At 40.5% G+C, this 144179-nt stretch overlaps 1 protein-coding gene across 4 annotated transcripts; it reads left to right on the top strand.

Moving 5' to 3' along the window:
- Positions 1-51301: 51301 nt before the first annotated feature.
- Positions 51302-138341, top strand: VSTM2A (V-set and transmembrane domain containing 2A). Of its 4 annotated transcripts, none has more exons than XM_076006241.1 (5): positions 51302-51523; positions 53350-53516; positions 54456-54506; positions 57671-58007; positions 136867-138341. In XM_076006241.1, exons 1-5 carry the CDS (start codon positions 51448-51450, stop codon positions 136953-136955), a joined length of 720 nt encoding a protein of 239 aa, XP_075862356.1. In that variant the 5' UTR covers positions 51302-51447; the 3' UTR covers positions 136956-138341. The 4 variants fall into 4 exon arrangements, with proteins under 4 accessions (XP_075862356.1, XP_012631052.1, XP_012631053.1 ...); XM_012775598.3 differs by lacking the exon at positions 136867-138341 and adding an exon at positions 76372-79347; XM_012775599.3 differs by lacking the exon at positions 136867-138341 and adding an exon at positions 76250-79347.
- Positions 138342-144179: the final 5838 nt, after the last annotated feature.

Raw genomic sequence — 144179 nt, 5'->3', positions numbered from 1 at the left:
CACCTTTCTGGACAGGTGAGCTAGCGGGGACGCCACGCAGACACGGGCGCCCGCTGCAAGGCCCTGGCTAACCCGGCCTGACGCGGGCGGTGAAGAGGGGGCGGCCGGGCCACCGGCCCTCGGGCGGCGAAAGGCACGGGACCCAGAACTTTGGCTGACCCCTAGCACCACCTTCATAGCAGTCGCAGCCGTTTCGCGGGCGCAGGAAGAGGGACAGTCCGGGAGCAGGGACAATCCTCTCTGGCCGCCCAGCCAGCTGCCTCCGGCGGCGCCTTGCAAAAGGCGTTGATAATCTCTGTTTAACTTGTTATTCTAATTAGATCCTACCTTGAAATATGAAATAGCTGAAGTAACTAATTTGCAATGCTTCAGCGAAAAGTTTCCCAGTTCTAATTAACTCCTCCAGTCTCACAGATTTCTGCAGTTGGCCCAGAAATATGTCTGTGCGAATTGTAAAGAGAATTTAAGCTGGATTAGTGTCACACGTGGTAACAAAGAGGCAAGTAGAAAAATGAAACCTTTACCAAGATGTTTCAACCACGTTGTGTACCCAAATATCACTGCCATTTGCCATTTATCTCATATTGCATGTGCATGTTTTTGTTCTTGCATATCACATTTTAATTTGTGAGTTTTCCAAAATGTTTGAAACTACATATAATTTTTAAAAGAGGCCTTTGAAAATATTTTCCCAATGAAATATTTAAATGAAATGGCATAAGGATTTGTTGTGTTTTCCTCCTAAAAGGTGATATGAAAACTAAAAACAGAAAGAAGAAAAAGATATGTCAAAACTCAACATCTCTAAGCATCAGAGAAATGCAAATCAAAACCACAATGAGATATCACTTATCTCCAGTGAGAATGGCCTTTATCAAAAAGTCCCCAAACAATAAATGTTGGCTTGGATGCAGAGAGAAACACTCCTACACTGCAAACTAGTTCAACCTCTGTGGAAAGCAATATGGAGATACCTCAAAGCGATACAAGTAGATCTACCATTTGATCCAGCAATTCCACTACTGGGCATCTACCCAAAAGATCAAAAGGCACTTTATGAAAAAGTCACCTGCACTCGAATGTTTATAGCAGCACAATTCACAATTGCAAAGCTATGGAAACAACCCAAGTGCCCATCAATTCATGAGTGGATTAATAAAATGTGGTATATGTATTCCATGGAGTACTACTCAGCTTTAAGAAACAATGGTGATATAGCACCTCTTGTATATTCCTGGATAGAGCTGGAACCCATTCTACTAAGTGAAGTATCTCAAGAATGGAAAAACAAGCACCACATGTACTCAGCAGCAAATTGGTATTAACGGATCAACACGTAAGTGGAGATATAGGAAAAACATTTATCAATGTCAGGTGGGTGGGAGGGGGAGGAGGGGATGGGTGTATACAAACATAATGAGTGAGATGTGCAACATTAGGGGGATGGTCACGCTTGAAGCTCTAACTTGAGGGGGAGGGGAGGCATGGGCAATATATGTAACCTCAACACTTGTACCCCTATAATATGCTGAAATAAAAATAATAATAACATCCTCTTGTCTCAAATTATTTAATAGTCTTCTCCACCATTCAATTGGATGTGCATCTCAAAATCGTAAATGTTCCATATTCATTTCCTCTACCAATTAAATAAAATTAATCCTATTTGACCGAGAGATGCAGAAATACATGATTCTTTAGAAATAACTATTTCATGCTATGTTCTTGGAGTCACTGGACTTTCACTTTAAACCTCCTGTTTTCTTACAGCATTTCATACACATGAAATTTCCATTCCTAGCAGCAAATATTGATGGTATTTGCAATGCCATTTTAATAAATGTATCTTTACAAAATAATTGAAATGATAGAATACCCTTAGCAAAATTCAAACTGTCAGTGTCAAATCTGGAAAAGGAAGAAATTGTTTTTCATCTGATACAGACCCAGGTCCCATGGCTTCTGCTCCAACCACCTGCCACATGCTGGGGCTCCATCCTGTCTGGAATGTTCGGTCATCCTGACACTGAGAAGCCCCAGTTTGTACAGGAATTTGATACTCTTATCCAGGTTGTATAAAAAATTTCTTCTTTTTAAAGATTGCTATACTATCTCATACTTTCTGTGTTCAGGCTTGTCCTACTTTACATTTTGTTGTGGATATTGTGTGTTTGTTTTATTTTAGGGTCTGAAATTATTAGAAAGACACAGATCTCATTTTAGATCATACAAGTTATTCCTAAGTATATTTCACATGCATTTAATAGCAAAGTTAAAAAGTAGTACTTCTTGGCTCCCTTTTATAAAATATGAGAACTTTAATCCATTTCCTCCCAAACATATGCCTCAACCTTGTTTTGGTCTACAATAACTTAATATTCCTTACACACCCACTCTTTTATAAATGCATTTCAGAGAAGGGCTATATTTTTCAGAGACCACAAATCTTTGTTCCTGTTGTTATGCCATGGACTTTCTCTCCATCAGTTCTGTGTTGAATTATTCTAAACAAGATGGTAATACACCAAGAGGCAATTTTCACCCTTTTAATAGAGGAAACAGTATTACAACTGGAAACCAAGTGCTTATCATCATCTTTTGTTGATACTATTGGTGTATGTGGCCGCCGTATGTCCTCCCTCCTAACTTGCCAGAGAGTGAGATAAGGTATTCTCAGAGAGTGAAGCCCACGCACACTCAGCAGCATTAGTCATCCGTAGGAGTGTGTCAAGATTCTGTCAGTGTTTGAAAACACCCAAACCCCAGTAACTATGACCCAAGTCTAATCTCAGAAAACTTGCCTGGAATGTGAGTGCAATGTAATATGTAAAAACCTAACGAGTTATAGCAAATTATGTTGATATAAAAACATTGTGGTAGTCACATGGAATGAGGAGGGCAAATGGCCAGCATCCGAGCCCATGGGATCCTCTGCACGTGCTCCCAGGAGAGGGGGGATGTCCTCGCACAGACCCAAGCCCATAGGTCCTGGTGTAAGCCACATTCCTCTGGTGACTCTTGAATATGTAGCTCTTCTCCGCATTGTGTATTCACAGCGAACATGCCACCACGGCTTTGTTTCTGTCTAGTTGACTCACCTCACAAATGTGCTCATGTGTCCCTCAGACAGGGTCTGCCTGACATGCAGTTCTCATCATGAATTCAGAAGGAGCCACTTTACATATCACACCCTGTCAGCTGGCTCAACGTGAGCCTGAAAGTGGAAACTGGCAAAGCCAGAATGCTGAGGGTGGAAGGCAAGAGCCAGACCTGCGCAGTAGCAACCCTCCTTGCCCCATATTTAATACCTCTCCACTGGATTGGTAGCCAACATCTTTGCTTTCTACCCCTTAACTATGACCTCTCTGCTGCTAGATAATGCCATTTGGCCTGCAATGCCAAGCAGATGCCTGAAGTGATGTTTGCACTATTGAGTGCCAACAGGACAAGATTAGGAAAATATTTTAAGTGTTTTATGATATCGAGTGAATTCTGAGCCAAGTCTTGTGCAAGAACTTTGTACTGAACTTGGTAACTGAGCTACTGAGCTACTCATTTTGGCAAATACCTTTACCTGAGAGATGACTTGGTGCTCCCTTCTCGTCCGATCTTTTCCTTGCAACTCTTGGCCACCCTGACAAGTCTCTCTGAATTCAGATCTTGGACCAACGTCTTAGTAGTTTCTCTCAGGGGCTTTCACTATAGCTAACTGTTCTTTTAAAAAATAAATAATGGCTCCTCATGGTACACAAAATACATTTTTCTTTCTTCGGCGTCTTCAATACATTCTTTGATAATTTTGACCCTCAGGCATTTTCCAAAATCATCTTTTCCATTACTTACTGAGTTTCACCATTTAACAAAACCAAATGACAAAACTTCCCTGAGCATATGACGATGTTCTGCAGCGCTTTCCCCCACTCACCCTCCTCCCTGCCGCGAGCACCCTCCTGTCTCCTAGTCCTCTTCCAGGCAGACGCTCGGGGTTCCCGATACTCAGCTCCAGGGTTAGCTCTCCTCTGCTCCCTTTTGAATTGCATTTTCTTTGTGCTCATCCAACCACAAGCATTTAGTTGCCTGTCTGTACTACACTCAGACTGTGAAACCCTTGGACAGTACTCTCAGATCTCATTCATTAGCCTTTACCTAGATTTTGCTACCGCACCGGTATGAGAACTAGCTTCAGTAAGCACCCGTGCAACTGAATCGGAACACTAAGTCTCTTCCTCATGACACATCCGCTCCCACCTCTGCCCAAGGGTGACTCCAAGAGCTCTCGCTGTTCTCCCTGTGCAAACCATTGATGGAAGCCCTTTTTAGATCATTGGCAAGGCAAGTGTATGTTGGCTGCTTGGTTTGGAGCATAACGGTTTCAACTGGTGAGATGAGTTTAAGTGCTGTAAAACTGAGACTGAGGAGGTTGGTTGCCGACACGACTTCTCACTCTTACTTCACAAAAATGTGGGCTGTGCTGTTGCAGAAAAGAGACTGTGTGGTGGGAGAACACTGGCCAGAAGCTTTGAAGGGTGGGTTCCTGTCACTTCTCTGCCACGATCTAGTTTTATGACCTAAACACTTGTTAATCTCTCAGGCTTTTTTAAATTTGTAAAACACATGAGCAGTTGCAATTGATTATGTTTTATTTCTCTTCTGACTATACAGTTGTCTAACTCAATAATAATTAAGGTAAGAATACCATGTAAGGGGTTATTTTATATTCAAATCCAAATTTCTCTTCCTTGACCCTGAAAGTGGCCAAATTGAATTAATGGCCTGACTTGCAAACTCTCACTACAGCTTTCATCAGTAACTCGCAGATCATCTTTTAATACTTTTGAACAGAACTCAAAGCAAAGCCTACGTAAATCATTTATAGACAACTTTCTTTCCGTCAAATTTTAGAAAAAGTTTTTAAAACTTTAAATAAAAAACAGAAGAGAGAGAGCTTCTAGGGGCTTTATCTCCTGGGCTACTGCAAGAACAAGGGCAAAGCGGAGAGATGCCTCCTTTTAAATTCATGTCTTGGTGAAATATATGTGATCATCAAATATAAATAATTTTCCACAAAAAAGGGGGCCTTAACCAGGTGAAGATTTAGTTTTGTTTCGTTTTATTTTTTTAAAAATTTAATTTTTAGATCAAAGTAATACATACACATAGTTTAAAGAGCCAAATAGTGCTATAAGGTTCATTTTGAAAAATAGTAATTCCCTGTTCTCCATGCCTTTTCCTACTTCCCAGGGATTACTTTCTAACAATTTTCATTTTTTTTGATGGCATTTATCTTTTTATCTTTAACATGATTATTGGAGAGAATTTTCAGTTTTAGTCATTGTTTATTGATGTCCATCTTTGGAAGATGAAAATTTAATTCTCTTTTCTGTTCTCTACCCCGTAACTACCACCGTGTGTGTGTGTGTGTGTGTGTGTGTGTGTGTGTGTGTGTGTGTGTGCATTTTCCAAAATTCTCTCTTCTCAATATATTTAGATCATAATTTTGATTGAACCAATAGCTGTTTTCATTATCATGACTATGAAAACACTATTTACAACCAAGTCATGTGGTATACTGTGATTATTTTCCTATACAACATTCAGTTTTCCCTAGGGTAATGACTGTCATTAAAACTTTTTCTTAGTTTTTTCCATGTGCTTCCTTTTAATTCAATGCCAAACTCTGCTTCCTTGAGTAACTCTAATCTCAATATGCTCACATTGGGTAGTCACAACTTCTCATCTCTGGAGGCATCTTTCTTGGGGACTTCTGACTTACTCTAGCCTGGAGTGGTCTATAGGCCAGACTCACAGCTCTTACCCTCGTATCTCCCTTCAGCCATGATCTTCAGGAACCCTTCTGCCTTTCTGTTTTGTGGAATATTTGTATATTACATGTTTTTTGAAGGAACACTTTTTACAGTAGCCTCCAGAGAAAGGATGCATAAAACATCTCTTTTTTTTTTTGAGATTGTACATGTTTGGAAATGTCTTTCATTTATTATTTTCTCCCTGCATTAAGGCCACAGTCACAAGTGGGCACAGTCACAAGGGCAGCCATAAACCGACAGCCAAGATTCCCAGGTATCTGCATAAAGCTCTAAGGTGAGGCAAAGAGACCAAAACCAACAAACCAAAAAATCATTTTGAAGGAAACAGACTATGTGGGGATGCAAAAACAGTATATAAACTATGTTATAGCCTCAGTGAGAGAAGATTTTGCACTCATGAAGCAAAAAGAGGGTGCTGTAAGAAGAACAGAGAAAATGCAAGGGCTCTTGGAAATTAACATAGGCCAGGAAAAATAAAAACTCAATAGAAGGATTAGAAAATGATATATAAGAAAGTTCATAGACCATAGAGTAAAAAAAGATGAAATCATAGAAAACTGTATAAAGGGGATTAAAAAAACTAGAAAATAAAAATAATCCAGGAGATCCAATATCCAAATAATAAGAATTTCACGAAAGGGGGAAAAACAGGAGTAATTCATCAATAAAATAACTCAAGAAAATATCTCAGGAGTGAAAAACATGATGAAATATACTCACTGAGAGTCTTGAAGAATAGTTAAAAACAAATCCATAGAAAGACACATTGTTACAGTATTTCATAAGAGTGGGAACCAAAAGAAGATTCTAAAGGTTTCCAGAGAAGAGGAGGAAAGAAAAACATATCATTTATATGAATCAAGACTCAAATCACTCTTCTGAACAGTTTCATTGAAAATCAAAAACAAAATAGAAATGCCTAAAAATTCTGCCATAAAATTATTTCTAAGCTTTAAATCTCTACCCAGACAAGCTATCAATTAAGTGTAAGATTTAGTTTTAATTAATCAAATTAGAGCCATGCTAACACAGAATGCCGTTTCATGAATTCTAACCAAAGTTGACCAGTAGTTAAGAATGCAGACTGTTTTTCTTCCCAGGGATGTAAGCTATAAGCACAATTTAAGGAAAAAAATTGCTTTCTTCTGAAGTAATAATGCAACATACAAAATAATATGAAAAACAGAAACCCCATAACTGTAGTCCCTAGGGAGAGACTGACTAATAAAGGTAATTTAAGCTAAAACCTGCTTTTACACAGGGTTTACAAGAGGAAAGAAAAAAAATCTAAGAAGTAATGTCTGAAGAAAATAGACAAAAGACAGTAACTTACCTAGTATTGAAATGTTTTAAAATATAAGCAGATGTGAGTCTAAAAAGAATACCTTGTCACAAAACCATATTATTCTTAGAATACAGGAGAGTTAGGAGAAAATCTAAATGACTGTTGGTAAGAAAAGACATTTTTATTAATATAAGCACCATGCTCTAACCAACTGAGCTAACCATCCACGCTGATTGCTGTAGATACAACACCAAAAGCACAGTCCACCAGAGAAACAATTGATAAGCTGTACTTCATTAAAATTGAAAATTCTTGGTCTTTGAAAAACACTGTCAAGAGAATGAAGAGATAAGCCACATACCAGGAGAAAATATTTGTAAAAGACATGTAAGATAAAGGACTGTAATAGAAATATGCAAAGAACTCTTAAAACTCAACAGTAAAAAACCAAACAGTCCAATTAAAAATGGACCAAGGTCCTTAAAAGACACCTCACCAAACAAGATACACAAAAGGCAAATAAGCACATGGAAAGCTGTCCCACATCCTGTGCATCTCCTCAGGGAAAAACAAATTCAAACCAGGAGATACCACTGCACACCCTGGACACCCATGAGGACATGGACCTTTATTTTGTGAAGGTTTTAAAAGTACAGATTTAATCTCTGTGCTAGTTATGGGATTATATTGTCTATTTCCCTTTGTGCCAGTTTTGGCAAACTATATTTTTCTAAGAATTTTTCCATTTCATCTAAAATTTAAAAGTATTAGCGTAATATTGTTTAATGCTGTTTATATTATCTTCTGAGGACCTTTTGAATATCCATCCCTCTCCATTAAAAGAAAATTTGGGGGGATAATCAAGATAGCGGATGAGAAACACCACCAGACAGAGAGTCTTTGCAGAAAAGACAGATTCTCACACAAATTAGAAGAAAGAAGCAAGAAAACGAGCATACATCGGACAAGGGTCGGAAGGAGGGGTACCTGAGACCACGGGAGACTCCATGGGAGGAGGTTGCGGAGGAGAACTGGAAGCTGGGAACTCCGGAGCAGCCCGGAGACCAGCAGCAAAGGTAGGTGGAGTGGTTAAATTTCCCCTCCCTTGCATCTCGGACTGCTGGTGGCTCCCCAACGGGTGGACAGACCTGCGGACACCAGCCCAGAGATGGCCACCACCAGTGAGTGGTAAGCATGTAGCGAACACGGCACCAGGCTCCCAACTCCCGCAGGGCACCTCCACGTGCACAGACCCAAGCCTCGTGGCAGGTGCCATATTGCCTCATTCTCCCCTCCCCCGACCCTATCCTCGGCTGCCGAAAGAGACAATATAGACACCAGTCAGAGGCACCTCCAGGGAATGGGACCTTCCCTTTTGGGGCCCTACAGTTGACTGAGGGGAACTCAGACAGTGAGCTCCAGACCCGCCAGCCTTCCCAGCTGCTGCTGGCACGGTGATCTCAGGAGAACTGGGCAGACCCTGAGGCTGAGAGACATAGACCCAGCTTGGGCTCCCGCGGGTGAATTGGGACTGGCACTCCTCTCCCTAGTGGGGATATAGTTTGAACTCTGGGACCCAGAGGTCAGACCTGCAGACCAGATCCCGTGCACCAAGGTCTCGCATTACCTGGGGCTATACGCTATACCTGGGGATATACGCCAACAGCCTACTGAGGTGTGTGTGCCTTCAGGGGCAGATCAGTGTCCTAGAGGGCAACCCTCCTCCCAAAAGGAGGCCGTGCACCCAGCCCAGGTGGCGTTCCTGTGCAGGGAACCTCCTAGCTGGCATCAAAGTCAAGGGAGGCCTGGTGGCGTGTGGTCTGGCCTGCTGGCAGAGGCCCAGGAGAAGGCACGGAGCTGGGGAGGGTGGAAAGAAGCAAGGCCCGCTCCAGACTGTGGGTCTCAGACAGCCCACACACACACGCAGACTCTCTGACTGAGCGGGGCCATTCCAGCCCCTCCCTGACAGCTTTTCTGGGAAGCAGAGAACAGAACTTTGACTCCTGCTACCGGCATTGGTGGTGCCTGAGGGCAGGCTTACCCAACCCAGCTCTGCCCAGACTCACTCCCAGACCAGCCCTCACTGAGTGGGAGAAAAGAACACGCCTGGAAGTCCCAGGGCCCCACCGACCACCTGAAGCACTAGAGTGCCTCTCTAGAGGAACAAAAGCTGATCACAGGTCACAAAAACAACAGCATAGCCTGTTCCTCCTAGCAAGTGCCACCTACTGACAAGGAGGACATCCTGCACACCCTTTTCACGGTGCCTAATGACTCATCATACAGGGATTGGTCGAATCTAACCCACAGAAACCACTGACCGACTCAGAAAATAAACAAGGTGTGTGAATATGCAAACAAAAACCTAAAGGAAAGAAACAACAGCTGATCGACATGTGAAGAAATCAGTGAAGGAACTCCGGAAATATGAAGAACCAAACGGAAATCACACCCCCAAAGAGGAGCGCCAGCCCCTTAGAAAAGGATACCAACCAAAATCAGGCAACCAAAATGACAGACGAGGAATTCTGAATGTGGATCATAAGAAAATCCAATTGTTGGGGCAGTGTGTACAGCTAGTGTCACAGCCCTTGTTACAGCTCTTATTCGTTTGACTGGGGAAAGAACTAAGCAGCACACGAAAAGTTGGAGAACAGCCTTTATTCTTCCACAGCAGACTCAGCACGCCTAGTGTTACAGCTCCCTTCGTGTCTTCCGATGTTCCCTCAATGTGCTCCCGATGTTCTCCCCCTTCCTGCCCTTCTGCCCTTGCTTTTATACCCTTGGTAGGGCTCAAGAAGTGTCCAATCAACTACAAGCTTTAACATCCAATCAGCAACAAGCTTTAACATCCAATGAACAACAAGCTTTAATATCCAACCAAAAACAGTGGGATTCAAAAGTTACCCAATCAGGATCAGTCAAGCAGCGTGGCCGGAAACAGTCCGGTGCACGAGGGCCTGGGGCATTCCGGCACTCGGGGTCCCAGCGGCATGCGGGTGTCCGGGGCGGCTGGGTGCTGAGGGGGCCAGCCCCAGCAGCGTGCCTCTAACCGGCCTCACACAGCACTGGCAGCACTGGCAGCACTGGCCCCCGGAGATGCGAAACTACGGGGAGGTGGGAATGGGCCACGTCCCGGCACCCGACATTTTCCACATCACAATGACCTGCAAGAACAACTCAATAACCAACAAAAAGAAACCACATTTTTGTTCCAGGACCTGGAACAAAAATTCACTAAAGAAATTGAGACAATGAAGAAAAGTTTAATCAAACTCCCAGAAATGAAGAATCAATTCAGGAAACTACAAAATTCAGTGGAAAGCCCCAAGAACAGAGTAGATCAAACAGAAGAAAGAATCTCAGAGACTGAAGATAACACCTTCCACTTAAATAAAACAGTCACAGAGATAGAGCGGAGAAATAAGAGAAAAGAGCAAAGCCTACAAGAGATGGGGGATTATGTGAAGAAACCTAATGTGAGGGTCATAGGGTTACCAGAAGGGGAAGAAGACAACACTCAAGGGTTGGACAAGCTATTTGAAGATATAATAGAGGGAGATGTCCCAGGCCTTGCTAAAATTCTTGATATACAAGTTCAAGAAGCTCAGAGGACCCCTGGGAGATTCAATGCAAACAGGAATATGTTACAACATGCAGTCATCAGACTGACCAAAATATCAACTAAAGAGGCCCTTCTAAGAGCTGTAAGACGAAAGAAGCAAGTAACATACAAGGGAAAGCCAATTCAAATAACACCAGACTTCTCTACTGAGACTTTACAAGCAAGGAGAGACTGGGGCCCCATTCTCACTCTTATGAAACAAAACAATGCCCAGACTAGAATCTTATTCCCTGCAAAACTAAGTTTTGTATATGAAGGAGAAATCAAGACATTCTCAGATAAGCAAAGACTGAGGGAATTCACTAAGACAAGACCAGCCCTTCAAGAAGTACTCAAAACAGTGTTACCCATGGATCAGCACAATAAACACTCAGGAATGTAAATCTACTCAAAGCTAAAGATCAAAGCCCAGACACTATAATGGCTCAAGAGAGAAAACAAAGGAACAAAGTTCAACCCAACATAATGAACAGAAATCTGCCCCACCTATCAGTTATCTCAATAAATGTGAATGGCTTGAACTACCCACTCAAGAGACATACGCTGGCCAAATGAATAAAAAAACACAAGCCAAGTATCTGCTGCCTTCAGGAAACACATATAACCTGCAAGGATGCAAATAGACTAAAGGTAAAGGGGTGGAGAACAATATTTCAAGCAAATGGAAGCCAAAAGAAAGCTGGCGTGGCAGTGCTGATTACAAATAACTTAGTTTTTAAATCAACAAAAGTAATAAAAGATAAAGAAGGACACTATATAATAGCAAAGGGTACAGTTCAACAAGAAGACATAACAATTCTAAATATGTATGCACCCATCCTTGGTGCAGCCAGATTCATAAATCAAAAACTACTGGATCTAAACAAATGGATAAACAACAACACCATAATAGTTGAAGACTTTACCACCCAACTGACAGCACAGGACAAATCCTCCATACAGAAAATCAACAAGGAAATAATGGACTTAAACAGAAGAACCCTAAACAAATGGGCCTGACTGACATTTACAGGACATTCTACTCGAAAACCACTGAATATACGTTCTTCTCATCAGCTCATGGGTCATTCTCTAAGATTGACCATATCCTAGGACACAAAGCACGTCTCAAACAATTTAAAAAAATAGAAATTATACCATGTATCTTTTCAGACCACAATGGAATAAATGTAGAAATCAATCCTAATAGGAGTCCTCATTTCTACACAAAATCGTGGAAACTAAATAACCTTCTGCTGAATGATCACTTCATAAACGAGGAAATCAAGATGGAAATCAAAAGATTCTTTTAACTAAACGACAAAGGTGACACAAGTTACCAAAACCTGTGGGAAACAGCTAAAGCAGTCCTGAGAGGAAAGTTTATTTCCATAAATGCCTATATAGAAAATTCGAAAAGATCACAAATAGACAACCTAATGAATCATCTCAGAGAGCTGGAAAAGGAAGAACAGGCCTACCCCAAACCCAGCAGAAGTGAAATCATTAAGATCAAATCAGAACTAAATGAAATTGACAACAGCAAAATGATACGGAAGATTAACAAAACAAAAAGTTGGTTCGTTGAAAAATAAACAAAATTGACACACCTTTGACTAGACTAACGAAGAGCAGAAAACAAAAATCTGTAATAAACTCCATCAGGAACAATAAAGGAGATATTACAACTGATGCCAACGAGATACAAGATATAATTTATGAATACTACAAAAACCTTTATGCACACAAACTGGAAAATGTGGAGGAAATGGACAATTTCTTAGAAACACACAGCCTCCCTAGGCTCAACCAGGAAGAAATACAATTCCTGAACAGACCAATATGAAGTACTGAAATTGAAACACCAATAAAAAAACCTTCCTAAAAAGAAAAGTCCTGGTCCAGGTGGTTTCACACACAACTTTTACCACACATACAAAGAAGAACTGATGCCTATCCTGCAGAAAATATTCCACAGCATCAAGAAGGGTGGAATCCTCCCCAACACATTTTATGAAGTGAACATAACCCTGATACCAAAACCAGGAAAGGATGCAACAAAAAAAGAAAACTACAGACCAATATCCCTTATGAATACAGATGCAAAAATTCTCAACAAAATCCTAGCCAATCAAATCCAGGTGCTTGTCAAGAAAATAATTCATCACATCCAAGTGGGCTTCATCCCAGGGATGCAGGGATGGTTCAACATACAAAAATCTCTAAATGTAATTCACCATATAAACAGAAGCAAAAACAAAGACCATATGATCCTCTCAATGGACGCAGAGAAGGCATTTGACAAAATTCAACACCCTTTTATGATAAGAACGCTCACCAAAATAGGCATAGACGGGGCTTACCTAAAAATGATACAAGCCATGTATGACAAACCCACAGCCAATATCATACTGAATGGGGAAAAACTGAAAGCATTCCCACTCAGAACTGGAACAAGACAAGGTTGCCCACTATCTCCATTTCTGTTCAACATAGTGCTGGAAGTCCTTGCTATAGCAATCAGACAATAGAGTAGAATTAAGGGCATCCAAATGGGAGCAGAAGAGATCAAACTTCACTCACTCTTCACTGATGACATGATATTATACCTAGAAAACCCAAAGGATTCAACCAAGAGACTCCTTGATCTGATAAATGAATTTGGTAAAGTCTCAGGATACTGAGATACAGAAATCAGTGGCATTCATATACGCCAACAACAGTAAAAGCGAGAACCAAATCAAAGACTCAATTCCCTTCAAAATAGCAACAAAGAAAATAAAGTGCCTTGGAATATATTTAACTAAGGAGGTGAAAGATCTCTACAGGGAGAACTATGAAACACTGAAGATGTAAATAGCAGAGGACGTAAACAGATGGAAGAATATACCATGCTCGTGGGTCGGCAGAATCAACATTGTTAAAATGTCTATACTACCCAAAGTGACCTACAGAGTCAACGCAATCCCTATCAAAATACCATCATCATTTTTCACAGATACAGAAAAAATAATTTTACGCTTCGTATGGAACCAGAGAAGATCCCGTATAGTGAAATCAATCCTAGGCAATAAAAACAAAATAGGAGGTGTCAATCTACCAGACTTCAAACTATACCACAAGGCTATAGTCATTAAAATAGCTTTTCACTGGCACAAGAACAGGGACCCCTGGAACAGAACAGAGAACCCAGATAGGAAACCATCCTCATATAGCCAACTAATCTTTAACAAAGGAGACAAAAACATACACTGGGGAAAAGAATCCTTATTCAATAAATGGTGCTGGGAAAACTGGATAACCACATGTAGAAGACTGAATCAAGACCCACACCTTTCACCTCTCACAAAAATCAACTCACGCTGGGTAACAGACTTGAACTTTAGGTGTGAAACTATTAGAATTCTAGAGGAAAATGTTGGAAACGCTCTTCAAGACATTGGCCTAGGCAAAGAATTTATGAAGACGACTCCAAAGGCAATCACGACAGCAACAAAAATAAACAAATGGGACCTGATCAAATTAAAAAGCTTCTGCACAGCCAAAGAAACTGTCAAGAGAGCAAACAGACAACCCACAGAATGGGAGAAATTTTTTGCAAGCTACACATCTGATAAAGGGCTGATAACTAGAATCTATTTAGAATTCAGGAAAATCAGTAAGAAAAAAATCAAACAACCCCATGAAAAAATGTGCGAAGGACATGAACAGAAACTTCTCAAAAGAATACAGAATAATAGCCAACAAACATATGAAAAAATGTTCAACGTCTCTAATCATCAGGGAAATGCAAATCAAAACCGCAATGAGATATCACTTAACTCCAGTGAGAATGGCCTTGATCAAAAAGTCCCCAAGCAACAAATGCTGGCATGGATGCGGAGAGAGAGGAACACTCCTACACTGCTGGTGGGACTGCAAACTAGTTCAACCTCTGTGGAAAGCAATATGGAGATACCTCAAAGTGATACAAGTAGATCTACCATTTGATCCAGCAATTCCACTACTGGGCATCTACCCAAAAGATCAAAAGGCACTTTATGAAAAAGACACCTGCACTCGACTGTTTATAGAAGCACAATTCACAATTGCAAAGCTATGGAAACAACCCAAGTGTCCATCAATTCATGAGTGGATTAATAAAATGTGGTATATGTATACCATGGAGTACTACTCAGCTTTAAGAAACAATGGTGATATAGCACCTCTTGTATATTGCTGGATAGAGCTAGAACCCATTCTACTAAGTGAAGTATCTCAAGAATGGAAAAACAAGCACATGTACTCACCAGCAAATTGGTATTAACAGATCAACACCCAAGTGGACATATAGGAGTAACATTTATCGGGTGTCAGGAGGGTGGGAGGGGAGAGGAAGGGATGGGCATATACAACCACAACCAGTACCACGTGCAACGTTTGGGGGATGGACACGCTTGAAGCTCTTACTTGAGGTGAGAGGGGAGCATGGGCAATATAAGTAACCTTAACACTCATACCCCCATAATACGCTAAAATGAAAAAAAAAATAAAAGAATAAAAAGTAAAAAAAATAAAATAAAGAGTAAGGGACATGCATCGAAGCTTAAAGCCAGAGATACAACTGTACTGCCATTGTGGCTCCACCCTGAGCCCTCCCCACAAACCAGCCTTACACAACATTTAAACTCTGAAGAAAGCAGCCCAGGGAAGTGATAACTTCCATTTCTTGTAATCCACCAGTCCTGGAGGTGTGAAGCAGCGAGGAAATGTGATAGCAGGGGATGCTTGGAGCTGGGGGTTGTGCTTGAATCTGTTGTGCCTGTTCCTTACTTCCGCAGGTTATCAGCACTGCCCCACACTTCACCCTAGTTAACTTGCCTGGGTCTCTCTTCCCCTCATTTATCAGGGTGCTAATACCGTTCATCAGGGTTCTGCCTCATGACCTAGTCACCTCCCAAAAGCCTCACCTCCTAATACCCTCACCTTGTGGGTTAGGATTTCAACACATGAATTTGAGGGGAGGACACACATATTTGGGCCATAGCAAGTATTATTTATAATAGCAAATATATTGAAACAACATAAATGCCCAATATAAGAAAGACATTAAATAAACCATGCTATATTCTGAGCAAAGTGACATTAGATAAGCTTTAAAAATCACATTTTAATGACATGAGAGAATTATTAATGCTATATATAATGAAAAGAATAATTCTAGAAAAGTGGGAAATAAATTTACACAGCCAAAGAAAGAAATTACACCCCATAGTTTTAAAACCAGACATGAAGACTGCAAACAAGTAATACATGCCTTTCCAACCACACAGAAACATACATTTGTGATATATGTGGGAGATACATATATTATTTTTATTATATATTAATGTTTAATACCCACATATGAGATGTGTAGTATATATATGGTATTGAAATGTATCACATGTGAAGTGAGAGGGTTTGGATTCAAATATCTGAGCTAGGTCTCTGCCTGTCCCCTTGAAAATTACTTTTCCCTTTGACTCTTGTCTAAAAATGACAGTTAACTAACAGGTTTGTTGTAAGTATTGACTAAGATAATGAGTAAAAAGCAAAATTCCTGGCTAAAAGTGAGTGGTAGCTTAATAAATATTCATGAAAAATTGTTAGCTTTCATCATTATAACTAATATAATTTTTACTATTACTATTTTAGTTATTACTTTATATTATTGTTATTGCTACAATATGACTGTATTTCCTATTGCTCTTTAAATGTACATTCATCATCATTATTCCGCAGAAAATGCAATTAGGAATCATCCTTTATATGGTGTCTTTATTTAATACAGTAGTCTATTAGAAATTATTTGTAAATATGACATCTAATGGTTGTATAATGCTTTGACAATAGTCCTGTCACTTGTTATTTAGCCATCTCAGTATAACAAGGAGGGTGTCACTGGAGCAATACCCTAGACGTGAAATTACCATGGCCCGCCCACCGGCCTGTCTCTCCCTGCCTGGGGCGGGGACGCTGCACACGGCATTTCTGTTTGCTGCTCGTGGGTAGCCTCTGCCGAGGGCAGGAGAGGGAGCCTGAGAGGGGAAGGCAAGGGCCAGGACTTGCTCCATCCTGTTGGCTTCCTGCTCCCACTCTGCTCGTTCCCGAGCCCCAGGCAGCGGCAGCTCCGCGTTTCCGACACTGAAGAACAGGCGACGGGAGCCCTGCCTGGCCTCGCGGGAGAGCTCGGGCCCAGCGCCCGGCCGCCCTGGCGTTCGGAGGCTCCAGCCCCGTCGGCGCGCAGCCCTGCTCGACACCCCACCTGGGCCGCCGGGCCACCCTTCCAGCCTCCGCCTTTGCGTTAGCCCCGTGCGCCCAGTCCCAGGGATCGAAGGGCCCTGTACCTTCATAGTGCACTGGCTTCTCAGTCCCCAACACCTGGCTCAAACCTTTACGTTAAGTTCTGTGTGCCAGCACTGGAACGCGCCCTTCCTCTCGACTGGACCCCGGCTGGCGGGCGGCTGCGCGCATGCGTGCTGCCCTGCTGCGGCCCCACCTGCGCAGGTGCCCCTCCCCGCCCGCCCGCCTCACCTGATCGCAAATTTTGACATTGTGATGTGTCCTGCTGTGCCTTCATTTGATTTCTAAGTTGAAGAGTGCCTCTTAAAGTTGTGGGTTGTTTATGTGTTTATTTACTAGATAATATTAATCTTTTACTCTTATGTCCTTTAACTCTTTAAAATTTTTCTTCTTTTATATTTTGGATTTCTTCTACCGCTTAAATTGAATCTTTGTTTTTTAAAGTATTTTTTAGTACTTTGATTTTTCTTTTTTAAAACTGTTTTCTGAAAGGAGATGTTTTGTTTTACTCTTTATAAAACAAGTTGGCCGCTCTCTGGCAAACTCCTAATTTGGTAAAACTTGTGTTCTTTCTTTTCCTGTTGGTCTACTTCCCTGCTCCTCCGTGCAGGTGCTGCGCTGTGCTTTCCGCCTCCCTGCTCGCCCGGCCGCGCCCGTCCACCAGCCAGGCCCGGCTGCGGGGGCGCCGCCCGTGCCCCGCCGCCCGTGCCCCCCCATCCGTGCCCCGCCGCCCGTGCCCCCCCATCCGTGCCCCCCATCCGTGCCCGCGCCGCCCGTGCCCCTGCCGCCCGTGCCCCTGCCGCCCGTGCCCCGCCGCCCGTGCCCCTGCCGCCCGTGCCCCGCCGCCCGTGCCCCCCCATCCGTGCCCCGCCGCCCGTGCCCCCCCATCCGTGCCCCGCCGCCCGTGCCCCCCCATCCGTGCCCCGCCGCCCGTGCCCCCCCATCCGTGCCCCTCCGCCCGTGCCCCCCCATCCGTGCCCCGCCGCCCGTGCCCCCCCATCCGTGCCCGCGCCGCCCGTGCCCCGCCGCCCGTGCCCCGCCGCCCGTGCCCCCGCCGCCGTGCTCCCCCCGTGCCCCCCGCCGCCCGTGCCCCCCCACCGTTCCCCCCCCCCCCCGCCGTGCCCCCGCCGCCCGTGCCCCCGCCGCCCGTGCCCCGCTGCCCGTGCCCCGCCGCCCGTGCCCCCGCTGCCCGTGCCCCGCCGCCCACACGGACGGGACTCTGCTCTGGGGCTTCACTCCCCTCACGCCCTTGGAAAGAATTTTTGCTGAAAAAATATTTATTAATTACCCGCTTTATGCCATGTGTGGTTCTTTGCACTGCAGACAGCAGCAGACCGCAACAGGGACAAACAGATACTCAGGGCGGCGCGGGCGGGAGACAGTGCCATGTGGGCGCAAGGCCTGCGGTCAGGACGCGGACGCCACTGGCCGCTCCGCTCCGGCCCACGGAGCCTGCGTGGCGGGCCTGCGGAGCGAAGGGAACGGAGAGAGCCGAGCGAGTTCGGGGACTCTCAGGCGAGGCAGAGGAGACGCCAAGCTCCGAGAGCATGCCAGGGGAACGTACTTGGGGGTGAGAAGTGGCGAAGTGACCGTGTGTTTGGAGAGGATTGAGAAAGGTCACGGAATTGAAAGACGAAGTCCGCAGAGCAGTTCTCACACATTGTGGTCTCAGAACTTACTTATGCTCTTAAAATCATAGAAGACCCCACATAGCTTTCATTTGCATGGGTTGTGTCTGCCAATGGAGTGTACTAGAAACTAAAATTGATAAAATATCTATCTATTAAGTTACTAAAAATAATATTAATGTATCATATGTGAGCAAAAACATCTCATGAAAAATAGCCATATTCTCCAAAATAAACAACAGTGTCTGAGAAAAGCGTTGGTATGGTTGTTTCCCCTTCCAAAATTCAAGAGTGGCCAGTGTGATGGTGTTAAGAGATGGGGCCTTCAACAGGTAATTAGACCAAGTGGGCTCTTCCCTGGTGAATGGGATTCAGGACTAGGGGCCTTTTGTAAAGGGGCTTGTCGGAGGGAGTCCAGCCCACTTTTTCCTTCCGCCTCCGCCAGGCGCAGGTGCAGACGCCGCGCTCCCCCGCTGCAGAGCAGCACGCAAGGTGCCTGCGTGCGTGGAGCGCCCAGCGGCCCTCACCTCGCAACCCAGCCTGCCAGCGCTTCCGTCTTGTACTTCCCAGCCCCCAGAACTGTGAGAAAGATATTTCTCTTTGATTTCTCTTCTCAATAAAGTACCCAGGCCCAGGCACTTTGTTGTATTAGCACAAATAGACTGAAACAGGTATTTTTTTTTTTTTACAAATCTCTGTAACATCTGGTTGAAGAGAAGACACCTGTAATCTCATTCCCACAGCTCCTTCTTAATTAAAGGTCTTGCAATATCGTGTTTTAGTGAAGTACATGAAGAAAATATGGTCTCATAAATATAGATAGTTGGAAAGAGAGAAATGTTTTAATAAACTTTTTAGGTAATTGTAGACATTCTTCTTTGTTACTCTACCAGAACTTGACAAGTAGTAGTATCTTAAAGACTAGTTGCAGTGTGGAATCTGAGCTATATCAGTAAACTTTTCATACTCGCTTACATTAAAATATGTTGGTCTATCTTTTACTTTGAACGGATAAGTTACCCACGTATGACATGCAATCACATGCATTGGTCATTGGGAAGATATTAATTCATTCAGATCTTCCAAATGTTGACACATTTATTAATAACACCAACAATCTCATCAGAAAAGTCTTTAATGGGAAACTGTCATGCTCATAATACAAATTTTTCAAAATTTTAATTTTCACTAGTTTTAGTTGTTTTACTTAAGGTGACAAGTTCACTTCAATTATTTTTGTAAATGTCTGCCAAATACCAAGGATGAATGTCTATAGTTTGTATATAAGTTGTTATTTCAAGTAAAAAAATAGTTTTACCAAAAACAGCTGGTTTATCTCACAACTTGAACACTTGCACAATGCTTTTCTTTGAGAAAACCATGCTATTTATGTCATGTACCAGAAGTGCTTCATGTTACACAGAATGTAAAAACACTTATACTCTAGGATTGGAATTTAATATAAATAATAATGTTACCTCTTTTATCAAGCACAGTCTTAAATAAAACTTTTTTAGAAAACTGTGTGCAGAGGCTCAGAGCACAGGGGCCACTGATACTTTGAGCGCTGCTGCTGGTTTGTGATGAGGCCCTGGCGGTTTTCCTTTGTCACCATCATTGCAGGCCTCAACACAGTGAAAAAGGCAAGTAATATCTTAGTGTTACTGTGACAACATTAACAATTTTGATCTTACTTGATCCCTTGGAAGGGTCCAGCCATGGGTCTCTTGAGTGAATTGCACTTTCTGGACTGCTAAGCTAGAGGGAGAGTCAGGCCCAGGGTGTGGAGTAGGGGCTGGAAAGTGAGGCAGAGGTTAGTAATGACCCAGTGTGACTTACATTTTGAAAGAGTCACTATGGCTCCTTTGTGGAGACTCTGCAGATGGGGCGAACTACCAAGTGGGAATAGGGGCTACTGCAACAGGCCAGGAGAGAGATGGCGGTCCCTCAAACTAGGGTGGGGCCAAGGAGAAGGAAGGAGGTCAGGTGCAGGATGTATTTGAAGCAAAGCCAACATATTTTGTTTGATGCATTGAATGTTGAGTACGAAAGGGAGAGAGCAGTCAAGGATGATGACAATGATTTTAGCGTTAAAAACTGAATACTAACGCCAATTGCTGAGATGAGGAACAGTGGAAGAAGACCATGCTTGCAGGGAGAAAGCAAGAACCCAGTCTAGGGTTCATTGCCTTTGAGATGCCCATTAAACATCTGAATGGAGATACAGTATGAAGTCTCAAGTTCAGAACAGAGATTGGCGATGGAGTCACACATGTAGCAGTCAACACCAAATAGACGGTATTTGAAACTGTGAGAGGGGATAAAATCACTGAGCGAATGAATGCACCGAGAGAAAGGAAGGAAAAAGAAGACTTCCAAGAACTGGGCCATGGGAAATGTAACCATCTATAGCTTTGTTCTAACTGGTACAGTTTTCACAGTTGAAAGAAGATACTAAAAATAATTCAAAATAAATACTTTAGCATATTTATTTCTTGACTGAAATTGGTTTAATTGATAGTCATACAAAATAGTTCTATCTATAATTATTTTAAAGTAGAATTATTTCCAAAAAATAAAAATAACATATTAGAGGTCCTTAAAACAAAATTTTAAAAGTTTTATATATATTGATCATCTGAAAATTTAAAATATTACAAGCAGCATAATTATTCTTGGTAATTGTCATGTATTTGAGTAAAAATCTTCTCTTCAGTCTATAATATTATGGCAATGACATGTTTCTGAAAAATCTTCTGCAACTGCATGTGTTCAATCATTATCTTTCACAATAGTCAAAGAACTGTTTTTAAAGTTCTTTAAAGAGTTCTTAAAGAATTTAAAGTTCTTTAAAGTTTAAATTTTAAACTCTTCTAAAAGTAATTTATAATAAGATAACTTCAAAAGTTTGGGGTCTTCTTGTTTTTATGTAACCAACATTACCATAGCACCTATGATTAGTAAATATCAGCACACATTTATGCACGTTACATGTTCATCAACTTTCTTGAGACACGTAAATTCAGTATTTATTTTTCTTTCACTATGTACTTTTGTAAAGTTTTGCTGCTACAAGGAATTACTGCAAGAGATTAAAAAGTTATAAGACAATACAATTAATAATTGTAGATTCTTACCATGCAGTACATGACAAATTACTATAGCAAGAGTATTCATCTCAATCTCTACAACTCTACACAGAGACTATCTTCTATTTCCCCTTAAAGAATTTCAAAACCAGTTAGTCCTCAGAGGGATGCTGACTTCTGGTGGCCTGGCAGCTTTGTGCCTCCCTGGCTCTGAGGTCTGCGTTCTGGATGATACGCCGAGTGGGCGGCAGGAGTGGCAGCTCCAGGGGCTCCCACCGACCGAGAGGAGAAGGGATTAGCTGTCTCCAGCCACCTATGTCTGAATGCACTTGATTTTGTCACTGAGCACCTCCCATGCTGTTCTGAAAAAGGAAGTGTTAGTTAAGCTATATCTGTAAAGGATCAGGAGAAGAGAGACAGGCTATTACTGATCATCTTTTAGCTTTAGTTACGTGATGAAAGGAGAAATGCATCCCCTGTGCGTGCGTCTCACACACAGCCAGACAAGACCACAGTGGAAGGTGGAAATACATAGTGAGGTCTACCAAACCTATTTTTATGAAATTATTAATAATAATGCTTTAAAAATGAAAAATTCTGGAAAAACTGCTAAACCAGATAGGATACAAGAGTTAGGTGCATAAACCAAGACACTTTGGGGGGAATTTTTGGTGATGTTAGCCATGGGAACTCTAGAAGAGACTGAGTGAGATATCATGTTCTAGAAACCAAGTGAAGGGAGTGCCTTTAGAGGGCGTGGAGACCAATGGCCAACAACACGGCTTCCAAGAGGCTGTATAGGGTCCATTCTGAGGGCTAACCACCGAATGTGGCACTGTTAATCTACCGGTTGATTACCAAAATCAGTTTTCATGAAGGTTTAGGCATAAAAGTATAATGAAAACACAGAAAAATCCCAAATACCCATTGGCAGAAATATAGACACATAAATTGTAGTATAATCAATGAAATATTAGCAACAATAAAAATAAATAAACTGCAGTAACCCATAATAGTATAAAAAATTTCCATAATATAATAATGAATAGAAAAGTTGAGTCCTAAAAGATTACATAGTGCATTGATGCCAGTTTTATGAAGTCAAAATATAGAATTTTTATTACACAATAAATGCAAGATTCAGTGTGGCTATTACCCCTGGTGGGGGTTGCAGGGGACAGAATGGAAACAGCCACACATGTAAGCGTAAGTTATTGTCAATATTCTGTGTATATGTTAGGTGGTAATTTCAGGATGCTAAATAAGGGAGAGAAGGAGAAAAAGAAAAAGGGAAAAAAGAGATTAAAAAGAAAACTGCTTCCCTTTCCTTCCTGGGAAGGCTGATCAGGCCAAGCACCCACTGGGAAATGCGGAGGGGCAGCTGCTGCAGCCCAGGAGGGGACTCAGAGTGGCACAGGAAGGGCACGTCTTGGCGGGAGGAGAATGGCAGGAGCTGGGTGAGTAGCAGCTCAGGGCAGGGCAGGGACCTCTGGAGGGAGCGCTGTGGCCCTGTAGGAGTGTGGGCCGCACAGGATGCCGGTTACTCAAAGGTATGAAAGGCGCCTGTGTGGGGAGGTGTGTCAATGCAGGTGACAAAACCAAAGGGGGTGAAGAGACATGGGGGGGGCGGGGGGGGCTCTGCTCAGGGCGCCAGAGCCGGAGAGAGACGAGAAGCTTCAGCAGAGGGTGATGGTCACGGACAGAGTGTAGGCGGGAGGGCCTCTAAGTAGGGCGCAATGGGTGAATAGAGCATTTGGGGTTGACTCATGTCTCCTAAAAGACATGTTCAAGTCTCAATCCCAGGCCCCTGTGGATGTGACCCTATTAAGTGAGGTTGTATTGGATTGCAGTGAGCCCCATTTCAACAACCAGAGCCCTTAAAGATGATGAAAATTTAGGCACACAGAGTCACTTGCAGGAGAAAGGCCACCTGAAGAAGAAGGCAAAATGGAGTGATGACTACCCAAGACAAGGAGTGAGGCTGCTGGCAACCACCAGGAGCTGGAAAAGGCAGGAAGGATCTTCCTCCGAGCCTTCAGAGAGAGTGCAGCCCTGCTGATTTATGCCGCTCACCTTGTAAACGTTTGTTGCAGCAACCCTAAATCCGGGAAAGCAGTCGTCAGCCGGGGAGGCATGTGGGTCCTGGTGGGACCAGGGTGGTCCATGCCCAGACCAGGGTAGGGCCGCCCAGCAAAGGGCATGGAAGCCCCAGGGAGGGGAGGAAAGTGTCTTCGTGGTTGAAGAAGTTTCAGTGGCAGAAAACTGGCTACATACTAGGGCATTTATCAATAAGTAAATATATCAAAAATATTAGAAACCAAGATTCTCATAGTTGGAGAAAAAGTTACAAGAATGGAAAGAGATGAAACTAGAGTGAACCCTGTGGAACGGAGCTGAAACTAGATATCTCTGTGAATTCATAATGTTTTTAACACAAAAGGGTGGATATCACAATTATAAATGTGTATGAGGACAAGCCTGTGAGTGTGTGGGTGTACATGTGTGTACACCCAGGAACATGTATGCATATATACAGACCTTCTCTGCTCTGTCCCCTGAGAGGGCCTGAGATCAGTAAATTTCCAATAGCAATGAGGTCACTACTGCCCAGATCTGAGTTTTTAAATGACATTCTCCTGTGAAAAAAATCAGAGCTTCTTAGAGAAATGGAAATTACTGTGACTAGGACAGGGAAAATACAAGATAAGCCCAGAGCATCTTCTCATTGTGCCTGAAAGCAAGGCAGTGTTGAAAAACTGACGGAGGCATGATGAGGAGGCAAAAAGCCAACTTGCAGAGTGTCCTGCTGACCAGATCTGGGATAATTTGAATGTCAGAATTAATTTATGATAGTAAATAAATTATGATTAACCAGTGCATATAATTAGAAACCATGAGTTTGTATTTATGTAAATAAATGATGAATTTGAAAATTTGATGAGGAATATTATTTGCACAGTTTGAAAGGATCTTATGTACTAAATACAAAAAAAAAATAAATAGTGACTTCACAGTGGAGAAACCTGACAGACACCATCTTCCCAAGTGATCAATGTCAACATCACCGAGAATAAGACACAGTGAAATCACGTGCTGCCCACGAGGATTCCATGAGAAAAACGCAGCATGTTTTTGTGATAGTCCTGCCAAAGATACATAATCAGCACACAGTTTGAAGACACAACAGACCTAAATTGAGGGGCAGTCATCAGAATAACTCCTGTGAAATCTTCACACTTGTAAAGATCATAAAAGTCCAGAAAAGAACAAGGGACAGCTCCAGATGGATGTTGACATGACAATTTATCACAACATATTGTTCTGGATTTGGTCTTCTTTCTGTCAACAGTATTTGAACAATTGGTGAAAACTGGCTGGAGTCTGAGAATCAGATGGATATAGCATGTCACTAATGCTGACGATTGTGGTCATGCAGTGGGATAGGGAGAGAAGGAGAGGAAATAGTGACAGCAAGTATGAGTCAAACAGCAGCAAACAAATGAACAAATAAAGGGCTGTATGTAGCTGGAGGGAAATGTGGAATCCGGGAAAATTCTTAAGACGAGTATACCTGATGGGTCAGCTATTGGGAACGAGGCAATGGAAAATACGTTTATTGTTGGATAAAGAAAGGTAGCATTACAGCAAAGCCCTTGAGGAGGTGAGGGGTTGGATTCAGGCATGAGAGCAGGAGTTGCCACTATTTAGGTGGGTAGAAAACTAATCTATTGAAAGAAAGGAAAGACCAAATCCATCAGTATGGAGGCAGCTAAGTTTGCTGATTTAACAGTGGGATCATAGAATGGTTCTTTGTTCTATTTTGTTAGTGGCACTTCCACTTATCAGAGAAGGGAGAATAGACAGAAAAAAAGTTGCTTATGATATGGATTATGGAATATAAAGTGGATTAGAAGAAAAATTAGTAGGTGGTCAGCATGGGGGACTCGAGGTGGTGACCGGGCTTGGTTGGAGGCAAGTGTTGAGCAAGTGCTGGAGAGCAGAGGTAGGAAAGGCAAAGACAACTATTCAGAGTGGATGTTTAAAAAATAGGGTACTTGTCCTGCTTAAATTAGTTTAATAATATCAAAAACAACCTATTTCAATTATCTTAGAACTGAAGATTTGTTAGTGTCAGAGATGACATTGTTAGGTAAGAATAAAGTATCTTTTGGATCGTATTACATGCAGATTGTAAAGATGGTGATTGTTAGGAATATCATTCAGAAAAACACTGGGGCACAGCAGAATCAAGCTTTGTCACTTCTTTGAGAGTCACATTTTAGTTAAATATGCAAGGAAGGAAAGCATTTGGAAAGCATAAAGTGAGTAGGTCCAAAAGCACACCCATTAAATTTCAAAAGCCTCATGCAGTATGAAAGAACTATATTTAGCCATTTTACTGCCCTTAATTATCTACAATTATTAGGAATGGATTTGTCCTACTGAGAAATGTGTGTGTCACCGTCTAATGGTTGCTGAAGAAAGATAAACACAAATGAGGAAACTAAGTCATTTTGATAATGTCATATTTTGAACCATTTAAAAGTATATATGTCCTGAACTGTTATTTTATCATTGCATAAATACATAGAAAGCTTTATAACAATGTGAGATATAAAATTAATTTATATTTTATGATCAGTAATGGCAGGGATATGTTTGATGGAATAACCTCAGCTTCTTTTCTGCCATTGTCTCACCTTCACTTGAGAGAACACAGGTCAGCAATGGGTCCTTCTCTGGTCTGTGACGTAAGTGGAAGGTGAAGAATAGATGGTCATCTTTGAGGACAGCTGGGACTATATTTAAGTGGATAAAGACATATGTATTTCATCTATTTTTCCAAAATAATTAAGTCACAGAAAGCTGATGAAGAAATATGCGCACTTTGACTCTCAGAGAGCTCCCTCCCCCAGGCCGGCCTTTAACACGTCCTCAGTCCTGCCCCTCCCCCACCGCGGATCCCGGGTCCTTACGCGCACCTTGCATTTTCACACACCTGTGCCCACCGGTTTTGTATAGAGCTTAAACAGACTTAACATAATTCCCATTTGTTCTATGACACTTTAGAAGAACAGACCTAAATGATGTAAAGTTACTTTTTTAGATCATTTTTTAAATTAAATTTCCAGCTTTTAAGATGGACTTATAGAGTGGAACCAGCTGTTAGAAAAGACAAATGGAGTCCTGAGGACTTGCGTGGCGGTTTCCGTGTTGGAGCTATCGAAACCATCTTGGAGACAAGGATTGAGAATGAGAGCCTGTCAGTCAATAGTGCAGTCTCTAACATTCACAGAGTTAACTTAACAAAATTAAAAATTGGCCCAATCCAAGCAATAAAATCCTAGATTTCTAAAATGTAAAGATTTTAAAATGTTTTTGTAAATTATATGATGTATGCTTTACATGTACATCAACAGAATCTGAATTACAATTTCATGAATGTTGATAAATGTGTACACATTCAAAAAGGACTCCAATCGAGACACGGCGCATCTCCATGACCCAAAAGACTCGTTGTGCCCTTTCTGGTCAAAGCTCTCTATGCCAGAGGTAGTCATTATTGACTTCTACCACCATAGATTCGTTTTGCCTGGTCCCGAACCTTATATAAACAAAATTGCTTGTAATTAAGCTACTGTGTCTAACCTCTTTTGCTCAGTATCACAACGGTATGATTCATTCGAGTTGTATTGTACACCAGCAGTTTGCTCTTTTTTATTATGCAGTCTTTCATTATATGAATACACCACAATTTATTTATCCCCAATTCTACATGAATGAGCATTTTTATTTTTTCCTATTTGGGGCTATTAGGAATAAAGCTGCCCTGAGCAGTCTACAGCAATGCTTTTAGCAGAAATGTATGCTCATGGACGCAGCGTATCTCGCCAGTGGGACTGCTGAGTCATGCAGCAGGTGTGTGCTTTAGCTTTAGTGACCCTGAAACCATCTTGCCACTGCTTATATCATTTGACACACTTTCCTGCAGTGCACCAGGGTTCCCATTGCTCTGCCTCGTAGCCAGAACTTGATTTTTTCACTGTCTAATCATTCTAGTGTGTGTAAAGTAACATTTCCGTGCAGTTTTAATTTGTATTCCCCTGAAGGCAGGGCCAGGACTAAGGTAAGGTAAGGTGTTGTCCAACACCAACACATCGAAGATCAGGTAAATGTTAACATTACATAGAACCTACAAAACAAGCTCGTGAAAAGTTTAAAAATCTCCCTTAAACCATATCTTAATTGCAAAAGTAAATTATAAAATATTTGTACAATACTGAGCTATTTCTGTAATTTAATTATAGTAATTAGTCATGCAATTATATTCTAAGATTAGATTGATAAGATTTAGTTTAGCTTTAAAAATTATTTAGATGCTTTTCAATTCTTTTTCTACTCTTCAATAGAAATTTTCTAACTTTTGATACCTAAATAACAGACCTAAAACTACCGTGGTGGAGTGTCTATGAAAAGTATGGTGGGTGAGAGGCAGAAGGATACAAGTAGTTAACCATTACTAATATTTAAGCATTTTCTCTATGGTTGGTTATTAACATTTTCTTCTTTATTTTGAATCCATTTGTAATTTATAATTTTGTAAAAAATTATCTATGTCATTAGAATTGTCTCTTTTTTGCATAGGTTTATATACTGTTTATTTTCAAACATATGCATTTGCATTTTCCTGTGAAAGCAAAAAATCTTATTATAGAAAATTAGAAAATACGTTAGCAAAAACAAAAACAAGTCACCATTAAGCTTAAATGCCCAAAAAGAATCACTGTTAAATTTTAAGGGTTATATTTTTATCAATCAAGTAATATCTATTCAATCTAACCATCTCAAAAGAGGTGATACTATATTGGTTCTCTTTTCTATTTTTATATTATAATGGTTTTTGGTTGATAAATCATTTGTAAAAAGATGCAGTCAATATAATAATACTTAAGATTTAAAAATAACAATGAAGCATATATTGTGGGTACATATATGTAAAGGAAATATGTTGAAAATGAATAAAAATTACAGCACTCAAATAGTAATTAATGAAAGGTAGGAATAGAAACAGGATGATGTAGAGGCATTTAACTCTATAAATTTTCTTGAAAAAAAAAGAGGGCAAATATAGAAGCAAATATAGCAAAACGCATCATGCCTAGCTGATGAATATGTTGTTGATTTTATTATTATTTTCTGGGCTTTTCATTGTTTGAATATTTTCTCATTAACAATGCTAAATTAAGCAAATTAAAAAACTAGGACTTGCATATACTTATCAATTTTATTTTTCTTATTTTCTAATTCAACAATTTCTCCCTTTAAAATTTCATCCATTGTACTCACTTCAGCAGCACATATACTAAAATTTCATCCATCCATTCACTTTCATGAAGCTTTATGAGAATTTTTTAATTTAAATATCTAATTAATTCATGCTTTCAATTTCTTGGCTAGTAAGAAAAGCATTTAAGTCTAGAAAGTTTCCTCTCCACACAGCTTTAGAAAATGTCATGTATTTTGGCATGTAGTATTCTTGCTGTCTCACACACACATACTTTTATAATTTTACATTTAAGCAAATATCTTACATTACAACCACTTGCTTTGGGATCATCCAATAACCATTGATTGTTGTTTAATCTCATTCAATTTTTCAGAGTTTCTATTATACATTCATATATATTATCTTACTTAGTACTCTCTAAAGTCCTCAAAAATATTAAAAAACAGAACCCCAAAATTTCTTCCCAATATTATGATTAATTCATAGAGAATCTTTATGTAATATTGCAAGTTGTACAATTTTGTAACCCCCCCAGTATTTTTGGCATATAGCCTACTTTAAAAGAAAACTCAGAGGACAAAATCAGTGAAAACCCACACTAAACACTCACTTATTTAAAATATAGTAAAATACAAGTAGGATTTTTTGCTTTTTACATCTTTTTTTCCAGTTCCATTATCATATCTTCATTATATCCACACAGTGTTCAGCACAATTCAAGTATTTCTGGAACACCAATGGCAAGATCACAATTTTTTCAAGAAAAACAAAGGCAGAAAACAAAGAAAATGATGTAGTGCCTTTCAGTTTGTTGTTAATTCTATGTGAAGGTCATTGAAGTTAAATTACTTACATGTTTAAATCATCCTACACCTGTTAATGCGCAATATTGATTTTATTTTAAAAACTCACTAACTTTATTCCACACAAAGAAAATAACCAAATTTTATCTGACTTACAACCCAGTGAAAGTAAAATATATCCAAAAGATGAAGAGAAAAATCAAAGTGAATTATATTAATACCAATTTGTCATATGTTTATCAATGATACAGTATTATATTACAGTATTATGAGGTCCAATTAATTCTTCTGCATGTGGGTATTCAGTTTTCCCAACACCATTTATTGAAGAGACTGTCACTTCCCCACTGTGTGTTCTTGGCACCTTTGTTGAAAATGAATTGACAGCAGATGCATGGATTTGTTTCTAGGCTCTGTTCTGTTACTGGTCTATGTGTCTGTTTTCTTATGCCAGTACCACACTGTTTTGATTATGATCATGCTCCATAATAGTATATTTTGAAATCAAGTTGTGTGATGCCTCCAGCTTTGTTCTTACTGCTCAAGATCACTCTGGATATTGGGAGTCTTTTCTGGTTCTATTTGGATTTTAGGATTTTTGGTCTGTCTCTGAAAAATACCACTGGAATTTTGATAGGCAATCTATTGAATCTGTGGATTTCTTTAGGTAATATGGAAATTTTAACAACATTAATTCTTCCAATCCATGAACACAAAATATCTTTCCATTTCTTTGTCTTCTCCAATTGTTTCACTAATGTTTTATAATTTTCACATTATACACATCTTTCACCTCCTGGGTTAAACTTATTCTTAAGATTTTTATTCTTTTTAATACTATTGTAATGAGAATGTTTTCTTGATTTCTTTTTCAGATAATTCATTATTAGTATATAAAGCACAACTTATTTTTGTATATTGATTTTGTGTCCTGCGACTTTATTGAATTCATTTATTAATTCTAAAATTTTTGGGGTGGAATCTTTAGGGTTTTCTCTATATAAGATCATGTCATCTACAAATAGAGACAATATTGCCTCTTCCTTTCCAATTTTAACACCTTTATTTCTTTTTCTTGCATAATTGCTTTGACTAGAACTTCCAGTACCAAGTTGAATAGAAGCGGTGACAGTGGGCATCCTTGTTTTTTCTGATCTTAGAAGAAAAGATTCAACTTTTGGCCATAAAATATGAAGTTAGTGGTGGGCTTATCGCATGTATATGACCTTTACTATGTTGAGGTGCATTCCTTCTATATCTAATTTGTTGATAGTTTTTATCATGGAAAGATGGTGAATTTTGGCAAATGATTTTTTTGCAACTGTTGAACATAATCTTAATCCTTCATTCTGTTAATGTGGTGTATCACACTTACTGATTTGCATATCTTGAACCATCCTTGCATCCCAGGGATAAATCCCACTTGGTCATGATATATAATCTTTTTAAAGTGCTGTTGCTTGTATTTTGTTTAGCATTTTTGCATCTATATTCATCAGGGATTAACCTGTAATTCTCTTTTCTTGTAACAATCCTTGTCTGGCTTTGGTATGAGGATAATGCTGGCCTTGTAAAATAAGTTTGAAGGTGTTTCTTCTTCAATTTTTTGCAATAGTTTAAGGATAATTAGCATTAATTTATCTTTAAATGTTTGGTAAAATCCACTAGTGAAGGCTTCAGGTTGAGCTTTTTTTGGGAGGAAGGGGCGATAGTTTTAATTGCTGATTCAATCTCCTTACTTGTTGGACTGTTTGGATTTTGTATTTTTCATGATTTGGTCTTTCATTCTAGGAATTTGATCATTTATTTTAGGTTAACCAATTTGCTGGCATATAATTGTGCATAATAGTTTCTTATAGTAGTTCAAGAAATCCTTTGTATTTCTCTGGTGTCAGTTGTGATTTCTTTTTTTCATTTATAATTTTATGTACTTGAGTATTCTCCCCTTTTTCTTAGCTATTCTAGCTAAAGATTTGTCGATTTATCTTTCAGAAAACCATCTCTTAATTATCTTTTCTATTTTGGTGCTATTTCATTTATTTCTGCCCTTTTATTAATATTTCCTTATTTCTGCTAACTTTTGGCTTAGTCCTTCTTTCTCTAGTTCCTTGAGATATAAAGCTAGGTTGTTTATTTGAGATATTTCTTTTTTCTTAATGCAGCCATTTACCATTATAAATTTTCCTCTTACAACTGCTTTTCCTTAGTTCTATAAGGTTGGATTGTTGTCTTTCATGTCATTTGTCTCAAGATATTTTTTAAATTTACTTTGATTTCTTTTTTGACTCACTGGAGTGTGTTGTATAATTTCCACATCATTGTGAAATTTCCATTTTTCCTCCTGTTATTTATTTCTAAATTCATATCACTGTGATCAGAAAAGATACTTGGTATTTCAATCTTCTTAAATTTGTTAAGACTTGTTTTGTGGCATAACATATAACCCACCCTGGAGAATGTCTATGTGCACTTGCAAAGAATATGTATTCTACTTCTGTTGGGTGGAATGTTCTGTACGTGTCTGTTAGGTCCATTTGGTATAGTATTGTTCAAGTCCACTATTTTCTTTTTATTTGCTTTGTATTTTTCATATTATTTTTTTGTCTGGATGATCTATCTGTTGTTGAAAATGGGGTATTAAAGTTCTTTACTATTAATAGTGTTTTGCTGTCTATTTCTGCCTTCATTTCTATTATAATTCACTTTATATATTTAGGTGCTCCCATGTTGGATGCATATATTAATATATTTATAAATGTTATATCCTCTTGATGAATTGACCCCTATATCATTATATAATGACATTTTTGTCTCTCATGACAGTTTTTGGCTTACAGTCTATTTTGTCTGATATAAGTAGACCTAACCCTGATCTCTTTTGGTTACCATTTTGCATGAACTATATCTTTCCATCTTTTCTCTATCAACCTATGTATGTTCCTAAACTTGAAGTATGTCTCTTGAAGGCAATATATACTTGAATCTTTTTCTAAATCCATCTAACCACTCCATGTCTTTGGATGGGAAAATTTAATCCACTTACCGTTAAAGTGATTACTGACAGTTAAGGATTTACTATTGCAATTTGTTTAATTGTCTTATGACTGTGCCATAGTTCCTTGCTCTATTCTTCCTCTCTTGAAGTTGTCTTTGTGATTAGATGATTTTTGTAGGGTCACATTTTGAATCCTTTCTCTTTTATCTTTTGTTTATTGACTACAGGTTTTTTCTTTGTGTTTACCATGAGGCTTATATAAAATATCTTATTCTAAGAGACTATTTTAAGCCAACAGTAACTTAACTTTGCATACAAAAACTCTATACTTTAACTTCTTCTGCCCCTAAATTTTGTTACTGATGTCACAAATGCACATCTTTTTATATTGTGTATTCATTAACAAATTATTGTAGTTATAGTTATTTTAATACTTTTTTAACTTTAATACTTTTTAAAACTTTTATAGGGTTAAAAGAGATTTGCACATCTCCATTATAGTATTAGACTATTCTGAATTTCACTATATTCTTAACTTTTAGTGAGTTTTACATTTACATATGTTTTCATTTTTTAACTTGTGTATATTTTCAAGTTGAAGAATTACCTATAGCATTTCTAGTAAGGCAGGTTGAGTGGAGACAAACTTGCACAGATTTTGTTTGTCTAAGAAAGTCTTTGTCCTTAATTCTTGAAGGACAGATTTCATACATAGTATTCTTGGTTGAAGAGTTCCTCCCCTCACAACTGTCCAGAACTTTGAATATATCTTCCTGTTGTCTCCTGGCCTACAAGGTATCTGCTGAGAAGTCCATTGATAGTCTTCTGATGTGTAGAGGAGAGTTCCTTTAGATGTGATGAGTCACATCCTTTTTGCTGCTTTCAAAATCTTCGTCTTGTGTTTGACTTTTGACAATTTTATTATAATGTATCTCAGTGAAAATCTCTTTATGTTTACAGGGTGTTCTTTGGGCTTCCTGGATCTGAATGTTCATTTTCCTTTGCATATTTGAGAAGTTTTCTATAATTATTTTAAAATAAAGTTTCTACCCCGTTCTCTTTCTCTGCTCTAAGATTTTCATGATGTGTATGTCAGTTTACTTGATGGACACCCAATAGGTCCAAAGCCTTTCTTCATCCTTTTTTCTGTTTTTTCTTCTGAATGGGTAATTTCAAATAACTTATCATTGAGCTCACTGATTCTTCTTTTTGATTGAGTCGGTTCCTGAAGCTCTCTATTTAATTTTTCTGTTCAGTCACTGTATTCTTCAGTTCTCAATTTTTATAGTGTCTACCTCTTTGTTGAAATTCCATTTTGCTCATGTATAATAATACATGAGCAAAATCTTCATCCAGAGATTCCTAGAAGGCTAACTAGTGGGGTCTGTGGGTGAGCTTGCTAAAGGAGTCAGTCCTTGGGTGGGTTGTCTTGGTTCCTGGGTCAAGAGGCAGGTGGATTTGGCACCTAAATTCATGAGGGTGGATCTGAATCCTTGGTATAAGGGTGAGGGCCTAGATCCTAGGTCCATGCAGGCTTATCTAGTGTCAGAGTCTGCCTGAAGTGTGCATGGTGCCTGGATCTGTGAGGAAAGTTCTGAAACCTGGGTTGGTGGGGGAGGGCCTGGTTCTGTAGGGCCATCCTGAAGCCTGCATCTATGATAGCTGACCTAGAACTAGGGAAGTCCTTGAGCCTGAATCTGTGGAGCCAGCAAGGTTCAGGGTAACCCTAAAGCCCAGTTTTTCAGGGCTGGCCTGTTGCTGGAGCAACTCTAAAGCCTGAGTCTATAGGGATAGACCTGGAAATTAGATCCATATGTGCCAGCCTGGTGCCAGGGTTCACTGGGGCAGGCCTGATGCTGGGGTGCACAGTGAAGTCAGGGGCTCAGTGGACTCTTCTTCCACAACATGGAGGGTATCTTTGTGCTACATGGCCTTGAGAGCAAGGTGACATGAATAATGTGAAACTATACTTCTCACTCCCTTCAATGTGCCTTTTCTTATTTTTGTACTCCTCCCAGGTGCTGTAATCTTTCACATGGATCCCTTTGCTTTTGTGAAGGTATTTTCATGCATGGATGGTTGTTCAAATGGATGTTACTCTAAAGGGACATGTGCTGAAAATGCCTATTGTGCCATTTTGCTCATGTCATTCTTCATGTATTTTTAAATAAACTTTTTGTTTCAGAGCAGATTTATATTTACAAAAAAGCTGCAAAGTTATTACAGAGAATTCCTATATACCCTAAAGGCAGTTTTGCCTTTTATTAACATTGCATATTAATATGGTTCTTTTGTTACAATTAATAAAACATAGTGATAAATTATTACAAAGTAAAGTTTATACTTTATTCAGACTTATTTGTTTTTTACCCAATGTCCCATTTCTTATTTTTTACTTTTGTATTTTTAATTGTTATGGGTATATAATAATTGTGTATATTTCTACTAATGTCCTGTGTCCTGTTTCTGTTCCAGGATTTCACTCCAGTACACTATATGTACCGGAGTACATATAGTCATTTTTTTCCCCAGGTTTCCTTTAGTTGTGGCAGTTTCTCAGACTTTCCTTGTTTTTGATGACCTTGACAGTTGTAAGCACTACTGGTCAGGTAGCTGTAAAATGTCTCTCAACAGAGGATTAGCTGATGATTTTCTCATGAATAGACTCAGGTTATGTACATTTCCTTTTCCTTTAGTCCCACAGACCCTAGTCATTTCTACAGCTACTTGGGTCAGCACCTTTTCCCCATCCCATTCAGTGAGGTTGTTTTAAACTGTTTGCAGTACAACTAAATTCTTTTGTTATATTCTGCATTCCATCCTGAGATTACCAAACTCCTAATTGATTCCTCAAAATTTGCATGCATTAAGGGTCAGTCTTTATGCTATAAAGGTCTATGGGTTTTCAAAAACACATTATTTTATGTATCAACCATTACAGTGTCATTCAGAATAGTTTTACCACCCTTAAAAAATCCCTATGTTCACTTATTAAACCTCCTACCTTCTCAAACAGTGGCAATGACTGCCATGTTTACAAGTCGTATAACAAAATCACACGATATATAGCCTTTTCAGACAGGCTTTTTTCATGTAGTAATATGCATTTATAATTCATCCATGTTATTGTATGAATTAATAGTTCATTCTTTTTTCCTGTTGAAGAGTATGCTGTTGTATGATTGTCACAGTTTATTTCTCCCTTCAACTGTTGAAGGACATCTTAGTTGCTTCCAGCTACAATGAATGAAGTTTCTGGTAGCACTTTTTGTGTATTAGTTTTGTGTGGGCATACATTTTTAAGTAAGCTTAGTAAAAACCTAAGAGCATAATTGCTGGATCATATAAAAAGACAAGTGGTGGCTCTATTATGAGTCACCAAACTGTTTTCCAAAATTACTGAGCCATATTGTATTCCTAGAAGCAATGAATGAGGATTTCTTTTGCTCTGCATCCTCACCAGCAATTGGCATTGGCAGGTTTTGGATTTTAGCAATTCTAACAGGGTTAGTGACATACCATTATGGATTTAGTTTGCCTTTCCCAAAAGACAGCTGATGCTGAGTATCTTCCACATGTTTATTTGCAATATGTACATCCTTGTTGGTGTGAGGTATCTGTTCATATCCTTTTCCAAATATTAATTCAGGTATTTCTTTATTATTGAGATTTAAAGGTTTTCTGTATGTTCTGCATACAAGGCTTTTATTATTTATTTATTTTATTATGTATTATCATATTTTTTATTTATTATGTATTTAATGACTATTTTTATTCTCTTTTATGAATTGTGTTTTTGGCATTGTATCTGAAAATTAACTCTATAACCCAAGGTAAAATTGATTTTCTTCTATGTTTTCTTCTAGAATTTTTATAGTTTTAAATTTTACATTTTTGTCTGTCATTCTTTTTGAAATAATTTTTGTGAAATTATCTCAAAAATTTTGAGATAATTTTTGTGAATAGTGTAAAGTACATGTCTAGGTGCATTATTTAACATAATGGAGGTCTGATGGTTAAAGCACTATTTTTTGAAAATACTATCCTTCCTCCATTGAATTATCTTTGTGCCATTATCTCTTCATATATTTTTAATAACATATGTAGAAATATTCTAAAATCTCTTAATACAAGAATAATAGATTTAGACCAGTTTCATTATTAAAGAAGCAATTATTTTTCTCAGCAATGGTCCAGGCATTGAGCAAAAGTACAGCCAACTGCTAGATGTTCAATTTTTTATTGTGTTGTATTCATTCTCTCTTCTCAGAGGCAATTTTTTACTAACAGAGACTAAGCTAGGTACTGAAGGAAAAATGTTGAGCAAAATAACTCAAATTCTGCACAAATAAAGCTAATTGTCTGTCATGAAAGACAGACATTTAATAAGCAATTACTGAACAATATGACGAATTTTATAAGAAAAAATGCAGGTGAGTGGAACCACAGAATAGGTGTGTTCTAGTATAGAGTGATTAGGGAGGGTTTCCTGAAAGCATATTCAAGTATCATCTTTATGTTGATCCAAAGTAATCCAGGTGAAACCTAGAAATGGAAGAGGTTCAGGGAGAGAAACTTCTCATTTGCTCACAAAGCACCATTCTTTACTAGATATGAAAAAGGAATGTAGAATTAAATGTGTCAGTGACATGAGGCAAAGCTGAAAAGGTAGGTGGGAACCTGGTCATGAAAGGCACCCTACATGGCAACATTATTTCACAGTGATGTTGAGAGAGTGGCAATATCTGTCGTGCAGTTGGGAAGGTCCTCCTTATTTCCACACAGTGGACAAGACAAGGAATAGCCTGAGCGTGAAAGTAGAGCATCGTGTTCAAAGGTTACACAGTCACCCAGGGGAGAGATTACAGCAACCTGGTGTCAAAGAGTTGAAATTCAAATAGTAATAGCAGGATAAATCCACAGCACTTGTTGACTCACTGCAAACAGGGAAAGAATAAAAGAAGGAAGATGGCTCAAAGCTTTCTTAATTGCAGAATTATTTACAATACAATGTCTTTGCAGAGTTATCAAACAGTGAAATAAGTACAGATTTGAGGGGAAATTCACAAGATAAGTCCTGGATATGTTGAGTTTGGTGTGCCTGTTAGATACTAAAGTGAAGATTTTCAATAGTCAGCTGGTCCTAGATCTCAGGGGAGAAGTTTTGGGTTAAAGACACAAGCCTAGGAGCTACCAATGATGTAACTGAAATCGAAGTAGCTGAGGTTATTAAGGCTTGGGTGAAGAAAGCAGAGAAGGTGACATGGAGCAGGGTTCTTAGTACCAGCATTGAATGGAAGGTACAAAAAGAGAGCATGCATCAGTGGTACTGACAGCAGCCAACAGCAATCAGGGGAGTGTGGTGTCCAGAAATCCAGGGAACAGACAGTACGAGAAGCATGAGGTGACCACCAAAGGTAAATTACGTTGAGAGGTCAAATTAGATAAGTCATGAAAAAATGTCCCCTGGTTTTATTTTGAAAGGAATTTTTGAGTCACGTTTGTGAAATAAATTTTGGTGAATTTTTGTTGGCTCAATCCAGATTACACTGGATTAACACATTGACTGCCACACTAGGAAAAGAATTTCCCTGGGGCCACGATGTTTTATTAAAACAAAACAGTTCTTTCTAATTTGTTATTTTTTGTTTTCTGTGCATGAGTTTTATGCAATGCAATGCATGTTTTTAGAAATTAATTGCTAATAATAATTGCAACAATGGCAACATCAACAAGTAAGATTTTTCCCAGACCAAATGCAGGGTTTTGCTTCATGTGGCCTTGGACTCAAAACTAGCCTGAGTTAAATACAAATCACATTGCAGTTAATGTATTAACTAGTGAGTGAAAATAGATATATTATTGGTGATTGGTGCAATAAAGAGGGACCATGCTGAAATGGATGAGTTGATTACATTGAAACTGGCTGTACTTGATAGAAGTTGTCATGGATAAGATGCATCACAAGTGGGAGAGACAGCCGTCTTAGAATTAGTCTAAATTTGGCCACAGGGACCATCTGGGAGAATAACATGACAACCACAGAGTCTCTGTGGAGTGAACCACAGAGTATCAGAAAAGCCGAAAGCCAGCCGTAGAGAATGTGCATTGCCCGTCACAAGGCCTTTGCTCACCATCATGTGACACCTGTGTCCTTTGCTTTCTCCTGACCTGTTGTCTGGAATATAGATGTGGCCATATTGGGCCATGAAGACAAGGGCCACACCCTGCCTCTCTGAGACCTCAAAGAGCTGGGTATCAGATGAGCCCTGAATCACTGACCTCCACATATTGTGGCAAATAAAATTCAGTCTTGCTTAAGGTATTGCTATTTGGCGGGGGAAGCGGTTATCACTCTACTAAGAAACCTGTCTTGTCTAAATAATTAACTTCAAGCCTGCAGATAAGTTTGTGCATTTAGTAACATAAAGGTGGATAAGCTCTTCCTCTGAAAGCCTCAATTTATATTTAGAATGGCAATAGAGGGTATTGCATATCATGAAAAGGGAGTTTTTAAGGTTGAAGGTTTGAGGAAGCTGGCAAATGTTTGAAATGGTAACTGTGGAGAATGTAGAGTGAACTGAGTAAGAAGATAATAGATTTATAATTATTAACATGAAAATAATAGCATTACAAACATCATTGAAGGCCCATTTGTGGCTGTTAAGAATGAATGTTTAATGGTATCAGTTTAATGGTAATAGTTTTGAATTTCTTGTTATTTAAATTTTCATTAAAGGAAACTGCAGAAAACATAAATATTCAGAGCAATAAATTGTCACCCAGAGAACACCCATGGAACCAGTTTCCAAGTCAAGAAACAGCATATGGCCAGCCCCCTTGGGCCTCTTCCCATATAACACCCCTATCCCTATTCCAGTGTTGATGTCTAGCACCATAGTGTAGTTCCACCTGTTGTTAAAATTGTACTATATGGTACTGTAGAGCACACATTTGTCTGTTGGAACTTCTTGTCCTCAATATGCTTATAAAATTTATCAATGTTGTCTACAGCTATATTTGTTAATTTTCTTTGATGTTTGATATTTCATTGTATGGGTATGCCACAATTTATTTACTTTTTCTACTGTAGTTGAACATCAGGTTTATTTCCAGTTATGAGCTATTAAAGATATTTATTATCATATTCTTGCACAAGTTTCTTAGTGTACATATACACAAATTCCTATCACATATATACCTGGGAATGGAATTAGAGTTCATAGTGTAAGTATATCTCACACTTAGTAGATATACTAAACTGTGTTCCAAAGTGCTAGTACTAACTTGGTAGTATGCCTACCAATTTGCATGAAATTTCCTATATTGCTTCATATCCAGGCCAACACTTGAAAATAACAATCTTTTAAATTTGGCTGTTCTAACAGGAGTGTACTGATAACTCATTTTGCTTTTGATTTACATTTAAGTTGCTAGTAAGGAGATTAAACATCTCTTCATGTATTTATTCACCTTTTAGATATTCTCTTTTGTCCAGTGAATATAACATCTTTCTCTGATTTTAAAAAATAGTATGTCTTTACTTATTGATCTATAGAAATTTTTTATATATTCTGCACATGAGCTTATTGTGGTTAACTGTGTTCCAATTCTCTATCCCATTCTGTGTCTTTCATTCTTTCTCAATTAATGGTGTGTTTTTGTGAATAGAACTTCTTACTTTTAATAGAGTCCAATTTATCAGTCTTTTGCTTTGTGGGTAGTGTCTTTTGTACCCTGTTTAAGAAATACTTCCCTATAGCAAAATCAAGAGTATTTTCTCCTATATTGTCCTCTAGTAACTTTAATGTTTCGGTGTCCTCATTTAGATCATAATCAACCTGAATTTTACTTTCTGAGTGGAGTAAGTGAGGGATAATATTTTCCTTTGTTTCTGTGCAGATATCCAATGGAGCAACTATCATTTATAGAAAAGTTCTTCCTTTGACCATTTACCTCACATCTCCCTTTTGTCACATGTAAAAATCCATATGGGAACTTTCTAAATTCTCTCCTTTAATATTGTTTGTCCATTTGTCTAACCTCACACTATATGACAATGTCTTAACAATTCTTGATATCTAGTAGTGCAAGTCTTCAAAGCTGCTAAAGTCTGAATGTTTCCCCCCCCACCCCAGAATTCATATGTTGAAATCTAATCCTCATTGTAAGGGCATTTGGAAGTGGGGCCTTTAGGAGATGATTTGGTTGTGAAGGTAAGCATCTCAGGAATGTGATTAGTGTCCTTATAAAAGGGATCCCAGAGAGCTCCCTCACCCTTTCCTCCATGCAAGACACACTGAGAAGACAGTCATCTGTGAACCAAGAAGCGCACCCTCAACAGTCGCTGAATCTGCCAGCACCTTAATCTTGGATTTCCCAGCCTCCAGAACTGTGGGATATAAATGTCTGTTGTTGATAAGTGACAGCCTTATGGTATTCTGTTGTAGCAACTCAAACAAAGATGATAGCTCTTCTTTTTAAAAGAAATTTGTTATGCTTTATTCTCAAAAATTTCTAAAATAAATTTAGAATTGCTTGTCAGTCATCACAAATAACCTCTTGAGATTTTGATTGGGTTGCATAAATACATATACTCATTTGCTTTCTAGTCAATGAAGATTGGAATACCTTCATTTTATTTAGATATTCTTTTATTTTTCCCAACATGTTAATGGTTTCCTATGTAGAAATCCTTTACCTTTTTCTTTAGATTTAGTCATGAGTATTTGATAATTTTATTCTCTTATAAATTGTATCTTTTTGAACTATTTTAATAGTCAATCTTTGTGGCTAGAATATGGTACAATTGATTTGATATATTGACCTCATGTCCAACAATTTTTCAAAATTTACTTATAAATTCTTACAATTTAGCTTTATATTTTGCCTTTTGTACTTATATAATCATATCAGCTACAAATATTTATTTCAACCTTTTGATTTTTATATATTTTATTTATTTTTCTTGATTTAATGCATTAGCTAGTATCTCCATTACAATGTTGAATGATAGTGAAAGTTGTAAGTGTCTTTGTCTAAGTCCCAAACTCAGAGACAAACATCCACATTTTGCAGTTAAATGTGATATTTGATTTTTGGTATTTAATAGATGTCCTTTATAATATTAAAGAAGTTCTCTTACATCCCTTGTATGCTAAGAAATTTTTTATAATAATCATAAGTGGATATTTAATTTTGTTACAGTTTTTTTAATTTTTCAAAGTGGTTCATGAAATGAGATTCAAGATTTAATATGTTAGCTTTAGAAGTTAAAAATGGCTCTAAGAGTTTGCTTGGCTATAGCTTCAGTTTAAAGATGGCCTACATTCAAGGAAATCACAATAATGAACTTCCACAGTGTAATGTGGAGGAAGATATCCAAAGACTCAGGAAAATAGGAATGTTGTATGTATTTATTATGTGATACACTCGGATGATATCCCATTTTCTGAGATATTAACAGGCAGTAGATCTGATCAACAGAAACATGACTTAGGTCAATATTAAAAACAATCCTCTCCCCATGTTCTCAGAAACAACTGAGATCACAGACAGAACCTCCATGCTTACTGGAGTACTACCAGCACTTTTCCCACCATAGCTGAGCTACAACATGGCTGTGTCAGATGTACAGCGCTGGACTGCTTTGGCCCCTTCTCATACACATTTCATGAATATGGTCTCAAGGCCCCAGTGTATTTATGATTCAATCATATTGTTTTGAACTAATTCCAGTTTGTCTCTCAAATATGAGATCTTTATTCCTCTGATACCAACAGATTATAATTCTCTATCAAAAAAAGCCTTCAATTGGAGGAGTGTCTAGGTCCCCTCGAAAAAGTTGCCTGACACACCGGTGCCCAGGGATTTGAAATACCACCATAATTCACCAGATTGGAGGCTTATAGATATTAGGTCATAACTGGAGTTTTGGTCTATGGACCAACCCTGTGGTTACCTTGTTTCTGAATGAATGTTAGGATACATATACTCAGAAACTTGTGGAATCCTTATATTGATTCTTTGACATGAGGAATGAGGCCAAGACTGGTTGAAGTGATAACATGCTGACTCTAAGCCTGAGAAGGAAGGAAATGAAGAAAGGGGTAAAGTGATAGGTCTTGTGGAAATGTCAATAGAAAAGCTGGAATCGAGTTTGTGAAATAGTTGACCAACTAATGTCTTAAAACTAGTAAAAGAATGGGAAGGATAAAATATCGTGGTAAGGTTTGGAGTGTCTAAATTTATTATTTCTAAGGTACAGTAACTCTAGGAAAAGCCCATGATTCAATAATGGAAATGTGCAGCTGAATTGGAATGAAAAATAAGTTTATTTTATATAAAACCACAAGTCTGAAATGTCAGAATTTTTATAACATCAGGCAACTGATGGTTGAAGTAACTAAGGGATGAGGGCAGGTCATAGGTTGGAGATGGAGAGATAAAACACCAAATCCTCAATAAGTTAAGGAGAGAATCTGCAAATACATAAGAAGAGAGATATGTTCTAGGTTTATTGAATGACATGAGTTTCAAATGGACATAATGAAGTTCAAGGTGGAGAAACCAGGTTGGGAAATTCTGATCTTTAGTTACTTGAAGTATGAATGCAAGAGTGATCTCTGTTAGTGAAGAAAGTTCCTGGGTATGTGGTATCATGTGGAGAGAGCTAGGTTCCTATCAAGGACGCTCTGTGTGTGTGAGAGAGAGAGAGAGCACTGAGTGAAGATGGTGAAGATGTAGTGAAGTTTGTTAATCTTAGAAGAGAGGACTCTAAGGTGCAGGAGCGGGCACTGATGGAGAATGTCTGGGACCGCATGGGAGTGACAGGGCAGAGGGCTGGCCACGGCTTTCACGAGGAACGAGTGTATCAGCACGTGCCCAGAAAAGTCATCTGGCTGAAATACAACATGAGAATGCATTCCAGCTGCTGCTTCCCTTTAACCCTGCTTCACTCCTGTCTTCCCTGGTCCACCACACCCTGAACATCCCGGTCCCACACACCATGCCCTGCACTCACACACACCCTCTACTCAACACGGAGCAGCAAACACAACTTTCACAATTAGTGATCAAGACTTCCAAATACAGAACAAATCCCAAGAAATTCTAAAGAACTCTTGTCTTTTTTTTTTAAGAAGGAGAAAATCCTTCTTAAATGGCGATGCAGCTTTGAAACATACAGTTTCCTGTACTCATGTTTTCTTAAATATAAAATGTCTTTGCTCCCCCTTAGCAAGTTCGGAGACTAACTGGTGATGGGGCCCAGCCATCAAGACCATGCCCACAGGGCTGCGGGTCTCTCCCAAGAGAATGTGAGTGGGCTCTTACTCTCTGAATTTAGAATACTCTGACTTGGGATCAAAATTTTCTTTTACCCAACCTCAAATAACCTCAAAACTAAATTCTGACCATTTAAAGGAGTGTTAAGTGATCCTTTGTCTTGTATCCTGCCAGTCACCCAGTCACGATCCTTAATTCGATACTGGATCTAAGGGCTTCACATTCCTCTTTAACTAGGGTGGTCTTATCATTTATCAACCAAAGAGAACTGCTTTTGAAAACAAAAGGGTATGCTACTAATAATTGTGGTGGGACAATTGACATGAACTAGGGCCATTCCACAGTGGGGTGTAGGGGACCGACATATATTTTCCTTGTTTAAGAATTAAATTTAGTAAGTAATGTACGTGTTCTGCCCAGAGTGTTTGAAAGTAACATGTTCTGGACAAGGCCCTTGTGACAAACACGGTTGCTGCCTAGAGGCATGACAATAGACCTGAGTTTCTGCATTGAGAGCTGCCCAGCCCCACAGTAAGTGGAGGCCGGAGGCCACCCAATAAGCACATTGTTCTTTTGATTGCTGCCTAATCCCATAAGGTGGCTGGTTAGTCAATGATGGGTAAGACCCCTCAAGGGAGGGGCGACCTAAGCCATACACAGCCACAGGGGATCGGCCTAAGAGGAACTGCCGACAAAAAATGCCCCCCGTGGCGGCCTTGCCCAACCTTGCTAATCTCGGTCTGTGATCTATGCCTAGCGCCTCGAGCAACTGCCTGGAAACATTGAGTCAGGATACATCTGTGTCCTTAGGCTACATGTTCCAGAATTTATGGCTATCGCTGCCACGCCTGGGTGGGCATGTACAAGGAACCAACTTTGATTTTGGGGGTATAAAAATAAAACGACTGATGTGTTATGCACTGCAGTTTTGTAGCCGTCTTTGTGTGTGTCTGTGTGTCTTTTTGTGTTCTGTGTTCATCCTCCATCCTGCAAACAGGCCATGACAGTGGGGTCACCACACTTTTAAGCAACCCAGAATTTCCACATGCTCCCTTAAATATCCAGATTCTAAGAGTTCAGGGAGTACATCAAGTTCTGTAAAGACTGTGATCCTTTATCTAAGTCACTGAGCCTTTCCTACTATGGCTTAACTGTAACGAAGTTTGTTACCATACAGAATCACATAATAGCTGTTTGATGACATACCTGGCTTAGTTTACTTGGGGATTGGTGGAAACTCTGGAATCATACTAAACATACTGGAATCATACTAAAACCTTTTCCCCAAAATCTCTGCTAGAACATGGCTAAATCAAATATGGAACTCACGCCAGACCATGGCTTTGGCCCTCTTCACATGCACATCTCATAAACACAGTCTCAAGGCCCTTGTGTGATTTTTATTTAGTCTTCTTGTTTTGAACTAATCCCAGTTTTTTGTTTTTCTTTTTTCTCAAATAGTAGTTCTTACTTCCTCCAAACCAACAGAGTGTAATTACCACAGGTTGCCTTAGGAGAAGCTCAGAATATTCCCATACTTTCCTCCTAAAAAGATCACTGTAAAGTTTAAAGAGACTTCCCTTTTCATTCTGCCTGAATTTGACAAAACCTCAGGTTTATGAGTCAAAGAGAGATAGGGTAAATGAAAATAAAAATTAGTTATCTTTTCTCGAGCACTTACTGTGTTCCTGGCACTGTGATGAAGTATTTGCAAACATCACCTCACTGTGTCTCGCGCAGCATGAAACAGGAACTGCTGCTGACAGGGAACATGGGGGTCTAGAGTGGGCGAGTCCCTTGCTTTGAACATACAGAGAGTAAATACAGAGAGGAAGCTTCAACCTAGGTCAATGGCACAATAAAAAAACTTTTAATTGGGAAACATATACTTTAAAACATAAAGCTGCTTAAGTGTTTATAAGTTACTTTGTTTCTTGAAAGATTTTCAAAAGCATTATTATAAGTTATTATTTACTTTCATTCAAATTATAAATATAGGCATAGAACCATGGAGAAGCTTGGAAATGACAGACCATCAAAAATTGCAGCTCTTATATTTTTGTCTTCATTTTCTACATAATTATCTGTTGCACAAAAGTCTATGTAGGAGATAACACAAGTCATCTTGAGTCAAAAACACAAGATTTTTATGAGCAAAGCACATATGAAATTAATAAATATCACAAATCCTGAGCTTTAATTGAAGCATAGTTTTGTAGCAAAAAGAAACCTTCCTGAGACAGTAAGTAAATTCAGCTACAACAGCCTCAGCTTTTCTTATTTGGTGTCATCAAGCTGAAGATTTTCTTCGATGGACACATAATATTCATGTTAACTTATTTGCTAATGAAGAAATTAAGAGACACACATTATATTTGATCATGAGCTCATTTTAATTTCTTAAAAGAGGAAAACAAAATGAATGCAAGGGTCTATGACTTTTGTAGAGGGCATCTAAGCAGATTGTGACATTAACTTTCACAGAAAATGCAAAGCTTCCCTTTGCCTCTAGGCCAGACAATGCAGTTTTAAAATGACATAACATGACCTCATGAATAATTTGAGGTCTAACTTCGTGAACTTCAATTACAAAGTTACATAGAGATCCACAGAAAAAAAGGCATATCTAAATAGTTTACATTTTAGTCATGGATTCAAAAAAATGCCATCTGGAAAATTACAATGAACAGTAGGCATATAATGGGCGGTCAGTCCACATGGATCACCTGTCTGTTTAAGGTATGTGATCACTTCCAATGACCACCAGTTATTCTCTCTCTACAGATTATTTATTTTAAAAAACACAAGACGTAAGACAACAGGAAGTTGTGTTGAGGACTATGTTAGAGTCTGAAATTTTAAGTGGCTTGTTTACCAATGTCTCTGAAAGAGTTTGGATGCGATTAATTTTGTTTCACATTGTCACTTTCTCAAGTATAATTTGTAGAACCAAGGGCATGAACAACAACTTTTGTTTGCTTGCCTACAGATACTTAATCCACCACTCTACCCTTTAAGCATTTTAGGTTGTAGGTCTTTCTTGAAGAAATAAAGTATTGATTTGTTTTTGCGACACAAGTGACTGGCTATGACTGGCTCCTTGTATGTAGCCTGAGCAGTTTGGATTAATTGTTTTCTAACTCCCCATCCCAGTTCTGAAATTCACTCACGTTGTGAAGACATTGTGTACATGTATAGAAAGGGATGTTACTTATGTTGTTTCTTCTGTCATTATCATATGTCCTTTACTCTTTCATATCTTTGAAATTGTAGCATGTAGAGACTGGTAAATCCAGCAGCCCAAGGCATTGACTCGTATAATCAGTGGAAAACAAACATGAAAAGCTCATCTTTGGTTAATATGAGTTAGTGGCTTTCTCCTGGACTTTTATTTTCTTCAGTTGAAATAGAATTTCTCTGTGGATTTTTTAATATTGCTTCAACATTTAAAGACTTCATAATATTCCCTTTTATTTCCTCAAGTGAGAAAAGAATTTAATCCAGACATGAGATTGTGGGTGAAAATTTTTCTCAATACCCTGAAATATTCTCTCTTTAGGCAGTTTCAATCATCTCCAAAGAAAATGCTCAAAAACGCAGTGGGATGTGCCTGCAGGGGCATGGGCGGAGAAGCATACAGTCCCCCTAACCTAGTGAGATGCCTGCAAGAAAGGTAAAGAAATTAAGTTTATCTTACTGGATCCACACGGATTATTTTCCAATTCCTTAGATGGCTATTTTAAATATTTTAAAGGCTTTTCTAAAGAAAAGATCTAATTTCATGCCTTCTAATTATTCAGAAAAAAATTTAAAGTTTATATTTGGCACCTAAGCCTCAATTTAAGGCGAATTTTGAAAGTGTGATATGGAAAACCATTTTATCATGAGCCTATGGGGATGAAATATGGCGATTCCTCTCAAGTTCAAGATAGAAAAATGCCCCCAAAGTCCTCTTAGGAGAAGAGGATGGTGTAGTCTCTGGCCACAAAACCCTCCCTCTCTAGTTTATCTCTTGGCTGGATCCATTGCTCAGAAAGCTTATATAAAAGCTTGCAGACATCACAGAGAAACAGTGTTGGGAAGAGGAAGTTAAGCAGTTTGACTATGCAAAAATATGAATAAATTCAATCTAAATAAGACACCAAGGGAACATAATGGAATGAACTCAGATAGATTGAATTATGTCTGAGGAAGGAGAATATTCAGAAAAACATTCCTATTACAGTTTTTAGGGGGAAATGTTTAAATTTTTTAAAAAACAAAATAATGATCGAAAGCTAATTCAGAGAGTAAGAAAATAATCATGTAGTAAGATGGTAGACTTATTTTCAGAGCACTAGTTTATAAATAGGTATATTTTTAAGAAAAAAGTTTGCAGTCATTTTTATAGGATAAGGTATCAGCAATTATTTGGGGGAAAGAGAAATGGGCAGGAAATGTTTCTCTTGTATCTGAATGCAGACAAGTTGTCTTTCCTGATAGTGTAACTCTAATATTGTAGGAGAATACAGTGTTTTACAAGAACTGATAAAAATAAATTGGTCTTAATCTCAGTCTTATTTCATGTGATATGCTGAATATATTTACTTTTTCAATAAATTTTCTTATTTCAAGATGTTAATATGAAGACATTTGTCTTTAACAAGGCCAATGGCCTATAAGGGAGAATGCACATGTGTTTACTAGCACTATTTATAGTCCTTGAGATGACATAAGATGACATAATAGATATTTAAGAAAAAATTTTGGTCTACATTGACAAAAACAAAAATGAAATGTCTATCAGGCACTTTTCCTAAGAAGAACAAAATGCTCTTTCAATTTTATCTTTCTTCTTCATTTCTTTCTTCCTTTCCTTTTTCCTTCTTTCTTTCTTTTTTTCATAGCTTAAATGTTTATAACTTTCTGTTTAAAGTAATTTGATGGTTTCTCTCTCCTATAAAAGCTGTTCTCACACTTCTAAACTTATTTTCATTGTACCTTTACAGTTTCAGTGATCAAGTTCCCCTTAAACGCAGTTGATGTGCTTGGCTGAATTCATTCAGGACTTCCCTTGCTTAAAATGGAGGCTTTTCCTTTACACTGAAATCTATTTTAACAGCAGATAACCTTGAAATCAGGTCATTTTAATGACATACTAAACTCATGCTTATACTTAATGTTGAAATAAAGTTAAAATCTTATTATCCTATTGAACATATGCTGTTAGGCATAACATTTAAAGCATACACGATGTTTTGTTGTTTATTTTCCAAGTAATGTTTAGTATGGGGCAGGCGTGTTAACTTGGATTGTGTTTCCATGTTCAGAACACATTCTCCATAAGAGAGTGTTTGAGCATAAAGAGACTTCTTTCTTAGAATGACAACTTCAGAATCTTTTGCTGGATACAGGAAGGATATAGAGTCTAGTTGGCCTAAACATGAACAGATACAAAATATCTCCAATGACTGTCCCCAAATTTCATATTCTGCCCCTACCCAAAGTGAAAAATAAATAATATATCTTAAAAATAAATAATATTGTTGTGAAGTTATATCTTAGTTTTCTGATCTTTTAAGTTTTTGCTACATTCAGCAGTAGATGATAAGTGGTTTCAAACTCCAACAGCTATGTTAAGGTTAATTTTTTCTGTCTTGTAAAGGCATTTGCCAACTACAAAATGTTTTCTATAAAAAGAAAATATATATACTGCATTGGTTTCCTCATAGTATTGTTAAGACCAGCTCATATTTCCAACTAATGTTGAAGATTTGTATTATAGTTGCATGGTAATAATGATGGAATAAAAAATGTGTACTCTGCTTTAATGGGAAATGATTTTAATTTTGTTAAAAATATTTAAATCCACTGAATAATAGTTGGGTTTTCTAAGGAGAAATAAAAATTTTAATGTGATATATACTGTTGTTTCAGTTCTTAATAAAGAGTAGAATATACATCTCAAATCTTTGTCTGGTCAGATGAGTAGATTTGTTCCACATCCTAAAACTTACTGTGGTTTTTTTGGTGCCTAAAATAATATTCCTTATTCGTAAAATCCCAAGAAACATTACATAATATTACACAATTATTGTGTTATGCAAAGGAAAAGCAAATATACAAAACAAAAACACCTCATGTAATAAAGACCTTAATGTTATTTGAAACCTCTCCTCCGTTCCCAAACACACGTCACATGGAGGAAAGGAAGGCAGGAGGCACATAAATCTAAAAACAAAAAAAGTAAACATAGTATGGTGGGCTTTTATTTCCAGAAAATTCTCTCTGTATGTGACTTTTTGTACTTCTCTCCCCGTTTGCCCGCTGGAGCATGGGCGCCGCGGCGCCTTCTCTCCCCCAGGCAGCCGGGCTGGAACCGCGCGGGGCGGCGGCCCGCGGGCGCCCGAGCGGACAGCGCCCCTCCGCCGCCGGCCTCGGCGACGCCGCCGCCCTCGCACCCCAGCCCGCGGGGACTCGGCGGGCGCAGACCGCGCCGGAGCGGCCCGCGGGCGGGGACTCGCGGCGGGAGGGCGCGCGGCGGGCGGGGGCGGCTGCGGCCGCGGGCGCGCGGCTCCGGCGCGCACGGAGTTAACGGCGTCGGCGCGGCCATTAGAGGGAAAGTTGCGGCGGCGAGCGCGGCGGAGTCCCCGCGCCTGCCCGCCCTCTCCCGCGGGCTCGCGTGGGCGCGGATCGCGCGCGGCGCCAGGGCGGCAGCAGCCAGCCCGGCGCACCACGGCCGGCGCCTCGCGGCCCGCGAAGCCCAGCTCGCCCTGCCCGCCGGCCAGCCCGCGAAGCCCAGCTCGCCCTGCCCGCCGGCCAGCCCGCGAAACCCAGCTCGCCCTGCCCGCCGGCCAGCCCGCGAAACCCAGCTCGCCCTGCCCGCCGGCCAGCCCGCGAAGCCCAGCTCGCCCTGCCCGCCGGCCAGCCCGCGAAGCCCGGCCCACCCTGCCCGCCGGCCAGCCCACGAAGCCCAGCTCGCCCTGCCCGCCCTGCCCGCGAAACCCAGCTCGCCCTGCCTGCCGGCCAGCCCGCGAAGCCCGGCCCACCCTGCCCGCCGGCCAGCCCGCGAAGCCCAGCTCGCCCTGCCCGCCGGCCAGCCCGCGAAGAAGCCCAGCCCGCCCTGCCTGCCGGCCAGCCCGCGAAACCCAGCCCGCCCTGCCTGCCGGCCAGCCCGCGAAACCCAGCCCGCCCTGCCCGCCCTGCCCGCGAAGCCCAGCTCGCCCTGGCGCAGGGTCTCGCGTCCCGCCGGCGCGGAGACCAGCCTGCTGACACGTCCGCGCTCTCCTCCTGTAGGGCTTGGTGGCTGTGGGCTACACTGATGTGACCCCCTTCGCAACCATGGGGCTCTTTGTGGCGTGTGCTGGATTTGTTTTCCTTTCCGTGCTCCATGTGCAGCAAGGGCTCTCTTCTCAAGGTAAGGCTGCGCGGCGGCACACGCACGTTTGCTTGCGGGCTGTGTGTGCTCCCTGCGTTCAAAGGACGGACAGGCAGATGTGATAAGGTTGCTAGCGAGTGGCAGTGGGTTCGGATCGCCTGAATGGTGTTCTGTTTGACATTGTTCTTTAAAGTTGATTAAACTGTCAGCAAGCGAGGTTTGGGGAGAAAATCTAGCTGGTGCCTGACAGTGAGGTGGGGTCCTCGGCGAGCACAAACACAGGGTGTGTGTGTGTGTGTGTGTGTGTGTGTGTGTGTGTGTGTGTGCACGCTTTCCATCTGTGTGCATGCACAGGGTACCCACTCATGCATACATAATCATCACAAACAAACACAGAGCTGGATCTGGGGGACTTCCCATCGCCAGTCCTCTCTGCTCCTGTAGGCAGACTGGGTTTAGAGTCTCTCTTTTCTGGGTCCCTGTGACTTCATTTGTATGTGTGTTTATGAAAGGGCAGACTCCTCTGAGGACCTATAAAAAGGCAGACGAGCATTACAAGCAGCGGCAGCCTGCTAAAGCCAACTGTTCCGGACTTCGTAGGCTGCAGCGGTCGTTTCAGCACCATGAACAGATCACATCTCAGCTGCCAAAAGACTGCATGGCTTCTGCAAGCAGAAAAGCCACACTCTTCCAGCTTGAACAGAAAGTCCTTTTCAGATAGGAATGCCTTCTTAATAGCTTCGCTTCCCTTTAAGTATAAATACAGTTTCACCTCACTAAAGATCATTTTTGGATTTCATGAAATTTTGAAAAGACACAATGATGATGTCCCTCTTTAAAAAGTGGGGGGGGGGCAGTTAAAAGTGGGGACCCACCTTAAATAATTCCTGCAGTCCCCACAATCCTCTTTCCTGAAGTATGGATTGTGGCTGTGCACGTCCATCAGCCACAGATTTTTCCAGGACTACTTTTAGGGAGCCATCAGCTCTTTGCAAAGTGCCCCTTAAACAAGATAAGAACAACCATGTTGTTAACAAGATAAGAGCATTCCATGTTCAAGAAATGCCTTTAAGAGGAAGAAAACATTTTATTTTTGTGAGTTTTACTATGGCTTCATGAATCCTGCAAACTAGCAGTGTGAAGGTTGGTAATAAAAATGCTGGGGGAAAAATCTCCATAGTGACTTCAAAATAATCTTTAATCTGAACAAACCTGGATGTGTGATTGTTTCATCTCAAGCTGTATGGCAATTTACCATGCAGTGGCTTGATGGGGACAAATAAAGGTTAATTTGGAGAGAAAGAAATATACACAGCTTGTAAAGAGTGCAACTTGTTTCACTGCTGTAGCTTGTATCACTGCTGTTGCCAACAACTAGTCTGATATATCAGGAATGTGCATTTTGACCGATAATCATGATCCACTCAGTTACATGTAACATCCAGTTAGTCATAGATTGTTTAGAAACTTGGAGGCAAGAGGCTATCCTCATATTCCAACTTGACAGATTGTCTAAATTATACCTCACTGAATTTCTCAGTAAGTTTTGCAGAATACTGCAATCTGACAAAAGGCGTTTAGATCTAACCGGGGGCAGCGTGGCTAACAGAGAGAGTTATTGGCAAGCTTGTTAACCTTTCCATAATCTGATTTAAGCACAAAACCAAAAGTAAGACAGGAAAGAGGCAAAGCAAGGGGGCTCGGGGATCCAGCAAAGTCAGGGATGTCACTGATGGAGGGGTTTGGTTACTGGGGTTTTTGTTAGGTTTTTTTTTCAGTCCAAGAAAAATTTAGCAAGCTCTCAATGAAAGAGACTATGGCAAGAGCGGCGTAGGTATTCCAAAGGATGCGTTTCTGTTTTTCAGCAAAATTTACCGAGTTTCCGCGGAACGTGACGGCGACCGAGGGGCAGAATGTGGAGATGTCCTGCGCCTTCCAGAGCGGCTCCGCCTCGGTGTACCTGGAGATCCAGTGGTGGTTCCTGCGGGGGACAGAGGACGCGGAGCCCGGGCCCGCGGCGGCCAGCGCGCAGGTAGCGGGGTGCGAGCCCGCAAAGGCCCGGGAGTCTCCCCTCCAGCCTGACCCTGCGGGTCCCCAGCCAGGGCCTAGGGCTCTGGACGGTGCCTGGGCCTCTGGGGACCCGCCTGGCTCCCCCGGGGTGAGCGACTGCCAGGGGTGCCGGGGGTGTGCTGGAATTTGTCCTGGTGACGCTAAGTTAGGCCCCAAAAGGAAATCGTGATGTTGAGTCTTTTCTGGTTAAAACTGGGAATAACCTACGCCTCTAAGTATTGGTTTTTATTAAGATGTCCCGATGGCACTGCAGTGTGGACATACTCAGGACGCTGGGTGCAGGCAGGTATCCCGTGGGGTCTCCAACCCCGACCCCAGCCCCTTTCCGAGCCAGTTCCTCTGCTCAGCCTTTAACAGAGGGGGAGGGGCAGAAGGAGGGAAGAAGGCAGGAGAGGAGGGAGAGGGAGGAAGGGAAGGGGGTGGAGGAGGGGGAGGAAGGGAAGAGGAGGGAGGAGGAGGAGGGAGGGGATGGGGAGGAAGGAGGAGGGAGGGAGGGAGGAAGAGGGCGAGTGGAGGGAGAGGTGGGGAGCGAGGAGAGAAGGAACGGAACCAGGCGAAGGAGGGGCGGAGGTGACTAAGGAAGGGATGGCGGTCGTGCGGGAAGAGGGAGGTGGAGGAGGCGGCGGGGAGAGGAAAGGAAACCGGTGGGAAGAGGGGAGAGCGCGGAGCAACGGCGGCGGCACGAGTCTGAGCGAGTGGAGGAAACCGTGCAGATGACAGCCCGGGCGGGACGAAGACGCAACGCTCCCCCGGGAAACTCGCTCCCGTCCCCGCGCTCCCCCACGCCTGTCCCTGTCCCTGTCCCCGGGGACCCGCGTCCCGACCGACGACCGGCGCGCCGGGGCGTCCCCACCGCGCGGGCGCGGAGCGCGCGGGCTGAGCTTGCGTCCTCGTCCCGCAGGTGGAGCTCTTGCCCGACAGGGACCCGGACGGCGACGGGACCAAGATCAGTGTGAGTGTCTCGGCCGGGCGGCAGGGGCCCCGCAGGCCAGGCGCACGTTGCGGCGGACTTGGGATGGAGACCTTTCAGTTTACTGTCCCTGAAAAAGGCAATTTTGCAAACGCAGGGTGAGAGCCAGTGGCCTCTTTCTTACCTCACCAAGTACATAAAACCTGAAGCAAATTTAGAGTCCACAAATAAAGGTGTGGATTTTAATCACGTAAATACCTAAACAATTAACTAGAGAGTCATTGTGCTATCCAAACAAGTTGTGTGACACTTTCTATTTTTGCTCTTTGTAACACTTACGTAACTGTAAGAGTGAAGAGCTGCAATGCTAATGTCTATTGTGGAAATAATCATTATTTAATAGTAAGTAAAACACTAATATAGGAAAATATTCAGCACCCAACAGGATGTTGAATTTGTAATGAAATAAAACAACTCAATTTTGAATGTCATTTATAATGCTTGCTATGTATTTTCAATGCCGCTGTTCAAAATCATATAAATATGAAAACAAAAGCTAATATAAAATATAAAACCATTGTTGGAGGAGGTTGACCTACTGAAAATATAAACTTGTAGTTATACTGCATTGGTTATTACTTTTAATAGTTGTCTATAAAATGAGAAAAAATGAAAATCTTATTTTTTACTATGCCTCAAATGAAGCCATGTAAAATCATCAAATATTAATAAGACTGCTTACTTTGATAAATATAAAACGTTTTCATTACTAGAAATGAAATAGTTATATAATAAAAAGGAAGAAATTGGCTAAACATAAATATATTATTATTATTTGTTTTCAGGAATATAAAAACCCAGTGACTTACATTTTAAAAGGAAATTTATTTTGAGGGCTCTTAATCATAAAATAGTACAAAATTGGCATTATATCATAACTAAAAGTATATCACAACTACAAATACATTGAGTACAGAATCAAATTCTATGATCTAAATGTGTAATCTCAACATGGAAGAAATAGCAAAGAAAATATAAATGGGAAACTCCAATTATAACTCTGACTTTTATGAATATTTCAATTTCAATTGTTCTTGTATCACAAACTTTTGTTTCAATAAAATTAGAAGTTTTATCGATAAAATTAGTGTTTTTCTCACATATTTTATTTTTCACATGCACATATAATTAGAGCGATTGTTAACTACTCATTTTCTACCCTTTACCCATCCCCATATTGTTTAAAGACCAGTAACAACAGCCTTGCCCATCTTGACCTATAAATGCATACAAACAAGTGATCACGCACACAACTGTTAACAGTATTATCTATTATCTATGCCGATAGTTCATAAAATCTGAGTTGAAAAGAGTTCTAGATATCAACTGAGGCAGAAAGAAATTTGTCCTCAGTTTAGCTACTGTGTGACCTTATATGTTCTAAGCCAGTAGTTATTAACTTAGATTTTCCAGACAAGCTTTTATAAAATACTGATATAAGCTCTACCCTCCGGGTGCAGAGTTAATGTTTCTACATTCATCACAGTAACAGTATTTTTTAATATCTCCCTAGATGATTTTTTTTTTTTTTGAGACAGAGTCTCCTTTGATGCCCAGGCTAGAGAGAGTGCCGTGGCATCAGCCTAGCTCACAGCAACCTCAAACTCCTGGGCTCAAGCAATCCTTCTGCCTCAGCCTCCCGAGTAGCTGGGACTATAGGCAGGCACGCAGCACCATGCCCAGCTAATTTTTTCTATATATATTAGTTGGCCAATTATTTTCTTTCTATTTATAGTAGAGACGGGGTCTCGCTCTTGCTCAGGCTGGTTTCAAACTCCTGACCTCGAGCAATCCACCCTCCTCAGCCTCCCAGAGTGCCAGGATTACAGGCGTGAGCCACTGCGCCCGGCCTCCCTAGATGATTCTAATGTACAATGTTGAGAATCACTGACCCAAACCCCCTAAGCTTCAGTTTACTCAACTATAAAATGGTATAATAATTATAAATAACAATAATAATAACAAATACTCTGACTATCTCAAACTTTATTGGGAGATTTAACCTAGAATATGTGTGGAACTATTGATTTTCATTATTTTATATTATTAGTATATTTATATGTAATTTTGCATATACATAAAAACATACTTATGGCAATGGCTCAAATGTTAGAAATTATTTGTATATATGCCACTATATTTTTTAAAAAGTTGAACACTTCTCAGGTTTTCTTAATTATTTATGGCCATTTGGAAGTACAGTGGCCATTAGCAGAATAAATAACTTTCTGCCTCTTTCACTTCTTTTCTCTATCTTTCAAAATTAGCCAAATCCTTAAATCCTAAATGTCTTATGAAATCTTTTATTCTGCCTGTCATGGATAACATAGGATTATATAACAAATCTGACTATTGTGATAAAGATGCTTATATAAGCATCATTATGTCATATATATTACATATAATATAGAATCCTATATCTAATGTGGTATATTAATCTTCCATAAAATTAATAATAAAATTAGAAAGCCAATTTCAGTTTTGAAAATCAAACCAGTGTTTTCTTTATGGCATCCCAAGTTCCTGTAGAATGAAGTTCCTCTAATGTCTGGAAGTGTATATATCAGTCTGCACCCTGAGCCCTGCCACTCCATGCCTATCAGCTAGACTGCATCAAAAATTTGAGAAGGAAAATATTTAATATCCAACTATTTTAATAGTATCTTTAGTAGCCATCCCAGTGTGGGGTTAAAGGACATCCCCACTCCGACTGTTAGGACAAAATATTTTTGTGGTCTCTCAGAATTGAGGGGATTCATATATAGCCCACAGTGAAGAAAAGATGTTGTGTAACCTGTAGCGTTGGCCTCATTGGGTTCAACTGAGTTAAAACAGACAGAAGGCAACCCCGTGAAGAGAAATGACAGAGCTGCTACTGGAACCTGGGAAACAGGGGCCCTGGCCAATGGAATATGGTTGGCACAGGCTGGACTGAACCAATTATCCCCAGAGTCTGTGAGTCCAGTTGTTAGTGGAATAAGATAACTAAGACCTTCAGATTTGACATTAAGGAAATAAAAAACTCCTTGACTGTGGCTATGTGGCCATTAAGACCCTTTAATTTCCCAGCATTAGCAAGCTCAGGGTAAGGAATGGGAACAAAATCATTTGATGGAGTGCTTTATTTTTTACCTGCAATTTTTCAGACAGTGAAAGTCCAAGGCAATGACATCTCCCACAAGCTTCAGATTTCCAAAGTGAGGAAAAAGGATGAAGGCTTATACGAGTGCAGGGTGACCGATGCCAATTACGGGGAGCTTCAGGAGCACAAGGCCCAGGCCTACCTGAAGGTCAATGCCAACAGCCACGCGCGCAGGATGCAGGCCTTCGAAGCCTCGCCCATGTGGCTGCAAGATGCGAAGCCTCGCAGGAACGCGTCGGCCGCGGTTCCCAGCAGCGCCCGCAGCGCGGCGGCCCAGCGAGCGCACTCCACCGCCAGCCCCGGCGCGGTGGCCGGGACCCCCAAGCAAAGTCCACAATCAGGTATGGAAACCCATTCTGAGCCTTTCACTTTGCCACTCACAACTCTCCATAGAAAGGGCAGATGGAGTGGACAGATTTACATAAGCTGGCTTTTGAATTAGGGCCCCAGTTCGGCACAGATCGCGACAGGGCGTGAGGGCCTGGGGGCCTGCGCAGAGGGCGCGAGCTTGTCGCCTCGGTGCTTCCTATCCAGGGCAACCAAGAGCTGGGATCTTTTCTTTCTTTCTGTATTTACACATTATAAGAACAATAAATCATGTACTGTTGGTTACATTATAAATGCAAGTTCATTTTCTCTACAGATTTATGTATTGATAATGACCCAAATTAAGAGGCTTTCACTTAATCTAAATGTAAATGAAAGAGACATGCCGCAGTGGCCCATAGCTTTGAGCAGGACTGCGCCCCACGAGCTTGTGAGTCTGAGGGGCAGGCTCAGCCGGGGGTGACCAACGGGACCACGCTCGAGTGGGGAGGAAAGGCCGCACGGAGCCTGAGTGGCGCTGCCCCCAGTGGGCCTCCGTGCCAAGTTAGAAGCTTAGTCTCGTGGTTCCTAAGGCAGCTGCGCAAGTTAAAGCTGTTCTGAATAGCATTAATTTATGCAGTCATTCCACCAATGGAAGCTCACTGGAGTTTTTTAGCCTTGGTGTGGGATAAAGGCCTCTTGCAGTGAGCTGCACCCTGCACAAGCCCGCGCTGTCCCAGTTTTCTCAAAAACTTGACATAATATTATAGGACGGAGGGAACACAAAAATATTTAATAGAACCTTAAGTTTTCCCCATTAGAATTTATCATTAAAGAGTCATTCATACTACTGTGGGCAACAGAGAATTATACTGCTAATGTTTAAGATATCTTCAGCCATTAATTAAAAAAATTTGATCCCTTCATCAGGATGATTTCTGAGACCCTCTCATATATATACGTGCATGTGTGTGTGCATGTGTGTAGATATATATCAGAAATTATCCTGACCAAATATATATATATATATTTGATATGTATAACAACAATGAAATATGTATATCTATAAGATATACATATCTTTAACTTGTGAACAATGCTTTTACAATAATATATGCCAATACAGGTTTTCTGCTAATGCTAATTCCTAACGAGTGTGATTTGTAGATTTGCAGGATGCTAGGCTTAGGGTCTCTGTGTGTTTGCACTGCCTTTGGATGCAGATGTGCAGCTATCCCAGCATGCCCTGGTCATACAAATTTATGTCAGTCTGAAGCATAGATGGCTTAGCCTCTCTTTCATCGGCTCCTTTGTTCCCCAAATTAAAATACAAAACCAACATAGCTAGAATATGTACATGTGTGTCACATGCACACAAATGCCCACACACACATATACCTTATTTACAATTTTGTAACCATTCTTTAACAAAGGTTTGATGTCTTTGCAGGCATTGCCCCCTCTTCCTTCACGCTATCAAAAGAAGAATCTAGACACTGCATGTAAAATTACAGAGTAGCCTCAACAGACAATTACCAACCTAATTAGCGAGAACTCTAGATCATAGATGAAATTATTAGCCTACATAGACTATTCCAAGTTAGATATCATAAATCTGTTCTGTGGAATAAAATCAAACAGATTACCTCTTCCAAATGAAGGCTTCTAAGCATTGAAATGTTTTATCTATTTCTGAATTATTTTTATTACTTTTGGGGTTAAATTACACACTCTCAAATATCTCTATTTTATTTTAATATCTCTTAGCACTATGATTGGATATAAGTGGTAAACTCTAGATATCTTATAAAAATTTACAAATAAAAATGACTGCTCATTTTCCATCTCATCACCAGCCTTGCTCTTAGATACAAAATTAGTTTTGCTAGATAGAGTTAAAGGGGAAAGGAGACAAGAAATGCTGACTCATGAAAGCCAATATTCACTAAAAGCCCTTTTCACTAGAATTATCTGCATGTAGCACAGATTAATCTGAAATATCTTAAAATATTTAATTTCTGTCTTTTCTACCAGTGAATTCTGGAAAATACTTTATATACTTTTACAGACATTTTCTAACTTCTATTTCAGAGGCTGGGGCAGCCTAGCCACCCATTCTATTTACCAGTAAGTTCCTATACTTGCACAATGATTGGATGTAATACAATCTCTGGGGTGGCTATTTATATATTATATTTACTGTATTAACCTACATTCTGATAATTTTGCTTTACAATTTTCAGATCATATTCAAGTAAAGCTTATTTCAATACCCATGTTTCATCTATTCATTTATTAATTCACCTTCCATCCCTTCGCAGAACCCATATGCCAGGCACAGGAACACAAAATGGGAAGAACACTTCCTCCCCTCTCCTTTTAGTTTGTGAGAAAAAAATATTTATAAATTCCATTTATCATGTATCTTTCTTTTGTCATTCTTAAAGGCAACACATGGTGAAGGCACAAAAATTAAAATCTTGCTTTTACAGAGCCAGTGCTCTGTTATACCAGCCTTTTGTCATGTATCATTTGATGCTAAGAGGCATGCTTTATCTATGGTATATATGACACCACAATATCAACCCTGTCCCCAAAGCTGGTCTGTTTGTGCTTTTATTTTCATCATAATCTTTGACTTAGTTGACTAAATTTATTTAGTCTGAAACACTCAACTCTTAATTTGTACTATTTTTCTGTCAAAGAATTTCTGTCTCTCTGAAGGAAAAACATTAGTTGAAAATAACTTTATATAAAATCTTCAAATTATCAATTAACTTAGCCAGTTTTCCTAAAGCAAAAATTTACATGAAAAAATAAGATAGAAGAGATAGTCTATTACCATCTATATATCACAAGATAAAGTAGAGTTTATTATTTATCATGGGTAGTCCCATATTTTTTTTACCAGTTATTTTTCCAAAAGTAGTTACCACCCAACCAGGTTCATTTGCCCACTGCCCAAGAAACCAATATGCTGAGTCAGCAGGTTTTAGAAGGCAGTAAAAGAGTCTTTGTTTCACATAGCATTGAGTGGGGAGGTGGGAGAAATTTCTCAAACCTGCCTCCCCAGGAATTTAGGAGACAGAGTTTTTAAGGATAGTTTGGTAGGCAAGAGATTAGGCAATTAGGTTTGTTAATTAGGGAAAAATTATAGGAGTATAGGAATCATCTTCTTGTGTTATTTAACTCCCTGGGCTCACAACTCCAGCTGAGTCAGTTTCTTGGTGTGGGCTGCTGGTCTGAGTGGGCCACCCAGCCCACTGGAATGTGGGCCTGGAAGATATCTTAAAAGCTACCTGTAGGCTTCTAAAAGGTGATGCTGTCTATGGAGAAAGTTAAGAGTCTTTATGGATACAGCTATGGGGAGAAGTTCAGAGTCTTTATGACCACCAGGTGCGAGGTTCCAGCATGGCAATTACAGGGGACACTTACTAATTAGTATCGTTATTTTCGGCTAGGCCCTGACCACAGTTCTCACCTTGCACCCCGTCATTGAGGGGCAGTTTCAAAGTTAGTGAGTGTGTGACTGTCCCCTCTGCTTAAAATACATTAAAATTTTTAACATTAAAATTATTTTAATTCTACCTCCACTTTGTAATCAACAGTTAAAAGTAAAATAATAAAGAAAAATGCTTAATCACACAGATTAAAGTTGGCTTTTGCAACACCTCCAGAGAGTCTCCACCTCTGTGAACCCCTCCAGTTCCGGGTGCCTGTCTGGCGTCGCTCATGTGCCCACCCGCCCCAATCGCAGGAGGCTGAGACAGAGAAAATGCCATAGATACGATGCATGAGGAAGGCAGTACCTGGAATTAAAAGTTGAAGAAGTGTGCGGTGGATGTTCTGCAGAGGGGGGATCCTGAGTCTAGCTGGGTGGTGGCCAGGGAGGGCAGGAGTGACAGGGAGGGCTGCAGGCAGAGGCGGCTCACAGAGCGTGCTTTCAGAGGGGACGATGGCACTGGTGTGAGAAGTCATGCGGTCTCCACAGGAGGAGGCCGTGTGGCTTCCCCTTCCCAGAGAGCACTGATGTCCGCGGCAGCCCGTGTCCCAGCATGCCAAGCGCGCCTCGCCTGGCATCGCCAGTCCTTCCAGAAGCCAAACAGCACCCCACGGAGCAGCTCTGCTGGCCCTTCCTTTGTTCCCGGTCTTCATTCTCCTCTGCCGTTCCCCCTCCCCATGCTCACAGACGGACGGGCAGACAGGCTGCGGACAGCACTGCTGTCCCTCCGAGGGGCTCCTCTCTGGAGGTCGCCTGCCTGCTGGCACTGCTGCCCAGAGGGCCCTGTGTGCGGGCTCCTCCTGCCCTGCCGTGTCTCTCTCTCCAGTCTCTTATCAGTCCCACCCAAGTGCTCTCTTGCAGGCCGTGGCTGCCTCCTCTCCCTGCCCCCACAGCCCCCGTTTCCTCCTCCCAGCGCCTGGGCAGCTTTGCCCTCTACCGCCCTTCCTGGACAGGCGTCCCTTTCTTCTAGCAGGCTGGGTCCCTGCTCACTGGCTCTGAGTACTCCCCTCTCTCTTTTGTTGGCTTCCCATCTAAATTTATCTCTCAAAGGTAGTTCTTTTCCCCTTCCTCACTCCCTGGTCTTCCCATCCATTTCCATGGTTTTCAATGCTAACTTTTCCTTAGAAAAATTTCCCATTCACCTTTCTATTTCTGACTTCTTTCTGTAGATCCAGACTAGAGTTCACTGTTGTCCCCAAAACATCTCCACATATAGGTCCTACGAGAACTGTGAAGGATTAAGGGTGGCTGCACACTTTTCCACACTCCGCCCAGTAAGAGCCTATGTCCCTTCCCCTGGAGCCAGGGCTGGCCTGTGAGCACTTTGACCAATAACGTATGAAGAATTTGATGCTGTGTCAATTCCAGACATAGCCCTTAAAGTGGGCCTCTGCCCTGCCCTCATGAAAGCCAGCTACTCTACAAGATATACAGCGACCTTCAGACCACCTTATTGAGGGAAGCCCCAGCCAAGGCCCTGGATGGGAGTAAGGAAGCTGCCTTGGCCCCCAGCCCACTCGGTCCGCCTCTCACCACGCTCCAGCTGCTACTCATGGCAGCCTGAGGGATCCGGCCAGCACCGCCTCGCTGAGCACGGACAGCAGAAGAGGGAGAGAGAATAATCTACTGTCCTTTTGAGGCACTGGGTTGCAGGGTGGTTTGTTTCACAACAAAGATACCCAGATCAGGCACCTAAAGCTCAAAGATTCAAAACTGAATTGGTTATCTTAGCTTTCTGATCAAAAAGAAATGTTCTTCCTCCTGTATTCCCAAACTGTTTTAATAACATCATCACAATCACAGGTCTTGAGGAAACCTTGAAAATGTTCTCATCTCCTCTGTCGCCACACTGCATTGTCCTAGTAATTGTTGTCTCCCTAAAACATCCTGGAAAGCTGCATCTTTTCTGTTCCATCAACACTGGTTTCATTCTCAACATAAACCCACTTCGCTTTCCTGAGCTATTCCAACGGTTCCTAATAATTCCTCTGTTCCAAGTCTAACACAAGAAACGTCACAACAGAGCACGTGAGAAGTCATTGCCACTTCCAAGCACCACCACTGAACTGTGCGCTCCAGCTTCCAGCCTTGTTTCTTCTGAGTCTCCAATCCCCACGCCTAGTCTTCCGGGGAGTGCCTGAAGGTTTTCAGGCACTTTCTTACCTCTGTGACTCCGCAGATGTCTGTTCTTTGCCTAGGTCTTTCCCAATTCGTTACATTCCTACTCAAATGCAAATTACTTGATAAAGCTTACTCCTATTTTCTCAGTTGGAATTGAGATTGTTTTCCCATCCAGTTCTGCTCAGCAACTTGTTGACACTGACTTTGAAGCCCTTATTTGTCATGCCCTGTGTTGTAGTCGTTCCTCCTCAAGCTGCTCAAGCCCCACATCGGGGAGGGCCCTCAGTGCCCGGCCATCTGGCTGGCTGAACTGTGACTGTAACTTCGTGCTACAAATATCATAACTTGCGTTTGCATTCCTCTAAGTGTCTCGAACAAGCAGAGCTCATGTTTTTATCTTTTTTGTGTAGTTATGTTTTCATATCTAAATAATTTGGCAATATTCCAAAGCTGATCAAGACTCTCCAACAGTGTTTGTCAAACTGAGTAGCGCAGCCTATTTATGTCAGACTCGGCAGGGAGCTTGTTAAAAATTCATGTTCCGGGACTCCACCCAGCGCCCACTGAATCAGCATATCCATCTCCAAGTATAGAACCAGAAATAGGCATTTTTAATTTCCATAACTCAAGTGTCCTCAAACTACGGCCTGCGGGCCGCGTGCGGCATTTATCCGGCCTGAGGGGTGTGTTTGCCGCGCTGCCTGTCCTGCTTAGCAGCCGACTGGTCCCGGGCCACAGTGCGCGCGTGTGGAATGTGCGCCGCGCTCTCCCACGGCCCTCCACGGTCTGACGGACAGTGAACTGGCCCCCCGTTTAAAAGTTTGAGGACCCCTGCCATAACTTATAAGAATCATTAGCTTTAATTTTTTTTTCTAGGTGAGAAAACCAAATTTGTGTCATTTACTATGAGACATGTGTCTGTGTGTGTCATGCTACCAGACACTGTGTTAGAGACTATGTACTTTTGCTATTATTTTTTCCACTGTTGAGCTGGACTTTTTCAAAGCCTTTCACTCCTGTGACCAACAGTCAGTATTTGTAAGAAGACTGGCCATGGTTAAGGGTCGTTTCCCGGCGTGGAGTCTGCAGCTGCCCAGCAGGATGCTGGTTCTCTGGACTCCCAAGCACGATCATGGGATCATGGCGTTCTCCCGCAGTGCGACCTGCGGCTGAGAGGAAGCTGCTGCTCGGGTCCTGGGAAGCCGGGAGCTCCCCCGAGCGCCCTGCTGCCAGTAGACGTGCCAGCTTCCCCACAGTGGCCACGTCCAGCAGGAATGATCTTAGAATTTCAAAGCTCTTGGGAGGAGGGAGATGAGAAGCCGAGGGTCTTTGCAGGGGGATTGTTTGCCTGATTTAATATATGAGTAAATGGTGCACTGCTTTGAGGTAGAGTCAGTCATATAATTCAGACCTTAATGTTGATTTTGGTTTAAATGATCCAACTTGGCTACTTACACAGGTTAAATTAATTTGATCACTATAATTTTATCAGTTAAATGACCACTATGTAAATCAAGTGTCTGTGAATAAGATGAAAAATAGATTTGAGACAATGATTTGGATAATACAAGCCAAGGAATCTGCTAGAGCTATGTTTGAACCAGAATTATGTACAGTAAGAGTCTATGCTGGTTAAATTCTCCTATAAACCATATTTAATTTTACTCATGAAAATTCAGTAACAATTTGGGCCTACAATACCAAGGCCCATTTGAGGCTGGATGAGCTTTCCAAGTCCTGACTGGCCACGTGAACATGGGATTGCTAGGTCCTCGGTCACTGAGGAGACACGGAGCTGCACGTGCCCGTGTTCGAAGCTTTTGTCTCCAGTGATTTCACGGTCTTCGTGATTTCAGACAGCTGCCGTAGGAGCAGCTTCCTGGATAGATGGCCACGGGGCTGGGAGGTTGCTGAAAAGACTTCACTCTGCTGGTCAAAATAACATGACTGTTATCTTAAATTCAAGCTCTTAATAAAGATTTTCTGAATTTTTAAAGTTAGAAAGTAATTAGCAATACATCTGAAAACATAACCAAGTGAGAATTTTTAAAAGCCTTACAAAGAGAGAAAAATAAAATGGGAATAGAATGTAATTCTGAAAATGTCATAGTCTGTGATACTAGATAGTTACAGATTTGGTTCCTAGATTCACCATGTACCAGCTTGTTATTTTGAATGAGCTGCTTGCAAAATCTCTCTGAACCTCAGAGTCCTTATTTATAAAATTGATATGGTAATACTTATCATTTTCAGCATTAAGTTAGATAATGGATTTTAAACATCTAGCAGAGTAAACCCAGCACATGAGTGAGCTCAGCAATGGCTAACTTTCTTCCTCTTTACCTATTAGATGTACAAATATGTGATTAAACAACCATGATTTAAAAGGATAATAAAGAAACATATATATGAATAAATACTAACAAAAATAAAATAAGTCTGGGAAGCTCTCAAATTATATAAAATAATATATTGTCTGATGAATTAAAAATAGAATATTAACAAAGGATTTATTAATAAATGCCAAAAGGAAGCATATTGTCACAATTGACCATATGTACCCAAATGAACTCTGATAAAAGAGCTTAGCAGTAAAGAAAAATTAAATATAAGAAGATCAGCATAAAACCAGAGGCCTGAGGCTTTGAAGGTTTAAAGTTACAAAATAATTTACAAATGAAAATAACATTTTACTGTAAATAATTTAAAATATTTGTTTAATTAGACAAAATGTAACCAAAAAGTGAAGCAATAGAAATATTTGTGTCTAACACTTAGGAAAATAAAAATGTCAATATTTGCAGATGCTACAGTTCTGTAACCAACTCCAAATAACATAGACATATGAAAAGTGATCATGTAATATGAATAAAAACAAGATAAAGGTAGATGTAAGTCAATCTTATATATAACTGCAATATCAAAATAGAAAATATTTGGGGCATAATATAGAATCCTCAATTGTAGCAACAAGAAAAAGATATAAAATAAGTAGTCTTTTAAAAAAGACAATAATAAGTAGTATGAAGACTACTAGAACACTTTATTGAGAGCCTGTAGGTTTCAATAAATGCATGAACATGCTACATTTTTGGATGACTAGTCTCAGTACTGTAAAAATGTCAGAGTTTTCAGAAGTATTTATAAATTTGACGCAGTCACAGTCAAAATCACTTGCCATTTTTTAAAAATTTGAAAGATATAATTTTGCCAAAGATTTTTTAAATCTACAAGTATCACCAAGGTTACAGTGAATCAAGCATTCTGCTACATTATCACTTTCACAGTGAGTTGGTAGTTGCCTTCTAAAGGAAAATTTGTCAGGAAAGATCAGTCACAGGGCTTTAGACTGTATAGCTGCAATGTCCCTGAAATTATACTTCTGGGAGCAAATTCCAAGCAGGTCAGTAGTGAGTCATGCACAGGGATGTTTATCACAGAGTTTTTCATATAATGGGAAATACCCAAAGGATCAAAAATAGGGAAGTTACCCAAAGTATATGTTAAAACATAGAGTGACTACTAAACAGCTTCTAGAATCATGTTTTCATAGAATATTTATTGACATTAGAAAGGACTTGATAATATAACATGAAAAAATATTGGATACAAAACTTTAGTGAAAAAATATAACATACAAAACTTTAGTCTGAGCTATGTGCATAGAAAATAACAAAAAATATATGAAAATGTACAGCAGAAATCAAGATAAAGCATGGTATTTAATTTTTTTATTATTTTGCTTATATTTATAAAATTTGTACAATGATGATTTATTACTTTGTTATAAGAAAAAAGAAAATTTAAATTTTTCCATATTTAAAAATGATAAGCAGGTATGTGATGAGAGAGAAAATAAATTAGCAAACATATAAATTATTCAACAAATAGAATAAAATAATGGTGTGTAATTATGAAGCTCATGACAAAATTTTAAAAATATATACGCATGTACATGTGTATATATAGAGTACTGTTATGAAAGGCACATACATAGAAATTGCTAGTAGCATTAGAATTAGGAACATTGAATCTTATCTCATTTCCTGGGGGTTGGGTAGAGAATATGACCATCCAATTATTCTTCTTGTTTTTCTAAGCTAGTAGGTATGATCTTGATGAATGTATACTGATCAAATAAATCAAGCATCTATAAAGTTTAGAAATAAAATATTGTGTAGTCATTTTTCCTCTCAATGCTGTGACTCACACCCCCCAACTCCAAGGGAGATTCAAAGTGATGAGTAATGCATCGTTACTGGGACATCTAGGGACATCAGCACACAGGAAGATTTATAAATAAGAATTATGCTTTTACTTAATAGGACTGCTTCAAAACAGACTCTGAGAGAGCATTGCACATGAATTCAGAATCCTGTAGGTATAAAATAGGCCAAATACAGGTGGCACTCTTAGTGCTTGAATTGAAGCAAGTACTAAAAACTAGAAGTTATGATTTCTTATTCCATGAAGCTGACAACTATGGAGGTATAGAGAAAATAAAAAAGATGAAATTAAATTAAGCAATTGTATTATCTTCACAGACATCAACATTTTAATGAAGATTAAATAATGCAGTCAGATATTCAAAATTTTAAAATATAAAGGTGTCATCCATTGTGCAGTGAGGGGGGTCTGTTTGAGAGTAATTTTTTTCTTGCCTCATTTGGATGTCTTCTGTTGCAGACATCTCCTTCGCAGCATATTCTTCAGCTATCTATAAAATTTTTTTCATTGTTATGATTAAACAAATTCATATGCTGTGAAGCCAATTTTTTCACTTCTAGCATCATAAATAGTTAATTTGAAAAATGCTACATTTAAGGAACAAGCAGGAGAATCATAACCACTAAATACAAAAAAAACTTTAAAATGTAAAAACTCACTATTTCAGACTACCTGAAAATATTGTAAGGGCTTTGAAGATAAGAATTCTGTCCTGATACTTTAGGGGTATGGCTGTGTCAGGCTAGTGTTAGGCTGTCCCAGACATCCAGGGTCTTACAGGGTTGCCTATGCTTACTTTGTTAAGAGTTTTTATCATAAAGGTACCTAGCACTGTGTTAAGCATGTAATTAGAGTGAAATCATTAGGGATTGAAAATTATGTTTTGGTTTATGTATAGTACAAAATATTTATGAGGATAATATCAACATTAAAAATATACACAAATTTTTATGTAATTTGGTCAGTGTTTAATAATATAACCTCAGACCACCTAAGTACTAATGATCAGAGAAGATTGGAACCTAGCACTGTACCATCCTGCATTGCATACTCATGACAACAATTTATTAATTAATTTAAAATTATATTTAATGATAAATTATGTGTAGGAAGTTTAATGGACAGTCCCTGGCAATGGCTTAGTCCTACACTTTTATTTGCATGTCTTGATAAATAGGATAGGAATAAAAAAATCTTGCTTCAAATATTTCAAATTATTTAATTCTGATAGCTAAGAAGATAATTTCCATTATGAAGATAATTTATATACCATTCTAATTCAGAAAATTTTGAAATAGATTAAGAAAAAGAGTAAAGCTACTGACTCAAACTTTGAAAATATATAGGTAAAAATCTTAAGATATTTTCCTTATATGAAAACAAGTATATTTTCTGAGGTCATATAATTGATATCTTTGTACATCCTGTTGGCATTAGGTGTTCAAATAATTCTTTCCTCAAAATCAAACATTGCTGAATAATAAAAATTATTTTTAATGTAGGAAAATTACTGAATTTATAAATTATGATGATATCTTTACTTTTTAATTTATATTATGAAGCTATATGGGAATTGAAATCACATATTTGCAGCTATGTTTCTTTTCTTCTCTTTTCCTTCTATTTTTTCCTCAGTTGTCTTTTCTTTAAAAATAAAAGAAATTTTTCTCTGATGGCATTGCAGATGGGGATCTACAACAATATGTATAAAAGGGTGTGGGTAAGAAGAGATGTTCTCTATTTGACCAATTAGTGAGCAATTGCTCAAATATTCAGCCAAACAGACCCCTACTTCTTCAACTCAGGAGTTATTAAAATACATTTCTCTGGGCTCTTCACTTAGTAGTCAATAATACTAGCTGTGGTGCACTTTGCTCCGGCTTTCTAACTCAGGGCAAGCTGTCCTGGCTGCTCGGGGTAAGTGCTCTAAGTGCACAATCCCTGAAGAGAAGCCATTCGCATCTGTGGGAATGGTGCTCAAAATGTCCCCATCGCCTTCCCCAACATGAATGTACTTTCTGAAGCCCTTAGTTAAATGCAGCATTATTCAACATCACCCATGCAACAGAACTACCTGTGGAATTCCAAATATGGAATTTGTGATCATTCAAATAGTCTGGGTTGATATATACCTCTGCATTATGAATAAGGAGTTTGCTAATTAATAATGAAAGCATACAGGCAGGAAGCATATTTAAACTCGGTGAGTAATACTTTCAAGCACTTTAGCAGCATTTATTTATATACCAGTAAATGGAGTGCTAATTATACATCATTTTTATTTATGCTTTGAAACAGTTATTAAATGTATGTGATATTAAAACTTCATTCTTTAAAAACATTTTAATTGTTTTTCTACCCAGTTTTATTGTTCTCCCTTCCATTCTGTCAAAACCACTCATATCTCCATGCATGGCAGCATCAGGACAGTAGAAAGTCTTCAGGTATGAAGAATGGCCGGTGAAATTATGATGCACATTCATGTTTAGCATCTTAGTTCTAGAATCATATGGAAACTACACTGGCATCTCAGCTACACTCCTACCAACTGGGCAAACCTGAGCAAGCCACATTACCGCTTGTAGCTTCAGTTGCCTCTCAGTAAAATGATTAATGTGACCCATGGGATTGTGGTCAGGGGTAAAGAAAAATACGTTCAAAAACACTAAGTGCTTCTATCTTAATCATCATCCCATCTGTGCAAGGCGGTTATACAGCTGTACTTGTATAGGTGAGTCCTATGAAAATGTGCTGTTTTAAGATGCACTGTGGCCTCCGCAGGAGGAGGCAGCGTTGTTTCCGTGTGTCCATTCTTCAGTAACTGCAGAAGGTAGAAATCCCAAAGGCTGCAGAGACTGGTTATAAGCAAGAGGAGAGTCTGGGACATTCTCCGGTGAATGGGGCATCACACATGTGCCTTGACGTGTGGACCATCTGTTCATGGCAACTGCACCTTTCCCCAGCTACAGTTAAGAGGCCTCGTAACTAGAATAGAGCTGTAAACTCTCTGACTAAAGGAAAACAAGAAAAAAATTTAAACAGCTGCTGCCAACATGCTGAGGCATGCTGAGGCATGTCCCAAGAGCGACGATGGGCACTCGGTTCCCAGCAAACTGGACTTCTCCGCACGCAAGCAGTTGCGGCCCTTGCAGCGTCTGCGGGCGGAGGGCTTCCGCGTGTAGGTCAGTTCTCGTGATGCGCCTCGCGCTGCTATTCACTTTTACAGATGTTCTGGAGCATTCACCAGGGAGCCGCCCTGGGAGGGAAATGGCTCTCTTCTTTTTTTCTGGCTCCGTTGGCTTCCACTAAAAACTCAAACAAGAAGATACAGAAAAGCCTGCGGAGCGTCAGGCCTAACTCTGCAGAGGGAGCCCCGTGAGCCGCCTGTGTCCCGCTAAACAGCTAGTTTGCGTAGGAAATTACGCAGAAAATTAATCTGTCAGAAAATATTCAAAGCCAAGAGAAGGTGGATATTTGGAGAACTGGTAAAATGTACACAGGAGAAATTGTTTAGGGAGGTGTCTCAATTCTGCTTATCAGTACTTTGAAGTACTTTGAAGTACTGCGCCCTTCTCTCCGGGTGATCTTTCCTGACAGCCAAGAGCTCTAATCTCATCCCTTCCTTGTCACTAATTGACGATGGCATTTTGACCTACAACTTCAAATTTGAATCAAAAGCTTGGAAAAGAGAAGTCCTTGGAAAGAAGAGAAGCATATCTGCAGAACGGTGGGGCCAGGTCTCACACTAACACGCAATTGAATTCAGAGGAATCTTTAAATTGTAAAAGTCGAACATCGAAACTTCGAACTATCTTATACGATAGCCAGCGGGCTCGTTGTGAAGAGCAAATCAAGCTTTACTTATCATTAATGGTTAGGAAAACCAAGAGGATGGTAATGTTTTTATATCCAATATGTATCAGTTCAGAGTTGAGAAAAAGTTAAGTATCAAATAAGGTTTTTCCCTTAAGCATGTTATATCTGGTGCGTGTTCTCGGGAAGGATGAGCAGATATTTAGGCGATGTCCCCACATCTGGATTCAGCAGATGCGGGGACACTGGAGCAGCGCCGCTGGCCTCGGAGACTGCGGCTGCCGCTGCAGCGTTTCCGCGCGTTGCGGTGCCCGCATGGCCCGCAACCCGGACCGGGCTGCTTCCCGCGCGGCCTTTCCCGCCTGCACCCTCGCCGCGGTGGTGGCTGAGACAGCGCGGCCCCGCGCGAGCCGTGCGGTGGCGGAGACGGGCGCGGCCCCGCGCGAGCCGTGCGGTGGCGGAGACGGGCGCGGCGCGCTCTGTCCCGGGCGGGAGGGCCCCGCGTGAGCCGTGTGGTGGCGGAGACGGGCGCAGTGCGCTCTGTCCCGGGCGGGAAGGCCCCGCGTGAGCCGTGCAGTGGCGGAGACGGGCGCGGTGCTCTCTGTCCCGCGCGGGAGGGCCCGCGTGAGCCGTGCGGTGGCGGAGACGGGCGCAGTGCGCTCTGTCCCGGGCGGGAAGGCCCCGCGTGAGCCGTGCAGTGGCGGAGACGGGCGCGGTGCTCTCTGTCCCGGGCGGGAGGGCCCGCGTGAGCCGTGCGGTGGCGGAGACGGGCGCGGCGCGCTCTGTCCCGGGAGGGTGGGGGCCCCGCGTGAGCCGTGCGGTGGCGGAGACGGGCGCGGCGCGCTCTGTCCCGGGCGGGAGGGCCCGCGTGAGCCGTGCGGTGGCGGAGACGGGCGCGGTGCGCTCTGTCCCGGGCGGGAGGGGACCCCGCGTGAGCCGTGCGGTGGCGGAGACGGGCGCGGCGCGCTCTGTCCCGGGAGGGTGGGGGCCCCGCGTGAGCCGTGCAGTGGCGGAGACGGGCGCGGCGCGCTCTGTCCCGGGCGGGAGGGCCCGCGTGAGCCGTGCGGTGGCGGAGACGGGCGCGGTGCGCTCTGTCCCGGGCGGGAGGGGACCCCGCGTGAGCCGTGCGGTGGCGGAGACGGGCGCGGTGCGCTCTGTCCCGGGCGGGAGGGGACCCCGCGTGAGCCGTGCGGTGGCGGAGACGGGCGCGGCGCGCTCTGTCCTGGGCGGGTGGGGGCCCCGCGTGAGCCGTGCGGTGGCGGAGACGGGCGCGGCGCGCTCTGTCCCGGGCGGGAAGGCCCCGCGTGAGCCGTGCAGTGGCGGAGACGGGCGCGGTGCGCTCTGTCCCGGGCGGGAGGGGACCCCGCGTGAGCCGTGCGGTGGCGGAGACGGGCGCGGTGCGCTCTGTCCCGGGCGGGTGGGGGCCCCGCGTGAGCCGCTGTGGTGCCCGCCCGGCCGCCCCGGCTTCCAGGGAGCGTGTCTTGACTGCTGCGCTTCGATTGTTTTTAATCTTGCTCTTTTTGTCTCTATAAGAAATGGATGGAATTCTGTTATTCTCTGAAACAATGATGAAAGTGAAGATAGTGTCTTTCAGGCTTTTGCCATGTTTCTCCCGGCCAGCCTGGCGCTGTCGCGCCGTTAGAAGTCAGTGCCTGCGAGCTGCCCCGCACGCTTCTAAGAGGACTTCATAGACGCTTCTGTTTACAGGATGCAGAAAATGCCTCCTCTGCCGTACAAGGAGAATTACACCCGAGAGAGCATTGTGAAATCTTTACGCATAAAAACAAACGAAAGGCGTCATTATTAGAAGTCGCAGGATGTTATGAAATGGCTTTCTCAGTCCAAAAGCAAGCTGCAGGTCCGATTAGGCTACTCTCCACCCAGGCCTGTGGCCTGGCCATTTTCTTAACATAATTTACATAGTAGCACCTCCCTAGCTTCTTCACAGGGCATTTTATGTTGGGGGCAAAGTTTTGAAACTCTCAAGGCCTTGTTTTAGACATTGAAAGTAATAAAAACATCACTAGAAAGTCCCTCCTTCCTCTGAACCAGCTAGCAGTGCGACAGGGAGCAGATGCAGGCCGCAGCAGGCAGGCCGGGTGAAGCCCCGGGAAGCCGGAGCACACACTGCGGAAATGCAGGGACAGGCGCTGCCAGACAGCTGGTGGGGTGATGGCTTTAGGGGAATAACAAGTTATCCTGCTTGACCTCAACCTACAGCAAGGAACAAAAGAAACCAGTAAAGCAATATAGGCGATCCTACTGTAGCCCCGTGCCTGGAACACTAATTTGAAAAAATAAAACAATAATACATGGACAGTTATGAGCTTATCTTAGGAAACATAGAAAAAATAAGCATCTTATCTGAGACGTCAGAAGTGAGGGGCAGCCAAGGAAATTAGAACTCAGGGACCCCGGCAGCAACGCTGACTCTCAGGATTGCACAAAAGTCGGCGTTTCTGTGTGTGGAAACGAGCACAGGGTGTGAGGAGGGGCCAAAGTTTGTCACAAAAAAAATATTTTTTAGATATGGCAATCAAATAAATCATAGTATGTTTGATAAACAATAATGGTACTATGAAAGTAGTATAAATCTGGATGAAAATGACTATGATGGTTATTTGTGAAAATTACACAGGACACGTTACAGCATTTCAGAGTCTCAGATTTCACTGTCTAAAAGTTTTCAGAGCTACAAAGATAAAGGGGTGCATACCTCTTCATTCATAATATCCATAAAAAGCAGGAAGAGAACCCCCTGATGACAATATAGATGTGCTTCAGCACTTAGTATATAAGAAAAAACTGTATCATTGCCCTGCTAGAAATGAATTTCATTTAATTAACAATATGCTAGTAAAATTGTGCACCTAGGTGGATGGATGACTATAACCTGAAGAAAAGTATACTCTGCTGTAATAGCATAGTGCATATCTGGTGGCAGCTCAAAATTTTAGTGGCCTCAAAATGTCTTTGCACTATAATTGGGTATCTTTTCAGTTATAGTAGTCATTAAATTATGCTTTAACTTGCACATGCTGGACGTACTATGATAGGAAACGTTGGGTTGAAATGAAGCAGCTGCTCCCTGGATAGTTTAGAGGGCTGGCGGGGTCAGGTGTTTCCATGCAGGGATGATTAGCTGAGAAGGAGCCACGTAAGACACAGTGCAGTTTCAGGAAATTTGAGCTGATCTGCAACACCTGTGCTGAAAAGAAAACCGTTATTTCACAAAATACTTTTTTAAAAGAGTGAACCGTTTTGTTGCTTTTATATTGTTCAAACTTTTTTCAATACCAGACATATTTTGTGTCAAATCAAGTGCCATTGGCTATTTAGGAGCCATCTAGTAATTTCATTTTATTTTTTTTCCGTCCATCAAATGAATCCCTGTCAAAGAATCTCTCATCAAAAGATAACAAGAATACATGTTTAATTTTGGAAAGTTCTGATGCTAGTTGTTCTACATGGAGTGTATGTATTTTCCTTGCATGTTCTCTATACTTAGAGCTACACATGGACTGAACTATCACTTTTGCATTTTTTGAAACTTGTCCCCCATCTTGAAGGAAGGAACACTCTCCAGAGACCCACCACTAACCTGCGGGTCTGCATCTAGGTTTCCGTGAGGAGATACTGTGGAACATACATGGCCCACCTTATATTGATTTGCCAAGAAAGCAAATCAATGACAACACTAAAGTAACCTAATAGAAAATCAATAACAATAAACCAATGTGAGTCTGCTAAATGGCCACATTCAAAGCCCCAAATATTTATGCTGTGTGTACAGTGACTTTTTGAGAACAAGGGGTTCTGACATAGCTATTATCTTTGCCAATGTGGACCTGAGCATGATTTGGCTGAAATACTCAAAAGATGGAATGTTCCCACTCGTACCCACTCCAAACACCTTTAACTTTTCTCCAATAAAAGAAAAATGCTTTGAGCCTCATCACATTTTAATTTTTACTAATAAAGTTATTTAATATGTCATTTGTAGCCAGAAGCTTATTGTATAAAATAGAGGAAGAAAAAGTGTCAACATACACTTTAATTTCTTCCCTTAGATACTCTTGGTGCTCTTTGAAGAATTTCCAGTTCTTAATAGCATTAACTTTTCCCCAGATTTCAAGGATAAAAAAATAAGGAAGATCTCATTTTTTAAAACCTACCCAAGATAGTACTTCAGGAAAAAGTTTACTGTAAAAGTAAATGCCCAAACGCACCCACCTGACCGCACATTCTCCCCCTTGTTGAGAAGCCCGCAGTAGTGAAACAAGGCGTGTTTTTAGGCCAATATAGGAACAACCAATGACGATAGGGAGTGATCCTCAAGGAATTACTTGAGGGAAAAGTATTTGGATTTTTTCCTCTCGGTGTTCCCAGCCATGGAATGGCAGTGTTTGAAAACAGACAAAACAAACACCACCAACTTCCCGGGACTGAAATCCTTTGTATGTGTTGTTATTTGCAGTGCATGCCAAGACATTCATGAGCACCAGAGCCAAGCTGGCGAGCTAATTAAATATATAATGTATGTGTTTAAAACAGCCTAATAAGGAACATTGGAAATCTTCAAGATGAGCGAATATCTTATAACTTCTTCCGCAGGTGCGAGGATAGCTACAAGCCATGGACTTTCTGTCCTGCTTCTTGTTTGTGGCTTTGTGAAGGGTGCTTTGCTTTAATCTAAAGTGCTGACTTTTTTCCAATATCACTTTCTCTTCTTAAAGCAAAGAGCAAATCGCCTGTAAAATCTACGGAGCGGACAGCAAAGTTGACCCTAAACTCCAAGCACCACCGTGCACCCACTGTACTCTAATTAACTACACAAGGAGCGCCTGCTTCCGGAGCATAAACGAAGAGGCTATCACACGCTTTGCTGATAATATTTTCTTTGGCAAATCACTGATCTTTTATTTCAAGAGAATTAGTGTGGAGTGATAGGACATTTTCCAACAGCAAGACCTGTTTTTTTCCTTTTCTTTTGGCGACTAAAATCATCATTTCACTGACTGCTCAGGGGTTGGCCTGAAGTCCCTCGGTATAGTAAATATTTACAATGGATATCACCGATTTCCTAGTAAACGACCCTATTATCTGCAGGCAGAGATCAAAAGGCAACAGAAGATAAACTACCATCAAACAAAACCCCTTTGGGGGCAAGAACAAAATTATCAACATTGCAAGTCAACAAGGAAGACATTATTTTAAATAAGGAATAGCAAAAGGAAGAATTTTTTTTATTTTCTCTTTTTTCTTGGATTTTTTCTTCTTTTTCTTGATTACAGTTCTTGTTCAATGGTGGCAAGTGCTGATTATGGCCAATCCCTGTCAATTCTGGGAGGTTTATATAAATACATTTTGAGTGTTCTACATTTCAGTGTATTTTAATTCATTTCACAATTCCTGTATATGCAAACCTGACAAATTCTGTAAATTGCTTAGAGTATGTGTGCTATAACTTCAAAGTAGATGTACTATGACCCTCATGCAAGCTGATTTTTATCATTATATATATAAATATATACTTACGAATATCTGTATGTTGGGCCACCAACTGACATTTTGATAAAGCATTTGTTTTCCATTGATACTTCACACATCATGTGACTTCCATAGCGCATTGCTTCACTGCCAGTCTGGCAGCTGCAGGTGGTCTCTGCTCCTCTGCTTCCTTCTGGAACATGCACATTCACAATTGCGTCAGTCTCTGACGGAGGGACTGACTTTGTTGCCTGTGCCACGTTGGAGTTGGCTATTTCCTTCACACATGGTGTTTGCTGAGGTTTGAGGGTCTCCTGATTCTGAAGAACATGCTCTAGTTGTGACAGCTGTCCCTATATTATTACCATTATTACTATTGTTAAAAAGGATGTTGCTTCTAGAAAATTTGCCTTGCTGGTGAGTGTGGGGAAGGCGATGCTATCCACGGTGCCCTAAATTCTGGAAGATTATGTCTCACTATGGCTGGAAATGCTGCTTCCTTTGACCTTATGAATTTTCGTGGCTTTGTCATTCTGTTATTTGCTGCTAATTATATTTTAATGTCTCCTAATTAAAAATTAAAATTTGGTTGTTGGCTAAATACAATATGCAAAAGATGACTACAGATCCCTGACTAAGAAGATTAATGTGCTCAGTTTTCGCTAGTTAAGTGAATTATAATTTTAAATATTCCACTCTTATTTTTAGATTTATGATAATTCAGATATTTTATTTAGAGCCTGTTTTCTGCTCTGGCAAAGAAAGACAGGTGGAACGATTGGTGCGCTCCACATACACCATGGACTTGGTGTGGCTTTAGAGAGATGTGACCTCAGTTTTCCTTCCAGAGAGAGTCTTCCATTTTCTTTTATTACAAAACCAGAAGATGATCTGTGTGGGACCAACAGCTCCCAGCCTACAATCCTAAATGAAGCTCGAAGGCTATGAGTACCTCTACTTTTCAAAGGTAAACACATTGATTCTCTGCAATTCAGTCATAAGCAATGTGCATATTTTCATGATATTCTTGGCATTATCTTCTGAGAATTAATGTTTCATGCTAAATCTTTTATTGCCATTTTTCTTGTTCATTTGGTTTATTGTTTCAGTCTAATGAGAAAAATAAATAAAGGTTTTGATTGCACTATTTTATTAATCTATAAATGTATTTTCTTTCAAAGTTTAATACTTAAAATGCATAAAATAATGGTAAGATAAATATCATCTATTAACTCTATCTGGCCTTAAAGATTACATACATTAAAGCATAATTTAGTATACTGTTTCAAATTCAGTCAATCTTGGAAACTCTACCATGTAATGCACTTTTACCCAAAGTTCAGGTCATGAGATCAGTCAGTTCTAAAGCAAGACAGATTTGTACCTGTACCAATGATGCTTATCATGCTCATAATAAAGGACATGTGCTAGCGCGGGAAGAACTCTCACTAAACTCATTGTGTCAGTGCCCAAAACAATGAAGATTTATTTGCCACTGTGCTACCAAAAGTCCAATTTGCTGGCCACTTTGAGAAAGAACATGGCACTCTGGGCTCCAAACTCAAAAAGTTAATATGGAACCTTCAATATTGGAATAAAAACTGTGACATATTACGGAGACCCTCTAGTGGTTTTTCCCTTATATTATGACTCCCTGGGACTATAACTTTGTAAGTAACCATAATTATGGAAATAAATAAAGATTGAAAAGTACGTTATCTGATGTTCTCAATGTTCCTTGTTACCAAGGTTATATAATGTCTATCATAAGAGAGAATCACAAGAAGTTGAAATTGCTTACTCTAATTCAAGTCCAATACTTGGTTTTTTCTTAAAGACTTACAGATAGCTTACAAATGAAACAATGCAAATGGAACACTTGAAGATAAAATAAGATAACAAAAATTACCTAAAGCAGAAGCTATTAATCGAAGTTAGTAAATAAGCTGGGTGGAGTCTATGAACTCACTGAAATTACATGCATATCTCTGCATATGTGTATTTGTTTTATGGAGATGGTCATTCATATTCATTGACTTTGAAAGAGATTTGATGATGATTTGTTGGCCTAAGAGAAGAATGCTTAAATACAATTATTTTGAGCAACTGAGAGGTCTTAATTATGGATTTGTTTGCCTTAAAGTTCTTCAACACAAGACATGTTTAGGAAAATATGTTAAGGTGCCTACACATATATATAGTACACTATATATATATATATATATATATATATATATATATATATATTTGGCCAAGAAAACCCATGTTTAAGTCCACAAAAAATTTTCTTAAAATATTTTATAAATAGCATGGAATAATAGATATGGCATGATGTTTGTTGAATTTTTAGAATAGTTACTAATATAATTTTGCAATGGGTACATAGATACCATTCAAATAAGTGACCCTGGTATTGATCCTATATAAAAAAATAAAATATTAAATATAACAGTGTTAGTTTTTATAAGAAAAAATAATTGCAGGAGGTATATGTAATCTGAGATAATACATAAACTCTGGTGACTGTATCTTGGAATTAAGATTGTGAAGGTAAAAAAAATATGTGTGCACATAATTTTAAATATTAAGCCCAAATAACATTATTTTTAGAACTGTTCACTAACTAAGGGAGCATTCAGCCATTCGGGAGTTGAAGAGGTCAGGGTTTCGGCAATGGCACAGGTAAGGTCCTTTCCTCTTTCTAGGGAGAGGCAGGCAGTAAACATTCAATGGCAAGAAAATATAAGATGCTGATAAGTTCTAAGAAGAAAACCCAGTCGGGTGATATAAAGGGGGATGACTAGGAGGTCAGAGGAAGCTGCTCTGAGGAAGTGATATTTCCGCAAATCTTGAATGACTAGAAGCCGGTGGAGAGAGGGTCAGAGAGCAGAGCCTTCCGGGAGGGGAGCGGCTTGTGCAAGACCCCTGAAGGGAAGCCTCCCCGGCTGGATCAGGGGTGAGAAAGAGGGCAGAGTGAGGGGAGAGCAGCCAGAGAGAAGAGCCTCAGCCAGGCCCAGGCCCAGGAGAGAGCAGGCCGGGGCTCTGCCGGAGCCCAGCCTCTTACCATGTAGTTTGACTGACTTGTTAGCAAGACTCATATGGGAAAACAGTAAATCTTCCCAGGGCCAGGTTGGCAGGGATATAGGAGCAGATGGTTACTCAGCATTTTAATGCTAATTTACAGTTGATAATTTTGAGGAGCAAAGGGAAAGGTTGAAAGATAATCAGGGCTGCTTTGAGCACGGCACTGAACAAGCCGCAGTAATTACAAAGCAATTTAAACTAAAAGCATGACTATATAAATTGAAAGAACAGGCAGATTGAGAGAAAAGAGTCTCACTCCTAGATACTTGTTGGCAAAGCACTGTAATTAAAAAGGTATAGAAGGTGTCGGGTGGGGAGCTACAGCGTGTATACACGCACACACAGTTAGCAAAAAATCAGAAAGTAAGATATTAGAGTTCTCCATGGTACAAATACCAGAAGACAATGGATTAAAGAAGAGTACAGTGTTTTAAAGGGAAAAGATTGTGATAAAATCATTTTATATGTAAATTATGTTTTCATTGTTAAAAAAAATAAAATCATTTTGACGTAGGTAAGGCTCAAAGAAAAATAGCATGCGTGCATTCTTTGAAAGGTATGATTGTCTCCATGCCCCAACTAGGAATCAAACATGAGATTAAAAATAAACAGGCGTAATATAAGCTGTCTGCCAGGTTGAGTTAAATCTAAAGAATATATATTGTATTTCACTGCATATGAAAAGAAACAAAAGTATCACAAAACAATACTTAATTTTATATTGTGCATGCAATGCATTATATTTTTTATTTTGTTCTACTTTTTTCTTATTTGTTCCTGCTTGTTGCAAAACATTAAACTGATTTTACAACCCGCAATTTGAAATAAAAATCACAGGTGTATTTACTCCAAAGTAGAAAACAAATAGCAAACATAATTAAATGAGAATAAATAATATAAAACAATAACTTGAGTTCTAAACTCTTAAGTTATTAAAAACCATTAAGTCAGAAATGATCCGGAGAAGGAAAAGCTGTATGATTTGTGCTCCGCTAGAAGCGGCCGTGCTGCCTGCAGGCGCTGGGCCACCGTTGGCGTCTGCAGTCTCTGTGCTTTGTTTTGTTTTAGGTTTGTGTCTTTCTTACCTTACCTTGGTACAAGCCTTATTACCGTCCGAATCCCCTTCCTGTCCTGGGACCGTCCGCGCCCCCGCGGCCAACTGGCAGGTCCTCCGCAGACGCGGAGCCGGCGCCGGGCCCAGCCCGCAGAGGCGCTCCTCGCTGAGCTGCCCCAGTCTGAACGGTTGACTGACCACGCGGTCTCTAGGAAGGACGCAGAAGGACACTCGATTTGTGTGACCCTATAAGAAAAATCCTCCATTTCTTGAGAATGGAATTGTCACAATAAGTCACACTCCCCAAGCAAACCCACCACCACAGTTACTTCTTGGGCCTAGAACACCTCCGCCAACGAGACCACTGGTCCCAACAATAAGATCCCGTGTGCATTCTGGGAATATTACTCAAAGAGAGCACCTTGAGAGAGAGTGTCCGAGAAAGAGAAATAGTCACACCTCGCTGTGTCATCAGACCACGGCTCAGACCTAGTATTATGTCCTAGGGTCCCTGGAGTGCCCTAGTCACAGACTTAGGGAGTAGGGGGTTAGTAGAGTATCTGTCAGAGTCCACACTCCCAATAAGACCACTATACCCACCCGTAATTATCTCTCCAGCTCCAAGAAACACAGTTGAAGTGTGTACTTTTAGAGGTGGAAGAAATTCTACCTTGGTTCTCTGTCCTGTAGGGCAGTAGCTGTAAGTATGTGAAGGGCCCTGGAATTTCTCCTCTGTACCAAAACAGTCAATAAATGACAATGTTTTGTCCCTGGAGGAAAGGCAGAAATAGTGATGCTATCAGAGTCATAGATGAAGCATCTGCCTTTTCCTTGGATGGTACAGAAGGCCGCTGAGTCTTCAGTCCAGACAACAACAGGCATAAAGAGTGCTGTGGCTGCTGGCCCAGATGTGGGTTACTCACGGGAGCAAATTGGCAGGGAGCCCAGCCCCTGTCTTATAGTTAATAATTTTGTGATTTTCTACTTTATTGCAATTAGAATTTTAAATAGAGATTTTAGGTGAACCTGGAAGGAATGAAAATACTCCTTTATCATCTCACCTCCAAGTTGCATTTCTCCAATTGTTGTAAGCAACAATTTAGTCGGTCTCATCAGCCCCTAGGATGTCCTATTGATAAGCTGTGGAGATCAGGAAGAAACAGTACCTTGGAGGCCTTAATAAGATACATATGTATATACTCTACAGGATGGAAGATAAACTCTATAAAATATATGGGGCCATGGATGGCTTCAAACATATCTTTAAACATTCAAGGAAGTAATAATTCTAGTCTTTTATAAACTATTGCAATGAATAGAAAAATATGTTACACTCTCCAATTTAATTTAGGAGGCTAGCATTACCTCACTAGGAAGCCTGACAATGACAGTATGAGAGAAAGGGCAGTTACAGGTTAGTTCAACTCATGGCTATAGCTGCAAAATTATCCACGGAATCATAGCAAAGCAAACCTGCAATATGTTCCATGTCACATGGAACAAACATGGCTTATTCCAGGAATGCAAAGTTGGAAAAATCAACAATGAAATTCTCAACAGCCCTAGGTTGGATTTCCCTCAAAGCAGACAAAATACAAAAATCTGAGTCTAAATAATTTATTTAGGAGGTTCAGGAGCCACAATAGAGGAGAAGGAAGTAAGACACACACACAAAATAAGACAGAATGTGTTTTCAAACTAGCTACCACTGCAAGCAACTACAGTTTAATGCCCTGGGGGGACTCTGCAAATAGTCTAAAACACCTACTTGTAGTTATCCTCAACCGAAGGGGAAGCTGGAATATTTAAATACTAGCTCCTGTCAGTCATTGGTTGAGGGTTGCTGACTCCAGGGGGAAGAGAGATCAAGGGTTGATTCCCGTGTGCTTCAAGCCCGCCTTGCACAGGGAAAGAACCGCCTTCTGCAGCCTGCGTCTGATGGCAGAGAACTGCAGATGGCGGCAGCTGGAGATCGTTGGAATAAATGGGGTGCTAAGGCAGATCTGGGCCACAACAGCTCTCACTACAAAAGAATAAAAAAGACTAAAAGAGAAAAGCATATGTAGATCTCATTAGATGAAAGAAAGGCATTTGTCAAGTTTAATACCCATTCATGACTAGAAAACTAGGAGAAGAAAGGTCCTCTTAGAAAATTAGGAATAGAAACATCTCTCTTTACCCTGGTAAAGGGTATTTTAAAAAAAATTTGTAGCAAATATTGTTCTTTATTATGACACATTGGATATTTTCCCTTTATAGTCTGAAATGAGGAACAAGACAATGATGAGCATTATCCCACATGTATCCTCCATACAAAAATGTTTTTAAGAGCATTTTAATAATTCAAAATTGGGAAGAACATAAATGATCATTAATAGTAAAGTATATAAACAAATAGTATATTTGCAAAAGATAAGACTGGATGCCCAAGAAAATAAATAAACTAGGGCTATTTACAACATTATGGATGAATCTCAAAGCCGAAATGATTGATTAAAGGCATAAGGAGATACTTATGGTAGGATTTTATTTACAAAAATTTGGAGAATGAGCCTACTGAAAATCTTTCTGGAAAGTCACTCTGAAGGTCACCAAACTTTTGCAGGAAAGCCATGCCTTCTGTGCGCAGCAAGTCACCTACATCTAAGAAACAGGGTACTACTGTGCCGCGGTGCAGACAAAGTAGAGCCACGTGATCTGCAAAGTCAGGTAGACTACAACAACCCGCCATCGAGCAGAACAAGAAAGTACCTAAGATGATTTGAAGACGCAGCAATTGGCACAGAAAGGTCGCCGTCTCTGTCTCCCTCTTCCTGCCACACCATCTGTCCTCTGTCCACACTGGAGTGCCACTAGCAGCTAGTTCTCCATGAAGGAAAAGTTTAAACCTGATTTATGGATGACTTTGAACCCAGGAAATTTCCTTATTTTAGGATAGTTAGAGGACATATAAAATGTGACTTGAAATATTTAACAACAGATTCTCAACAATCAAAACTATACATATGCAAAATTTGTACATATAATGCATATATCAGGCAGCATGTGATGATGATGGCATTCCAAACCACTGGGGAAAGAGCTGTTCTACAAGCAATTTTGGAATACTTGAAGGACATTTTGAAAAAAAAATCAAAATAAAATCCAAGTGAGAAAAGAGTAAATGACAGTATAAAATTTAAATTTTCAGTAGATAAAGCTTCAAAATCAAAAAATAAACTAAGGATAAAACACTTCAACATACATGATAGTACAAAATCATAGATGAATTAAGTACCCTTTAATATTTAATATGTACCCTTACATAATAAATTTTAAACAGACTTATTAAGCAGAGGAAAGAAAACCTCAGCTATTTAAAAATTACACAAAGAATCATAATTTTTTAAGAGAGGAAATATAAATTGTCAACACACATGATATCTTCAGTCTCACTAAAAATAAAAGAAAGCAGTTATTAAAACAAGACTGTGATGGGCTAAATGTCTGTGTCCTCCTAAAATTCACATGCTGAAACCCTAACCCCAGTGTGACGGTGTCAGGAGGTGTGGCCTTTGGGGGATGATCAGGTCACAGGGCGGACCCTCGTGAATGGGGTTAGCGCCCTCATAAAGGGCCCAGAAGAGCTCCCATTTCCATCTCCAGCAGGCGAGGACACACTGGCAGCAAGAAGGCAGAGCCTGTGAGCCAGCAGCAGGCCGCCGCTGGGTCTTCTGCCCCTGCATCTCAGTATGACCAGCCTCCAGAGTTGTGTGAAGTTCCTTGTTTAAGTCACTCAGGCTATGGTGTTCTTGTTTGGGCAGCCTGAGTGAACTAATGCTTTGTACATGTAAATCTCAATTTGAGAAAAATGGATGTTCTTAAATATTTTATTATCAAACAAGAAATAAATTTTACAAATTATATTTTCAACCTGAGAAGGTGAAATTACCATTTAAATGAACCTCAGGACACCCAACAGGTACAATGCACACGATCTGGAGAATGGGCACACTTATAACTTTGACTCAAATAGTACAAAAGCAATTTATGCAACCAAAACATTTGTACCTACATAATATTCTGAATTTTTTTTAAAAAAAGGATAAAAATAATGAACTACATAATGGAAAACTTTAAAGAGCACATTCAAGAGAAAGTTGTTGGAGCCTAGAGCGGTGGCTCATGCTGTAACCCTGGTGCTTCAGGAGGCCAAGGCAGGAAGATCGCTCAAGCCCAGGAGTTCGAGGTTACAGAGAGCTATGATCATGTCACTGCACTCCAGCCTGGGCGACAGAGTGTGAGACCTTGTCTCTAAAAAAGAAAGAGAAAAAGTTGTTTTGAACAAGTTAATAATAAAATAAGCAAAACTCTGGGTAATAGATCCAAGAAAAAAAGTGGCAAAAAACAAAGAACCTTTTAACACTTATAAGAAGACATGAGACACTAAAAGCTACACCAGAATATAAGCACGTGTGGTGATAATGTATAGCAGATTCAGAGACGTCAAGGCTCAACAACGGCAGGTAGCCATTGTTCAACTTTCAATTCAGGGAACGACTTTTTCACCTGGTGGAGGCATGCCTTCCTTGGAAGCCAAAGCCAGCAGAGCGTGAAGGTGGCGGGAGGTGAATTTCCACGAGTGAGAGGTGACATGCAATGTGAGGAACAGCTCCCACCTGACCCTCGGTTTCCGGACCCACGAATTCAAGCTTTGGGAAATCAGCACCCATAGATTCGAAACGTGTCTGTGAGACACGAGTGCTGATTTCAGTTAGGGCACAGCGAGCCTTGAGCAGGCCAGGCCATTGTTGGTGATAAAACCTTGGAAAAACAAGCACCAGATATATTCTCCAGAAAACTGGTATTAACTGACTAGCACCTAAGTGGACACATAGGTACTACAGTAATAGAGTACTGGGCAGGTGGGAGGGGGGAGGGGGGAGGGGGGTGGGTATATACATACATAATGAGTGAGATGTGCACCATCTGGGGGATGGTCATGATGGAGACTCAGACTTTTGGGGGGAGGGGGGAAATGGGCATTTATTGAAACCTTAAAATCTGTACCCCCATAATATGCCAAAATAAAAAAAAATAAAAAAAAAAAAAAAAAAAACCTATGGCAACACGGTGAGTTCTCTGGTCATAGGTGCTTGGCGCCAGGTTGTATGGGGAAGGCCCAGCATCTGTCCAAGCATGCGTATTAATTTAAGATAAGATGAAAAAAGAAGACAGTACAATATTGTCATATGGCTAAAAAAGTAGTGATCATATCTACAGAAAACGAATGGTATTTGATGATGTTTAAAATTCTTTTAAAACAACCAAAAAAAAGTTCTTTATAAACTTGAATTTGAAAAATCCTTTCTCAGTAATGCAAATGAACCATCTTAAACTAACAACAAACTGCATTGTTAGCATTTAATCACTATAAACACTTTTATTAACTTGAGAAGCATAACCAGTATCCCTGCTGTTGTTGTTAATATTTAATACTTATCTGATCATCTATCCAGTACCAAAAACAGAAATAAGAAACAAAAACTGGAAAGATTATAATCATTACAATTTGAAAATAATAATATAATTATCTGCTGAAAAGTACAGCAGGATAAATTGACATTTTTAGGGCTAGTAATTATAATATGATAAAATATTAATATACAAAAAGCTCTTTCTTCTATGTTAGTTAGAAAAACAATGGAAATAGAAATGCATTAACCATGAGAATTCACACATGTACAAGTTAAACAAGAATAACAAGAAACAAGCCAGACCTAAATGAAGAAAACAAATAAACAAAAGATACTGATGGCAAAAAGAAGATTAATTATTAAAAAATCATACCATGTTTCAAAATGTTTCCTTATAAACATAACAATGCCTCCCAAAATCATGCATTTCCAAATATTTCCTAGATAGTTTTTGGTTTTGTGGAGGGTTTTGTTTTGTTTTGCTTTGTTTGTTTGTTTTGCCAAATTACTTTAAACTTGATCTTAGAGAAGAATGAAACAAAATAGCCAAAGAAAATTTTTAAAGATAAATAAAAGGAGAATTAACCTTACAGATAATGAAAATAAAATAACTAAAATAATGTGCTAAAGGTCCAAAAATTGACAGAAATATAAATGAAACAGTGAATGGTCCAGAAAATAATTGAGTGCATATAAACCTGATAGAGGTGATATACACAAGCATTGGGAAAGGGGGTTATTCGATCAGTGATTACACTTTGACTAAAAAGGCAGTTGCATGGTCACTGTTCACCAAGAACCCATGCACATTCTAAGAGGATTAAACAATTGAATGGAAAATTGGTGGGGAAAAAAACTTGTAAGGATGAAGCATTGGAAATAAGCAATTATAAAGGAATCAATAGATAAACTGCATAGAAAGATAAAATTTCTACAAGTAAAAGAAACTTTAAGACAACTTAAAAAACAGGAGAAAATAAACACACAAATAAATGGATTATATCCTTAATGTTTAAGATCATCAATATGAAAAGAAAACACTAACACTCCAATTGGAAAATTGGCTAAAGATACATCCAGCTATCAGACAAAAGAGAAACTTTCTAATTTAATGTTTAAAATAGGAAGAAGAAAGAAATTTAAAAAAGTATTATAGAGGACATGAAAATTATAAGAGAATACTTTTTATAAATCTATGCAAATACATTGAAAAATATAAATGTAGTAGAAATATAGATAGGATATACTTTGTTCATCTAATCAATACCTTTATAGACAAATATAGGCCAGATGATCTCTGGTGTTTAACATTGCAAAGAAAATGTCTGAAGACAGTATGAATTTTATCTTCAGGTTGGTGAACTGGTTTTGGTGTTTTTCCCCTTAGAAGCTTTCAGGATTTTTTTTTATTCCTTAAAGTTAAAAATTATGAAGATATTTCTTTCTCACTTGAATTATCTATTTAACCTTTGTCTAAATATCTGCTATTTTTATTGCTGCAAGATGTAATGGCAATTTTGAAAATTTTTTGGTAAAAAAAAAAAAAAAACTGCCTCTAGGAGTCTATATAGTCGTACTGCAAAACTATTAAGCATCTATTTGAGAATGAACAATTCTTCAGCATTTCTCTGTAACCTGTTTTCACTCATGTTCCCAAAACCGGTTTGCTGAGGATCTGGCACAAAGCAGATGAAAATGAGTATTTCCTTCTGTTGTTACTCTCGATGGCAAGATCACTTCAAGGAAGGGTCCAGACTTCCATTTCACTGTTGTCAGCATGAGGAACGTTTCTGACGCGGAGGATAAACCCACAAGCTGGGAAGCATCCACCCACAGATGGTGCAAAGAACACGCAGGTCAGCGCCTGCGGAAGAGCAGAGCGGTCAGAGGACTGACACCACTCAACTCCAGACGTACTGGAGAGCCGTGACAACCCAGATGGCATGGCACTGGCAAAAGAGACCAACAGGTCAGAGAAATGGAATGGAGAACGCAGAAATAGGCCCAGACAATTATAGTCAATTGACACAGGAGCAAAGGCAATTCAATGGAGCAAGGATCATCTTTCCACCAACGGTCTGGAACAACTGGACATTCACCTGCAAAGAAAAAATAAATAAAGTGAATCTAGACTCTGACCATACACCTTTCACAAAAATCAACTCAAACTGGATCTCAGTGTAACACTTAAATGTGAAATACAAAACTCCTAGAAGAAAATATAGGGGAAAATCTAGATGACCTTGGACTTGGTATGAGTTTTTAGATACAACACTAAAAGCATACTCCATGAAAGAAGAAATTAGTAAGCTGAACTTCATTAAAATTAAAAATTATGTTCAGTGAAAGACGCTATTAAAAGAATGTAAACACAAGCCACAGACCAGGAAAAAATATTTTCAAAATACATATCTAATAATGGAACTATATCCAAAATATACAAGAAAACCTCTTAAAAGTTAATAAATAAGAAAACAACTCATTTAAAAAATGCTCAAAGTATCTGAGCAGTCACCTCACAAAAGAAGATATTCTAGTGGCAACTGAGCACATGAAAATCAGATGCTTAACATCACGTGTCATTGGAGGATTCAAAATTAAAACAATGAGATACACTACACACCTATGAGAATATATAAATCCAAAACACAGACAACACCAAATGCTGGTGAGGATGTGGAGCAACAGGAACTTTTATTCACTGCTAGTGGAAATGCAAAGTGGTACAACCACTCTGGATGACAATTTGGTAGTTTCTCACAAAACTACCACATTGTCCCATACAAACCAACAATCACACTCCTTGGTATATACCCAAAAGGGTTGAAAACTTACATCTGCACAAAATCCTGCACAAAGATATTTATAGCAGCTTTATTAATAATTGCCAGAATGTGAAACAACCAATATGTCTTGCAGTAGGTGAATGTCTAAAGAAAATGTGGTATATAAAGACAAGTGAATATTATTCAGCACTGAAAAGAAATGAGCCATCAGGCCATGAATAGACATGGAGGAAACTTAAATACATATTACTAAGTGAAAGATGCAATCTAGAAAGGCTGCATGCTGTATGATTCCAAATATATGACATTCTGGAAAAAGTTTTTACTTTTTACCTTACTTTGGGTAAAAAGATCAGTGGTTGCCAAGTGTTAGGTGAGGAAGGGTTGAATGGATGGAGCCAAAGGTATTTTAGCACAGGGGACCTACTCTCTACGATACTGTATTGATGGATACATGTTATTAAACATTTGTCAAATGTAACAATACCAAGAGAGAACCCTACTGTAAAGTATGGACTTTGGGTGATAATGATGTGTCAATATAGGTTCACTGATTTTAACACATGCATCACTTTGGCAGGGGATGTTGATAGTGGAGGAAGCTATGCATGTATGTAAAGGAGCAGGAGCTATATGGAAGCTGCATACTTCTGCTCAATTTTACTGTGAACCTAGAAATCAGTATATAAAAAGGATACCTGCATGCACATTTATTGCAGCACTATTCACAATAGCAAAGATATAGAGTCAACCTAAGCGTCCATCAAGGAATGAATGGAAAAAGAAGATGTTGTATGTACACAACAATAGAATACTATTTGGCCATAAATAAAAGAATGAAATCATGTCATTTGCCACAATATGGATGGAACTGGAGGTCATTATGTTAAGTGAAATAAACCAGGCACAGAAAGACAAATATCACATGTTCTCACTCACAGGTGGGAGCTGAAACAGTTGATCTGATGGAGATAGAGAGTAGAATGATAGAAACCAGATGTTGGGAAGGATGTGTATGGGGCTGGGGAGGACAGAGAGAGGTTCGTTAGTGGTTACAAACAAAGTCAGAGAGAAGATGTGAATTCTAATGTTCAATTGCAGGGTAAGGCTGCTATAGTTAACAACAGTGTATTGTATTTTTCAAAGTAGCTAGAAGAGAGGACCTGAAATGTTCCCAACACATAGAAATGATAAATACTCAAGATGATGGCTACCTCAAATACCTCTACTTGATCATTACACATTCTATGCATGTAACAAATACTTACATGTACAATACTTACTTGTTATAAATCAATAAAAAATAAAGCCTATTAAAAAAGAAATGACGGCCGGGCGCTGTGGCTCACGCCTGTAATCCTAGCTCTTGGGAGGCCGAGGCGGGCGGATTGCTCAAGGTCAGGAGTTCAAAACCAGCCTGAGCAAGAGCGAGACCCCATCTCTACTATAAATAGAAAGAAATCAATTGGCCAACTGATATATATATAAAAAATTAGCCGGGCATGGTGGCACATGCCTGTAGTCCCAGCTACCAGGGAGGCTGAGACAGAAGGATCGCTCGAGCCCAGGAGTTTGAGGTTGCTGTGAGCTAGGCTGACGCCACGGCACTCACTCTAGCCTGGGCAACAAAGCGAGACTCTGTCTCAAAAAAAAAAAAAAAAAAGAAATGAGCTATTAAGTTACAAAAAGACCTGGAGCAATCTTAAATGCATATTGTTTAGTGAAATAAGTAAGTCTGAAAAGGGTACATATTGTATAATCATACATATGTATGATTACAATCATACATATGTATGTATAATCATATATATATATGACATCTGGAAAAGCAAAACCACAGAGATGGTAAAAGGATGATTGTTTCCAGGGATCTGTGGGGAGGCGGAAAGGTGAAGGGCTGAAGCTCAGGTGTGTTCAGTGCAGTGAAGCTATTCTGTATGACACTATCGTGGTGGATGCATGACATTGTGCAGTTGCAGAAGTCCATAGAATAATGCAATGCAAAGAGTGAAGCCTAATGTAAACTATGGACTTTAGCTAATAACAATGTATCAATATCAGTTCACTGGTTGTTACAAATATATACTAGGGCAAGATATTAATAATAGGAGAAAACTGAGTGGGAGGAGAGAGAGGGTGTATCAGAGCTCCTTGTACTATCTTCTAAATTTTCTATAACTCTAAAATTGCTCTAAAAATAAAATCTATTAATCTTTCTTATAAAGGTGACTCCAAATGCTTTAAAATATGTCAACACACTTTACTGTGTTTAAAAAATAAATTGAGACATGACAACCACTCAGCATAAATGAGGTCAAGGATTTTAATAGGGTTGTAATAATCACTTTGCTATTATTCTTATGTCTTTAATGTCAAATGCCAATATTACTAAGTAGTCATGAAGTCAGTATCTTAAACTAAAAAAGCAAGTCAAGCAATTATTAAATCTTCACACAGCAAGATGCAAAATATACATTAAACCTTACACTACTAAAAATGTTATGATTATGTTGATTATGCAAAAAAAAACTACAATAAAAGCAATGAGCCCTTAAAACACAACATTGTATGTATGTTGTACATCATGCCAAGTTAGGAATTCATTTGCTACAAGGTTTCTTTCTGCCTGCATCTCAAATTCAAAGGTGTGAAAATGTGAATCCTAGGTCTACGCGTAGAGAGTGGTGGTAAATTTTCATAAGATCCTATGAGCTGTGTCTCTGCATCTCTGGTAGCAGTGTAGGCTCTTGCCCAAAGCAGAAATGCAATGCATGAATATAAATAAATAAACAGGAAAGAAGGGAGGGACGAATAAAGAGAAAATAGAGAAATCAAAGCAACAACATCCAACCCAACAGAATGAACAATAATCTGGCTCACCTATCAGTTCTCTCAATAAATGTGAATGGCTTAAACTCCCCAATCAAGAGACACAGGCTGGCTGAATGGATAAGAAAATACAGGTCAAGCATCTGCTGCGTTCAGGAAACACATGTAACCTGCAAGGATGCATATAGACTAAAAGTAAAGGGGTAGAGATCAGTATTCCAAGCAAGCTGAAGCCAGAAGAAGGCTGGCGTGGCAGTTCTAATCTCAGATGATTTAGTTTTTAAACCAACAAAAGTAGAGAAATACAAAGATGGTCATTATATAATGGTGGAGGTCACAGTTCAACAAGAAGAGATAACAATCTTAAATATATATGCACCCAACTTAGGTGCATCCAGATTCATAAAGCAAACCTTACTGGATCTAAGCAAATTAATTAACAGCAATTCTATAATTACTGGAGATTTCAACACCCCACTGACTGCACAGGACAGAACCTCCAAACATAAAATTAATAAAGAAATAATGGACTTAAACAAAACTCTAGAACAATTGGTTCTGACAGATATTTACAGGACATTCTACCCAAAATTATACGTTCATCTTATAAGCTCACAGGACACTCTCTAAGATTGACCATATCCTAGGACACAAAGTAAGCCTCAAGAAATTTTAAAAAATAGAAATCATACCATGTATCTTCTCAGATGACAGTGGAATAAAAGTAGAAATCAACCCTAACAGAGACTCACATTTCTACACAAAACTGTGGAAATGTATAAATGAAGAAATCAAGATGGAAATAAAAAAAATTATTTGAACAAAATGACAATGGAGAGACAAGTTATCAACTCCTCTGGGACACAGCTAAAGCAGTACTGAGAGGAAAGTTTATTTCCATAAATGTCAATAACCAAAAGTCAAAAAGATCACAAATAGATAATCTAATGAAATGACTCAAAGAGCTGGAAAAAGAACAGACCATCCACAAACCCAGCAGAAGAAGTGAAATTAACAACATCAAATCAAAACTAAATGAAGTTGATAACAGGGAAGCTATATAGAGATTAATAAAACAAAAAGTTGGTTCTTTGAAAAAATAAACAAAATTGACATGCCTTTGGCTAGGCTAATGAAAAGCAGAAAAGAGAAATCTCTAATAAGCTCCATCAGGAACAAAAAAGGAGATATCACAACTGATCCCAAGGAGATAGAAGATATAATTTACAAATACTACAAAAACCTTTGTGCACACAAACTGGAAAATGTGGAGGAAATGGACAAATTTCTAGAAACACATAGCCACCCTACGCTCTACCAGGAAGAAATAGAATTCCTGAACAGACCAATATCAAGAGCCAAAATAGAAACAGCAATTTAAAATCTCCCTAAAAAGAAAAGTCACGGTCCAGATGGTCTCACACCTGAATTTTACCACACTTACAAAGAAGAACTGGTGCCTATCTTGCAGAAATTATTCCACAACATTGGGAAGAATGGGAAACTCCCCGACACCTTTTATGAAGCAAATATTACTCTGATACCAAAACCAGGAAAGGATGCAACAAAAAAAGAAAACTACAGACCAATATCTCTTATGAATATAGATGCAAAAATTTTCAACAAAATCCTAGCTAACCGAATCCAGATGCTTGTGAAGAAAATAATCCATCATGACCAAGTGGGCTTCATCCCAGGGATGCAGGGATGGTTCAACATACATAAATCTATAAATGCAATTCACCACAAAAACAGGAGCAGAAACAAAGACCACATGATCCTTTCAATAGATGCAGAAAAAGCTTTTGACAAATTTCAACACCCTTTCATGATACGAACACTTAATAAAATAGGCATAGAAGGGACGTACCTAAAAATGATACAAGCCATATATGACAGACCCATAGCCAACATCATACTGAATGGGGAAAAACTGAAAGCATTTCCACTTAGAACTGGAACCAGGCAAGGCTGCCCACTATCTCCACTTCTATTCAACATAGTGCTGGAAGTCCTGGCTATAGCAATCAGACAGGACAGTGGAATTAAAGGTATCCAAATTGGGGCAGAAGAGATCAAACTTTCACTGTTTGCTGATGATATGATTATATATTTAGAAAACCCCAAGGATTCAACCAAGAAACTCCAGGAATTGATAAATAAATTTAGTAAAGTCGCAGGATACAAAATCAATACACACAAATCAGAGGCATTCACATACACCAACAACAATCAAATTGAGAACTAAACCAAAGACTCAATACCCTTCACAATAGCAACAAAGAAAATAAAGTACCCTTACTTAACCAAGGACGTAAAAGACCTCTACAGGGAGAACTATGAAACACTGAGGAAGGAAACAGCAGAGGATGTAAACAGATGGAAATCCATACCATGCTCATGGATAGGCAAACTCAACATCATTAAAATGTCTATACTACCCAAACTGATCTACAGATTCAATGCAATTCCTATTAAAATCCCAACATCATTCTTCACAGATATAGAAAAAATAATTTTACTCTTTGTTTGGAACCAGAGAAGACCCCGCATATCAAAAGCAATACTAGGCAATAAAAACTAAATGGGAGATATTAATATGCCAGATATCAAACTATACTACAAATCTGTAGTAATTAAATCAATCTGGTATTGGCACAAAATAGGAATATTGACCATTGGAACAGATCCGAGAATCCTGATAATAAAACCATCCTCATATAGCCATCTAATCATTCACAAAGCAGACAAAAACATACGCTGGGGAAAAGAATCCCTTTTCAATAAATAGTGCTGGGAAAACTGGATAGCCACCTGTAGAAGGCTAAAGCAGGACCCACACCTTTCACCTCTCACAAAAATCAACTCATGCTGGATAACAGACTTAAACCTAAGGTATGAAACCATTAGAATTCTAGAGGAAAATGTTGAAAACACTCTCCTAGACATCGGCCTAGGCAAAGAATTTATGAAGAAGACCCCAAAGGCAATCACAGCAGCAACAAAGATGAATAAATGGGACATGATCAAACTACAAAGCTTCTGCACAGCCAAGAAATAGTCATGAAAGTAAACAGACAACCTACAGAATGGGAGAAAATTTTTGCATCCTACACATCTGATAAGGGGCTGATAACTAGAATATACTTAGAACTCAGGAAAAACAGCAAGAAAAAATCAAACAACCCTATCAAGAAGTGGGCAAGGACATGAACAGAAACTTTTCTAAAGAAGACAGAAGAATGGCCAACAAACATATGAAAAAAATGCTTAACAACTCTAATCATCAGAGAAATGCAAATCAAAACCACAATGAGATATCAATTAACTCCAGTGAGAATGGCCTTTATCAAAAAGTCCCCAAACAATAAATGCTGGCAAGGATGTGGAGAGAGAGGAACACTCCTACACTGCCAGTGGGACTGCAAACTAGTCGAACCTCTGTGGAAAGCAATATGGAGATACCTTAAAGCGATACAAGTGAATCTACCATTTGATCCAGCAATCCCATTACTGGGCATCTACCCAAAAGATCCAATGACACTGTACACAAAAGACACCTGCACTCCAATGTTCATAGCAGCACAATTCATAAATGCAAAGCTATGGAAACAACCCAAGTGCCTATCAATTCATGCGTGGATTAATAAAATGTGGTATATGTATACCATGGAGTACTATTCAGCTCTAAGAAACAATGGTGATATAGCACATCTTATATTTTCCTGGTTAGAGCTGGAACCCATACTACTAAGTGAAGTATCCCAAGAATGGAAAAACAAGCACCACATATACTCACCAGCATATGGCATTAACTGAGCAGCACCTAAGTGGACACACAGGAAATACAGTAATTGGGTATTGGGCAGGTGGGAGGGGGAGGGGGCGGGTGTATACATACATAATGAGTGAGATGTGCACCGTCTGTGGGATGGTCACGCTGGAAGCTCAGACTTGTGGGGGGAGGGCATTATTCGAAACCTTAAAATTCGTACCCCCATAATATGCTGAAATAAAAAAAAGAAAATAAATAAAAGAACGAAGATTCATTAAGTTGTGTGTGAACATGCTTAAATTCATTGCCTAAGCTTGCGGGACCTCTGAGTACTCTGACTCATTGCACGCATCTCCAGCCTTTTTCACATGCCACAGAATTTAGGGATCATAAACGTAGTCAAATTTTTTTGTATCTGACTTATATTTCAAATTTCTGAGAACATCAGAAAGTGTTAGCTGCACCACTGGTTGCCTTAAAACTGAGTTCATTTTCTCCTGTACCTCATGCAAAGTTTTATTAAAGAATCTCTTTTGTGTACATATTTGCTTCAAACACAGTTATAGATAAGGCTGACATGCCTAAAATATTTTAATGTGTGAAGACAAAAATGCCTAAAATGCTTAATGAGAGCCTTTTTTCGCTTTTCAGTGTGCAGTTGTCACATTCCTCGGTGCTAGCACCAGCTGCTCCCTGTGTGGAGGAACACGTGGCCGGAGCGGACAGCACGGCCATACCACTGCAGATGCTTTCTGTGGTGCCTCTTTGCATTTTATTATTTATCATCTGGGGTAGTGAATTAAAATTATTTATACAAGCCTCTAAAATCTAACTGTAGAGATATCAACTATGCTTTTAGATGATAGTGATGCATCTTTTTGTTATTTATTAATTTTATCATCTTTTTTCTTCCTCTTTCATCTTTTTTATCTTCTTTCAGTTAGTGTGAGTGTGAAAAAGATAAACTCATAAATTTGACAAGAGTGTGCGTATGGGCATAGGGAAATAAGAAATAAAATTGCAAAGAGGAATATCCTCTTGGCATTAGACAATAGACATAGGCCTGGGGGACCAATCTTATAGCATTATAGGAAACAAGTCAATCCAGAATCTCTAAAAACAAATTACTAATTATATTGATAGTAGGAGAACTAGAAGAAATGAGATTACTGATGTCACCACTGAGCTCTCAGCAAATTAGAATCTGAAGAACACAGATGACTTCCATTCTCCTAGGTCCCCACAGTATACAGCAGGGATGTACATATTGAATAGTTTCAAGAACTATTGCCACATGTTAGCCTACATATTCTTTATAATATCTATTAGTACATACTTCTCATAAATATCTAATAACTTAAGGGATATGCACACAATTATAATAATATGCAAACCCTATAATGTAAAAAGTTTAGAATTTTAAAAAGCCACTTACCTTGTGAAATCCAGCTGGAAGCCAATGATTGCACAGTGGGACTCTGCTCAAAGCTTTTCGGTATCTCCCATTTGTTCCACAGAGCACAAATTATATAAACAGGCAGTGAGGAGTCTCCGAGCTCTGGACTCACACTACATCTCAGCCTCACTGCATACTGATTCTGCTCAGATACCCTCTGGTCCAACTGAAACCCCATTCCTCACACTCCAATACGCTTCACGTAGTCATTAGTGATACAATCCAGAAACGCATCACTCAGGCCTTGGGGCTACAAGTCTCAAGCTATTATTTTTAAAGTGCCTCCTCACAGAGAACCCCTGTTCCTCCAATACTTTTCAAGAAGTGGCAAATACTATGGAAAAAGGTCATAATTTCCAAGACAATAAGGTCCACCTATTCTTCACCACTAAAAATGTTTTAGGTTTTTAATCAATTATATATCCAGATACGTGTTTCAACAAAGGTAATAATTACAAATACAGTCATGCATCACTTAACAACAGGGATACATTCTGAGAAATGCAGTTAGATGATTTTGTTGTGTGAATGTACACAAACCTAGATGGTGTAGCCTTCCACATGCCTAGGCTATATATTATAGCTGGGTGCTCCCAGGCTACAACCTGTGCTGAACACTGTAGGCAATTATAACACAGTTGTATGTATCTAAACGTATCTAAACATAGAAAAGCTACAGTGAAACTATGGTATGAAGGATAAAACATGGTAGGCCTATCTAGGACACTTACCATGAACGGAGCTTGCAGGACTGGAAGCTGCTCCGGGGAGTCGGCGAGTGAGTGGTGAGCCAGGGCCAGGTCCTAGGGCGCCACTGCACACTGCTGTAGGCTCCATAAACACTATACTTTGGCTGCATTAAATTTATTTAAAAATTTTTATTTTATCAATAAGAAGTTAACCTCAGTTTACTTTAACTTCTTTACTTTATAAACTTTTAATGTTTTTCTAACTTTTTGATTCCATTGTAATGACACTAAGCTCAAAACAAACATTGTACAGCTGTACAAAAATATTTTCTTCCTTTCTGTTTTATTCTACAATTATTCTATTTTTAGTTTTTGTATTTTTACTTTGTAAACTTTTTGTTAAGAATTAAAACACAAACACACACACTAGCCTAGGCGCACACAGGGACGGGCCGTCAGCGCCACTTCTCCACTCCACACCGCGTCCACCCGCGGGAAGGGCTTCAGGGGCAGTGGCGCCCGTGGAGCTGCCATCTGCGTAGCACTGCCTGGGATGCCGCCTGAACCACCGGCCTGAGCCTGTTTTACAGCTAACTTTTTTTTTTTTTTTTTTGAAGTAAAACTTAACATTTATTTTACTTATTTTTTTTATAGTCTTTATTTTTTTTTTTTGGCATATTATGGGGGTACAGATTTTAAGGTTTCAATAAATGCCCATTTCCCCCCTCCCCCCAAAAGTCTGAGTCTCCATCATGACCATCCCCTAGATGGTGCACATCTCACTCATTATGTATGTATATATCCGCCCCCTCCCGCCTCCCCTCTGCCCAATACCCTATTATTGTAGTACCTATATGTCCACTTAGGTGCTGCTCAGTTAATACCAGTTTGCTGGAGAATATATCTGGTGCTTGTTTTTCCATTCTTGGGATACTTCACTTAGTAGTATGGGTTCCAGCTCTAACCAGGAAAATATAAGATGTGCTATAACACCATTGTTTCTTAGAGCTGAATAGTACTCCATGGTATACATATACCACATTTTATTAATCCATTCTTGGATTGATGGACACTTGGGCCGTTTCCACAGCCTTGCAATTATGAATTGTGCTGCTATAAACATTCGAGTGCAGGTGTCTTTTTTGTAGAGTGTCACTGGATCATTTGGGTAGATGCCCAGCAATGGGATTTCTGGATCAAATGGTAGATTCACTTGTATCGCTTTAAGGTATCTCCATATTGCTTTCCACAGAGGTTGAACTAGTTTGCAGTCCCACCAGCAGTGTAGGAGTGTTCCTCTCTCTCCGCAACCACGCCAGCATTTATTGTTTGGAGATTTTTTGATAAAGGCCATTCTCACTGGGGTTAAGTGATATCTCATTGTGGTTTTGATTTGCATTTCCCTGATGATGAGAGATGTTGAGCATTTCTTCATATGTTTGTTGGCCATTCTTCTGTCTTCTTTAGAAAAATTTCTGTTCAAGTCCTTTGCCCACTTTTTAATGGGGTTATTTGATTTTTTCTTCCTAATTTTCGTGAGTTCTAAGTATATTCTAGTTATCAGTCCCTTATCGGATTCATAGGATGCAAAAATTTTCTCCCATTCTGTAGGTTGTCTGTTTACTTTCATGACTATTTCTTGGCTGTGCAGAAGCTTTGTAGTTTGATCATGTCCCATTTATTTATTATTGTTACTGCTGTGATTGTCTTTGGGGACTTCTTCATAAACTCTTTGCCCAGGCCAATGTCTAGGAGAGTGTTTCCAACTTATTCCTCTAGAGTTCTAATAGTTTCATACCTTAGGTTTAAGTCTGTTATCCAGCGTGAGTTGGTTTTTGTGAGAGGTGAAAGGTGTGGGTCCTGCTTTAGCCTTCTACAGGTGGCTATCCAGTTTTCCCAGCACCATTTATTGAAAAGGGATTCTTTTCCCCAGCGTTTGTTTTTGTCTGCTTTGTCAAAGATTAGATGGCTATATGAGGATGGTTTTATATCAGGATTCTCACATCTGTTCCACTGGTCAATATTCCTATTTTTGTGCCAATACCATATTGTTTTAATTAATACAGCTTTGTAGTATAGTTTGATATCTGGCATATTAATGCCTCCCATTTTGTTTTTGTTGCCTAGAATTGCTCTTGATATGCGGGGTCTTCTTTGGTTCCATACAAAGCGTAAAATTATTTTTTCTATATCTGTGAAGAATGCTGATGGGATTTTAATAGGTATTGCATTGAATCTGTAGATCAGTTTGGGTAGTATAGACATTTTGATGATATTGAGTCTGCCAATCCACGAGCATGGTATGGATTTCCATCTGTTTACATCCTCTGCTACTTCCTTCCTCAGTGTTTCATAGTTCTCCCTGTAGAGGTCTTTTACCTCCTTGGTTAAGTATATTCCTAGGTACTTTAAATTCTTTCTTGCTATTGTGAAGGGAATTGAGTGTTTGATTTGGTTCTCAATTAGATTGTTGTTGGCGTATATGATTGCCTCTGATTTCTGTGTATTGATTTTGTATCCTGAGAGTTTACTAAATTCATTGATGAGTTCCAGGAGTTTCTTCGTTGAATCTTTGGGGTTTTCTAGATACAATATCATATCATCAGCAAACAGTGAAAGTTTCATCTCTTCTGCCCCTATTTGGATACCTTTGGTTCCATTTTCCTGTCTGATTGCTGTAGCCAAGACTTCCAGCACTATGTTGAACAGAAGTGGAGATAGTGGACAGCCTTGTCTGGTTCCAGTTCTAAGTAGGAATGATTTCAATTTTTCCCCATTCAGTATGATGTTGGCTATGGGTCTGTCATATATGGCTTGTATCATTTTTAGGTATGTCCCTTCTATGCCTATTTTATTAAGTGTTCGTATCATGAAAGGGTGTTGAATTTTGTCAAAAGCTTTTCCTGCATCTATTGAAAGAATCATGTGGTCTTTGTTTTTGCTTCTGTTTATGTGGTGAATTGCATTTATAGATTTACGTATGTTGAACCATCCCTGCATCCCTGGGATGAAGCCCACTTGTTCGTGGTGGATTATTTTTTTGATAAGTGTCTGGATTCGGTTAGCTAAGATTTTGTTGAAAATTTTTGCATCTATATTCATAAGAGATATTGGTCTACAGTTTTCTTTTTTTGTTGCATCCTTTCCTGGTTTTGGTATCAGAGTAATATTCACTTCATAAAAAGTGTCGGGAGGTTTCCATTCTTCTCGATGTTGTGGAATAGTTTCTGCAAGATAGGTACTAGTTCTTCTTTGTAAGTGTGGTAAAATTCAGGTGTGAAGCCATCTGCACCGGGACTTTTCTTTTTAGGGAGATTTTTAATTGCTGTTTCTATTTCAGCTGTTGAGATTGGTCTGTTCAGGGAATCTATTTCTTCCTGGTTGAGCCTAGGGAGGCTGTGTGTTTCCAGAAATTTGTCCATTGCCTCCACATTTTCCAGTTTGTGTGCATAAAGATTTTTGTAGTATTCATAAATTGTATCTTGTATCTCTTTGGGATAAGTTGTGATATCTCCTTTTTTGTTCCTGATGCAGCTTATTAGAGATTTCTCTTTTCTGCTTTTCATTAGCTTAGCCAATGGTGTGTCAATTTTGTTTATTTTTTCAAAGAACCAACTTTTTATTTTATTAATCTCCTGAATAGCTTCTCTGTTTTCAATTTCGTTTAGTTCTTATTTGATCTTGTTGATTTCACTTCTTTTGCTGGGTTTGGGGTTGGTCTGCTTTTCTTTTTCCAGCTCTTTGAGTCGTTTCATTAGATTGTCTATTTGTGATCTTCTTGTCTTTTGGTTATAGGCATTTTTGGAGATAAACTTTCCTCTCAGAACTGCTTTAGCTGTGTCCCAGAGGAGTTGATAACGTGTCTCTCCATTGTCGTTGTCTTCATAGAACTTTTTTATTTCTGTCTTGATTTCTTCATTTACGAAGTAGTCATTTAGTAGGAGGTTGTTTAATTTCCACGTTTTTGTGTAGAAATGTGTGTTTCTGTTAGGGTTGATTTCTACTTTTATTCCACTGTGATCTGAGAAGGTACATGGTATGATTTCTATTTTTTTAAATTTCTTGAGATTTTCTTTGTGTCCTAGGATATGGTCAATCTTAGAGAATGTCCCGTGAGCTGATGAGAAGAACGTATATTCAGTGGATTTTGGGTAGAATGTTCTGTAGATGTCTGTCGGACCCAATTGTTCTAGAGTTTTGTTTAAGTCCATTATTTCTTTATTAATTTTCTGTTTGGAGGATCTGTCTCGTGCCGTCAGTGGGGTGTTGAAATCTCCGGCGATTATGGAGTTGCTATTAATCCATTTGCTTAGCTCCAGTAAGGTTTGCTTTATGAATCTGGGTGCACCTAAGTTGGGTGCATCTATATTTAAAATTGTTATCTCTTCTTGTTGAACTGTGCCCTTCACCATTATATAATGACCCTCTTTGTCTTTCACTACTTTTGTTGGTTTAAAAACTAAATCATCTGAAATTAGAACTGCCACACCAGCCTTCTTTTGGCTTCTATTTGCTTGGAATATTGATCTCCACCCTTTTATTTTTAGTCTATATGCATCCTTGCAGGTTAGATGTGTTTCCTGAAGACAGCATATACTTGGCCTGTATTTTCTTATCCATTCAGCCAGCCTATGTCTCTTGAGTGGAGAGTTTAAGCCATTCACATTTATTGAGAGAACTGATAGGTAAGGTAGATTACTGATCATTCTGTTGGGTTGGATGTTGTTGCTATGATTTCTGTCTTGAGCCATTGTAATATCTGGCCTTTAATATCTTTGGGTTTTGGTTGTTTTTATATTCGTGGGTTATTATTATGATGTTCCGTGCATAACGCTGTTTTAAGTACTTCTAGTAGGGCTGGTCTTGTCTTGGTGAATTCTCTGAGCCTTTGCTTGTCTGAGAATGTTTTTATTTCTCCTTCATATACGAAGCTTAGTTTTGCAGGGAATAATATTCTAGGCTGGGCATTGTTTTGTTTCAAAAGAGTGAGAATGGGGCCCCAGTCCCTCCTTGCTTGTAAAGTCTCATTAGAGAAGTCTGATGTTATTCGAATTGGCTTTCCCTTGTATGTCACTTGCTTCTTTTGTCTTACAGCTCTTAGAAGGGCCTCTTTAGTTGATACTTTGGTCAGTCTGATGACTGCATGTCGTGACATCTTACTGTTTGCATTGGATCTCCCAGGGGTCCTCTGAGCTCCTTGAACTTGTACATCAAGATTTTGAGCAAGGCCTGGGAAATTTTCCTCTATTATATCTTCAAACAGCTTGTCCAACCCTTGAGTGTTGTCTTCTTCCCCTTCTTGTAACCCTATGACCCTCACATTAGGTTTCTTCACATAATCCCACAGCTCTTGTAGGCTTTGCTCTTTTCTCTTGTTTCTCTGCTCTATTTCTGTGACTGATTTATTTAATTGGAGGGTGTTATCTTCAAGCTCTGAGATTCTTTCTTCTGTTTCGTCTACCCTGTTCTTGAGACTTTCCACTGCATTTTGTAGTTCCTTGAATTGATTCTTCATTTCCAGGAGTTCGGTTACACTTTTCTTCAATGTGTCTATTTCTTTTCCCATATCCTGGAGGCTTTTTGTGGTTTCTTTGTGTTGGTTATTGAGTTGTTGTTGCAGCTGGGTGAGTGTTCTTATGATCCACATACGAAATTCCTCTTCTGTCATATTGGTTGCCTGATTTTGGTCGGTGTCCGTTTCTAGGGGGCTGGTGCTCCTCTTTGGGGGTGTGTTTTCCGTTTGGTTCTTCATATTTCCTGAGTTCTTTCACTGATTTCTTCCCATGTCGATCAGTTGTTGTTTCTTTCCTTAAGTTATTGTTTGGGTATTCACACACCTTGTTTAGTTTCTGAGGTGTTAGGTGGTGTCTGTGGGTGAAATTGGACCACTCCCTGTATATTGAGTCAGTGGGTGCCGTGGAAAGGCTGTGCAAGGTGCCGTCCCTGTCAGTAGGTGGCGTTTACTTGGAGGAACAGGCTATGCTGGTGATTTTGAGTCCTGTTATCAGCTGTTGTTCTGGGCGGAGCTGGGTTGGGTAAGCCTGCCCTCAGGCCGTTAGCAGGGGTCAAAGTTCTGTGCTCTGCTTCCAGGGAGAGCTGTCAGGGCGGGGCTGGAATTGTCCCGCTCAGCCAGAAAGTCTGTGTGTGGGGGTGGGGCTGTCTGAGACCCGCAGTCTGGAGTGGGCCTCGCTTCTTTCCACCCTCCCCAAGTCCGCAGCTACTCCTGGGCCTCTGCCAGCAGGCCAGACCACAAGCCACCAGGCCTCCCCGGACTGTGATGCTGGCGGGGAGGTTCCCTGCACAGGAACGCCACCTGGGTTGGGCGCACGGCCTCCTCCTGGGAGGAGGGTTGCCCTCTAGGACACTGATCTGCCCCTGGAGGCACACACACCTCAGTAGGCTGTTCGGTATAACCCTTCTGTGCCCCGGGCAATGCTAGCCCTCGGTGTAGGGGATCTGGTCTGCAGGTCCGACCTCTGGGTCCCAGAGTTCAAACTGTATCCCCACCAGGGAGAGGATTTCCAGTCCCAATTCACCCACAGGGAGCCCAAGCTGGGTCTATGTCTCTCAGCCTCTGAGTCGGCACCATTCTCCTGGGAACACGGTGCCAGCAGCACCTGGGAGGGCGGGCGCGTAGGGTGCTCACAGTCTGAGTTCCCCTGAGTCAGCTGTAGGTTCCCAAAAGGGAAGGTCCCGTTCCCTGGAGGTGCCTCCGGCTGGTGGCTATATTGTCTCTCTGGGCAGCTGCGGGTAGGGTCGGCGGAGGGGAGGAGGAGGCAATATGTCGCCTGCCTCGCAGCCCGGGTCTGTGCACACGGAGGTGCCCGGAGGAAGTTGGGAACCTGGTGCCATGTCTGCTACAGTCTCACTGCTGGCTGGCGGCGGCCATCTCTGGTCTGGTGTCCGCAGGACTCTACACCCGCTGGGGAGCCCACCAGCAGTCCCAAATGCAGTGGAGGGGAAACAGCAAATCCACCTACCCTTGCTGCTGGTCTCCGGGCTACTCCGGTGGTCTCAGCCTCCAGTTCTCCTCCGCAGCCTCCTCCCCTGGAGTCTCCCGGGGTCTCAGGTACCCCTCCTTCCAGGCCTTGTCCGCTGTATGCTCGTTTTCTTGCTTTTTTCCCTACAGTTAACTTTTTTAAATATGCAGTAGGAGTGTACTCAAAAACAATGATAAAAAGTAGATAGTACATATATAAACGGAGTTGCTTACCATTGTCAATATGATGCCCTGTGCACGACCTTACGTGTGGCACTCTTACAGGACAGGCTGCACGGTGGGTTTCCTCACACCAGCACACCACAAGCGTGTGAGCGATGTGTTGCTCCAAGATGTTAGGACAGCTACGGCGTCACCAGGCGATGGGGGCTTTTCAGCTCTATTATGATCTTATGGAACCACCATCGTATGAGCAATCTGTCCTTGTTGTTGACCAAAACATCGTCATGCAGCACACGACTATAATAATCATGAAAGTTGCCTTTCCTCTCCATTTGCAGCATTTTGTCTCCTGCCTATCTTGTCACCTTTCCTTTTGTTGGCCTGGTCCAATCCTTGCTTGTCTCACTCACTCTCAGCTCATCATTTTAAACTTCAAATTATCCTTGCAGGTTTGTACATAAGGTGCTGCTGTGATCAGGTGCGCTTTACTTTAGGCGTCTCGTGGAAGCACACGCAGGGGATTTAAATCGCATGGCCGCCCAGCACCAAGAGAGGGGACGACAGGACTCTACCATGCTGCTTCCTGAGCGGGTGTGTCGCCCAGTCCATGTCCTTTCCACACGACTGAGGCCTTTCACCAGAGAAGTCACAAAGCCTCCCGGACCCCCGATTTTCTCATTTCCTAGTGGCAGTGGGACTTACCGGTTCCGCCCCGCAATCTCACATGGCGCCTGCAAGAAGCAAATAAGATAATGTCTGTGAGGAAGTTTCTGAAGTGCTAATAAAAAATTAAAAGTGTCATTTTATTATCTTCACATGGAAGGTAGCTGAAGCACTGGGATTAAAAATAGCAGACTTAACTTCTTACTACCTGTGTTTCCATGGCAAATAATGAAAGCTGTTTGGGCCTAATATTTTCCAAACTATGAAACAAAAATATTAAAATACTCACCCAGTCCATACTAGGGACTGAACCAAGGTTTGTATTAAGCTGATGCCAATTCAGGACTTCCCAGCTCCCAACTGAAACAGCCCTTAAAAGACATCAAAAGAAGTAGCAAGCTCATGCAAGATTAAGAGTGTTTAAGCATTCTTAGAAACACTTTTCCTAAAAGTACAATGCCTTAGCGTTTTGAGGAAGAAAACCAACTGTGCCTAGATTAAACTGAAATCTCATCAGAAAATTCCAAAGGAAGGCCCATGAACACTGAGAAAAACTCATTCCATTTCTAAAAGCTGAGATGGACAGTAAGTGTATCCAGAATTTGCAAGGATGTTATATTAATTACAGCATCAAGGAGCTGGATTCAGAATTGTCCTTGGGGGTCGCCCGCCGCCCCCGGCGGCGAAGTAGACACCTGCCCAGCAGCCCAGCAGAGGACGGGTGGGGCAAGGGCTGACGCCAGGCAGTCTGGGAGTTAAGTCTTTCGTGATATCACCATGTGCTCCATGCCGATAAACAAAACAGGCGGGCGCTGAAGAAGGAGCGAGCGGTTTTCACCCCGCAGAAACGCGCGGGGCGGTCCTCGGCCTTGCTCACTTCGAGGCTTTGCTTGCTCAGCTACGGATTGGTGGTGGGGCGCACAGAGGGCCAGACTGGCTGTCGGAAGGGCTGAGACCAATCTGATAGCAAACGATAGCTCTTGATATGAACTACTCCAAAGTAGTTCGTATTTTGCAAAAAGAGAAAACTCATGCATAAATAAATTGAAGAATAAATGAAGCAAAAATAGTGTAATTTAACAAAGAGGGTTCATGTTGCTCACAAACACCAATCGGATATATGTGTTACTGGTATTTTTTTATTTTATTTTTTGTAGAGATGGAGTGTTGCTATGTTGCCCAGGCTGGTCTCAAACTCTGGCCTCAAGTTATCCTCCCGTCCCAGCCTCCCAAAATGCTGCTACCACACCTGGCCTGGTATTTTTAAAATAAATGTAATAATATATAAAGCTTTAAAATATTGTAATCTCTTCTCATAGTAGTCTAAGAGAAATGATTCTAAACATGGAAAAAATAATTTACATATCAATTCAATAGTATTATAATCAAGCATCATGTTGATCTATAAAAGGACATTTATGTGTTTGTAACATCATAAAAAAGTTTTTATAAAATATCAAAACATGAAATTATATGCAAATTATGATGATGCTAGCTAATATTATTAAGTACTCACAATGCATCAAGCACATTTCTAAGATATTTACTTATATTATTTCATTCTCATAAACATATGAAATAGACATTACTATTTTCTCATTTCTTGAATGAAGAAACTCGGATTCAAGGAAGTTAAGTAAATTGTAAATATCCGATGTCACAGAGAGTGTGTGGCCGTGTCGAATCTGAAATGTGCCACTCGGGCCTCCAGTTCCTCACTTGTGATGACAGTGCTCTGTGAACAGCAGCAGCAACACAGAGATTCAGTGTGTATATACGTACATACACATGATTAATGCTAGAATATAGAGAGAGAAATAATAAGTGTATTCAGCTATGGGATTCAAGGATATTTACAGTCTTTTCAACTTAATATTTTTATTATAAAAAACCCTTGCTACTTCTACAATGTTTAAATATTTTATCTAAAGTTTTTTTTTACCATCCATCTATACGGATATGAGTGATAGGGTGACTGTGAAGAGCACGAGTGAAAGACACCGTACGTAACTGTGCAGCCAGAGTGAAATGGGCTTGCTCTCCGCAAGGCACGTGCCTGTCGGCTCAGTGACCTGCTGGTTCCAGGTCCATCCCACTTAGGCAGCCACTCTCCTTAGTTAGGGCTCTCGTATCCCTTTGGTCATACTTTTTAGATTGTCTAAAATAAATATATATATTTATACATTTTTTAAATATCAGGGAAATCATCGTAAACTATGGTTTTAAACCAGATAAAGCAAAAAGGTAAAACCAGCAATGATATTCAAATAAGTGGAACAGACAGTAAAACCTGGAAGGAAGCAAACTGTGCGTGGTGCATTCAAGACTATGCAGTTAGCGCAAGTGGAAACCACCCAGGCCCGGGCAGCCCTGACCCAGGACGGCCACAAGGAACGCTGCTCAGGCAGCGTGCCCCTGACCGCCTGGGAGAGGTTTCCTGACCCCTGTGTCTCAGCGCCCTTCTCCACAGACTGGGGAGAATAGGACCTGCACCATGGGGTTGTCGTGAAGATTAAACAGAATGTAATGTTGGTGTGCGGTTCTTAATTAGAATAATACTTGGCATAGATGCTCAAGAGATGCTAAATACTATTCTCACTGACAAAATAAAGTAACAGGCAATTGAAATAGGCAGCACCACATCTTCCTGACAATGTTCTTTTACATTATACAAAAGTATTAGATGAAAATGAAAGAGAATAGACCAGAGCATTCTTGCTGAAAGTGTGTCCCTGGGTCTGCAGAGTCTGCTTCACCTGTGAATGTCAGAAATGCAGTTTTTCAGCACTTCCTCCCCACCTCCCAGCCCCACACACCTGAATCAAAATCTGCACCTTAACAGGACCTCCCAGGTAATTTGACTGCACTGTCCTCTGGGAAGCACTGGTCCAGAGCACAGACCTGGCTTATTTTGTGACTGTCCTAAAGACCTGAGGTCAGAGACTTAGCCCACCGGCCTTGCCCCTCCTTGCATTCTTCCCCCGGCCTCTAGGTTCAAGAACCCCAGCTTCCTTTGGCAAAACATGCCTCCAGGCAGACTTGGCCTGGCCAGACAATCACTTGTCACTAATTCTCCCAGAGTTCAATTTAAATTCCAATGATAAAGAAAACATCAAAAAACAAATTGCTATCAGAAATTTTGACTCTATTTTATTTCTTTTGCAAATTGCTTCCAGCAGAACCTGACGGAAATAACCCTTGCTCTCTCTGGAAATGATCGCTTGTCACCATAAGGGCACAGTGTGCCTCACTAAGTCATGCTGTCAGCTGGAAATTAGCCGTTGACCTGTGGGTCCCCTTCTAATAAGAACATCCCTGCTGGTGTTGATTTATAGGAAGCATTATTTCCTGTGGCAATATGAGTAGTAATTTTTCCTTGGAGGCACCTTAAGGTTTTAAGAGTTCCTATAACAAATGAGATTTTAACAAGACAGGAGTGATTTCATGTGATTGGAGGCTGTTTGTTATGCACTGGTGATTTGTTTAATTGAAGACGATATAGAAGACTCCAGTATTACAAGTGCACATCAGCAACAGCTGCTTAACACGAATCTGAAAACAGGAACAGAACCTAGGATGATGAAAATGTCAAGGAATTTTAACACACGGACAAAAAAGGCACCCAATTTTAATTGAGCCATCTAGAATGTCCTAAAACACCTTACATTTCCACGATATTAGAGTCTTCCAGGTGCCTAGTAAATATTTAACTTGCCTGCGGACTGAGCGTTCTGCGTGGGCTCAGCAGGTGCCCGGCTCCTTGGCGAGCTCGCCTGTCCTGCTCTGGAGCCAGCTCTTCGCTGTCGCTCAGGTGGCCCTGACCGCTTCGCCCGCCTGTGAGAGTCTCACTGAAAGGGATGAAGGCACATTTTCACCTGGGCAGACGCCTTGTTGACTCAAGCTGTCAAAGGGGAATATCGACCCTGCCCACAAGTCATTGCCCGTTTTGTCACGTGGCTGGCCTCCATTAGGGACAGACACTGGACGCACTCAGGCAGCTGGTCAGGACACAGCCTTCAGCTCGCTGCTGCCCAGTGTTTAGCAGAGGCTTTGTTGAGGCAACCCACGTTTCAGCGGCAGGATTGCCAACCTCCCCTGAAGGTGTTTCTTCATGTCTAAGTCAAAGGAAAGCAGACAGTAGGTGCCGGGGCCACGTCACGCGGGCTGCAGGGCTCCGGCTCCCACGCTAGTCCACTGGCGTGGCAGCACCCGCGCCCGAGTGCGGCGCGAGGAGGGAAGGAGCCGCGCCAGCGGGGCTCACGCGGGTGCTGCCAGGGCTAACCTGAGGGCCAGCGCCTGGGCTATCCTGAGGGGAGTCGCGTGTGGTGCTGTCACAAGCTGGCTAAGGTCTTCTGAAACTGTCGCTTACTTTCAGCTCCTGGACACCGGTTCATATGGCTGCCAGGTTTTCATTTTAGCTCTGTCTTCTGACCCCGTTCTCTCAACTCTTGCCTCAGTTCTGGCATCGTTTCCTATATCCCTCTTTGGTGTCTTTTCCTTTTGTCACTTCCACTTTTAACATTTATTATCTAATGGGATTTTAGTTTTCTCTGTAAGTTGCCATAAATATTTGATGGAAAAAGATGTGGCATGTGTAAACAAAGAGCGGGGCCAGGTGCTACCCCCAGGACAGCGCTCTGCCCGCCGACAGCCGACCACACATTCTGGACAGCTTCCACCAGTCCCGTCAGAACCACCATCCACGCCCTATCGTGCACTCTAAGTTTTTATTAAACACAACAGCAAAGGGAAGTTGCATTGCTAAAACAAGGGGAAACTTTGCTGACCATAAAATTTTTGGTACTGATACAAATAGGCAAGTGGGGAAAAAGTGGTTTTAAATAGAGAAAAATAACTGTTCACCCCTCCATTTACATGAATAAAGGGAATTCTTACTTAAGAAAAATGGCCTCACTTTGGTAATTCCCTAGAGGTACCTGACTCCTAGGGAATTTTCCTCCAAGAGAATTTACATTTGCAGAAATACCTGGAGATGGAGGATTAACTTAAATCACTCCCAAATTCCAAGCGAAGAAACTTTTTCAAACACAAACAGAAGAGTAAGCTGTATTACATGGTGCTGTTGCATGCAGGAAGATGAGGGCTGAGTACTAATAGTTGCTGGAATTGGCAACTGGGAGATCACAGATGGCCTTGCAAATGGGCTTTTGTAGGAGTGGGAGCTTATAGCAGAGGGTTCAAGAGGGAATGAGAGAATATAAGCTTGAGGAAGCAAATGAAGGAAATATTTTCAAAATTTTTTTCTAAAAATTGGCACAGAAGTGGGGTATTGCTGGGACAGGACAGAGAGGTGAGGGAGTTGGGTTTTTTAAGTTACTTTTTAGGCTTCCATGCATGATGGTGGCAATGGTCCAACAGAGAGGGAATGTGTAATAACATAGAAGAGAGATGATTCAAGTGTGTGCTTGAGTCAGAAAGAGGGAACAAAAGTGGCTGTGAGAGTGGAGAAGCCAGCCCAGGAGCACCGAGGGTCCAGTGTCCCAGAAGACAAGGCAGAACGTAGTTGCAGGTGCAGGTGGATTGTTGCAGGCCAAGGATAGTTTTTAATAGAGTGAGGAGAGAGGAAGAGGTTTTGGAGACTAAAAGGAGACCTCTGGAAGAGTTGGGGGTTATAAATATTAGAGAAATGTGGTGCAACTTGCATAAAAATCTCTCTTAAGTGTATTGATCATGAACTTAAGGCGAGACCCGGTGGTAGCATTGTATAGCTGTCTCTGATCTTGGGAGCAGGTGTAAAATATATGGAGAATCAGAATTAACCAGGTGTAACATTTTGCCATCAGTAAAGGGAAGGTGCGGCAAGGGAAGTGGGAGTGGTGGCAGTGAAGAACCAGGGACCCGCGGCTAGGAGAAGGACATGAGGCAGGCCTGGGGTTTGAGGGCAAGACAGGCCATGGATCACTCAATTGAGTGGCTCAGTGGGATGAATGAAGTCGAGGCATAGAGATAGTGAATCAGGATGACTGAACGTTGTGGTTAGAGTGCAATGTTTAAAATTTAGGTTTTTGAAATGTTGAAATTATTGGTAATGACAACATTAAATGTAAGAACAGAGGTGACTGACCATTGATCATGGATAAGACTTATTGGAAGCAGAAAGTCCAAGGAAATGTGAATGCCAGGGACTAAAACTGTTTTCTATGAGAATACTGGCTTAACCTACAGAGTATGAATCATGAGTTGTTAGAAAAGGAAGTGACAAATTAGGAACTAAAATATCCAAGGGGGAAAAGTAGCTAGAAAAAGGAGTAATGCATGATATACTCTCCAAGCTTGAGCCTCAACAATCTTGGGTTTTGGAGGGAGGAGGCTGGGATGATCATCTGGAAAGAGTGATGAGAAACATTAAGGCCTCTATTAGTTATTTATTGTTGTATAACAAATTAACTCAAAACATAAAACAATAATAACAATTTGTTATCTTTCATAGTTTCTGTGAATTAGGAATTCAGGCAAGGCACAGCAGATAGCTTCTCTCTAGGCCTGGAACCCCATACAGAAAACGCAAAGCCTGGAGCTGGGATTAGCTCAAGGCTTGCTCACTCTCTGATGCTGGCTGGCACTGGGGCAGCTGCGGCACCCACATGTGGCCCTCTGTGGGGCCCGGGCTGCCTTACCACATGGGAGCTGGGTTTCAAGGGCAAGTACCCTAAAAGAAAGAAAGCGAGGCAGAAGTTTTATAGCCCTTTATCTCCTGGCCTTGAAAGTCATGCAGCAATACCCATGCCACATTCTGGTGATTGAAGCAGTTACAATGGCCCATCTACATTTAAGGCAAGTGGACATAGACCCCACATCTCAGTGAAGATGTGTCAATATCATATAGTGAGAAGAGCACATGAGATAGGGGGAACATAGAAAGAAAACACCTACCATATAAGAGGGCTATGGGGAAAAAGCAAACGCAATTACATCAGGAAGTTAAAAGAGGGAGGTGAAGAGGGAGTCAGCATTTTGCTGACTCTAGACATGGAAAGATCTGTAGGTTGAGGAAGATGGCAGTCGGAATCCTGCTGGAGGGTGGATAGCCACATAGGGATAAGAGTCTGAATGATGAGGGCAGAATGCCACAGACTGGGTAATTTGTAAAGAAGAGAAATTTATTTCTCACAGTTCTGGGGGATGGGAAGTCCAATGTCAGGCGCCGCATTTGGTGAGGGCGTTTGTGCTGCGTCATCCCATGGAGGGAAGTTGGAGGGCAAGAGAGAAAGGGAGGAGACCAACGCATCTTTGCAGCTGACCCACTCTTAAAGTGCTGGGCCCAGCCCTGCAACAGCAAAGCTGATGGCTTCACGAGGGCAGAGCTCCCCTAACACGATATGCGGATCCCCTCCTAGAGGTCTCAGTCTCAATCTGCTGCTTTGGGGACTACGTTTCCAGCATGTGAAACTTGGGGGACACATTCAAATAACTGCTAATGGATGATCCAGAAGATTTAGGCTTCTTTGGTTAAAAGACATACAGAGAGGTACGGCAGAGGGAATTAATCCTGAGGGTGGGAAGTGCTGAGAGTGGAAGAGGCCGAGTCAGGAGCCCTGGGAGCCCACTGGCCCGTGACCCAGCCGTGCAAGAGCAGCACCAAGTCCTCAAGGAGATGGCAGGGCCGAGAGCACCCGCACACGCCGTGAACTGCTGATTCCAATGTTGTCAGGATAGCTTCGATTAGAAAAACAATGTACATCTCCTTGTTAACAGATACTGTGAGGAAAAACTATGCATTCACTACAACAGATGCTGGAAAAGCATTTGATAACTGACACTCATTTATAATAAAAAGAAAGCTCTTAGCAGTCTAGAAATCAAAGTGATTTTTTTTGAACCCAATAATGTATCTACCAAAGACACCCAGCAATCAGCTATTTCATGTTTCAGTAGGTGAAGTATTCCCATTAAAGTAAGGAACAATTCAAGGACACCTGCTATCACTGCTTAGTCATGAAAAAAAGGTATGAAAATGGATAAAAGGTTTATAATTATAAGAAAAAACAAAATTGCCATTCATAGATAATTAGTAGTAATGTGATTGATTATAAAGAAAATCTAAGAGACTCCACAAATTATTAAGTTACCAGTAACCAATTACATTCAATACTTTGAGCACCTGCAATAACCAATTATAAATTGTACTTTTAATAAGGCACATCCCAAACAGAGGGAAAAAAAGAATACCTAGGAATACATCTTAAAGCCATCCAAGAGGAAATTATAAGACATTTTATTGCAAAACAAAAGAAAATCTAAAAAATAGATTTATTCTGTGTTTATGGATGGAAGACTAAATATTGCAAAGAGGACAATGCTTCTCAAATTAGCCTATACATTCAATGTAATTATCATAAAAACCTTAAGAGTTATTCATGGAACTTGGCCAGATTAAAAATAAATGAAAACATGCAGGATCATGATTACGGAATTTCAGATCAAGGACAAAGAGCAAATCTTAACGCCTCCTGGAAGAAAGCCGGCCTCCTTGCAGAGGATGGGCGCTCAGGAGGTGCCCCGCCTCTCAGCTCCTGCCACCAGAAAGCAGTGCAGCAGTGAGCTCCAAGTTGAAAATTTGAAAAAAATTAAAAAAACAAGAAGAAAACTTCCTATCTGCTCCTTCTCAGTAAATTTGTAGAGATTATACTTCACTGGAGAACAGTAGAAAATAGACCAAGAAATTAGAAGACATGCAACTTCTGGTGAGAGAGAAGGGACATCTCAGGAAGGCAACTATGAGATGTGCCATCAGTTTTCCTGCAAGAAACAGCCTACTATTTTGCCTGAATCAATGGTTCTCCAAGAGTAGCCCCCAGTTCACCTGGAAACTTGTTAAAAATGTAAATGCTCAGGGTTCTTCCCAGGCCTACTGCATCAAAATCTCCGTGGCTGGGCCCAGCACTTGCTCTGTATTTAGCCTCCCGCCTGCTTCTGATGCAGCACAAGTGCAGGAACCACTGGCACTTGTTCTCAGCCGTCTTTCATGCCGTACCTATTTCCCTAAATACTGCTGTAGGTTTCAAACATAGATCTTTATTTTTTAATGAGTTTCATTCTTAATTTCAAAACAATACATTGTCTCTATTGATAGCTTGGAAAATACAGAAAAGCATAAATGAGAAAGAAAACTCATCTACAATTCCACAATCCAGAAAAAAAAGTAGTAAATTTATCTAGTATGGTGTGTGTGTGTGTGTGTGTGTATATAAATATATATATTTGGATTATGTGGCATATACTTTTTGAATATTATTTTTATTCAAATTTATATGAATATTTCCTATGTTATTGAAATAGCTTCCAAACTCTATTTTACTGGCTGCATACTTCATAGCATAGTGGTAGTATGATTTATGAAAATGCACTTCTATCAATGGTTTTTCTAATTTTTTGAAAGAATAATTAATGCCACAATGAATTTCATGGCAGTTCTTTGTGGTTTTGTGTCATAGTTACAGGCAAAGATCTTGTAGTCAGAGACTGGATGTTGCTGTGAGATGTGCCATTTACTAATTGCGTAGTTTCTGTTAACTCACATCTCAGAGTTCCAGTTTCCTCATCTGTAAAATGGGGATGTTACTATCCTCATTGAGGACTGTCATGAGGATTGTGCAGCATAATGCACGCAAAACACACAGCGCCACTCTAAGGCGAACGCTAAACAAGCGTGAAGCTGCAGTAGGAGAAACAGTAATATCAGGAGAAATAATCATGTGTCTTATTATGAGGTCTTATAAACTAATTGTTAATAAATTATTGGGTCTTGAAACCAAAATCATTGGGTCAGCAACTTGTATCAGTAAGTCTTTTGTTTGCTCTCCCAGAAAATGTTTTATTGATCTGATATCTAGCCATGATTTATGAGACTGGCCATCACAGCACACCCCCCAGTGGGGAGCAGATGCCATGACCATTTAATAAACAAAAGACGCCACATTGTTATTTATTTATTTATTTATTTATTTTATTTTGGCATATTATGGGGGTACAGATTTTAAGGTTTCAATAAATGCCCATTTCCCCCCTCCCCCCAAAAGTCTGAGTCTCCATCATGACCATCCCCCAGATGGTGCACATCTCACTCATTATGTATGTATATACCCACCCCCCTCCCACCTGCCCAATACCCTATTACTGTAGCAAATATGTGTTCACTTAGGTGCTACTCAGTTAATACCAGTTTGCTGGAGAATATATCTGGTGCTTGTTTTTCCATTCTTGGGATACTTCACTTAGTAGTATGGGTTCCAGCTCTAACCAGGAAAATATAAGATGTGCTATAACACCATTGTTTCTTAGAGCTGAATAGTACTCCATGGTATACATATACCACATTTTATTAATCCATTCTTAGATTGATGGGCACTTGGGCCGTTTCCACAGCCTTGCAATTATGAATTGTGCTGCTATAAACATTCGAGTGCAGGTGTCTTTTTTGTAGAGTGTCACTGGATCATTTGGGTAGATGCCCAGCAATGGGATTGCTGGATCAAATGGTAGATTCACTTGTATCGCTTTAAGGTATCTCCATATTGCTTTCCACAGAGGTTGAACTAGTTTGCAGTCCCACCAGCAGTGTAGGAGTGTTCCTCTCTCTCCGCAACCACGCCAGCATTTATTGTTTGGAGATTTTTTGATAAAGGCCATTCTCACTGGGGTTAAGTGATATCTCATTGTGGTTTTGATTTGCATTTCCCTGATGATGAGAGATGTTGAGCATTTCTTCATATGTTTGTTGGCCATTCTTCTGTCTTCTTTAGAAAAATTTCTGTTCAAGTCCTTTGCCCACTTTTTAATGGGGTTATTTGATTTTTTCTTCCTAATTTTCGTGAGTTCTAAGTATATTCTAGTTATCAGTCCCTTATCGGATGCATAGGATGCAAAAATTTTCTCTCATTCTGTAGGTTGTCTGTTTACTTTCATGACTATTTCTTTGGCTGTGCAGAAGCTTTGTAGTTTGATCATGTCCCATTTATTTATTATTGTTACTGCTGTGATTGCCTTTGGGGACTTCTTCATAAACTCTTTGCCCAGGCCAATGTCTAGGAGAGTGTTTCCAACTTTTTCCTCTAGAGTTTTAATACTTTCATATCTTAGGTTTAAGTCTGTTATCCAGCGTGAGTTGGTTTTTGTGAGAGGTGAAAGGTGTGGGTCCTGCTTTAGCCTTCTACAGGTGGCAATCCAGTTTTCCCAGCACCATTTATTGAAGAGGGATTCTTTTCCCCAGCGTATGTTTTTGTCTGCTTTGTCAAAGATTAGATGGCTATATGAGGATGGTTTTATATCAGGATTCTCATATCTGTTCCACTGGTCAATATTCCTATTTTTGTGCCAATACCATATTGTTTTAATTACTACAGCTTTGTAGTATAGTTTGATATCTGGCATATTAATGCCTCCCATTTTGTTTTTGTTGCCTAGAATTGCTCTTGATATGCGGGGTCTTCTTTGGTTCCATACGAAGCGTAAAATTATTTTTTCTATATCTGTGAAGAATGCTGATGGGATTTTAATAGGTATTGCATTGAATCTGTAGATCAGTTTGGGTAGTATAGACATTTTGATGATATTGAGTCTGCCGATCCACGAGCATGGTATGGATTTCCATCTGTTTACATCCTCTGCTATTTCCTTCCTCAGTGTTTCATAATTCTCCCTGTAGAGGTCTTTTACGTCCTTGGTTAAGTAAATTCCTAGGTACTTTAAATTCTTTGTTGCTATTGTGAAGGGAATTGAGTCTTTGGTTTGGTTCTCAATTAGATTGTTGTTGGCGTATATGAATGCCTCTGATTTCTGTGTATTGATTTTGTATCCTGAGAGTTTACTAAATTCATTGATGAGTTCCAGGAGTTTCTTCGTTGAATCCTTGGGGTTTTCTAGATACAATATCATATCCTCAGCAAACAGTGAAAGTTTGATCTCTTCTGCCCCTATTTGGATACCTTTGATTCCATTTTCCTGTCTGATTGCTGTAGCCAAGACTTCCAGCACTATGTGGAACAGAATTGGAGATAGTGGACAACCTTGTCTGGTTCCAGTTCTAAGTGGGAATGATTTCAATTTTTCCCCATTCAGTATGATGTTGGCTATGGGTCTGTAATATATGGCTTGTATCATTTTTAGGTATGTCCCTTCCATGCCTATTTTATTAAGTGTTCGTATCATGAAAGGGTGTTGAATTTTGTCAAAAGCTTTTCCTGCATCTATTGAAAGAATCATGTGGTCTTTGTTTTTGCTTCTGTTTATGTGGTGAATTGCATTTATAGATTTACGTATGTTGAACCATCCCTGCATCCCTGGGATGAAGCCCACTTGTTCGTGGTGGCTTATTTTTTTGATAAGTGTCTGGATTCGGTTAGCTAAGATTTTGTTGAAAATTTTTGCATCTATATTCATAAGAGATATTTGTCTGCAGTTTTCTTTTTTTGTTGCATCCTTTCCTGGTTTTGGTATCAGAGTAATATTCGCTTCATAAAAGGTGTCGGGGAGGTTTCCGTTCTTCTCGATGTTGTGGAATAGTTTCTGCAAGATAGGTACTAGTTCTTCTTTGTAAGTATGGTAAAATTCAGGTGTGAAGCCATCTGGACCGGGATTTTCTTTTTAAGGAGATTTTTAATGGCTGTTTCTATTTCAGCTGTTGAGACTGGTCTGTTCAGGGAATCTATTTCTTCCTGGTTGAGCCTAGGGAGGCTGTGTGTTTCTAGAAATTTGTTCATTTCCTCCACATTTTCTATTTTGTGTGCATAAAGATTTTTGTAGTATTCATAAATTGTATCTTATATCTCTTTGGGATCAGTTGTGATATCTCCTTTTTTATTCCTGATGGAGGTTATTAGAGATTTCTCTTTTCTGCTTTTCTTTAGCTTAGCCAATGGTGTGTCAATTTTGTTTATTTTTTCAAACAGCCAACTTTTTGTTTTATTAATCTCCTGAATAGCTTCTCTGTTTTCAATTTCGTTTAGTTCTTATTTGATCTTGTTGATTTCACTTCTTTTGCTGGGTTTGGGGTTGGTCTAATTTTCTTTTTCCAGCTCTTTGAGTCGTTTCATTAGATTGTCTATTTGTGATCTTCTTGTCTTTTGGTTATAGGCATTTTTGGAGATAAACTTTCCTCTCAGAACTGCTTTAGCTGTGTCCCAGAGGAGTTGATAACGTGTCTCTCCATTGTCGTTGTCTTCATAGAACTTTTTTATTTCTGTCTTGATTTCTTCATTTACGAAGTAGTCATTTAGTAGGAGGTTGTTTAATTTCCACGTTTTTGTGTAGAAATGTGTGTTTCTGTTAGGGTTGATTTCTACTTTTATTCCACTGTGATCTGAGAAGGTACATGGTATGATTTCTATTTTTTTAAATTTCTTGAGATTTTCTTTGTGTCCTAGGATATGGTCAATCTTAGAGAATGTCCCGTGAGCTGATGAGAAGAACGTATATTCAGTGGATTTTGGGTAGAATGTTCTGTAGATGTCTGTCGGACCCAATTGTTCTAGAGTTTTGTTTAAGTCCATTATTTCTTTATTAATTTTCTGTTTGGAGGATCTGTCTCGTGCCGTCAGTGGGGTGTTGAAATCTCCGGCGATTATGGAGTTGCTATTAATCCATTTGCTTAGCTCCAGTAAGGTTTGCTTTATGAATCTGGGTGCACCTAAGTTGGGTGCATCTATATTTAAAATTGTTATCTCTTCTTGTTGAACTGTGCCCTTCACCATTATATAATGACCCTCTTTGTCTTTCACTACTTTTGTTGGTTTAAAAACTAAATCATCTGAAATTAGAACTGCCACACCAGCCTTCTTTTGGCTTCTATTTGCTTGGAATATTGATCTCCACCCTTTTATTTTTAGTCTATATGCATCCTTGCAGGTTAGATGTGTTTCCTGAAGACAGCATATACTTGGCCTGTATTTTCTTATCCATTCAGCCAGCCTATGTCTCTTGAGTGGAGAGTTTAAGCCATTCACATTTATTGAGAGAACTGATAGGTAAGGTAGATTACTGATCATTCTGTTGGGTTGGATGTTGTTGCTATGATTTCTGTCTTGAGCCATTGTAATATCTGGCCTTTAATATCTTTGGGTTTTGGTTGTTTTTATATTCGTGGGTTATTATTATGATGTTCCGTGCATAACGCTGTTTTAAGTACTTCTAGTAGGGCTGGTCTTGTCTTGGTGAATTCTCTGAGCCTTTGCTTGTCTGAGAATGTTTTTATTTCTCCTTCATATACGAAGCTTAGTTTTGCAGGGAATAATATTCTAGGCTGGGCATTGTTTTGTTTCAAAAGAGTGAGAATGGGGCCCCAGTCCCTCCTTGCTTGTAAAGTCTCATTAGAGAAGTCTGATGTTATTCGAATTGGCTTTCCCTTGTATGTCACTTGCTTCTTTTGTCTTACAGCTCTTAGAAGGGCCTCTTTAGTTGATACTTTGGTCAGTCTGATGACTGCATGTCGTGACATCTTACTGTTTGCATTGGATCTCCCAGGGGTCCTCTGAGCTCCTTGAACTTGTACATCAAGATTTTGAGCAAGGCCTGGGAAATTTTCCTCTATTATATCTTCAAACAGCTTGTCCAACCCTTGAGTGTTGTCTTCTTCCCCTTCTTGTAACCCTATGACCCTCACATTAGGTTTCTTCACATAATCCCACAGCTCTTGTAGGCTTTGCTCTTTTCTCTTGTTTCTCTGCTCTATTTCTGTGACTGATTTATTTAATTGGAGGGTGTTATCTTCAAGCTCTGAGATTCTTTCTTCTGTTTCGTCTACCCTGTTCTTGAGACTTTCCACTGCATTTTGTAGTTCCTTGAATTGATTCTTCATTTCCAGGAGTTCGGTTACACTTTTCTTCAATGTGTCTATTTCTTTTCCCATATCCTGGAGGCTTTTTGTGGTTTCTTTGTGTTGGTTATTGAGTTGTTGTTGCAGCTGGGTGAGTGTTCTTATGATCCACATACGAAATTCCTCTTCTGTCATATTGGTTGCCTGATTTTGGTTGGTGTCCGTTTCTAGGGGGTGGTGCTCCTCTTTGGGGGTGTGTTTTCCGTTTGGTTCTTCATATTTCCTGAGTTCTTTCACTGATTTCTTCCCATGTCGATCAGTTGTTGTTTCTTTCCTTAGGTTATTGTTTGGGTATTCACACACCTTGTTTAGTTTCTGAGGTGTTAGGTGGTGTCTGTGGGTGAAATTGGACCACTCCCTGTATATTGAGTCAGTGGGTGCCATGGAAAGACTGTGCAAGATGCTGTCCCTGTCAGTAGGTGGCGTTTGCTTGAAGGAACAGGCTATGGTGTTGATTTTGAGTCCTGTTATCAGCTGTTGTTCTGGGCGGAGCTGGGTTGGGTAAGCCTGCCCTCAGGCCGTTAGCAGGGGTCAAAGTTCTGTGCTCTGCTTCCAGGGAGAGCTGTCAGGGTGGGGCTGGAATTGTCCCGCTCAGCCAGAAAGTCTGTGTGTGGGGGTGGGGCTGTCTGAGACCCGCAGTCTGGAGCGGGCCTCACTTCTTTCCACCCTCCCCAAGTCTGCAGCTACTCCTGGGCCTCTGCCAGCAGGCCAGACCACAAGCCACCAGGCCTCCCCAGACTGTGATGCTGGCGGGGAGGTTCCCTGCACAGGAACGCCACCTGGGTTGGGCGCACGGCCTCCTCCTGGGAGGAGGGTTGCCCTCTAGGACTCCCATCCGCCCCTGAAGGCACACACACCTCAGCAGGCTGTTCACGTATAACCCTTCTGTGCCCCGAGCATTGCTAGCCCTCGGTGCAGGGGATCTGGTCTGCAGGTCCAACCTCTGGGTCCCAGAGTTCAAACTGTATTCCCACCAGGGAGAGGATTTCCTGTCCTAATTCACCCACAGGGAGCCCAAGCTGGGTCTATGTCTCTCAGCCTCTGAGTCGGCACCATTCTCCTGGGAACACGGTGCCAGCAGCACCTGGGAGGGCGGGCGGGGTCCCAAACGGGAAGGTCCCGTTCCCTGGAGGTGCCTCCGGCTGGTGGCTGTATTGTCTCTCTGGGCAGCGGCGGGTTGCGTCGGCGGAGGGGAGGAGGAGGCAATATGGCGCCTGCCGTGCGGCTCGGGTCCGTGCACACGGAGGTGCCCGGAGGAAGTTGGGAACCTGGTAGCACGTCTGCTACAGGCTCACCGTTGGCAGGCGGCGGCGCTCTCTGGGCTGGTGTCCGCAGGTCTCTCCACCCGCTGGGGAGCCCACCAGCAGTCCCGAATGCAGGGGAGGGAAAACAGCAAATCCACCTACCCTTGCCGCTGGTCTTCGGGCTGCTCCGGTGGTCTCAGCCTCCAGTTCTCCTCCGCAGCCTCCTCCCTTGGAGTCTCCCGGAGTCTCAGGTACCCCTCCTTCTGGCCCTTGTCCGCTGTATGCTCGTCTTCTTGCTTCTTTCCTCTAATTTCTGCTAGAATCTGTCTTTTCTGCAGAGACATTCTGTCTGGTGGTGTTATTCGTCCGCCATCTTGCTCCGCCCCCTCCACATTGTTTTAATCTGTTGTTTTTTTATGTTAACGTTGTTGACCAATAGCCAGCAACACCGCACTGTGCACTCAGGGGTTTGTTAATAGGGAAAATCTTATGTTGAGGGCTCTTACCACAATAAAGTAAAATATTTTAAAATAATTATTTTTTAGCACATATAGTAATTCTATTTCCTGGCACTAAATCTGCCCCATCGCTGCAGGTAAGCTTTCATCGACTTCCGGGTAGGCGGTTGACTCTGAGCGAGGCACTGGCCCGCGGGGAGCCCGGGCCGCGGGGCGGGGAGGGCGCATGGCCGGGGAGAGGCTGGGCCGCTGGGGGGGGGGCGCAGGGACGGGGAGAGGCTGGGCCGCGGGGCGGGGAGGGCGCAGGGCCGGGGAGAGGCTGGGCCGCGGGGCGGGGAGGGCGCAGGGCCGGGGAGAGGCTGGGCCGCGGGGCGGGGAGGGCGCAGGGCCGGGGAGAGGCTGGGCCGCGGGGCGGGGAGGGCGCAGGGCCGGGGAGAGGCGGGGGGGGGGGGGGGGGGTAGGGCTCAGGGCGGGGGGAGAGGCTGGGCCGCGGGGGCGGGGAGAGGCTGGGCGCAGGGCGGGGAGGGCGCAGGGGTGGGGAGAGGCTGGGCCGGGGGAGGGGGGGGGCGCAGGGACGGGGAGAGGCTGGTCCGAGGGGCGGGGAGGGCGCAGGGCCGGGGAGAGGCTGGGCCCGGCGAGCTCCAGGGTGCGTGCAGTGTTTCTGGGACAAAGACGGCCAAATTGATTGAGAGCAGGCTCTTTTTAAGGTATGGTAAGTGCTAGGAACTGTGTTTACTGGTGATTAAATAAATCAATTTGCATGACCAGATTTTGTTTTAGAATAACTGGTAATGGTGAAGAGGGCACGTTAGAAATGAGAATGCCTAGACATGCGGTATCGGGCCTCTGGAATCTTCTAGCAGAAAGAACGTAGCTGCTCAGGGCCAGCAGCTGTGGAGAGGTGCAGGGAATGGGCTCAAAGGTCGTTTCTGAGGGAGAGTCTACAGGTTGATGAGCAATTGGATTTTATGCTGAGGGGAACTTTAGCACTTTAATTTTTACTGTGACCAAACAAAATGGGAATTTTTGCCTGAATGATTTAGAGAACATAAGGGCAAAAAGAGAATTACACACATTTATAATAGCATGTTATTTTTGGAGATTTTTGCTGCCATTTTCCAACTTATTTATTTATTTAGTTTTAAATTTCAGAATATTATGGGGGTGTACATATTTTGGTTACATAAATTGTCTTTGAATCGCCCAAGCCAGAGCTGCAAGCATGCCCATCCCCCAGACAGTGTGCTCCGCACCCCTAAGTTGTGACTTTACCCATCCCCTCCTCCCCTCCTACCTGCCTGGCACCCGAAGAATGTTACTTTCATATGTGCACCTAAGTGTTGATCTGTTAGTATCAATTTGATGGTGAGTACATGTGGCGCTTGTTTTTCCATTCTTGTGATACTCACTTCAAAGAATGGGCTCTAGCTTCAACCAGGATAATACAAGAGGTGCTAGATCACCATTGTTTTCTGAGGCTAGTAGAACTCCATGGTGTACATATACCACATTTTATTAATCCACTCCTGGATTGATGGGCACTTGGGCTGTTTTCACATCTTTCAATTGTGAATTGTGCTGCTATAAACATTAAGTGCAGATGTCTTTATTATAGAATGACTTTTATTTCCTTCCTAGTAGTGAGATTGCTGGATCAAATGATAGTTCTACTTTTAGTTATTTGAGATACCTCCATACTACTTTCTATAGAGGTTGTACTAATTTGCAGTCCTACCAGCAGTGTAAGAGTGTTTCAGTCTCTCCACATCCAAGCCAGCATTTGTTGTTGTGGGACTTTTTGATAAAAGCCATTCTCACTGGAGTTAGGTGATATCTCATTGTGGTTTGATTTGCATAATCCCTGATGATTAGGGATGTTGAGCACTTTTTCATATATTTGTTGGCCATTATTCTGTCTTCTTTTTCAAAGTGTTCATTTCATTTGCTCATGGGGTTGTTTGATTTTTTCTTAATTATCTTAAGTTCTATATAGATTCCAGTTACCATTGCTTTATCAGATATGTAGCATGCAAATATTTTTCCATTTTCCAACTATTATTCTTTCTTACAATCTGTCTTGTCTGCTGACAGTCTTTTCAAGCAATGTTCTGTGTCTGAAATTTTCTTTCTTCACCCCAAATGTTCCTTTTCTCCAGTACTGGAAACACAGCTTCTACCTGGATGTCTTCCTTTGCTCCTCTAAACTTGGTTTTTCCCTTTCTCTATCCCATAACATGCCCCGGAAGGCTATCAGTCACACCTTGTTCAAGGGGCTTCCTTGCACCCTGCCTTCTGATTGGGCCACCAATAAGGGAGAAGGAGCAGGAAGGATGGGGAATGGCTTCCCAGGCCCTGTCCTTCTCTGCAGGAGAGCTGCTGGCAGGGCCACCGCATATGGCTCTCTCTGTCTTATCTCTGGATGGGTTCCTAGGGCTCCTCCCTCCCTTTCTCTTCTCACTTGTTCAGGCCTAGGGATGGGAACAGTGCCACCCCCATTACTAAATCAGGGGTACTGTCCTCTCCTTTTCAGTTTCCTTAGATTTATCCCATATCTATGTAAATAGTGCCTTGATTAAACTGTTGTCGAATTGCTGAAATTGAGTGTAACATCTGTTTCCTGCTGGGATGTTAACTGATACAGAAATTGGCACTAGAAATAGCTCCAGGAAACAGACCCTCAGCATGGGATTCTGGGATTGGGCTACTCTCCTTGCCGTCAGGCAGGGGGACAGGAGTAACCAACTGCGGTGGGAGATCATGGCTCTTCAAATTAAAGTGGAGCAGAGTGAAGGGCAAGCGGAGGGCGAGTTGCTGGGAAGTCAATTCATTGTAGCAGTTAGTCCCTGTGGTGCCAATACGAATTAACAGATTGGGACATTAAGCGACTTTTTCTGATAGCTCTAGAGCAGTGGTTCACAACTGGTGGCAATGCTGCCCTGCAGGAGACCTTTGGCAATGTCTGAAGACACCTTTGATAGTCACAACTTGGGGATGGGGAACTACTATTGGCATCTAGTGGGCAGATACCCGGGATGTGGTTAAACATCTTACAACGTACAACCCGCTCAATAATCCTCCCCAAAATGTCAACAGTGATGAGGTTGAGAAACCCTGCCCTACAGGGGACTGGAAAACAATGACTATCAAATCGAGGACATGAGCAGAAATCAGAAAGTCTCAGCAGCAGATGTGAAGGAGTCTCTCATCTCCTGGAGCCTTGGGACAGGTGGGCCTATGGGCCAGGCCAGGTGCGTGATCGCAGGGCTGCAGAGGAGTGCTGCCCCTGAGCGTCCCACACGCACGGGCACAGGGGCCCGGCTGGAGAGGCCCTGAGACATTGGGCCCAGACATTTGAACTCCCAAATCTTTCTGAGAGCCCTTCGACTTCCCCATGAGAAGGAGCATAAGACGTTGGTGACTTCACCTAAATCACAAGTGGATGCCAGTTCTCCTCTGAACACTGTGCACGCCAACGCCATGCCCACAGCCCGTTGTTAGAGTGAGACTCCAGCAGAGCCAGGATGAAGACACACCAGGTCTGCCCAGGAAACAGAATCTATCAAGAACTATAGGACCATGCCAATGTTGATGAGCAGGAGCGTGGGGAGCATGTGAGAGAGTGGAGTGTAGCCGGGTGGGTCAGACCAAGGAGGAGTAGCTGTGAGGTTTGAGCCACATATTCAATGAAATGTCTGCACTCACTGCAGGGTCTGGGTGGCTGTGTGTGTCAAGCTTGCGGAGATGGTGCAGGTCACCCGCTAGGTTGGCGAACTGAGGCTGGAACTCTGCCGCAGTTCACAGTCTGAAGAGCAAATACTGCCACTCCCCTGGCATGTTCCGGTAGAGACTCCCGGTCCTGTCAGTGTCTCCTGGGGAACTTGGGAAAGACATACGAGCTGCTCTGCCCCTGCTCCCCTACCCTACTACTCCACAGCAGCGATTCTCAAACTTCAGTCACATCAAAGGCACTTGGGGAGCTTTCAAATGTCACAAAGCCTAGTCACATCCCAGACCAATCAAATCAGAATCTCTGGGGGTGGCGCTGAGCACCAGGGCTGTGGGAAGCTTCCCAGACAGCTCCAACAGGCACACAAGGTCGATGGCCAGCAGAGGGAGTCCAGCAGTCCAGAGGAGGGAGCTGGGCTCTTTCGAGAAGGACCCTGCAATGTGGATGGCAAAGCACGTTTTCAGTCTTCCCCAGACTTCCCCTGGACTGTGTCTCCTTTAATAAGCACTCTCTGCAGGGAGGACAGGGATGCTCCAAGGCTTCTGGACTCTGGCTCTGACCTGGCTCTAAGCCCTGGAGACACAGACTCTTGCTGCGGCCCAAGGCCTGAGTGGCGCAGTGTCGGAGCATGAGCTGAGTTCTCCCCACAGTGGGGCGACGGGGACTGTGGATCCATGCCGTGGCATTGCGCCAGTCTAGAAAACATGGTAAGGATGAACATACTCAGCTACTGAGAGAATTTCCTTGTTTATTTCCTGGCCAATGGATTAAAGACTTGTATAGCAGAAAAGGCCAGATGGAAGCCCCAGGAGTGCACCCCTTCCCATCAACCTCACCAAGAAGCCGACCAGGGCCTGATTCGTGCTGGCAGCTCACCTGCAGTCAGCTCCAACACCTAGGGCATGAAGGCAGAAGTGTTTCTGGTTATGAATGAAACCCTTGACAAATATTTGCCTCCAGTCCCCCAAACCTCAGCCTCGTTGGATTTAGAGGTCTTATGCCCAAGGGAGGGGTGCTTTCACCTGGAAACTTAGTCGTTATTCCACGGTTTGGAAGCTGAGACTCCTTCTGGTCCATTTGGAACCCCTCATATCACTGCACTGACAGACAGAGAAGGGGGAACTCCATTGTCAGATCTGATTAATCCCAGGTGGGTTGTGACCATACCATGAGGGAACCAGGAGATTCCTTGTCAGTAGAGAACTGGGCCCATCCAAGACCCTGACTAAATAAAAATACAGGTCATCTCCACCGGGCAAAGGACCCTGCTCAGATAAGGTGCTAACAGAGCATAAAGGGGCAGAGAGCCACTGGAGGGAGGAGACAGTGGCACGCTCCACCCCTGCGGACCCTGGCAGTTCTGCTCTGTGTTGCTCTCCTTCCTTTAGCTCCCTGCTTCCTTACCTGCGGGTGCCTCGTTGTAACACATGTTCTGGGCTCTGGGCAGGAGTCTGTGTGGGCGTCTCCATGATGACATGCTGGCCTGTGGGGTTTCATGGGCTCCCTGTGCTGAGGACATGAGTTTCTTACCTGGAGGAAGCACGGCAGTGGAGGTGGAGGGATCGGAGGCCTGGACGGTGTGAATGCCTTCCTCTCACCCCTCCAGATCCACGGACACCATGTGCCCTTGGAGGGTGACCCGCACAGCCTGCACCTTTGGCCTCGCTTTCCAGCCTAGTGCAGGGAACAGGAAGTATTAACAAGGACTCAGAAGGAGGGAGGAGCGTGGAGAGCAAGGTCAGGCATTTGCTCCCTGTTTCCGCCCTGAGGGGCTGTAGGACTGACCACCTGTGTCCACGCAAGGTAGCGGTCCCCCACGCAGCCTGCCCCCTCCCCAGTTACTCTCCTCCTCCACGTGCCACACCAGGCCTGGGAGTGCCCAGGGCGCAGTGCCGCCCCTACTCTGCCCACACATTTGTAACAAGTCTCTCCATTAACTTGCCTTGAACCATCCACTTTCAATGTGCCATCTGTTTTGCCAAGACCCTGACTGATACAGTTCCTCTTTTTTTTTTTTTTCTGCAAACTAGTTCAACCTCTTTGGAAAGCAGTTCCTCTTTTAATGAGTATTTTTTCTGTGCTTTTTCCTTTCTGTGCTACATCTAAAAAGATATAGGAATTGTAAATTAAAAGAAAATTTTCTAAAAAGAAAAAGAAAACTCATTTCTTTTTCTTTCTTTCTTTCTTTCCTTTTTTTTTTTTTTTTTTTTACATTTTGAGATGATGAAATTCTAAAGAGCCATGATTTTGGATTGCAGTCTGCCAAATTACACTGTAAATAGCTTTGATTTGGAATTGTATGCCCCAGATTCAAGGTTATTTGCAAATTTATTTTGCCAAAATCAGAAACCAGGTTTGAGAGTCCCAATCCTCTTATTTATGGGAAATATTTTAACAAACTGAGCATAATTGTAGAAGGAAAGTATAGAAACATTTTTCTTGCCAGTGTATATCTAATTTGCAAACCACAAACAATATTTAAGCCATTCATTTGGGCTCATTTGCTCAGTTATTGTGGTTCCTTCAATCAGAACTATAGTTCTCTCAGCATGCTATTGCCCAGCTGAGGATGTTAATTCAGCACCTTGTTCTTAGAGCACTGAATCAGAGTTTCTAAAGAATCTTTAACTAGCTAGCCACAGAAATTAACACATTCTATACCACTTCAAAAATTCAAAATCAGCCAGGCGGTGGCTCACACCTATAATCTCAGCATTCTGGGAGGCCGAGGCAGGAGGATCACTTGAGGCCAGGAGTTGGATATCAGGCTGAGCAAGAGTTAGACCCCATCTCTACTAAAAATAATAGAAAAATGAGCTGGGTACAGTGGTGCACACCTGTAGTCCCAGCGACTTGGGAGGCCAAGGTTTGAGGTTGCAGTGAGCTATGATGATGCCACTGCACTGTACCTAGGATGACAGAATGAGACTCTGTCTCAAAAAAAAAAAATTCAAAATCAAAACATGGCCAAAGATAAAGACATCTCAGGAAGTTAATTATGAAATAAGAGCTCCAAATAACATGATATTTAATAATAACAGGACTAAAATAATTTCTACTAGTTTTCTAGGTAGCAATTTAGTTCAATTTAGTTTACATGTCATGATACATATGTCTAAAAACTATATTTAATCACTGACTATATTCCTTCATGATCATAATTTCAGGGCTGTTTTTTAATTACCTCTATGTCTAAATGTGATTTTTTGAGACTCAGTCATTAATGAAGTCCTAGCATTTTAGAATAAGGTGGAGAGAGCAACTAGCACTGAACAAAGGTGTGCACTTGGAGCTGGATGGGGGTTGCAAGATGACACCCCAAGGCGTTGACACCCATCCCCGGGCAGAGATTCTAACTTTCACTGCGTACCAGAATCTCTGAGGATCTTTTAAAAATGTCTGTGCCTGGGATGCATTCCATACCAGGGATCAAAGATATGGGAAGGAATTTTATTATTTGAAAAGATAATAATAAAATTTTCTTCTGTTTTGCACACTTTCCTGCTAACTTGCTCAGTAAAACAGTTGCCGCAATGCACCTGAGGGTTCCGGAGGAAAGAGTGCCCAAAGGACCACGTCCCTTGACACCTGCTGTCACCAGGTCCAGACTGAGGCCTCCCTCTCTGCGGCACGCGGCTGCTTACCAAGGAGCCAGAGTCCTGCTCTCTCCACCCAGTTGCCATTGCTGGTGACCCATCCAGAAAGTGGAGCTCTCAGCCAACAACAAAAGGAGTAGGAGTGGCAGTGGTTCTTTGCACCCTAAGAGATCTAAGTGCCAGGAGAACCACTGAAGGCTGGAGCAGAAAAGGGGAGCGCCCTGCTGCAATGCAGAGTGCTCACGAGCCCGTGGTCCACTAGTCTGTCAAAGGCCAACTAATAAAGGTCTGTACAAGCCACTGACGTGTCCAAATGTGCAGACGAGCCACACACTAATGACAGAAAACACATTTAATGAAATGTAACAATGTGCTGGAAAGGGGAAAAGAAACACATAGTGAAAGGTGGTCTTACTAAAAACCCATCTAACAGAGGAAAATAAAACTATCAAACATAAAGTAAAAAAAAAAACTCACAACACAGAACTACCCCTTTGTTTAATTAAAACACTGTGACTTAACCTGTTATCTCTGAGTTCTTTCTCAGCCTTGAGAAAGTTCTTAAGCAGACAGTAGGACTGTGAGCTTCCCCGAGAAGGGACAGTGCCAGATGCCTCCTGCTATCAAGAAGAAAGAAAAAACGCATCTCCGCTATCAATCTGCTGCGTGAGAAGCAGAAAAGGCCAACACAGCAGTTTCTCAGCTGTCTTCTGCTAACCGGGCTGCAGTTATAACCACCACACTCCTCAGCACGCCCTAACAGAGTCAGGGCCGCTTGCTTCTTAACGCTGTGTCCGCTCTCTTCCGAGAGAGAGGAAATAAAACGTTGCGCTTCTATCTATCCTAAAGCTGAGAAATCTTTCCTGCCCACATACAGACTTCACACACATAGCAAATGAGAGAGAAAAGTAAACCGGCTAGAAATGTCTACAAAACACCTACAGCAATCACCATATATTATAATAATGAAAGCATTCCTTTTAAAAGAAGGAAAAAAGGTATAAGGAAATGAAACGAAAAAATAAAATTATAATTATTCTTAGATTATTTGATTTCTACATAAATACCTTAAAGCATCTACAGATAAACTACTGGACTTAGTAAGAGTTTAAAATTGTAAGAGTTATTCATTTTAACTTCATAACATAAAATCAATATTCAATGGGAGAATTGCCCTACCAGATGGGTGGACTTGCACTAGCAGATATTAGGAATTATGACAAAGCTATAGACACTAATCCAGGGCATGTTGGTAGTGGTATACACATAGAGTCATATGTACACGCATCTTTTGGGATGGAGGAAAGCATGATTTGGCATATAGGAATTATATAATGACAAAACTATCTTTCAAGAAAAAGGTGAGGTAGAGACATTTCCAGGAATACAAATTAAAAGAAGTTACTACCAATGATGCCTCATTTTTAAAGTATGTACTTCTGGAACGTGGAAAACAGCCTGTGAATCAAAGTCTGAATGCAAGGAGAAATTAAGAAAAAAAGGAAAGTATATGACTAAATCAAACTCAATGTTAATAATATAAAACAATAAAATAATTTCTGATATAAAGGTTAAACAGAGACTAAAATATAATTACATATTATATTTATATGTTATATATTGTATAACTATAATTGAATAGTTAATAATCTCCTTATGAAGAAACCACCAAGTCCATGTAATTTTATGTGCAAGTTCAAAGCATTCAATAAAAGAAAATTCCCAGATCACAGAAACTCTCTTGCAGTATATTCTTCAACTTAACTTTTGAGAAAGTTTATTTTTTGATGCCAAACCAGAAAAGGATAGAATGAAAAATAAAAATTACAAGTTAAGCTCATTTACTAATATAAATAGATACATTCTAATCTAAATATTGCAAAAATGAAAGCAGCAATGAGTGAAGAAGAACAAATGAATTTATCCCAAGAATTCAAGACTGGTTACCTGATTCATGCAGCAATATGAATAAATCTCAAAGGCAACAGGTTGAGTTTTTTTAAAAAGACACAAAAAGCTACATATTTTATGATTCTATTTAAATGCTATTTTGGCATATATCAGGTTAGAATTTGTCTGGAGGTGTGGGAAGAGCTTGGGTAACCTTATGGGATATTAGAAATAGTCTGTGTATTGATATGCAGTGATGGAGGTTGCATACTATATATGTTTGTCAAAATTCATTGAATTGTATACTTGAAAAAATTGGATTTTACTGCATGTATAGCATACTTCAGTAAATCTTTAAAATAAAGCTCTTCTCTATATATCATATATATATATATATTTGTGAGATTAAGACATACATACATATATATCTACATATATTATCCATGTTGGAAAACCTTAAAGTGTCTACAGAAAAATGATTAGATTACTAACAAAGGTTAACAGCATTGCCAGACTAAAATCAGTATAAAAATGTCATGTGCATTTTAAATGCTGGAAACAAGCAGAAAATGAACTTTTAAAAGATGTGTAGTAACAAAAATTAAAGCTACCTAATAATGAATTACTATGACCTTTAAATAGAGAATTTTAAAACATTACTTAAATTATTTCACAAGATCCAAAGAAGAATCACCAAGGTATACCATGTTAATGGACAGGATCTTATGATATTATGATAGTATCATAAGATCAATTTTACCCAAACTATGATACAACAAATTTATATGGTAGAACAAACAGATAGGGAAAGCTAAGAATTTTCCAGCAAAATTTACATGAGGGCTTTTGTCCTAATATTTTTCAATCCATATTATAAGAAGCAATTATTAAGACAGTGGGGAGTTGTTACTGGGATATATAAATTTAAAAGGAACAGAATAGAGATCACAAAAACAGCCCATGCAGAAATGGAACTTTAATGAATGTCACAGTGTGGAATATTCTCAGTGTGGAAAGGATGCACTTAATGCTGGTACTAAACAACACTAGAATCTCAATTTCCACCATACACTCTATATCAATTTCAGGTGAACCAAGGAGTTACATTTCAAAGTGAAACTTTAAAATTCTTAGAAGAAAATACAGCAGGATATCTTTAAGACATCAAAATAAAGTATTTCTTAAATAAGACATTAAAATGGCAATCCAAAAGTAAATTGATTACATTTGACTGCATTAAAATTAAGAACTGTTCATAGAAAAAGGCCACAGAATAAAAAGAGAAACCATAAACTGAAATTATTTACAACAAAAATTGACAAAAAATGGAGAGCTAGGATGTGCTATAATTTATTTTAGTATATTGATAAACACGTTATTTTTCTTTTTATGTTTTTTTCTTCAATTTATGATGAAATATTAAATATTATTGTGTGCCTCTATTTTTGTTAAGAATGAAATTTCTTTATTTTTTTGAGACAGAGTCTCACTCTGTTGCCCAGGCTAGAGTGCTGTGGCGTCAGCCTAGCTCACAGCAACCTCAAACTCCTGGGCTCAAGCGATCCTCCTGCCTCAGCCTCTTGAATAGCTGGGACTACAGGCATGTGCCACCATGTCTGGCTAATTTTTTCTATTTTCGGTAGAGACGGGGTCTTGCTCTTGCTCTTGCTCAGGCTGGTCTCGAACTCCTGAGCTCAAACGATCCTCCCGCCTCAGCCTCCCAGAGTGTTAGGATTACAGGCGTGAGCCACCGCGCCCGGTCAAAGAATGAAATTTCTATCTCAAAGTGATGTGGCTTTAATTTATAAAGATATTTCTCTGCAAGGATGTTTTTCCAGTTAATGCTCCGGGCAGACTGGTAATGCCTTCCAAAGAGAAGTCCTCACACCAATCTCCAGAACCTGTGAATGCTGCCTTATTTGGAAAAGGGATCTTTGCAGATATGATTAATTTAAGGACTTTGAGATTAAGAGGTAATCTAAAGGCCATGACAGATGTCTGTCACCAAGGGAGATCACACACACACACAGAAGAGGAGGATGGAACGTGAATGTGGAAGTGGAAATTGAACTGAGGTGGCCACAAGTCCAGTAACACCAGCAGCTACCAGAAGAGAAAATGCATTTCTGTTGTTTTAAGCCACCAAACTAATTTGTTATAGCCCCCACCAAGCACTGCTCATTTCCTCCAGAGTGAGTATATGAGAATGCCTTTTTTCCTACAAAATACACATTCTGATAAAGGGATATTAGCATACCATACATCTAATTTGAATGTTTCTTATCACAAAAAAGATTGAGTATCATGCTTACGACACATTTACATTTACTTTCTCTGACCTGCTTTTTCATGTTTCTGTTCACATCCAATAAATCTTTATTGGATTATTATTTTCCTAGGAAGTCTGTGGACCCTTTTAATATGTTATGGAAAAAGAATCCTTTTACTGATATGTGTAGCAAATATGTTTCTCTTATTTTTATTGGTTTTGTTTATTTTTTTCTATCCAGAAACATTTGTTGTTGTTGTTTTTATGAAATGAGATTTATCAATTTTTTTTCCTTTATGGCTCTACCAGGTAAAGATTACTTTAAATATACTCACTTTATCTTGTGGTAATGCCCCATAGGGTGCATTTTATAATTTAACTTCTTTGACCCACCTTCACTTTATATTAATATGAGTCAGTAGAAATCATAATTTATATTTTTAATAGAATACCAATCATTTCTCAATTAATCCATCCCTTTCCCACTGCTGTACCATGCTACTTTACCAGCTGTTAGCAACCTTTTATATATTTAGATCTATTTCTGGATTCTCTATTTTGTACCAATAACATGTCTACATTTTCATACAATAATACAAATTGCTTAACCACTATTGTTTTAATTCTTAATCTATTTTAACAGTAGTATGCTAGTCCCACCTCCTCCTCTTACTACATTTTAAGTACATATGTATTGGAAACATTAACTTTTGAATGAGCTTGTGCTTTCCCCACATATTCCTTCAAATGAAAAAGTTTGTGTGGTCACATTAACTTTATAATACCTTAAGATTGACATCTTTACAATATAAAGATTTATGTATAGCCTTAAATGGCATTGAAAGTTTTCCTCACACAAATCTTGCTCATATGACATAAATTTCACTTCTAGGCATACCTTTTTTGTAGCTCTTGTAAATGCGATTTTTTTCAAGATTTGTGGATTTAATTCTGAATCCAGAAAACTTACAAAAATTTTTTATTGCTCCTGCTATTTTTACAGTTGATCATGGTAGGTTTCCTATCTTGTACCCTACCAAAGATATTCATACATCTTCTTTCCATTTTATTCATTTATTTCTCTCCCTTCTCCATTTGCATTGCTTAATAACTTCAGAATAATTTAAATTCTTATTAATTATAGTTAATATCATTGTCTCATTTTTAAATTTAACAAGAATGCATTTAGCATTTTAAAATAAATATATTCAAGTTCTATATCTATCTGTATATGTTCCTATTTTCATTAGACTTAATTTTTATAAGGAATATATGTTAAATTATTTGCAAAAGTATTTTCATTTTTTAAAATTTTAATTAATTTATTTATTTTTAAGACAATGTTGCTCTGTTGCCTGGACTAGAGTGCAGTGACATCATCATAGCTCACTGCAACCTCCAGCTCCTGGCCTCAAGCAATCCTCCTGCCTCAGCCTCTTGAATAGCTGGGACTACAGGTGTATGCTACCACGCCTGGCTAATTTTTTCTATTTTTAGTAGATATGGGCTCTTGCTCTTGCTTAGGCTGGTCTTGAACTCCTGACCTCAAGTGATCCTCCAGTCTCAGCCTCTCAGAGTGTTAGGATTACAGGCATGAGCCACCACTCCCAGCCTTCAAATGTATTTTCATCACTTATGATGATAGAGGGAGATAATCACATGCATTTTTCTTTTGAAGTATTAAAAATTACATATTATATTAATATATTTCCTAATATTGACTACTTATTGCATTACTGTTGTGAACTTGACTAGTTATGATGCAAAATTCTTTTGTTTTGCTGCAAATTCTGTTTGTTAATATTTTATTTTGAAATTTTGCATCAATACCAGCCTGTAAACTTATAGGGATATGTCAAATTTTGATATAATTATTTTGATGAATTCATAAAAATAGCTTGAAAGTTTTCTTAATACACACACACACACACACACACACACACACACACACACTCATTTGTACTCTGGACCAATTTATGTAGCACTGACACTTCCAGTTCTTTAAATGTTTGGTCAGTTTCCCCAGTGAATATATCTCAGACTATGGAAGTGACTATTCATGGAGCTGGCGCTATAATATGGGTCTTTGACAACTTCTTTCTTTTATCATATTTTATCTGTTTGCATTTTCTTTCTATTCTGTGGTCAGTTTTGATCGTTTATATTATTAATTTATATTGTATTATAAATCTATTATGATTTCCAATTTTCTCACCTCTGTGTTTCCTTACTTTTTTCTCCTGTTTCTCCTGTTAATATTAGATGACACGAATTACTATGTTTTCTCATATAATAAACATGCATTTATTATGAGATAAATCCCAATCTTGGTCATAATGTATTACATTTATTATACATTGCTTTATTCAGTTGATTACCATTTTGTTTAAATTTTTGAATATGTATTCATAGATGAGATTGACCTTTTCTTTTCTTTTTTGTATGATCCTTGACACACTTTGATATCAAGTTCATTCTAGTCTCATAAAATGGGTTGTGAAATGTTCTCTCCTTATCTGTTCTGTGAAGGAGTTTGTATAAATTTGGGATTATCTAGCACTTGACTATTTGGTAGAACTTCCCTGTAAAATCAAAAGCACTGATCGAATTTATTTAATGATTATATCACATCGTCTATCATTTCTTCTTGAATTGAAACATATCTAGGATCCAATCATGTCTCACAGCTCCAGTGCCACCATCCAATTTGGAGACAGCACCTCTCTTGCCCAGTTTCCTGCTGTCATCTCTGTCCTCACTCCCCTGTTTCCAGGGTCTCCCAGAGCAGTCCTGCACAGAAGAATCCTCTGCAGAGATGGAGGTGTTCCATGTCTGCTTGTCCAGTATGGCAGCCAGCTGTGACTCACCACTCAGCCATCGAGCACCTGAACTGTGGTTAGTATGATTGAGAACTGGCTGATTAAAGTTAAATTTAAATGACTGCCTTCGGCTGATCACTGCAAAAATGACCGTTTTATTACCTGCTCTGCATTTGTCCCTCTTTCCCTACTCCCTCCTTTTTTTGTCTTCTTTCTCTCCTCAATTGAGAATTTTTGTAATATTGTTGACTTCATTTCCTCATTATATTTCTCCTTTACACCTTTATTTTTCTGTTTATAATATTTTAGTGATTATCTTAGAGTTAACCAATACAGCTCTTTAATCCTCCTCTTTAAAAGTGAAGTATAAAAGCTTTAACAACAATCATCTTTCAACTTACATGCTATTACTACCCAGTATATTAGTTTTTCTTTATTTCCCCACTCTACACATTAGTTATTTTATTTTTGTTGTTTTATACAGTCAGTGTTTGCTTAATTTTACCAATTTTTTACCAATATCTTTGCTCATTATTCTGTTTTGCATTTTAGGCCTTCAGGCAAACTTTCTTTCTGAAGTTCTTTAGTATTCCCTTTAATGGTGAGCTGTTAATGCACTTGCTCTGTTTTTTTCTGAAAATGTCTTTATTTTACTCCAGTTTTCTAAAACACATTTTTACTCAGTGTAGAAATCTGGCAGTCTTAATTTCTTTTAACTTGGTGGAGATAGTATTCTACTCACTTCTAATCCTGAGCTGTATAACTAATTGATGTAATGAATTATTTAACAATATGCTCATTTTAACTACTCTTTTATTCTGTATTAAAAGCTACTTGGCATAGTGCATTACTCTTTTTATGTACTTCTCGGTTCTTTTACTAACGTTCTATTTTAAATGATCTTCACTCTTTACTAATTGTGATTTTCTATAATTTTACTTTAGATGCTATTACGATTTTTTATTATTAAAATTTACTGAACTATATCTTCTTTATAGCCTAGAATAATTTCAATAACGTTGTCAGTCTTTTAAAGATAATTTAGAATTCAGCTGTGGAGAGATCTGGTCTAGGTTCCCTTTTCGATGGGATATATTTTATGACCTCCTGAACTCCTTCTTCTGTAATTGGTCCATTAAAATTTTTCACTTCCTCTTGGGTAATTTTAGTGTCTTATATTTTACGAGGAAATCATGCTAGTTATTTATCGTGATTTTCAAAGTTGCTGCCTTTCACTTACATGTAGCAATGTTCAAGACTCTTTAAATTCTTTCTTATGTTACATTATCTTTCTCATTCCTCCTTCCCCTTCCTCTGCAGCACTGGCAGCTGTGAACCAGGCCATCAGGCTCTCAGGGGAGTCTGGTGATGATTCATCCTTCCGATTTCTGTTCTTTGCAATCTCATCACTTTGTTTTTTTCTATGATAATTCCCATTTTCTGATTTCTTTGATAACTTTCATTGTTCTTTCAAAATTTCTTTTTATTATTTATTTACTTTAATTTTCTTCTTATTTAATTATAAAGGTATTGAATAACACAAACTTTCCTGTTACTACAGCTTTTATTGTGTTACATGTGGTTTATATAAAGTATTCTGTTTATTTTATTCTAAATAGTAATCCCTTTATGTGATCAGCCTTGTTAACACCCTATCAACCACAATCCTAACTGTTAAGAGGTCATGGCTTAGAGTGATTTACATATAAAAACTTAAGACAACCAATAGAAAAAAAGTTACCTCTACAGTGTGTTAAGTTAAAAACATATGCTTTACATGTTCTACTGTACACTGATTGGAAAAGACACACATAAAAAAATAATGTCAGCTTTAAGAAACAACAAATAATAATAAATTGTTGAACCACTGCTCAAGTCATAAAATGCTACTTCTAGGAAAGCAGGAGGGAGAAAATACATGAATACAAATAAAACACAATATGCAAGTTATTAAAGGGAACAAATTGAAAAAATTTATTTGACAATGATTTAAAAGCATGCAAATGATTCAATACTAGAAAAACTAATAAAATACAAATATCAATGCCCATGAAGGCCACATGTGATTGTCCTCAGAGATGGTCTGTGTAGAGGTGAGGAATAGAAGAGAATTAAATCATCATCTCCCCTAGTAGGAAGGCATTATAAAACTCTAAATGGAATCATCACGCAAGAGCAGGATAAGCAGACAGTGTATTAACAGGAACACAGTTAAATGCCAGAGGGAACAGCTACAAGTGTGGAATGCAGTTGCCCTTAGAAGCAGGAATGGAGAGTAAGAAGGAGTAAATTAGGAGGCACCTTTTTTTCTGTTATAAGTCAGGCAATTCAATTTGACTTTTAAAAAATATCTATAAGTATTGCAATGATAAAAATTAAATGAAAAATTCCAAAAAACTTATGGAGTATAGCTCCAATTATGTATTTGTGTGTGTGTGTGTGTGTGTGTGTGTGTGTGTGTGTGTGTAGGCATATGTATAGACACATGGACATGCATAAAAATGCTATCAGATAACTGATAAAATGCTATGAGTTCTATCAAAGAGTAGTAGGATTATGGGCAAATATATTTCATTCCTTATACTTTTTAATTTCAAAATGTTCTATACTGCTGAAGACATATTTATATTTAGAAAAAAATTGCAAGTTAAATCTGTCAAATACATGCAAGTAGTGCATTAAGTGCTGGGGATACCAAGATAAACAGAACACACAACCACCACCACAGCTGCTGTCCTGAGTCATGTCACCACACAGTCAAGAGGGTTCAACTGCTCTCCACCTCTAACCAAAGTCTTTTAATCAGTTTACTGTCTTGTCTTTCCTTTGTCCGTTGCTACTCTGGGATTGCTGTAAAGGAAGCAACAAACTCTGCACTCATTAGTGGAATCTGGGAGCACAGGCAAAATGTTCCTAATCATTGCCACATGTTATGGACATCAGAGCATTCGTATTTCTATCTGACATCTGTAAATCTGTGCTGATTGCCCATATATTTTGAAATGCAAGAAGATTGCATTATGATCTGGGAAGCTATTTTTGTAGTCTTCCTTGGGCATTATTTTTATTTTATATGAACTTCCCATATTTGAATCATTATATTCTTAAACATATGTATAACAAAATGATTGATTTAATGTGAGATGCTGCTTATATTTGCTGTTATTCTTAAGACCTGAAAAATATTTTTAGATAAATGTCATGAAAATTAAATTCTTACATTATAAAACAAAGGTAGGTAGGTATGTAATAGAAAAACAGATGGCTAATGAGCTGTGACTTGTCACAAATGGGTTCTAAGTTTTACAACAAGAATCTATCAGCAGATAGGAAAATGTATCTGGACAAAGACCAATTGCCTGGAGTTAGTACACAATCTAATTTTAGACCATTTCACTTTTTTTCTCTGAGTGACATGAACAATATGATTGAGTCACTTTGCTGAAAACAATTGAACAGGACTGACAAATGCATAATGTTTCAGACCATGAAATTCCAATTGGTCCAATCACAGATAGATTTACCACGCCTGCAGGGACATTACTGCAGCAACAAGTCATGTTCTCGCTCCGCAGTGAGCAAGGGAAGAGCCAGGTTTGCAGCCTACGCTACCCAAGCATGTGTCTTCAAATAATCTTTTAATCAGAGGGTTCTTCTGTAATTTAATTTCTTTTCCTCTTAATATTCTTGACAGGCACCATTACAAGGTCTCTTGACAAGAGATTTTATGCAGTATTTGGAGGTGTTTCTGCTGTAATTGTGAATAGTTATGTATCAACAGGAAACACAACTGTCCACTTGTGGGGAGAAACAAAATGAGCTCTTGACTGCAGCAGTACTGTGCATCAGTCATAAGTGAAACCCCTAAAGAACATGCTTTGAAAATGGAAGGTCATATAGAGGAAGCACACCAAGAAACTGAGAACAATTTTAGGGAAGAGTCAGATGTTTGCTGTCCAACAATAAACAGGCTATAGCTGGGAATCACAGATGTAAGCACACAATTTACAGGAAAATGAATGAGTGCAGGTGAAAATCAGCAACTCTCACTCCCTCCCCATAGGATTTGTCTCCAGTTTAACAGGTAGGTCTCATCTCTTCCTTCTCCCCAGAACAAGACCCACTTGCTACTGAAAATGGAACCTGGCCTGAAAGCCGGGTCATCTCTTCAATCCTCCCTCTTCCTTAACCCTGTGCTTGGAGGGTGGCAAAATGGACTGGAAACCTACTAGACTTGCTGTCATTTGCTGAGTGTGCAGTGGCAAAACGGGCTCTTGCCGAGACAAGCACATAATGGCAGTAGGTTTGTCAGGAATGTGCCTTCTAGCCGGCCAGGGTCTCCCCGACTCCAATGGTGGCAGTGGGGTGAAGTGAGGGCTGGGGGAAGCCCTTGTGAAGGGTCTCAAGTTCCACAAGCTGAGTTCCTTGGAGGACAGCTGAGAAGTAGCAGTTTGAAAACAGAGGCTTTGAGATTTCTCTAGATTTGGGATTTTATTGTTGTTACTGTTCCATTTTGTTATATTCGAGATTCGCAGGGCCACAGGACAGAGAGACAGAGTCACGAGGCTGTAATTATCAAAAGGAGTTTTACTGTCTAGCTCGAGCTAGGGTCCGAGCCCCCAGAGTGCCAGCGCAGTGGCCTCTTCTCTGGGCGGGGACCCCACTTTATGTGCTAGTGCCCTTTTATAACTCAGTTGTTTACACGCTGGTCATGCATCCGCCCCACAGAGATTCTTACTTCATCCTGCCCCTGATAGGCTCCAACCTCTTCCGGGTCCTCGCTGAGAGACTCCGGTTCCCGTGTTCTTTGTCTTTCTCCTATGCATCCCATGATGGACTCATAATGCCTTGCGGTTAGCAAACAAGCAGTAAACAGAAGCTGGAAGGTGTCCATTGTCCTGATAGCCCAGTATCTTACACATTTTTTTCTTACAACAGTAACTGATTCCCAGTTTAAAGCTTGGGATATATTCTAAAAGCATTAAAAAGAGAGTAATGCAGTCCATAAATGCCCAGTCTGGACGTGGTCTCTTCACAGACACAGACACGGCGGCTCTTGAGCGAGGGCAAGCCCAGCGCCAGCGCCTCGCAGCTGGGGGTGGGTACCCCCTTTCTGCTCCTAGTTCGAGAGGGGCCAGAGGGGAGGTGGCCTTGGGAGGCGCGGCACTGGGGTGAAGCCGGGGCTGAGGAACCAGGACTGTGGATGGAAGCGGTAACCGAGACAGCTTTTTCTACCTGTTCCGTTCTTCCTCCCTCTGACCAATGATGGTACTGTTAAACTCCAGTCAAAACGAGTAAAGGGCGATTCTGAGTCCCTCGGTCTTTCCTCTGACAAACCCCGCACACTGCTCATCTGCAAGTGGGGTGTCCACGGCAATCCCCGTCATTGCGCACGGGGTGTTCCCGATGCGTCAGGCAAGCTGTACGGGGATTCACTCTTTAATCCTTATGAGAGTGCCATGAAATAGGAACTGTAATTATCACTGCGCCCCAGATAGAGAAGGAGGGGCACAGAACAGTAAATGGCTCAAGGTCACACAGCTGGTGTGTTTTGGACACCCTCATATTTAGAAATTTAGAGTGGTATGTATGTGTCATTTTGTAATTAGGATTAACAGTCAGTTAATTGTCTTTCAACACAAATCTCTGATTGAATTTTTAAATTATTAGGACAATTTTTAAAATAAATTTGCAGCAAAAATAGATCTCAGGTTTTATTGTGATTGATATTGTCTTCTCCTTCAAGGAAATGATATATTTTCCACTTTTTTTTTTACCAATTTCTATTTTATAGTTTGTGCATGTTTCTTTGTTCAATTCACAATTAGAATTTTACTGGCTCTTCTTTCTGCATGAAATCTTTATAAGTTATTTTATAGTATTTAACTTTTCACAATATTTGAGGCAAATCTCTTTCCAAATGATTGTCTGCCTTCAATGTTTGATAACTTCATGTATAGGTGATTTTAACATTTTATTTAGAAAAAAAACCTTTCTTTTAGTAATTTTTCCTTTGCCCTTTTTAATTCAGAGGACAGACAGATAATCATTAATCCAGGCTGCTAAAAGTGTGGTCTACCAACCAATGTCAAGCTGAGGACTGGAGGTTACTGGTTGGCAAAATAAATTGAGAAGATCCATTTAGAAACTTCTGTGGCAATATGACAGAGAATTTTTTGTCTACTGAATTTAATAATAAAAATGGGATTGATAATTTGTCTTCTTATTCCATTTGTCTAATAATTCATTTTGAATGCATTTTTTTAAAAATATCATGACATGTTAGAGGGAGAGAAAACTGATTCTCCACCACAGAAAGTTTGAAAATCACTTTTATATTTTATATTTTCTCTCCATTTTCAGCATATGAGGAAGGAGGCAGCATAAAGGTTTGTTTTTGTTTTTATTTTTTCATTTGATTTGTTTATGTGCATACATAATCTAAATACATGAGAAAGTTATTTTGATAAATGCTATGTCATATGTTTAAACATTATTTATAAAAACCAATTTTTTAGAGCAATAAAATGGTGGATTGGGAAACTCCAAGCTCCTCCACAAAAATATTTAAAAAAAACCAAACCCAGAAGCTGTCTGAACCACCTTTGAAGGAGCAGGTTTACAGCAAATAAGCAACGCCCAGTTAAAGAAAAGCCATTGTCAAAATAGTAGGAGAGTTTGTGGCATTTCCACTCCTGTTCCCTTCCTGCCCCAAGACAGCAGCGATCTTGGTCTTAAGCAGGCAGCAACCTGGTTTCAAGATCCGCCCCTCCTCATTAAGTAAGAGGGAGCAGAGCAGACTTTATTTACCAATTATTGTGTACACCTCTTCTAATCTGTGTGGGTTACCTGAGGGCTGACACAAGACACTCACCTCTGGACACGGTGACAGAAGCACTGGCACTGTCCATACGAGCTGCACGGTGACTGCTCTGGGGCAAGGGATTGAAACAGAGGGGTGCAAAGGCCGTCAAAGATCCAGAAAGAAGCTTAGGTGAGATGCTTTGGGTGAATTAGAACACCCAAAGCAGCCACAGAGATGGGCAAGTTTAGAAAGCCAGGTATATGCCCAAGAAAGAGGCCTGAGAAGACCCGAAGCTTTCACTTCCTGCTGACCCTGAGCTCAGTGCAAACCTAGCTAAGCGGTGGAGGAGTCCCCAGCACAGAGCCAAGACCCGAAGACCTGAAGGTGGCTGTTCTCTCTTTTTGCATTGTGTTTTGATGAGGTTTTTGGTTGGCTTTTGTTGGTTGGTTTGAGCTCCTGGCA

This window comes from Microcebus murinus, chromosome 9 (assembly GCF_040939455.1).
Source record: "Microcebus murinus isolate Inina chromosome 9, M.murinus_Inina_mat1.0, whole genome shotgun sequence".
NCBI lineage: Eukaryota > Metazoa > Chordata > Mammalia > Primates > Cheirogaleidae > Microcebus > Microcebus murinus.
This window is presented reverse-complemented; position numbering and strand designations above follow the sequence as displayed.

Bases quoted from the DNA above. Each gene is read 5' to 3' on its own strand.
- VSTM2A (XM_012775597.3), top strand. From the start codon at position 51,448: ATGGGGCTCTTTGTGGCGTGTGCTGGATTTGTTTTCCTTTCCGTGCTC. The intron at 53,517-54,455 runs GTAGCGGGGTGC...CTCGTCCCGCAG, and splicing joins CCGCGGCGGCCAGCGCGCAG to GTGGAGCTCTTGCCCGACAG. The intron at 54,507-57,670 runs GTGAGTGTCTCG...GCAATTTTTCAG, and splicing joins GCGACGGGACCAAGATCAGT to ACAGTGAAAGTCCAAGGCAA.